The sequence below is a fragment of the Mobula birostris genome, chromosome 2 (assembly GCF_030028105.1).
Source record: "Mobula birostris isolate sMobBir1 chromosome 2, sMobBir1.hap1, whole genome shotgun sequence".
Lineage (NCBI taxonomy): Eukaryota > Metazoa > Chordata > Chondrichthyes > Myliobatiformes > Myliobatidae > Mobula > Mobula birostris.
In genome coordinates this window covers 166,694,676-166,838,854 of record NC_092371.1, presented here as the reverse complement: position 1 = coordinate 166,838,854, position 144,179 = coordinate 166,694,676, and the positions used below count along the sequence as shown (strand labels likewise).

The 144,179-nt window shown below is 46.7% G+C and overlaps 1 protein-coding gene and 1 long non-coding RNA gene across 2 annotated transcripts; one reads left to right on the top strand and one right to left on the bottom strand.

Annotated features, from left to right (window-relative positions):
- Positions 1-79,984: 79,984 nt before the first annotated feature.
- LOC140193886 (uncharacterized) lies at positions 79,985-95,431 on the bottom strand. Its single transcript, XR_011884982.1, has 3 exons — positions 95,060-95,431; positions 86,477-86,647; positions 79,985-80,156 (listed from the first exon to the last, which is right to left on the bottom strand). It is a non-coding gene; the product is annotated as an uncharacterized lncRNA (long non-coding RNA).
- Positions 94,450-126,070, top strand: LOC140193885 (potassium channel subfamily K member 1-like). Its single transcript, XM_072251021.1, has 3 exons — positions 94,450-95,324; positions 114,463-114,858; positions 122,630-126,070. Exons 1-3 carry the CDS (start codon positions 94,958-94,960, stop codon positions 122,890-122,892), a joined length of 1,026 nt encoding a protein of 341 aa, XP_072107122.1. The 5' UTR covers positions 94,450-94,957; the 3' UTR covers positions 122,893-126,070.
- The last annotated feature ends 18,109 nt before the right edge of the window (positions 126,071-144,179 follow it).

Here is a 144,179-nt window from a genome sequence, read left to right as displayed (position 1 = left end):
CCACACTACCAAGTATCCTGCCATTTACTTTGTACTCTGCCTTGGAGTTTGTCCTTCCAACGTGTACCACCTCACACTTCTCCGGGTTGAACTCCATCTGCCACTTCTCAGCCCACTTCTGCATCCTATCAATGTCCCTCTGCAATCTTTGACAATCCTCTACACTATCTACAACGCCACCAACCTTTGTGTCATCTGCAAACTTGCCAACCCACCCTTCTACCCCAACATCCAGGTTGTTAATAAAAATCACGAAAAGTAGCGGTCCCAGAACAGATCCTTGTGGGACACCACTAGTCAAAATCCTCCAATCTGAATGTACTCCCTCCACCACCACCCTCTGCCTTCTGCAGGCAAGCCAATTCTGAATCCACCTGGCCAATGTTCCGCAGATCCCATGCCTTCTGACTTTCTGAATAAGCCTACCATGTGGAACCTTGTCAAATACCTTACTAAAATCCATATATATCACACCCACTGCACTACCCTCATCTATATGCCTGGTCACCTCCTCAAAGAACTCTATCAGGCTTGTTAGACATGATCTGCCCTTCACAAAGCCATGCTGACTGTCCCTGATCAGACCATGATTCTCTAAATGCCCAGAGATCCTATCTCTAAGAATCTTTTCCAACAGCTAAGGACAACACACACAGGCACACCGCCATCATCGATAAGGAGCCCCATCGCCCAGGCCTTGCTCTCTGTTTGCCTTTTACACATTGGTTGTTTGTCGTTGTGCGGTCTTTCATTGATTCTATTGTGTTTCTTTGAATTTACAGTGTAAGAAAACGAATCTCAGTGTAGTATATGGTGACATACATGTAGTTTGATAGTCAGTTCACTTTGAATTTTGAACTTTGAACATCGCATGTACATCGAAAACACAGTGAAATGCGTTGTTTATGTCAGCCAACACAGTCCAAGCATGTTCTGCGGGCAGTCCACAAGTGTCACCTTGTTTCCATCCATTGGGAAGGAGATACAGGAGTCTTAGCTGCTACACCACCTCAGGAATAGTCAACCATCAGGCTCCTGAATCAGCATGGAGAACTTCACTCACCTCAACTCTGAACTGACTCCACCGTCTATGGACTCATTTTCAAGGACTCTGCAACTGATGTGCTCAGTTTTTTTGAAAGTTATTGGCATGATTTGTCTTCTTTTATTAAATAAATTCTACTGTATTTCTTTATTTTTCCATAAATACCGACAAGAAAATGAACCACAGGGTAGGATACGGTGACATATATGTCCTTTGATAATAAATTGACTTTGAACTTTGAACTTTCAAGGGGGGGCAGTGTCTTCCTCACACAGGCTGACCTTACCAGAAATATCAATGTTAGGTCCTTGTTGGTAAAGCACTCCTAAGGATTAGAGTTCGTTTAAAGATTAGCTTTATATACGTCGAAACATTAAAACATACATCGTTTGCGCCAACAACCTACACAGGGCGAGGATGGCAGCTGGCAAGTGCCGCCATGGTTCTGGCACCCACGTAGCATGCCCACAGCTTAGTGACCCTCACCCTTTGGTTTGTGGGAGCACACTGGAGCTCCTGGAGGAAACTTGTGCAGTCATGGGTAAATGTGGAAACTCCTTACAGGCAGCAGGCAGAATTGAAAACACAAAATACTCTGCAGATGCTGGGGTCAAAACAACACTCACAACACGCTGGAGGAACTCAGCAGGTTGGGCAGCATCCATGGAAACGATCAGTCAATGTTTCAGGCCGGAACCCTTCGTCAGGACTGTAGGGGGAAGGGGCAGAGGCCCTATAAAGAAGGTGGTGGGAGGGTGGGAAGGAGAAGGCTGGTAGGTTCCAGGTGAAAAACCAGTAAGGGGAAAGATAAAGGGGTGGGGGAGGGGAAGCAGGGAGGTGATAGGCAGGAAAGGTGAAGGAGGAATATGGGAAAGCACAATGGGTAGTAGAAGGAGGTGGAACCATGAGGGAGGTGATAGGCAGCTGGAGGAGGGGGCAGAGTGACATAGGGATAGGGGAAGTGAGGGGGAGGGAATTATTGGAAGTTGGAGAATTCTATGTTCATACCAAGGGGCTGGAGACTACCTAGACGGTATATGAGGTGTTACTCCTCCAACCTGAGTTTAGCCTCATCATGGCAGTAGAGGAAGCCATGTATGGACGTATCTGAATGGGAATGGGAAGCAGAGTTGAAGTGGGTGGCTACCGGGAGATCCTGTCTGTTGTGGCGGACGGAGTGGAGGTGCTCGATGAAGCGGTCCCCCAATCTGCGTCGGGTTTCACCGATGTAGAGGCAGAGTTGAACTCTGGTTATACAGCTGGCACCACGGCACCACCTACCTTCAAGTTAAAATTCCAAGTTCAAGTTTAATGGTCATTCAACCATACATGAACACCCATGACTACAGCCACATGAAACAGTGTTCTCCCAGGGCCAAGGTGCAAAACACAGAACCGATGGACATACAGCAGTCAACACAGAGTCACACCAAAGTAATATGATATAGCCCAGGTCCCTGACTATCATGTCCTGTAGATTGATGGTGCATGGATGATGTCAACAAGAACAAACCAACAACAGTCCGATCATCATTGCTTGTGCAGCCGCAGATGAGCACAGTCTAGCTTGTCCTCCAAACACAGGAGGGCCAGCCCCCAACCCAGCACGGACTCTAGCCCGCCCGCTATGCCTCTGCTCTCTCCCACACCACCTCCAGAGTCTCTCCCTTGGAGCAGTGGGGGACTGAAGGCAACCCAGTTGGCACCTCCCACTCGATTGGCACCCATCCACCAGCTGACCAACTCTCTCGATCATCATCAGCGATCACTCGTAGTCGAGTATGATTCTTCTCCTTGTGGTTGATCTGGTCACTTGTGGGTCTTGAGATGACTGAAGAGGCCCATTGTGATCCATGAGTCCTCTGGCAGTGTTGGCAGGTGTCGGTCATTGAGCTGCTGGTGGATGTATCTGGTTGGGCTTCTCCCAGTCTCTCCTTACGTTGAAGCTGCTTGGTCCCAGTGGCACAGTGGTGGTATTCTTCAAGCCGTGCAGTTCCCCTCATCGACAGTCCTTCTCCAGCTTTCCCTAATTTCTCCCATCCATTCAGGCTGATGTGGCACTTCCTCAGCTGGATATTGATATTGTCTTTGAACCGCTGTTTCTGCCCTCCAGGACTGCACATTAGAGTTGGCCGAACAGGAGTTGTTTAGGGAGACGAGGGTCAGGCATACGGATGATGTGGCCGACCTGTCACGACTGGTGTTGAGTCATGATTGTGACTATGGAGTTAATATTAGCTTTCCCCAGGATGCTGGAGTCAGTACGCCTGTTCTTCCAGCTAACTCTCAGAACCTTTTGCAGGCATCTTTGGTGGTAAATTTCTTGGGATTCTATGTGTCTGCTGTATATTGTCCATGACACTGATCCATATAGTGTCAATCTGAGGAAGTACTTGACACTTTGCTCTTTGCCTTGAACCCGTTAAGGTTAAAACCCCCCCACCAGAGAATTTGGGCTCCTTGTGGGAGGTCTTGGCCTGTGAGGTGAAGAATGAAAATGGCAAACAGAGTTGGGACAATGATGCACCCCTGTTTGACTCTGGTCTCAACCTTAAAAGGTGCTGTTTAGAGCCGCTGTTGCTGATGACTGTTGCACTAATATCATTGTTTGAGAGCTGCATGGCCTTGAGGTATTTCTCCGGGCACTCGACATTCGACAATACCTGCCAAAGGACAGGACGATTTACAGAATCAAACGTTTTTGTAAGGTCTATGAAGGCCATATAAAGTGGGGGATTTTGTTTGTGGCTTTCTACTGTAAAAATCATGTCAGATGTTCCTCTGGCTAGGTGGGAGCCACATTGAGACTCAGGCAGGAGATCTTCTACCAGAGGTGAAAGCCAGTCACATAAAATTTGGGTGAGTACCTTTCCTATTGTAGAGAGGAGGAGTACGCCTCTATAGATTCCACAGTCAGCTTTGTCACCCTTTTTAAAGAGTGTGACAATCAGGGTGTCCCTGAGTTCAGATGGAATCTTCTCCTGGTCCCAGATCTTGACTAGCAGGTCATAAATATGATTTAAAAGTCTGTGCCACCTTCACAGATGATTTCTGCTGGAATTCCATCGGGCCCAGTGACCTTGTTGCTCCTCAGCTTCTTGCAAGCCTTCCGCACCTCTTTGATACTGCAGGCTTACTCATGACCTCCTCCATGGGCCACTGTGGGAGCTGGTTGATGACTTCAATGTCAACAGCAGTGTTACGTTTAAGTAGCTCCTGAAAGTGTTCCTTCTATTGAGAACTGATGGCATCATTGTCCTTTGTCTGACTTTGGAGTGAAGGGGGTTTAGGCCACGATGGTTTGGGCCATACACTGCCTTGATGGCAGTAAATAAATCCCTGATATCCCCAGAGTCAGCGAGCTGCTGTATTTCTTGGGGCCCTTTTCAGTCCGTCACAGATTCTTTATTTTCCTTACTCTACAATGGACTATGCTTTGGAGTGGGCCTCTCTTTTTGCCTTGCAGTTGATGTCTTTCTGCAAGGCATAGAAAACTTTCCTTTTGTTGTTGATTAACTCTTCTAGAGCCACTGTTGCTGATGACTGTTGCATCAGTATCAAGGATGGTTGTCTTCAGTGTGGACAATGTGCTTCTAAGTCCTCTGGATACTGCTTTGGGAGTCTTTCAGAAAGGCTAATCTGGAGATGTTGTACCTTTGCTATGTCTTTTAGGTTCTCGATGTTGAACCTGGGATGGCTCAGCTTCTTTTGCGCTCTACCCCTCCGCATGATTTTGATGGTCATTTGAGAGTGAATAAGCCAATGGTCTGTCCAGCCGCCATCAGCACTGATCATGGCTCTTGTATTCTTTACATCTCTGCAATCCCTCCTCTGAACAATGGCATTATCTATAAGATGCCAAGTCTTTGAACGGGGACGCATCTACGAAGTTTTCACCTTATTTCTCTGGTGGAACAGGGTGTTGGTGATGGTCAGGTCATGTTCAGCACACTTGGAGAGTAAGAGCACTCCATTGGAGCTGATGTTGCCAACACCTTCCTTCCCCATTGTGCCTTTCCAGGAGTTGTTGTCCCTGCCAACTCTAACACTGAAGTCTCCAGGAAGAATAACCTTATCTTCCTTGGACAATATCTGATAGTATGCACTCTCAGCTGGTGTAGAGGATTTCCTTAACATCGTCTGGTGAGTCTAAGGTTGGAATGTAGGCACTCACAGCTGTAGCCATTTGGTTGTTAGCCAGCTTAAGGTTCATGGTCATGAGGCGTTCATTGATGCCAACTGGCAATTCGGAGAGGTGACTGATGATGCTGCTCTTTATGGTGAATCCAACTCCGTGGATTCTGAGTTCATCTGCTGATTTCCCCTTCCAGAAAAAGGTGCATCCACCCTTCTCCTCTTCAATTGCCCTTCCTCGGCCAATTGCATTTCAGAGAGGGCAACAAGGTCAATTTGGAATCTTCTCAGCTCGATTGAGTTGATGGCAGTATGTCCTTCAGGACAATTGCAGGTTTCGCCGTCCATAAGGGTCCGCACATTCCAGGCTCCAAAACCTGTATGCTTTTGTTTCAGATCGCAGTTTGGTGATCCCACTGAGCATGGAAATCCAGTCAGGAGTGAGGAGGAAGGCTATTTTCAGGGCACCTTTTCTAGCCCCTTCCTCATTTGGGGTGAGCAGAGTGGGTCCTGAACAGGGTTGCTCAGACATAGGTGCAGCTGCTGAAAAGCTCTGTCTGCGTCAGTCCGAGAGCAAGATGACTGTGTCTAACACCCACTGCCTGTGAGCCAGTTTGCGGCTGCAAGCATCCAGACTTCATTGTCCTGCTCCTGTCACCAGTTCCCGATCACCACAGGGCTTTGTCCAAGTTGGTCCATCGGATTACCAAACCAGGTGAAATGACTGTGCGTGAGGTCTTATAGCGTGGAGAGACTGCTGCACAAGCAGCCACCACACGGTCCCTGATAGAGAAGGGGCCAAAATCCCATGAGCAAGGTGATTGGGGGCCATCTTCTGCCTTCACAGCTGTTGTGGTGGTCCTCATAGCTCAGAGACTAATTTACTACCATCTTCTGCTCACTCCGCTGTTAAGTCTTGGCTGGACTGCACATCGTCTGGATCCTCTGCCTTGACCTTATCGCCATGGGTGACCCTACCAGGAGCTAAGCTCCAGATGGCATCACTCTCAGGTTCTCAGGCTCACACGAGCCTCTCCACCGTGACAGAGAGGCACCTCCACCATCAGCATACATCTACAACATGTGCCCAAGTTAGTCGCCCAGATGACTCCAAGTGTTTTCATGTTACCCTTGGCCAGTGCTGGAAGAACAAGAGGAAAGGCCCATTGACTAGGCAGACTAGGGGAGAGAGAGAGAGAGAGAGAGAGAGAGAGAGAAGGAGAGAGAGCACTTTGTAGGTCTCTCTTGGCTGTAGCCTGAGCTGTTATGTTTCATAACTTCAAAACATTACCAACTACTTCAAAGGAAAACATGGGAGTCTGAAACGTGAGTCTATCTTCATGTTTACTTTAAGCAAGGTGTGTACATATCACGTGGTTGCATAACGATGTATACAATTCACGTATTTTTACATATAACCCATAATAAATTATTTAAAAGGACAAGAATGTTTAATCAAGGAATATATATACAATATTACTCAAATATTACCGAAATTTAAATTGTCCCATTCAGGCCTAAAAGATTTAATCACTTTGGAGGATTTCTTACTCTTGTGGGATAATGCCTTTCCTGTGGTCACTCTGCTTGTCAGGTGAGACTTGTGGCTGTGAAACAATCTCGAGTTCTGGTGCCTCCTCTGTAGTGGTTGTCAGTGTTGACTCTGAGCTTGCAGGAGGTAGTTCTGACAAGATAGGCACCTTTCTTCTCTAACAATTGACTCTACTCTCTTCAACTGATCAATGTGTGGCCTCCAGATAACACAGGAACATAAGAAATAGGAGCAGGAGTCGGCCATCTGGCCCGTCAAGCCTGCCCCGCCATTCAATAAGATCATGGCTGATCTGGCCATGGACTCATCTCCACCTACCTGCCTTTTCCCCGTAACCCTTAATTCCCCTACTATGCAGAAATCTATCCAACCTTGTCTTAACTATATCAAACATTTTTAATATTAAATATTAAACATCAGATGCAATCTCCACTGTGCAGGAGAGCGGTCCAGTTTTGTCCTTAATCTTGCCAAGTACCCACTGTTGATCACTTCCATAGTCCCTCGCCAGGACTGCCTGTCCAGGAGTGAAATATTGAACCTCCTTGTTTGAGGAGCCTTCAATTTGTCCAGCATACTCCTGAGATTGGGTTTGAGGAGATCCAGGTGTGAGCTAAGGCTTTGTGCTAAGGATGACGCAGGAACAGCATGGTTGGTGAATTGTTGGTTGTGGAGTGTGCCGCATTGTGAAGTGCAAGGAGGAAATTGGTGAGCTTCTGATTGAGTGTCAGGGTAGTGTGCTCTGTTGACATTGCTCACAGTGAGTTCTTTAGACTCTGGACAAAGCTTTCCGCCAAGTCATTTATACCTGTGTGGTACGGTACAGATTGATATGTCTTATTCCACTTGTTTTTAGGAATGACTGAAACTGTTCCACAACAAACTGTGGTCTAAGTGATCTGGAACACCAGTCCTTGTGAAGAGGCTTCTCAGCACATCAACAATGTGTGAGGCTGTAGTGGAGGCTATTGGGAAAACTTCTGGTCACTTTGTAGCTGCATCCACTGCTACCAAGAAATTCGTGCCCATGAACGGTCTGGCAAAATCCACATGAATCCCCTGCCAGGGAAATGTAGGCCATTCCCTGCAATGGAGGGACACCACTCTTGGTATCTTCCGGACGTGTTGGCATCCTGAACAGTGCATGGCAAGCTGCTCAATCTGCTGATCTATCCCAGGCCACCAGACAAAGCTTCAAGCCAACCCTTTCATTCTGACTGTGCCTAGATGACCGGCATGTAGCTCCTCCAACACTTCAGCTCTCAGCTTGGATGGTACAACCACTCTCAATCCCCACAGAAGACAACTCCCATCAAGGGCAAGTTCATCCAGGCGCTGGTAAACATGGGGGAACCGGAGATTGTGCTGCACATTTCAGCCACTTTGGGTTGCCTGAGAGAGCGTGGGGTCTTTTCTGATTTCCCTTTGGATCACCTCTGCCGTAATAAGGAGACTTTCAATTTGCGTTAGGGAGAATACATCAGGCAGAGTGGAATTTTTTGTAAATTTTTCTGCTTTTTCTTTTTTCAAGGGTAAATGGGGTAGTCCATCAGCATTTCTGTGATTAGTTGACCTCTTGTAATTGCGTCTTCCAAGAAACAGAGCCCATCTCTACACTTGTATTGCTGCTGTTTGTGCAACACCCCCTGTGGATTGAAAATGAAGACAAGTAATGAGGGTAAGCTCTCTCCCATACAGGTACTGGTGGGCCATAATGTAACAGTGTCTGATATTACCATTTCCTTTTCCTTTTTGAAAGGCACCTCACAGTGTTTTGTCCATTGCCATTGCTTCCCGATCTGTAGTAATGAGTTCAAGGAGTGGAGCAGAGTAGCCAGGTTTGGCAGAAACCTGGTGTAATAATTGACAAATCCTATAAAGGACTGCAACAGTGACACATCCTTTGGCCTGAGGGCATCCAGCACTGCTTGAGTTTTCTCAGCGCACTTGTGTAATCCTTGTGTGTCAGTAGTGTGACTGCAGTATATGACACTTGGCTTAAAGAATTCACACTTGTTGCCACATGGTCTGAGCTCATAACCTTCTCATCTTTTTAACACTGCCTTGAGATTCTGGAGATGTTCCTTGTCATCTTTACCAGCAACAATGAGATTATCCAGGTAACACTGAGAGTCAGGGCAGCCTTGCACCACCTAGTCCATAGCTTTCTGCCAGAATGCAGGTGCAGATGCTACCCCCAAAATAAGCCTATTGTGGCAATAAAGCCCTTTGTCAGTACTTATGGTGAGAAACATTTGGATTCTTTTTCCACTTCCATCTGTAGGTTGGCCTCAGCTAAGGCCACTTTGCTGAAATGTTTTCCTTCAGAAAGGTTTGCAAAGATATCCTCTATCCTGGGCAGAGGGTATTGCTCTATTTTCAGTACTGGGCTGATGGTGACCTTAAAATAATCACAGATCCTGACAGACCCACTCTTCTTGGCTACCGGGACCACTGGCATTTAACACTATTTTACCCTCAATATGTCTGAGTTTTCCAATGCCATTCCCGTCACCAGTGTTATGTTTTGTAACTTCAAAGCATTGAACTAATTCAAAGGAAGACATGGGAGTCCAAAGTGTGAGTCTAACTTTGTGTTTAGAAACACAGAAACATAGAAAAACATACAGCACAATACAGGCCCTCCGGCCCACAAAGCTGTGCCGAACATGTCCTTACCTTAGAAATTACCCAGCGTTACCCATAGCCCTCTATTTTTCTAAGCTCCATGTACCTATCCAGGAGCCTATTAAAAGACCCTATTGTTTCTACCTCCACCACCGTTGCCGGCAGCCCATTCCACACACTCACCACTATCTGCATAAAAAATTTACCCCGACATCTCCTCTGTACCTACTTCCAAGCACCTTAAACCTGTGCCCTTTAAGCAAACTTCAAGCGAATCACCCACTCATCATGTGGAAGTGTGATGACGTATGCAATTCATGTATTTTTACACATAACCCATAATTATTTAAACAAACAAGAATGTTTAATCAAACAATATATATATAAGATTATTCAAATATTACGGAAGAATTAAATCCACTACATGAACCACAGCTCCCTAAGGACACACATGACCAGGAGATTTCGTACATTGTGCCTTTCTCTATTGGGCGTTACGGTTATGAACAGATATTGGGGCTGGCATCAAGGCAGGCCTGCAATCAGAAATGAAGGGTTTGTTCCCATCCATTGAGCACAAGAAGGGACGGTCCTGATGACAGTGTGCCAGGAATGTGACGGTGGAGGGGCCAACCCCACAGTGGATCTGTAGCAACACACAGAAAACACTGGAGGAACTCAGCAGGTCAGGCCCCAACTCTGGAGGGGGATAAACCGTTGGCATTTCGGGCCATGAGAGGGGAACCAGTATGGGAATGGGAGAAAAAGAGAAGGGGATCGGGGAGGGGGGGAGAGAGGAGAAATTACCCGAAGTTGGAGAAATCGATGTTCATGCCATCAGGTTGGAGGCTACTCAAACAGAAAATGAGGTGCTGTTCCTCCAACCTGAGGGGGGCAGTAGAGGAGGCTGTGGGCCGACATGTCAGAATTTGTGTGGGAAGTGGAGCTGAAGAGAACCAAATGTTCACCGAAATCCTTCAAGCAACAATGAAAGTCCAACGACAGTTTGGGAGATAACACTCTGGTGAAAACAACCACAAAGTGGCTGAATCCATAGCGACCCAACTGGCCGCAGGGTTGGGAAAACATGGCACCAGAACAACAGGAATAGGTGCAAGGGAACGGCCAGAAGAACGTGCAGTGGCTAAAGGGCAGGAGAGACACGGCTGGGCAGCCTTCCAGTCAGGATGAATCTGACTTCCGGTCTTTCAGAGTGAAGCTGTGCCATGCAAAGTCCAGCCAAGCTGAGATTGCTCTGACCAAACAGTGGTGTTACTGGACTCAGCAATGGAAAAGCTTTCTGCATGGGGGGGGGAAAAAAACCTTCAGAGTGCACTTTTTGTTTTATTTTGTTGCTAAAAAAAATGTCTTCCTGGCAATGACAACTGCCAATTCACATCCCAAAATCATAAGTCACTGTTCAGGATTGTGAAGGAAGTGTACTGGAAAAGGCTTCACTTCATTTCTCTGCCTGTGCCTGTGGGTTGGGTCATGAAACAGGAGCCTCCTTTGTTGAGCTTCTGATGAAATAGCTGCTTTTTGCCGGGTGCCAGGTTTCTACGATTACTGATGACTAAGAGAGCTGTCAATGTCACTGCATGGAGAGTGCTCCTGTTAATGAGTGCCAAGTCCAAAAAAAGCCTGGAGCACAGTTCTTAACCCCTGCGCTGCCAAGGTGTGCACATGCCTCACTGAGTCATAATATAGATTTCAGATTTAGATTTATTTATCACAGGTACATCGAAACATACAGGGAAATAAGTCATTTGCATTAACAACCAACACGCCTAAGGATGTGCCGGGGGCAGCCCACAAGTGTCACCACACACTCGGACACCAACATAGAGCCTCCATGATGCTTGGCAGAGCAACGCAGAACACAACAAAAGAGAACATACCAAGCAACAGAGCACCAGTGGAACAAGCCCCACTTCTCCCTCCTAACGCACTTACGCAGTCCTCTAACCCCTGGGCAGGCCATCTTATTCAGCCTCAAGCAGACTTATGGATTTGTGGACACTGATTTCCCCAGCTGACCTGCAGAGGTTTTTACAGGAGCACCATCGAGAGTATCCCGACCACCTGCATCTCTGTCTGGCACAGGAATTGCAAGGCACCTGATGCTAGACCCTACAAAAAGGTTTTCTAAAGAAACCTCGCCTGACAAATCTGTTGGAAATCTTTGAGGAAATAACGAGCAGGATAGACAAATAAGGGTCAATGGATGTTCTTTATTTGGATTTTCAGAAGGCCTTTGACAAGGTGCCGCACATGGGGCTGGTTAAAAAGATAAGAGCCTATGATATAACAGGAAAAGTACTAGCATAGGTAGAAGATTGGCTGATTAGTAGGAGTCAAACAGTGGGAATAAAGGGAACCTTTTCTGGTGGGCTGCTGGTGACTGGTGGTGTGCCGTAGAGGTTGGTGCTGGGACCTCTTGTTTTCACATTATATGTGAATGATCTGGATGAAGGAATTGATGGTTTTTTGGCCAAGATTGCGGGTGAAGCAGAGAGTCTGCAAAAGAACCGTACAGATTTGGAGAATAGGCAAAGAGTGGCAGATGGAATACATTGTAGGGAAGCGAATAGTCATAAGTTCAAACATCAGAGGTGCAAAGGGACTTGGGAGTCCATGTGCAGGATTCCCTAAAGATTAACTTGCAGGTTGAGTCGGTGGTGAGGAAGGCAAATACAATGTTAGCATTCATTTCGAGAGGATTAGAATACAAGAGTAAGGATGTAACACTGTGGTTTTATAAGGCATTGGTCAGACCACACTGGGAGTATTGTGAGCAGTTCTGGGCCCCTTATCTACGAAAGGATGTACTGACATTGGAGAGGGTAAGAGGAAGTTCATGAGAATTATCTCAGTAATGGAAGGGTTAATATATGAGGAGCATTTGATGGCCCTAGGTCTGTACTTGCTGGAGTTTAGAAGAAACGAGGAGGATCTCAGTGAAACATAACAAATATTAAAAGGCCTAGGCAGAGTGGATGTCGAGAGGATGTTTTCTATAGTGGGGGAGTCTAGGACCACAGGGCACAGACTGACTTTGAGGGATGTCCATTTAGAACAGAGCTGAGGAAAGTAGCCAGAGGAAGATAAACCTATGGAGTTCATTGCCACAGTTAGCTGTACAACCCAAGTCATTGGGTATATTTAAGGTGAAGGTTGACAGGTCCTTGATTAGTAATGGCATCAAAGGTTATGAGGAGAAGGCAGGAGAATGGGGTTGAGAGGGAAAATATATCAGCCATGATGGAATGACAGAGTGAATTTGATGGGTCAAATGGCCTGATTCTGCTCCTATGTCTTGGTGTTATGATCTAAAGGATTGCAAACACAGCTGAGAGGATTATTGGGGTCTGTCTTCCATTCATCCCAGATATTCATCAGGACCACTGCATACGCAGGGCCCATAGCATCGTCAGTGATCCCTCCCATCCATCCCACAATCTCTTCATCCTCCTACCATCAGCCAGGAGGTATGTTAACATTAGGATGGGAAACAGCTTGTTCCCCCAGGCCAAGACAGTACTGAATTCCCTGCCACCACCCAGGTCTCATCACATATGAAACACCAGTAGCTCTGGCAACATCACCAACCTTATCAACTCTGGACATCTCCCATCCACTGACACCAGCCTTATCCTTCTCTTACCCCACACTGCTCGTTTCTACCTGCTACCCAAGATCCACAATCTGACTGTCTGGTAGGCCCATTGTTTCTGCCTGCTCCTGCCCCACTGAACTCCTCATGATCACATACCTCAACTCCATCCTATCCCCCTTGGTTCAGTTCCTTCCCACCTACATCCACAACACTTCACATTCTCAATCTCCTCAACAACTTTCCACACCCTGGCCTTGGTCACCTCATTTCACCATGGATGTCCAGTCCCTACACATTTCTATCCCTAAGCAAGAAAGTCTTAAAGCTCTCCGCCTCTTTCTCGACAATGGACCCAACCAGTTCCTCTCCACCACCACCATCCTTCATCAGGTGGAACTGGTCCCCACCCTCAACAATTTCTCTTTTGGCTCCTCCCACTTTCTCTAAACTCATGGCCCCAGCTGTGCCTGCCTTTTCATTCGCTGCACAGAACAGCCCATGTTCCAAGCCTTCCCTCTCCCACTCTTTCTGCACAACATTGACCACGGCATTGGTGCTGCTTCATGCACCCATGCTGAGCTCGTCTATTTCATCAAATTTGCCTCCAACTTCCATCCCGCTCTTAAATTCACTTGATCCATTACTGACACCTCTCCCACTTTTCTTGATCTTTCTGTATCCATCTCTGGAGACAAACCGCCCACCAACATCTTTTACAAACCTACTGATTCCCTTGGCTATCTTGACAATACCTCTTCCCACCCTGTCCCCTGTAAAAATGCCATTCCTTTTCTCAGTTTCTTCGCCGATGCAGAGAGCATCATCTACTGTATCCACTGCTCCTAATGCAGTCTCCTCTCCGTTGGTGAGGTATGACATAGATCGGGGACTGCTTTGTCAAGCATCTTCACTCTGTCCACACCAAACAGGATTTCCCAGTAACCAACCATTTCAATTCCAATCCCTTTTCCTATTCAGGCACATCAGTCCATGGTCTCATCTACCGCCATGATGAGGCCACTCTCAGGTTAGAGGAACAACACCTACAATGGAATGAACATCAATTTCTCTAACTTCCGTTAAATATTCCCCCTCCTCCTTCCCTGTTCTTCAATTCCTCACCCTGGCCCCCTCTTACCACATCTCTTCTCCTCACCTGCCCATCACCTCTCCCTGCTGCTCTCCTTCTTCTCTTTCTCCCCTGGGCCACTCTCCTCTCCTATCAGATTCCTTCTTTTCCAGCCCTTTACCTTTTCCATCTATCACCTCCCAACTCCTTACTTCATCCTCCCCCCCCCACCCAGCCGGCTTCACCTATCATCTTCTAGCTTGCACTCCTTCCCACCCAACATCTCCCCCCCCCCTTCTTATTCTGGCTTCTTCTCCCTTCCTTTCGAGTCCTAACAAAGGAACTCGGCCCAAAACATTGACTGTTTATTCATTTCTATAGATGCTGCCTGACCTGTTAAGTTCCTCCAACATTTTGAGTGTGTTGCCAGGAGCATTATACTAACTTTTTCACATGTATTATAAATGTAGCTCATCATTTGTTAATTTATTGTGGTGATATTATCTTACATGTTGTGTGTGAGTGATATGTATTGTGATGAGCACCTCCATCCAGAGGAACATTGCAATGAGCACCTTGGACCAGAGAAACATTGCAATGAGCACCTTGGACCAGAGAAACATTGTGATGAGCATCTTGGACCAGAGAAACATTGTGATGAGCATCTTGGACCAGGGGAACATTGTGATGAGCACCTTGGACCAGGGGAACATTGCAATGAGCACCTTGGACCAGGGGAACATTGTGATGAGCACCTTGGACCAGGGGAACATTGCAATGAGCACCTTGAGCCAGAGAAACATTGTGATGAGCATCTTGGACCAGGGGAACATTGTGATGAGCACCTTGGACCAGGGGAACATTGCAATGAGCACCTTGGACCAGAGAAACATTGTGATGAGCATCTTGGACCAGGGGAACATTGCAATGAGCACCTTGGACCAGGGGAACATTGTGATGAGCACCTTGGACCAGGGGAACATTGCAATGAGCACCTTGGACCAGGGGAACATTGTGATGAGCACCTTGGACCAGGGGAACATTGTGATGGGCAACTTGGACCAGCGGAACATTGTGATGGGCATATTAGTCCAGAGAAACATTGTGGTGGGCACATTCACACAGAGGAACTTTGTGATGGGCACCTTGGACCAGAGGAACATTGTGATGGGCATATTGGTCCAGAGGAACATTGTGATGGACACATTGGTCCAGAGGAACTTCGTGATGGGCACATTGGTCCAGAGGAACATTGTTGTGATGGTCACCGTGGTCTAGAAGAACATGGTGATTAACACATTTGTCCAGAGGAACTTTGTGATGGGGACATTGGTCCAGAGGAATTTGTGATGGGCACGCTAGTCCAGAGGAACATTGTTTCATTTGGCACTATGCATGTATATTTTATAAGGCAATAAATTAAACTTGAACTTCAGATTCGCAGACCCAGGCTTCGGCCACTGTGCCTTGTCCGGACTTCCAATTGACTTTGGGCTTTGATCGGACCTCCAATTGGTTTTCGGATTCTGATTCAGACCCCCAATCAAAAATATATATAAGCGACGAAGTGGAATGATAATTGATAAATTGCTTTATCATTGTCACATGTACTGAGGTACAGTGAAAATGCATGCTTTCCTTACAGATTATTTCCACGCCGATCCCATCCGAATGCATCACAGCTTGGCACAGCAACCGTTCTGCATCTGACACAAGAAAGTGTAGAGAGCCATGGACATCAAGGAAATCAGCCTCACCTCTATGACCTCTGCCTATACTGCTCACTGCCTTGCCTTAGGAGCCAGCAGATTCAAAGACCCCACTCTGCCCAGACATGCGAGCATCGATTTTCACAGTACGTCTGTACATATGATGATAATAAATGAATTTATAATTTCACCACATCGGTGTATTGAGGTGGCAAGTGATAACAGAATGCAGAACATAGTCTTACAGCAATAGAGAAAGTGCACTGCAAGTAGACAATAAGGTGCAGGTTCAGAATGAGGTAGATTATGAGGTCGAGAATCCATCTTATTTAACTACCTGTTAAATTAAACACACTAATATATATATATATATATATACATACACACTTACTGTCATTCACAGTTTTATTGCAATGTACTGCTGCTGCACAATAACAAACTTCATGACGTGAGCCAGTGCTATTAAACCTGATCCTGATTCAGAGCTTATCATTTTAGAGATAAGATCAAATGTCACTTCACACCTTGAGAAAGGAAGAAGGCAGCAGAAAGGAAATTATAGACCAGCTAGCCTGAGGCAGCGAGTGGGAATCCTTTTCTGGTTGGGTGGCAGTGACTAGTGGTGTTCCGCAGGGGTCGGTGTTGGGACCACTTGTTTTTATGCTGTATATAAATGATTTAGATGATGGAATAGATGGTTTTGTTGCCAAGTTTGCAGATGATACAAAGATTGGTGGAGCAGCAGGTAGTGTTGAGGAAACAGGTAGGATGCAGAAGGACTGAGACAGATTAGGAGAATGGGCAAGAAAGTGGCAAATGAAATACGATGTTGGAAAATGCATGGTCATGCACTTTGGTAATAGAAATAAATGTGCGGACTATCTTCTAAATGGGGAGAAAATCCAGGAATCTGAGATGCAGAGGGACTTGGGAGTCCTTGTGCAGAACACCCTGAAAGTTAACTTGCAGGTTGAGTTGGTGGTGAGGAAGGCAAATGCAATGTTAGCATTCATTTCAAGAGGTCTCGAATACGAGAGTGAGGATGTGATGCTGAGGCTTTATAAGGCACTGGTGAGGCCTCACCTTGAGTATTGTGAACACTTTTGGGCCCCTCATCTTAGAAAAGATGTGCTGGCATTGGAGAGGGTCCAGAGGTTGTTCTCAAGGATGATTCCACGAATGAAAGGGTTATCATACAAGGACAACAGGAATTCTGCAGATGCTGGAAATTCAAGCAACACACATCAAAGTTGCTGGTGAACGCAGCAGGCCAGGCAGCATCTGTAGGAAGAGCTGCAGTCGACGTTTCAGGCCGAGACCCTTCGTCAGGACTAACTGAAGGAAGAGTGAGTAAAGGATTTGAAAGTTGGAGGGGGAGGAGGAGATCCAAATTGATAGGAGAAGACAGGAGGGGGAGGGATAGAGCCAAGAGCTGGACAGGTGATAGGCAAAAGGGATACGAGAGGATCATGGGACAGGAGGTCCGGGAAGAAAGACAAGGGGGAGGGACCCAGAGGATGGGCAAGAGGTATATTCAGAGGGACAGAGGGAGAAAAAGGAGAGTGAGAGAAAGAATGTGTGCATAAAAATAAGTAACAGATGGGGTACGAGGGGGAGGTGAGGCCTTAGCGGAAGTTAGAGAAGTCGATGTTCATGCCATCAGGTTGGAGGCTACCCAAACGGAATATAAGGTGTTGTTCCTCCAACCTGAGTGTGGCTTCATCTTTACAGTAGAGGAGGCCGTGGATAGACATGTCAGAATGGGAATGGGATGTGGAATTAAAATGTGTGGCCACTGGGAGATCCTGCTTTCTCTGGCGGACAGAGCGTAGATGTTCAGCAAAGCAGTCTCCCAGTCTGCGTCGGGTCTCGCCAATATATAAAAGGCCACATCGGGAGCACCGGACGCAGTATATCACCCCAGTCGACTCACAGGTGAAGTGTTGCCTCACCTGGAAGGACTGTTTGGGGCCCTGAATGGTGGTAAGGGAGGAAGTGTAAGGGCATGTGTAGCACTTGTTCCGCTTACACGGATAAGTGCCAGGAGGGAGATCAGTGGGGAGGGATGGGGGGGGGGAACGAATGGACAAGGGAGTTGTGTAGGGAGCGATCCCTGCGGAATGCGGGGGGGGGGAGGGAAAGATGTGCTTAGTGGTGGGATCCCGTTGGAGGTGGCGGAAGTTACGGAGAATAATATGTTGGACTTGGAGGCTGGTGGGGTGGTAGGTGAGGACCAGGGGAACCCTATTCCTAGTGGGGTGGTGGGAGGATGGAGTGAGAGCAGATGTACGTGAAATGAGGGAGATGCGTTTAAGAGCAGAGTTGATAGTGGAGGAAGGGAAGCCCCTTTCTTTAAAAAAGGAAGACATCTCCCTCGTCCTAGAATGAAAAGCCTCATCCTGAGAGCAGATGCGGCGGAGACGGAGGAATTGCGTGAAGGGGATGGCGTTTTTGCAAGAGGCAGGGTGAGAAGAGGAATAGTCCAGATAGCTGTGAGAGTCAGTAGGCTTATAGTAGACATCAGTGGATAAGCTGTCTCCAGAGACAGAGACAGAAAGATCTAGAAAGAGGAGGGAGGTGTCGGAAATGGACCAGGTAAACTTGAGGGCAGGGTGAAAGTTGGAGGCAAAGTTAATAAAGTCAACGAGTTCTGTATGCGTGCAGGAAGCAGCGCCAATGCAGTCGTCGATGTAGCGAAGGAAAAGTGGGGGACAGATACCAGAATAGGCACGGAACATAGATTGTTCCACAAAGCCAACAAAAAGGCAGGCATAGCTAGGACCCATATGGGTGCCCATAGCTACACCTTTAGTTTGGAGGAAGTGGGAGGACGCATACAGAACTCGTTGACTTTATTAACTTTGCCTCCAACTTTCACCCTGCCCTCAAGTTTACCTGGTCCATTTCTGACACCTCCCTCCCCTTTCTAGATCTTTCTGTCTCTGTCTCTGGAGACAGCTTATCCACTGATGTCTACTATAAGCCTACTGACTCTCACAGCTATCTGGACTATTCCTCTTCTCACCCTGCCTCTTGCAAAAACGCCATCCCCTTCACGCAATTCCTCCGTCTCCGCCGCATCTGCTCTCAGGATGAGGCTTTTCATTCTAGGACGAGGGAGATGTCTTCCTTTTTTAAAGAAAGGGGCTTCCCTTCCTCCCTTGTTTTTAAGGCAGAGATTGATAGGTTGTTGATTGAACGTGGCATCAAAGGTTACGGGGAGAAGGCCAAGAACCGGGGTTGAGGAGGAGAAATAAAGGATCTGCCATGATTGAATGGCAGAGCAGACTCGATGGGCCAGATGGCCTAATTCTGCTCCTATGTCTTATATCATGGAGATCCAGTCAAACGTTTTATAACAGCAAGTAGAAGCAGTCCCTGAGCATGGCAGTACTTGACTGGGATCAGAAATGATACAGCACAGAACGAGGACAATCAGCCCATCATTTCCCTGCTCGTGTTTGCACCATGCTCACTCTGCAGGGCCTATCTACCTATCCTTTCCAGGGATTTATCTGAATCCATTGACACCGCTCCCAGACAGATTATAACAATATCTTCTTCGGCGATAGAGTGTGAAATAGGCCCTTTCAGCCCAGTGAGACACTCTGCCCAGCAACACATCTATTTCACTCTAGCCTAATCACAGCACAATTTACAATGACCAATTAACCTAGTAACCGGTATGTCTTTGGAATGTGGGAGGAAACCGGAGCACCCCGAGGAAACCGACATGCTCACGGGGAGAACATACAAACTCCTTACCGACGGTGCCGGAATTGAACTCTGAACTCTGGAATGCCCCCAGCTGTAATAGTGTCGCGCTGACCGCTACACTACCGTGGTGCAGAGGATGAAAAAGCAATACCCCCAGCTCCTCCACCGGACCAGCCACCTGTCTATAAGGTACGTCAGAGAAGGAGTACCCTGCAGCAAGCAACTCTTCACCAGGACCTTCCAAACAACTGTGGGGCGCAAGTCGGGAGGCTGATGGAACTCTGCCCGTGACTGGGTCGGAAGAAGCAGAAGAATCAGAATCAGGTTTATTATCACTGATATGTCATAAAATTTGTGTTTTGTGGCAGCAGTACAGTGCAATACATCAAATATACTCCATAAATTTACAATTAAATGTATATGGTGTGTGTGTGTGTGTGTGTGTGTGTGTGTGTGTGTGTGTGTGTGTGTATGTGTGTGTGCGTGTGGATTCATGGACCGTTTCATGGAGGAAGATGTGTTTGGTGGGAGGATCCTGCTGAAGATGGCAGAAGCTGAAGAGGATGATGTGTTGGATGTGGAGACACATGGGGTGGTAGGTAAGGACATGAGGAACTCTATCACTATTAAGGTGGAGGGGAGATGGGGTGAGGGAATGGAGGAGATGTGGGTGAGAGCAGCACCAATGGTGGAGGAAGAGGGACCCTGTTCTTTGAAGTGTGGGGTGGTATGTGAGGATCTGTCTAAAGCAGCACACACAAAATGCTGGAGGAACTCAGCAAGTCAGGCAGCATCAATGGAAATGAATAAACAGTCGACATTCCGGGCTGAGACCCTTCATCAGGACTAGAAAGGAAGGAGGAAGATGCCAAAAACAAAAGGTGGGGGGGGGGGGAAGGAGGATAGCTAGAAGGTGACTGGTGAAGCCAGGTGGGTGGGAAAGATAAAGGGCTGGAGAGGAAGGAATCTGCTCAGAGGAGAGTGGACCATAGGAGAAATGGAAGGAGGAGATAACCCAGACGAGGTGATAGACAGGTGAGGAGAGGTAAGAGGCCCAATCGGGAATAGAAGAAGGGGCAAGGGGAAGGGAATTTTTTTTTTATCTGAAGGAGAAATCGATATTCATGTCATCAGCTTGGAGGCTACCAGACAGTTTTGCTCCTCCACCTTGAATGTGGTCTCATTTTGGCACAAGAGGACGCCATGGCCCAACATGTCAGAACAGGAAAGGGAATCAGAATTAAAATTTTTGGCCACCAGGCAGCTCCACTTTTGGCAGAAGGAGCAGAGGTGCTCAAAAAGCAGTCAAATTTACGGTGGGTCTCCCCAGTGTAGAGAGGGCCACATCGGGATCATCGGACACAATAAACAATTCACAGGTGAACCATTGCCTCACCTGGGAGGACTGTTTGGAGCTCTGAATGGAGGTGCGGAAGGAGATGAATAGGCAGGTGTGGCACCCTGGCCACTTGCAGGGCTAAGTGCCAGAGGGGAGATCAGTGGGAGGGACAACAGAGGGTGCGATCCCTGCAGGAAGCAGAGAGGGAGGAGGTAAAGATATGTTTGGTGGTAGGATCCCCTTGGAGATGGCAGAGTTTGCACAGCATGATGTGTTAGATGTAGGGGCTCATGGGTTGGTAGGTTAGGACAAGAGGAACTCTTTTCCAGTTAGGACAACTGGAAGATGAGGTGAGCATGGATGTCCAGGAAATGAGGGCGATGTGCGTGAGGGCAGCATCTATTGTGGAGGGAGGGAAACAGCGTTCTTTGAAGGAGGGGGACATCTCTGATGTCCTGGAATGGAAAGCCTCATCCTGGGAACAGATGCAGCAGAGGTGAAGGAACTGAGAAAAGGGGGTAGTGTTTTTACAGGAGACAGGGTGGGAAGCAGTATTGTCAAGATAACTGTGGGGATTTGTAGGTTTATAAAAGATGTTGGGCGACAGTATGACTCCAGAGATGGAGACAGAGAGATCGAGAAAGGGGAGGAAGGTGTCAGAAATGGACCAAGTGAGTTTAAGGACTGGGTGGAAGTTAGAGGCAAAGTTGATGAAATTGACGAGCTCAGCATGGGTGTATGAAGCAGCAGCAATGTTGCAGAGGATGAGCTAGGGAGCATTTCCGGGGAAGGCTTTGAGCATGGATATCTATTTAGATAGATAGATAAGTAGGTAAATAAAACTGAGAACATGAGTTGTCGAGTCCTTGAAAGTGAGTCTGTAGGTTAAGGAATCTGTTCAGTGTTCAGCTACATTAACTCCCAGTGTTCTTGAAAAAACATAGAGAGACCACGTTACAGAATCAGGTGTATTATCACTGATTTTACAAGTTTATTGTTTTGTGGTAGCAGTACAGCGTGATACATAAAATTTTCTATAACTTACTATAAGAAGTAAATAAAAAATTAAAAAAATAGTGCAAAAAGAAAGGAAAATGTTCATGGACCATTTGGAAATTTGATGGTGGAGGGGAAGAAGCTGTCTCCAAATCGCTGAGCATGGATCCTCAGTCTGGTTAGTCTATTTGCTAATTTAACTCTGGTGCTCTCCAAAGGTCAGAGGTGAATATGTCTCCTATTAATATTTGTAACTGCTGCTAAATCCAGCTGAGTCCAGATCAGCACCTTTCCTATAACATCTCAGAGGTGTTTACTCACGTGCGTTCCCCCCACTAACCAGATCTGTACTCTATAACTCGGGACTGTTTCACACGACTGCATTCGCTGCTCTCGCACACTGCTGCCTCCCCTCTGACGCACGAGAGCAGGAAGGGCCCCATTGTTCCTGTGTGGTGTCGCAGAATTGCCACTGCCCAGGCTCTACCATATTACATGGGCATTTCAGCTGGACCTCGACGATCTCCCCACACCATCCGGTGGTGGTAGGGGGCTGTTGCTTCAGAATAAGAGAACCCGCTCAAAGTGTGGCTTATGGAGCAACAGGCACGTGGTAAAGGGCTGCTGTTTGCTATGGGTCATTTGTCGTCTTTGCAGTGACTCTGTATTTTGTTGCCTCTGAGCTTGTTTTCAGGGTCAGGCCCAACGACAAACACGGTCACCAGCCAACCAGAAAATTTGCCTTAGGATTGAGGTCATTCTGAAGCTATCTTTCCTCAATCCAGTCTGCAAGAGTCAGACACTTTTGCCACATGTGGTGTCTTTTTTCCCTCTGAACGTTGCCCTTTCGTTGGGATCGGGTAAGTAATGAGCCCCACGCAGACCTGCGCTGCAGTCAGGGCCTCTGTATCAAGCTCACAGCATTTACTGGTGAGGCCTTCAAACATGAAGCTGGCAGAAGCGAGGCAGATTTCCCTGGAGGCAGGGATCTCCACACTGTCTGACAGTCAGCGGGGGAATTCCCTTTGTGATAAGTGTACAGTGGACCTTCCTTCCACTGTAGGAACGGCAGGAGCTCTCTACTCCACTCGCTGCCTGCAGCCAGTGGCCTCATTTTTCAGGAATGCTGTTGTACCACTTTACCAGATGTTCTCAGAGACTGCCCTTCACACACCACACACCACTCAGTCAGATCACATTCCAGGTACCTGGCCTGCCACCTCCCCAGGTGGAGGAGCAGTGCCACCCAACGGCCAGCTTTCGGCTTTGTGGATCCCTACAGGCTGTTTCACAGTCGGACCAACTCACAGAGCACTCTCCCGGCAACAGTGTGTCTTTGAAGTGTGGTCACTGCTGTAAATAGGGGGCCCAGCAGATAATTTGCACAGAACCGCCCCCCACAAATAGCAACGCACCTGACAACCTGCTCCAGGTGATGTTAGCTGATAAAAGTTCCCCAGTTTTCTGGGAGAACTCCACCGTTCTTTGTTGACGGAAGTGCTGAGTCAGAGTTTATTTTTCTTTCAAAATAAACTTTATTCATAATAAAAATATATAAGATCTTCTGGTACTACTCCTGGCCACGGAAGTAGTCCCAGAATATCAGAGGATGGCAAATGTTATTTTTTTTGTTCAAGAATGGTAATAGGGATAACCCTGGGAATTATAGACCAGTGAGTCTTACTTCAGTGATGAACTATTGGAGAAGACCCTTAGAGACAGGATTTAAAAGCATTTAGAAAATCCAGAGGGATAATCAGCAAGGCTGTGAGGGGCAGGTCTTGCCTCACGAGGCTGATTGCCTTTTTCGAGGAAGTGACAAAACAAATCGCTTTTAGTAAGGCGTTCTACAAGCTTCCCCATGGTTAGTTCATCCAGAAGGACAGGAGGCATGGGATTCAGGGAAAGCTGGCTGGAAAAATTGTCTTGCCCACAGAAGGCAGAGGGTGGCAGTAGCTGGTGTGTATTCTGCCGGGAGGTCAGTGACCCATAACATTGTGCAGATCCCCTGCTCTTTTGTATTTTAAATGATTTGGATGAGGCAGTGGAGGTGTGGGTTGGTAAGTTTGCAGATGACATGAAGGTTTGTGTTACTGTGGACAGTGTAGAAGGCTGTTGTAGATTACAATGGGGCATTGGTAAGACACAGACCTGGGCTAAGAAGTGGCAGGTGCAGTTCAATCCAGAGAACTGTGAAGTGATACACTTTGATTGGTCAAATTTTAAGACAAACTACAGAGTTAATGGCAGGATTCTTGACAGCACGGAGGAAGAGCGGAATCTTCGAGTCCACGTCCATAGATCCCTCAAAGTTGCCACACGTTGATAGGATGGTTAAGAAAGCCCGTGGTGTGCTGAGCTTCATTAATTGGGGGATTGAGTTCAAGAGCCATGAAGTAATGTTGCCGCTCTATAAAACTGGTTCGACCACACTTGAGTATTATGTTCATTTCTGGTTGCCTCATTATAGGAAGGATGTGGAAGCTTTAAAGAGGGTGCGGAGGAGATTTACCAGGATAGTGCCTGGATTAGTGAGCAGGTCTTAGGAGAACAGGTTGGGTGAGCTAGGGTTACTCTCTTTGGAGCGAAGGAGGATGAGAGGCGATTTGATAGGGGTGTATAAGATGATAAGAGGTATAAATAGAGTGGACAGCCAGTGCCTTTTTCCCAGGGCGACGAGGGCTAATATGAGAGCATCATTTTAACGTGATTGAAGGGAAGTGTAGGGAGATAGATATTTTACACAGACAGTGGTTAGTGCATAGAAAAAGATGCCAGGAGTGGTAGTAGAGGCAGATACATTAGGAGCATTTAAGAAACTCTTAGATAGGCACATATTTGAAAAAAAAATGGAGAGCTATGTGGGAAAGAAGGGTTATATTGATCATGGAATAGGTTAAAGGGTCAGCACAACATTGTGGGCTGAAGGGCCTGTACTGTTCTATATTCTATATACAAGGAATAGACAGTGCAAAACTTTTACATTTGTAGTTAATGCAGTTAGTAGTGTTAACTTACTTTTTGTAGCTCCTTACTGTGACACCGTGACACACAATTTCAATACTTTAAAGGCTCCCCCACCCAACTCAGCAGGAAAATGAATCTCAGGGGTGTATATGGTGACATGTGTGTTCTTTGATAATAAAGTTACTTTGAACTTTGAACCAGGCTCCTCCCTGTTCAGTAGTGGGAGGAGCCGTGACCATCCAGGCCATGCTCTCTCCTTACTACTGCAATCGGGAAGATGGTACAGGAGCCTCACGTCCCACCACCAGGTTCAGGAACAGTTATTACCCCTCAACCATCAGGCTCTTGAATCAGAGGGGATAACTTCACTCCACCCATCACTCAACTGTTCCCATAACCTATGGACTCTCTTTCAAGGGCTCTTCATCTCATGTTCTTGACATTTGTTACTTATTTATTATTGCATTTTTATTTTTTTCAGCTCAAACTGGTAAAGCCTGGGGTGCGGGCTTGGCCAAGCACATTCATTTCTCAATTACTAGGAATTTTCGGATTATTCTAGCGGTGGTTAGTATTGTGGCTTTCTGGAGATTTACATAAATATTGCTGTGCAGCCCTAATTATTTAATGCTATTGTGTAGTGCCTTTGGGATGACACCAGTTGTAGATATTACTATCGGGACAATGTATACCTTGTTCATGTTCCACAGTCTTTCAGTTTTCTCTCTTAATTCAGGTGTTTTTCACTTGTTCATTTCTGTATGTTATGTGTGTTTGGAATGGCTATATCTATTAAATAAGTTGTTCTTTTTGTTTATCCTATAATATTATATCAGGACAGTTATTATGGATTGTTCTATCTGTAATAATGGATCGATCATAAGACCATAAGACAAAGGGGCAGAAGTAGGCCATTCGGCCCATCGAATCTGCTCCGCCATTTTATCATGATCATAATAGAATTTGTGGGACTTTGACTCTAAAATTAGATCAGGCTTATATCTATAGTACGATACGGTGTCTCTTATGAGTTTGTATCTTCGAGCATAATTTTGGTGAATGATGTTTGCCACTTGATTGTACCTGTGTAAATAATCAGATTGAGTTAAACTGCCAAAGGACACCATAGTGTGTTGGATTGTTTCTGGTTTCTCTCGGCATTTTCTGCATTTATCGTCCTGAAATTGTGGGTCTTTTATTATGTATTTTTGATACTTTTTGTGTTAACTACCTGGTTACAATGAGCCCCACCTTCTGGGAAAAGGTCTCCAATTCTGAGCCAGGCTTTTGACGCTTCCCTGTTGACATCTAGTCTGCTCAGATCATGGGGGTGCCTTCCATGGAGGGTCAATCTTCCTTTGGTTAACTTTTTCCTCAATTAGTGATAATTTCTTCATTTTTCAGGGCTGCGTTCTCATTTAAATTTGGTGGTGTGTACTTCTTATCAGAATTGCATGTGCTCACGTGGAGTGCTGAATCCTGTTTTTGTCAATGAAAATATGTACTTATAAGTTTTATCTAATTGTTGTGTACATTTTTAATATCTGTTATTCCTCTTCCTCCCTCTGTCTTGGGTAGTGTTAATCCAAGCGTGTTCAAGAGTACATCATGTTTTCTAAAACTTTGTCCTTTTAGTTCTTACTTTTCTTTGTAAATTTTCCAGATCAGTTTCGGTCCAAGATATTTTGCCAAAAGAATGTGGTAATATGGGTATAGCAAATAATACTACGTTTATTATTTGTTTCTTTTCTTTATTTTTATCTTTCTTTTTATATTTGCGGAGATTGTTGTCTTTTGCACATTGATTGTTTGTCCGGTTGGGCGATCTTTCATTGATTCTACTGTGTTTCTTGTATTTACTGTGAATGCCCGTAAGAAAATGAATGTCGACATTGTATATGGTGACACACATGTACTTTGATAATAAATTTACTTTGAACTTTGTGGTCCTTCTCCTCCCAGGTAACTGCAGTGGCTGCACCGAGCTTCAGTACGTCACTCAGCATCTACTCCTACAGCCTGGCAGCATTCCTCCACAGATATCTCAAAGTGCTGCCAGACCTGCAGGTTTTGGCAGATCAAAGGGCATCTTTCAGCGAGATGGTGATCTGCCAGCAGCATTTGATGTTGTGTCAGCCCGTCGATCAGAGTCCTCTGTCACACAGCTGCGCGGGATGAAATGTGACACAGGTCCTTGCATCTTTCTCCACACCCTCTTTGCAATCCTACAGCCCACAAAGAGGGGAACTAGCATCTTGTCCACGCCACAGTTGATGCGCTGATCCAGGCTTGCAGGAAGGATCTGACTGGGAGGGTCCCTCTCACGACCAACCAAACAAGATCTTGGTACCTGTTGGCGAGGTCTGGCAACAAGGCATTTTGCCAGATGGTCTGGACAATTTGCTCTGGGAACCACCCCACGGCGTCCATTGAGCCCTTCTCTTGTAGTGTCTGCAAGATGTTTCATGCTGACCACCACCTGATGGACTTGAGGTTATAGGTATTAGTCTGGATGAACTTTACCACCAAGCACAGGTAGTGTAACAACATCCAGCTGACTAGGTCGTTGCGTAGCCTTGAGGCCAGACCCATCCTTCACTACACCAGGGACAGTCAGAAACTCAGCACGTAGTGGTACTTGGTGCCCATGAATGTAGGTTCCACACACAGCCACACACAAAAGTAGTCATCAGGGTGAGTGTGACACTGGGGACGCTTTCTCCCCTATTGTCCAGGGATCTGTGCATCATTTAACACCTTGTCTGGAGTGGCACTCCCTCAGCACCAACCTTCCGACTGTAGTCAGGCCTGAACTCAAACACTTTAAACTCAGAGAAGGCCTTGAAGCATCCTTCAGCATTCAACTATTGCAGTCTGTAACCCTCACAGAGCTCTGGAAGGCTGAACGCTCTTGCACAATTACCCAATGACTCATCTGGGTGAACAATCTAGTTACCAGTCACCATCAGATCAGCCGCAATCATGTTGGATTGAATCAATGTGGTCATTGCGTGCTTGCTTGCTTGCTTGCTTGTTTGTTTGTTTATTTATTTATTTATTCATTCATTCTTACTTTTTATAATATCAGTTTGTTGCCTTTTGTACATTGGTTGTTTGATCGTCCTGTTGGGTGCTTTTTTTTTATTGGTTCCATTGTGTTTCTTGTTTTTACTGTGACACAGGCCCTTCAAGAAAATGAATCTTGGGGTTGTATATGGTGACATATACTTTATGTACTTGAATAATAAATTTACTTTGAACTTTGATATATCACTCCCCACTGCTACAAGATCTCTCCATTTTGGGACTCTATAAATGGCCAAGGATGAAGTCTTGATGCAGCATGGTAAATAATTGTGTACTGACCTTCCTCTACAGGAGAAGCTGAGAACACAGGCAAACCTCTGTTGTGGGACATTTACCTCAGGGCAGACAGAGTTTCACTACATAGTTGCTGTTGTCCAACTGCCCATTCCCAATCTGACAAGTCAGTCTATGGCATCCTCTACTGCCAAGATGAGGCCACACTCAAGTGAGAGGAACAACACCTCATATTATGTCAGGATAGCCTCCAACCAGATGCCATTTTTCTAACTTCTGGTAACTTCTCTCCTCTCTCTTCTCATTTCTTCCAGTTCCCTTTCTGGTTCCCCTTTCAACCCTTCTCACCATCTATCACCTCCTTCTGGCTCCCTTTCTCCCTTGGTCCACTCTCCTCTCCTATCAGTTTCTTTCTTCTTCAGCCTTTTACCTCTTCCACCTATCACTGCCCAGCTTCTTACTCTATGTCCTCTCCCCACCAACACGGTACACAGTAGATGAGCTGACAGAATGGCGGGTGAATTGCTGTCTCACCTGGAAGGATGTTTGTTCACCCTTTCTACTACACCGGGTGAAGATGATCTGAGATCCCAGGAGCATCAGAGCAGGAGTGGTTCCACACAAATCCCATCTCGTCCCCCTTCTTCATTACTGCCCCATTTCACCCTTTGTCCACCATTCTCCACAAGTTATTTTGGGGTAACACACTGACACATTTTCTTCAATTGACTTGACAGAGGTGTAAAAGATGACCCAGTCACCACTTACTCTTGTCCACATTGCACCAGAACATCTGGACCTCGGACCAGCCTCTACATTAACCCGAGGACCCACTGATAGACAACCCCTTGGGAGAACATCATACTCAACCCAAGTGATCACACTATATACAAAATGATAAAAGGCATAGATTGAGTGGACAGCCAGATCTTTTGGCTAACGTGAGGAGGTATAACTTCAAGGTGATTGGAGGAAAGTATAGGGTGATATCAGAGGTCGTTTTTTTACCAGAGATGAGGACATGTGGAATGCACTGCTAGGAGAACACATGGAATACACACCTGGAGAAGAGGGATGCTTATGTGAGAATGCTGTTCTTGGACTACAGTTCAACATTCAACACCATAATTCCCTCCAGGCTCGACAAGAAGCTCAGTGACCTTGGCTTCCACCCTGCCTTGTGCAGTTGGAACCTGGACTTCCTGTCAGATCACCTGCAAGTGGTAAGAGTGGGCTCCCTCACCTCTGCCCCTCAACACAAGAGCCCCCCAGGGCTGTGTCCTAAGCCCCCAACTTTACTCCCTGTGTACCCATGATTGTGCCGCCACTCACAGCTCCAATATGCTAATTAAATTTGCAGATGACACTACATTGATTGGCCTTATCTTATTTAATAACAAGGCAGCCTACAGGTTAAAGGTCATCACCCTGACACAGTGGTGTCAAGAAAACAACCTCTTCCCTCAATGTCGCAAAAACAAAGGAGCTGGTTGTGGACTACAGGGGGAACGGAGACAGGCTAACCCCTACTGACATCAGTGCATCTGGGGTTGAGAGGGTGAACAGCTTTAATTTTCTCAGCATGTACATCACTGAGGATCTCACGTGGTCTGTGTATACCGGCTATGCGGTAAAAAAACACAACAGCCCTTCTTTCACCCCAGATGGTTGAAGAAGTCTGGCTTGAGTCCCCAAATCCTAAGGACTTTCTACAGGGGTACAATTGAGAGCATCCTGACTGGCGAACTGTACTTCCCTCAATCGCAGGACTCTGCAGAGAGTGCAGCAGACAGCCCAGCGCATCAGTGGATGTGAACTTCCCTCTATTCAGGACATTTACAGTAACAGATGCATAAAAAGGGCCCGATGGATCATTGGGGACCCGAGTCGCCCCAAAAACAAACTGTTCCAGCTGCTACCATCCAGGAAACTGTAGCGCAGCATTAAAGCCAGGACAACAGGCTTTGTGATAGCTTCTTCCACTAGGCCATCAGACTGATTAATTCACGTTGACACAACTGTATTTTAAGCGATATTGACTGTTCTGTTGTATATCTTACTGTACATACTATTTATTACAAATTACTATAAATTGCACATTGCACATTCAGATGGAAGTGTAACGTAAAGATTTTTACTGCTCATGTATGTGAAGGATGTAAGCAATGAAGTCAATTCAGTTCAGGAGTGGTGTAGGAGCAGGTACATTAGGAACATTTAAGAGAGGATGAAAGGAAAATACAGGATGTGGGAGGGAAGGGTCAGATTGATCTTGGAGTAGGCTAAAAGGTCCATCACGGGCCGAAGGGCCTGTACTGTGCTATGTTCCTTTAGGTCAGCCTCACTGGGATCTTTCCACAGACGCCTTGAGCGAGTGGGGGTAATGAACGGCTTGCTGGTATTGAAGCGCGGTGGCCAGTCGGAGCAGAGAGCCCGTTCCCTGGCTATGCAGCGGCCGACGCCCGCTCCCGCCGCGGTGCCACGGGGCATCTGGGTGGGTGACCTCGGCCACACTCAGCAGCAGGCCACTCCCTTGCCTCTCTTGAGTCGAAGCTGCAAGCCAGTTGGCAATGCCTGCCCCCCCCCCGGGATGAGAAGTGGAATACAACCCGGGCCCGTCAGCACAAAGGGGGCAGTGTCCGCGCTCTCGGAATGAAAACGGCGGGCACGGCTCCAAGCGTCTGAGGTTAGCGAGCGAGGCTGATATCCTGTGCTGCTGGAATTGGTGATTCTTCCCTGTCAGCACACGGGCCGAGTGTCAGCGTCGCTTCATTCAAGCCGCTTTCCGTTCAGAGGAAGGGACTGTGGGAGCTTTTGTTCCCAAAACAGGGCAGCAGCAGAACTAATTCGGGCGAGGAAGTAACGGAAGTAGGAATTTGTCTCCTCTGTATTTTTCTCTCGACCAAAGCAAACACACCACTGTTGTTTCGGGGACGCATCTTTCCACGTTTGGCTTCCTGCGGGGTTGGCATCGGGGCCGAGTTGGCTTCGGTTCCCAGGGCTCGGACGAGGGGGAGGGGGCGGTTAGTGAGAAACAGGAAGGGAGGGCTCGCACAGACCATCGCGAACTTATTTCACCTCTCCATGCAGACGCACACAGCGAGGAAGGATGCACGCCCTAGGAGCTCCCTCTGTAAGAAAATAAGAACAAAGGGAAAGATTAAAGATGAGCTTCTGTGTGTGTGTGTGTGTGTGGGGGGGGGTGATAAACAGCCGATGATTCAGACCGAGACCCTTCATAAAACCATAAGGCATAGGAGCAGAATCAGGCCTTTCAGCCCATCGAGTCTGCTCCACTACTCGTTCATGGCTGATTTATTGTCCCTCTCAACACCATTCCTCGTCTTCTTCCCGCGACCTTTGTCACCCTGACTAATCAAAAACCTATCAGCCTCCGCTTTAAATGTACTCAATGACTTGGCCTGCACAGCTGTCTGTAGCAATGAATTCCACAGATTCTCTACCCCCTCATCTCTGTTCCAAAGGGATGTCCATCAATTCTGAGGCTGTGCCCTCTGGTCCTAGACTCTCCCACTATTGGAAACATCCTCCCCAGGACAGATTAGGGGCCCCAGCCTGAAACATCAATTATTTATTCCCCTACATACACGCAGCCGGACCTGCCGAGTTCCTCCAGTATTATTATTTAGAGATAGAGTGTGGAACCGGCCCTACCGGGTCCAACGACTCACGGCTCACGGGGCAATTTACAACAACCAGACCAATTAACCTGCTAACCAGTACACCCTTGGACTGTGTGAGTAAATGGGGCACCAAGAGGAAACCCACACTGTCACAGGGAGAACGTACAAACTCACAACGGATGGCACCGGAATTGAACTTTGAACCCCGGGATGTCGCAAGCTGTAACAGCGCCACGTTACCCCGGTGTCCCCACTTGTTCACTTCTGTGTCTGTCGCTCTGGATTTCCAGCATCTGCAGAATCTCATGTGTTGAAGATTAGTTTTATTTGTCACATCTGCTTTCAAATGCGTTGTTTGCGCCAATGACCAACAGAGCCCGAGGATTGTGCTGAGAACAGTCTGCAAGTGCCGCCATGGTTCCGGCAGCAGCATGGCATGCCCACAACTTACTAACTCTAACCGGTATGTCTTTGGGATGTGAGAGGAAACCCGAGCACCCGGAGGAAACCCATGCAGTTACGGGGAGAACGCACAAACTCGTTACAGGAATTGAACCCAGGTCACTGCCACTGTAAAGCATTGTGTTAACTGCTATCGTATTGCGCCGCCCCCGCAATGCTGAGTAACATAGAAACATAGAAAATTTACAGCACAATACAGGCCCTTCGGCCCACAAAGTTGTGCTGAACATGTCCCTACCTTAGAAATTACTAGGCTTACCCATAGCCCTCTTTTTTTCTGAGCTCCATGTACCTATCCAAAAGTCTCTTAAAAGACCCTATCGTATCCGCTTCCACCACTGTTGCCGGCAGCCCATTCCACGCACTCACCACTCTCTGCATAAAAAAACTTACCCCTGACATCTCCTCTGTACCTACTCCCCAGCACCTTAAACCTGTGTCCTCTTGTAGCAACCATTTCAGCCCTGGGAAAAAGCCTCTGACTATCCACACGATCAATGCCTCTCATTATCTTGTACACCTCTATCAGGTCACCTCTCATCCTCTGTCGCTCTAAGGAGATAAGGCTGAGTTCACTCAATCTATTCTCATAAGGCATGCTCCCCAATCCAGGCAACATCCTCTGCACACTTTCTGTAGCTTTCACATCTTTCCTGTAGTGAGGCGACCAGAACTGAGCACAGTACTCCAAGCGGGGTCTGACCAGGGTCCTATATAGCTGCAACATTACCTCTCGGTTCCTAAATTCAATTCCACGATTGATGAAGGCTAATACACCATACGCCTTCTTAACCACAGAGTCAACCTGCGCAGCTGCTTTGAGCGTCCTATGGACTCAGACCCCAAGATCCCTCTGATCCTCCACACTGCCAAGAGTCTCACCATTAATACTATATTCTGCCATCATATTTGACCTACCAAAATGAACCACTTCACACTTATCTGGGTTGAACTCCATCTGCCACTTCTCAGCCCAGTTTTGCATCCTATCAATGTCCCGCTGTAACCTCTAACTGCCCTCCGCACTATCCACAACACCTCCAACCTTTGTGTCATCAGCAAACTTACTAACCCATCCCTCCACTTCCTCATCCAGGTCATTTATAAAAATCACGAGAGTAAGGGTCCCAGAACAGATCCCTGAGGCACTCCACTGGTGAACGACCTCCATGCAGAATATGACCCGTCTACAGCCACTCTTTGCCTTCTGTGGGCAAGCCAATTCTGGATCCACAAAGCAATGTCCCCTTGGATCCCATGCCTCCTTACTTTCTCAATAAGCCTTGCCTGGGGTACCTTATCAAATGCCTTGTTGAAATCCATATACACTACATCTACTACTCTTCCTTCATCAATGTGTTTAGTCACATCCTCAAAAAATTCAATCAGGCTGTAAGGCACGACCTGCCCTTGACAAAGCCATGCTGACTATTCCTAATCATATTATACCTCTCCAAATGTTCATAAATCCTGCCTCTCAGGATCTTCTCCATCAGCTTATCAACCACTGAAGTAAGACTCACTGGACTATAATTTCCTGGGCTATCTCTACTCCCTTTCTTGAATAAAGGAACAACATTCGCAACCCTCCAATCCTCCAGAACCACTCCTGTCCCCATTGATGATGTAAAGATCATCGCCAGAGGCTCAGCAATCTCCTCCCTTGCCTCCCACAGTAGCCTGGGGTATATCTCATTCGGTCCCGGCAACTTATCCAACTTGATGTTGACTAGGCCGCTCAGCCCCTCATTACTGCCCCACCTTTCAATGTGATCTTGACGGACTTGCTCTTCACCTCTTTTGTGCCAGCTCCCCAGACCCTCATTTCCCTAAGCCTACAAGATTGTATCTCCCCCCCCCCCCATACCCCCCAGCCTCCACACACTCTGGGATGGAGAATCCCAGATATTCACCACCTTCCCTGAGAAGAGCTATGAAACAGAACTTCCGTCATCCTGTCTCAGCCTAGTAATACAGAACAAGATCCCAATAACAGCAATGCCATTAAGCCCTGGTGATGTTTTCAAGGAGATAATGGATGAAGCCTCTTCTTTCACGGAGTTTCTTAGGAAAGTTCAAACCTTAGAAAAAGAAGACAAACTGTTTTCTGTTTCCGGGGGTGACCAGGTATCCTGAATTACGTGTGATCCATTGCATTAGCCAGTAGAAATGAGGTCAGAGACTGAGCCACACAGATGGTCTTATAGCGGAATGATGTCACCCCCCCCGAAGAACACCCTTTCAGAATCAGGTTTATTATCACTGATGTATGTTGTGAAATGTGTTGTCTTGCACACTGCAAGACATACAAAAATACAATAAATTACAGGAAGAAGTAAAATACAGAAATAAGGGAATAGTGCAGTAGTGTTTCTGGGCTGTTCAGAAATCTGATCCCGGAGGGGAAGAAACTATTCCTAAAATACTCCCTCCTCCCTCTGTCTGTAATCTTCCCCACATCCCTCTATCTCTCTGTTACACCCTCCATCTCTCTGTAACCCCCTCCTTCTCTCTGCAACTCCCTACCCTACATCCCTCCATATCTCTGAAACCATCTCCCTTACACCCCTCCCTCTCTCTGTAACCCCCTCCCCTACACCCTCTCTCTGTAACCCCTTCCACCACATCCTCTCTCTGTAATCCCCTCCCCTATACCCCTCCATCTCTCTGTTACACCCTCCTTCTCTCGAACACTCTCCCCTACATCCCTCCATATCTCTGTAACCATCTCCCCTACACCCCTCCCTCTCTCTGTAACCCCCTCCCCTACACCCTCTCTCTGTAACCCCTTCCACCACATCCTCTCTCTGTAATCCCCTCCCCTATACCCCTCCATCTCTCTGTTACACCCTCCTTCTCTCTGTAACACTCTCCCCTACACCCCTCCATATCTCTGTAACCATCTCCCCCACACCCCTCCCTCTCTCTGTAACCCCCTCCTCTACATCCTCTCTCTGTAACTCCCTCCTCTATACCCCTCCCTCTCTCTGTAACCCCCTCCCCTACACCCCCTGTCTGTAACCCCCTCCCCACACTCTCTTTAAACCCCTCCCCTACACCCCTCCCTCTCTCTGTAAACCCCTCCCCTACACCCCTCCATCTCTCTGTAACCCCCTCCCCTACACCCCTCCCACTCTATAACCCCTCCTCTACAGTCCTCCCTCTCTCTGTAATCTCCTCCCGTACACCTCCTTCCCTTCATTACTCTCACTCTGTAATTTCCTCCCATTTCAAATGCCTCCTTCTCTCTGTAAACCCCTCCCCTACACCCCTCCCTCTCTCTGTAACCTCCCTCCCTTTATTCTATAATCTGTCCCTCACTACAACATTCCCCCATTCCAACTGTCTGAGGTTTCTTCCCTTCTCCAGTTCCAGTACCTACTATATTCAACCCGTTTGCTCCAGCAGTGTCTGCCCTGGCTTCAAGGCGTGAGGCTACATAGCTGTCCCTCCATGAATCTCTCCATCTCTCGACCTCCTCTTCTATTAAAAATACTAAAATAATCCCAATGACCTTCCTTTCCAGCAGACTTTTGTCCACCTCCTCCGTTGTCCTTCAGTCATGCAGCATTAAGTATTATCTGCCTGTGCTCCAGTGCTGTGCCTGGGGGTGGCCGATATCAACACAAGTTATTACATAAAACATAGAACACTACAGCACAGTACAGACCCTTTTGTGTATGATGATGTATCAACATTGTAACCTACTCCAAGACCAGTCAAACCCTTCTCCCCTACACAGCCCTCCATATTTCTTTCATCCACGTGCCTATCTAGAGTCTCTTAAATACCCCTCATGTATCTGCCTCTATCACCACCCTGGGGACGGTGTTCCATGCACCCACCACTCTCTGTGTGAAAATATCACACTTTCCTCCAATCATCTTAAAGTTATGCCCCCTTACATTTTCACCCTGGGAAGAAGTCTTTGGCTACCACTCAGTCTATGCCTCTTATCATCTTGTACATGTCTATCAAGTTGAGTCTCACTCTAAAGAGAAAGGCCCTAGCTCACTCAACCTGTCCTCATAAGACATGCTCCCTAATCCAGGTAACATCATGATAAGTGATGCTATCATGTTTGCTGTTGTGTGCTGGGGCAGCAGGCTGAGGGTAGCAGACACCAACAGAATCAACAAACTCATTCGTAAGGCCACTGATGTTGTGGGGATGGAACTGGACTCTCTCACGGTGGTGTCTGAAAAGAGGATGCTGTCCAAGTTGCATGCTATCTTGGACAATGTCTCCCATCCACTACATAATGTACTGGTTGGGCACAGGAGCACATTCAGCCAGAGACTCATTCCACCGAGATGCAACACAGAGCGTCATAGGAAGTCATTCCTGCCTGTGGCCATCAAACTTTACAACTCCTCCCTTGGAGGGTCAGACACCCTGAGCCAATAGGCTGGTCCTGGATTTATTTCATAATTTCCTGGCCTAATTTGCATATTACTATTTAACTATTTATGGTTTTATTACTATTTATTATTTATGGTACAACTGTAACGAAAACCAGTTTCCCCTGGGATCAATAAAGTATGACTATGATTATGACTAAATCTCCTCTGCATCCTCTCCAAAGCTTCCACATCCTTCTTAGAAAGAGGAGATGAACTGGACACAATATTCCAAGTGTGGTCTAAGCAGTTTTAGAGAACTGCATCACTTACAACACTTTTGCTTATGTATAACCTTTTTTTTTATGTCTAGCTTTCATAAATTCTTTATTTTTCTTGTAAATGCCTGAAAGAAAATGAATCCTGAGGTAGTAATGGTGACATATACAGTACGTACTTTGATAATAAATTTACTTTGACTTTGACACTACCTCACGATTCTTGAACTCAATACCCTGACTAATGAAGGCCAACAAACCATATTGCTTCTTAACCATCTCATCAACTTGTGTAGTAACTTTGAGTGATCTGTGGAGTTGGACCCAAGTTCCCTCTGTTCCTCCTCACGGCTAAGAATCCTGCCATTAAGTCTGTATTCTGCTTTCAAGTTCGACCTGTTGTTAGCAAACCTTTGTTGATTCCCTTCCCCGAACATTTGGAGTTTACTGGGCACTATCCACTTGCTCAGCAGGGTGCAGGAGACACAGTAAAAAGATTTCAAACTCAGCAGCATGCATACGAAATTATTAACGAGTGATTGTAACATTCCTTCGTGTCAGTGCCTCCCAGTGCCCCGTTAGGAAGGTCATTCATCACCTGTTATTTTCTAAGTGAATATTAAGTTTAAAGTTGAAAGTAAATTTATTATCAAAGTATATATATGTCACCATATACAACTCTGAGATTATTGTCATGCAGGCATTCACAGCAAATACAAAGTCCCATCACAGAGTAAATGAAAAACTGCACACAAGACAGGAAAACAACCAATGTACAGAAGACAACAAACTGTGCAAATACACAAAGGAAAAAACAAAACAATAATAAATAAAATAAAATAAATAATAATAAATAAACAAGTAATTAATTACATTATACATATATTGAATAGATTTTTTTAAATGTGCAAAAACAGAAACACTGTATATTAAGGAGAAGTGAGGTTGTGTCCAAAGCTTCAATGTCCATTTAGGAACCGGATGGCAGAGGGGAAGAAGCTGTTCCTCAATCGCTGAGTGTGTGCCTTCAGGCTTCTGTCCCTCCTACCTGATGGTAACAGTGAGAAAAGGGCATGCCCTGGGTGCTGGAGGTCCTTAATAATGGATGCTGCCATTATTGATTGACTGGCTAGGTAAACTAAATCTCTCCTGGTCTCCTCTGTCACTAACAGTTCATTATTTTAAAAAATTCTCCAGTCTGTCCTTGTGTGGTCCATGATGCACAGTCTCACATATGCCTTCACTGAAAACTCATCTGCCCTTAGATTTCATCTATCACTGTCTCTGGTGTTTTACGCTCCTACAGATCCGATTATACAGCCTGTCTCTGTGTCATCAGCAAACTTAGATGTATGACACCGTATTGTCAAATTTATCTCATAAATACTGTGAATGGATGGGGTTACGGAACAGGTCCTTGTGGAATGCCACGAATTGGTGCCTGTGAGTGCAGAGGTGAATGGTGATCGATCTGATGACAGTGATAGGAGAGTATAGGCATTTCACAACACCAAATACACGGACTTAATGTTTTATTCATTCAAGCCTGGCAGTATTTGTCCAAACCTAGTCATCTCAAGCATGTTGTGTCAGATTAGAAACTTACTTACTTATTTAAGTCCTCCCCCCCCTACTCTGCACTGCCCGTCAATAGCAGCTCTATCCTGGGCCATTCTTTCAACTTGTCCCCAGTTGTAGCCCATCTTCTTACATCCTTCCCCTCCCAGGAATGAGGTCTTTACAGTTTCTGTCGCTCTGGGTTTCATGGGATGGAGTTGCTAGCCCCATGCCCTACTGTCCGGTCCAGATCCCATCGCAAACTTTGATGGTTCCCTCATGTCCACTGCACCCCCAATCCTGGTGTCATCTGCAAACTTGCTGATCCAGTGAAAGGTGAAATATTTCGGAGGAATGTGAGGAAGGAACTCCTTCACTCAGAGGGAGGTGAGGGTGTGGAACGAGCTGCCAGTGGAAGTGGTGGATGCAGGTTCGATTTCAACATTTAAGAGAAGTTTGAATAGGTACATGGATGGGAGGGCTATGCTGCAGGTACGGGTTGATGGGCCCATGTAGAATAACAGTTCAGCATGGACTAGATGGGCTGAAGGGCCTGTTTCTGTGCTGTAGTGCTCCATGGCTCTGCTGCTCTATTTTCTTTGGTTGAAGTGGTGGCTTTGTTGGTTTGGCTGTTCACTCTGAAGCCCCATTCCCGTCAGAGCAGACTCCAGCTAGGCCGTGGAAATACCCTGACCATAAAAGTGTAGGATAACACCCAAGGGACGGCTGGAAGCTGGAACCCACCGCTCGAGAAGGTTGTGGAAGTGGGGACTCTCACAGCATTCAGTAAGTACCTTGAGGATGGAAGTGCTGGTAAATGGGAATAGTGTAGATGGGAATTTATGGTCAGCATGCACACGATGGGCAGAAGGGCTTGTTATAGAGCCATAGAGCATTATAGTACAGGCCCTTCAGCCCAACCAGTCCTTGCTGACCCTGGTGCCCACTCAGCTAGTCCCGATTTCCTGCCTTCAATCCACATCCTTCTGAGCCCCGCTCCTCTAGGTACCGATCGAAGTGTTTGATGAGTGATATTGTTGTACCACTTCCTCTACCAGCTCACTCCATACACTCTGCGCCCTCTGCATGAAAGGGTAGCTGTGACGGACTCCTCTACCCAGGGGAAAAGACTATTACCTTTCATAGAAGGCAAGATATTCCTGTTCTTTGTTACATCCTTCCTCTCCTGTCTGCCTCACTCTCTCATTCTCTTTCTCTCTGTCATTCTCTCTTTTTCTCTCCCCCCCACCCCATTTCTCCTTGTCAGTCTCTTTCTCTCACTCCTCTCTCTCTCCCCCTCCCAGTCTGCCAGTAGCAGGACTGAGAGAGTGAGTCACCCACTCGCAGTGAGTCTGTCTGGCCGGCCGGCAGTCAGCTGGCTGTGGGACTTAATGGCGCAGACCCCTCCCTGCGGACTGCCAGGACACTGAAGCCGCTGGGAGAGACCGGTCCCCAGAGATCCAGGTCCAGGCCAGGGGCTCCAGCCGCTGAACCCGGTGTGCCCTGACCCCCAGCACAGGAGGGAGGAGCCCCCCCCCCGTCCCCATCAAGCACGAACACCATCTCTACCCTTCCCGATGTAATGGAGCCGGACTGCGTCGTGCAGCGAGAATCGGGGATGGAGAGGGGGACTCGAGAGATGGAGTCACTGACAGGTGGACACAGGCCGTGCTGAGTGTGGCGGGGACCGTTATGGCAGGAGAGGATCTCGCGTGATCGGTATTCTGTCTGGCACAAGGACGAAAAGGACTGTAGATGCTGGAAATCCAAAGCAACACACCCAAAGTGCTGGAGGAACTCAGCAGGCCAGGCAGCATCTATGGAAAAGACTACACAGTCGACATTTCGGGCCGAGACCCTTCATCAGGGACACATTTTGTGCACAACAGCTTGGCACGGCAACTGCTCTGCCTGTTACTGCAAGAAACTGCGGTGTTGTCGATGGAGCGCAGCACATCACGGGAACCAGCCCACCCTCTAAGGGCTCTGTCTGTTCTTCTTGCTGCCTCAGTAAAGCAGCCAGCGTAATCAAAGACCCCCGCGCTCCCTGCACACTCTCTCCTTTCTCCCATCGGGCAGAAAATACAAAAGCCTGAAAACACCTCCATCGGGGCTCAAGAACAGTATCCCGGCCCCCGCTCTCAGACTCTTGAATGGACCTCCTGTACAATAAGATGGACTCTTGGCCTCACGGTCTACATCATTGTGACCTGATGCTTGTTCACCTGCACTGCACTTTCTCTCTAGCTTTTTACACTTTATTCTGCATTGACTTACCTTGCTCTAGCTCAATGCACTGGGTGATGATTGATCTATGTGAACAGTTTACAAGACAGGCTTTTCACTGTATCTCGGTACACGTGACAGTAATAAACCAATACCAATACCAATCTCACCCCCCACTTCTTATTCTGGCTTCTGCCCCGATCCCCACCTTCATTTCAAAGATTCAAAGTACATTTATTATCGAAGTATGTATGCAGTATACAACCCTGAGACACGAAACAAAGAAACACCATAGATCACGTTAATGGAAACATCAAACACCCAACGTGCACAAAAAAAGAACAAATCGTGCAAACGGTAAAAAACGAGTGAAAAACACCAAATATAAAACATCAAACCATAAAGTCACCGCAACAGTCTAGGAAAGTTCGTTTAGTTCAGTTCAGTTCAACTTAGCGCTGTGTCGCTCATTGACTGCAGGCCACAGAGTCAGTCCGCCCCGATCAAAATCGCACAAAATAGCAACAAAAAAGGAGTAAACAGAAACCAAAAACACATGTAACTGAGCTACAGAGTCTGATCCACAAACTGCATCAATCTCACCTTGGCCAAGACCCTAGACTCCAGCAGCATTAAGCAAGAGGGAGGGAGGGAGAGAGACCCAGCAGATGGCGCTGAACACCTGCTCGCCTTCTGCTGTTGTCCTCGTTGATTTCAATTTTGTTCAACGTTTTAATTGGTGAGAGCAGCAAGGAATGGACTTGATCACGGGCTTGGGCCCCGTCTCCAGGATTCTTGGCCTCCAGCCCACACCCCCCCGCTGGAAACCTTATCAAGCTCTCTCGGAGGCAGCAACACACCAGACCACTCAATTGTCCCAAAAGCACACCATCAGCATGCAAATCACAGGTTCCAATAGTCGCAGAATTATATTTGAAAGAAGGAGAAGTAAAAGAAGTCGTTTCGTGAACTGTCTGCAGGACGTCGCTTTTGGTCACGTTGTTCACTGGCACCATCTTCTTCCAGTGCTGATGAAGTGTTTCAGCCTGAAGCATTGGCTGTTTATTCTCCTCCACAGACACTGCTTGGTTTGCTGAGTTCCTCCAGCATTTTGTATGCTTTGCTGAAGATTTCCAGCATCTTTGGAATCTCTTCTATGAGTTCCTCCAACAGATTGATTGCTGCTACCTCAGTTTTAAATTTCATAACTCCTCCAGCCCCGTCCATCCAGCTTTACTAGATTACAGTCCCGCTGGGTCTCTCTCTGGCTTCAGCTTCCACTGCCCTGCTTGGCCGTGTCCAGACCATGGAATCCACAGGACCATAAGACATAGGAGCAGAATTAGGCCATCCAGCCCAGCGAGTCTGCTCTGCCATTTCATCAGGGCTGATTTATTATCTCACTCAACCCCGTTCTTCTGCCTTCTCCCCATTACCTTTGACACCCTTTCCAATCAACCTCCACTTTAAAAATACCCAATAACTTGCCTCCACAGCTATCTGTAGCAATGAGTTCATCAGAATCACCACCTTCTGACTGAAGAAATACCTCTTTATCGCTCTTCTAAATGGACATCCCTCTACTCTGAGGCTGTGCCCTCTGGTCCTAGATGCACCCACTGTAGGAAACATCCTATCAAGGCCTTTCAATATCTGATAGCTTTCAAAGAAATCTCCCTCATTCTTCATTCTTTTAAACTCCAGCACTACATGCCAAGAGCCACCAAGTACTCCTAATACTTTAACTTTTCATTCCCAGGATCACTCTTGTGAACCTTCTCTGGATCCTCTCCAACAATGGCATATCTTTCCTTAGATAAGGGGCCCTTTATTCTGAGTTTGTGCCCTTGGATCCTCAGGTGCCTTCTCTAAACCTTTTCATTCACCTTCACCTTTGGCACAAAACCTTACCCTGACCTTTGACTGCCTGTTGCAATATCTCATTTTATTACAGTAAAACAACTGCATAAATTCAAGATTTGGAACCTTTCTGATGGGAATGCAAGTGTTTTATGTTGGTGCAGTGTCATGATGGAGCATTCTACCTTGAAGGAGACTTGATTTGAAATTATCTTGGAGAATGGAAGATTCCCCTGAACCATCAGATTTCTGAATGGTCCATGAACCCATTGTCGCCATTTTGCAAACAAGAGGGAATCTGCAGATGCCAGAATTTCAAGCAACACACATCAAAATTGCTGGTGAAAGCAGCAGGCCAGGCAGCATCTCTAGGAAGAGGTACAGTCGACGTTTCGGGTCTCGGCCCAAAACGTCGACTGTACCTCTTCGTAGAGATGCTGCCTGGCCTGCTGTGTTCACCAGCAACTTTTATGTGTGTCACTATTTTGTTCTGTTTTTACTCTGTTTATTTATTTATGTATTTCTTATTGTAACCTGTAGTAGTTTATAATGTCTTGCATTTTCTCGTGCCGCAAAACAAGAAATTTCATGACGTACTGTGTGTGGGTGATATTAAACCTGATTGTGATTCTGACATTCCGGTAGCCCTCCATCAAGGTAGGTGTGAGTCTTTCTAGCCCATCTGATCTGCAGTGCATGTTCTGGTGTTCTGTAAACTGGAAACCTTATAATGCATGCTCTCCAGTGTTTTACCCCAGTAATGCAGGGCTGCACATCTTCACTAACGCCAGGGGCAGGGTCCAAGCATTACCCCCCACCTCAGCCAAACTGGAAATTGAATCTCTCCCACAGGCTGTGATAACTTCCATTATCCACTCCAAAACACCTCAGTAGCCTCTCCTTGTGGATGTGTCTCAGCATAGTGATACACTTAGCCAAGTCTCTCGCTGCGCGGTCTGAAATTCTACTGCTGTCCCAGCTGATTACACAGACTGCCATTGCTTTGGTTCACTGCCCTCTTTGAAGTCAATCATGCATTATTCACAAGCAGAGTATTTTGCACTTTTGCATGCTCTTCGTAAGTGACCTATTTTTTTCCACAGTACTATTACGTCCCCTGATGAAATTTGCAGGAAAGTTCTTGATGATTTCCCAAGAACCTTGCGAGAAAGATTCACAAGTGTTGCCAGGACTGGAGGGCTTGAGATATGAGGAGAGATTGGGATAGGGTGGGACAGTTTCAAAGTTCAAAGTAAATTTATATTCAAAGTACATACAGCATATGTCACCATACTACCTTGAGTTTCATTTACCTTCGAGATACCTTGAGTTTTCCGTGGAGTGGAGGAGCTTGAGGAGTAAACTTACAGTAATTTATAAAATGAATAGGGTATTGATAAGGTGGATGGTCAGTCTTTTTCCCAAGACAGAAGAGCTTAAAACTAAAGGACGTAGAGCAGGGAGAGAGGGGAAATATTGAAAGGCTAGGTTTTTCACACAGATGGTGGGTTTATCGAGTGAGCGGCCGGAGGAAGTGACAGAGGTGGGTACACTTACAGAATCAGAATCAGGTTTAATATCACTGGTGTCTGTTTTGAGGCAACAACATTTAGACAGGAACACGGATAGGGAAGGATTAGAATGAGATGGATCAAACACAGGCAGACGGGTCTGGCTCAGGAAGATTGTGTGATTGGCCTGGACAAGTTGGGCTGAAGGGCTTGTTTCTGCGATATACGATGTGTCTCCATGACAACAGGTACCGAGTACTGTGTGTCATACAGTTGCATCACGGTTGGGGATGGCAATTCCAATGCAGAGGGATGTACGAAGCCGCAGAGTGGTGAACTCAGCCCAGTACATCACAGGCACGTCCCTCCCCAGCATCACATATTACTCCTGAACCGGTGAGCATAATGGAGACCATAAGACATAGGTGTAGAATTAAGCCATTCAGCCCATTGAGTCTGCTCTGTTATGCCATCGTGCCTGATTTATTATCCCTCTCAACCCCATTCTCCTGCCTTCCCCCCATGACTTTTAATGCCCTGACTAACTAAGAAACTATCAACCTCTGCTTTAAATATACTCAAAGACTTGGTCTCCATAGCCATCTGTGGCAATGAATTTCACATATTCACCAACCTCTGGCTAAAGAAATTCCACATCATCTCTGTTCTAAAGCGATGTCCCTCTATTCTGCGGCTGTGCCCTCTGGTCCTACACTCCCTCACCATGGGAAACATCCTTTTCACGTGCACGCTGTCTTGGCCTTTCAATATTCAATAGGTTTTGATGCTATTCTTCTAAACTCCAGTGAGTAACGGCCCAGAGCCATCAAACACTCCTCATATGTTCCCTTTTCGTTTCTGGGATCATTCCAGTGAACCTCCTCTGGACCTTTTCCAATGCTAGGACATTCTTAGATAAGGGGCCCAAAACAGCTCACAATACTCCAAATGCAGTCTAACTAATGTCTTATTAAGCCTCAGCTTTACATCCTTGCTTGTATACTTCAGTCCTCTTGAAATGAATACTAACATTTGCCTTCCTTACCACTGACTTAACTTGCAAAAAAAACCTTTAGGGGATCCTGCATGAGGACTCCGAAGTCCCTTCGCACCTCTGATTTCTGAATTTTCTTCTCATTTAGAGAATAATCTACACCTTTATTTTATCTATAAAAGTAGATGGTCATACATTTCCCTGAAGTGTATCTCCATCTACCATTTCTTTTCCCAGTTTCCTAACCTGTCTCAGTCCTTCTGTAGACTCCCTGTTTCCCCAACAATACCTGCCCCTCCAACTATTTTTTTGTATCGTCTGCAAACTTGGCCACAAAGCTATCAATTCCATTATTGAAATCATTGACATATAATATTAAAAGAAGTGGTCCCAACACAGACCCCTGAGGAACACCACTACTCACTGGCAGCAACCAGAAAGGCCCTTTGTACTCCCAATGTTTGCATCCCAGCAGTCAGCAATCTTCTCTACACGCTGGTGTCTTTCCTGTAATACCATGGGCTCTTACCTTGTTCAGCAGCTTCTCATGCAGCACCTTCTGCCTTCTGAAAATCCAAGTAAACATCATCCATTGACTCTCTTTCCCCTACCTATCAATTATTCCCACAAAGATTTTGTATAATAATAATACTAATGATAATAATAAGTACTTTATTGATCCCGGGTGGGGAATTCTTTTGTTACAGCAGCGACATTTAAAAACACACTTAGTAGTGTGCAGACTTAACTAATAATAAAGTACAGAATAATAATAGACACAATAATAATGAACCAATGTGCAATAATAATGTTTGAAATAATAAGACAGAGGCTATTGTACTGTGAAGTGTGTTCTCCTGTTGCTCAGAGATGAACTGTTGTATATGTTTATTGCATTTGATAGGAAAGATTTTCTGTAACGATCCTTGTGACGGTGGAGCTGAATGAGCCTGTTCTAAAGGGTGCTCTGCTGCTTATTCAGGATGTGCCAGATTGTGTATAATGGATGATAGTTTGTTTAGTGACCTCCTGTCCACCACTAACTCAAAAGAATCCAGGGTTTGTCAGGCAAGATTTCCGCTTAAGTAAACCATGCTAGCTTTGGCCTATTTTATCATGTGCCTCTAAGAACCCCAGAATCTCATTCTTAATAATAAACTCCAACATCTTCCCAACCACTGAAGTCAGGCTAACTGACCTATAATTTCCTCACTTCTCCCTCCCTCCCTTCTTAAAGAGTGGAGTGACATTTACAATTTTCCAGTCCCCTGAATCCATTCCAGATCTATTGATTCTTGAAACATCATTGCTAATGGTCCACGATCTCTTCAGCCACCTCCTTCAGAACCCTGGGTGTAGCCCAATTTCACTCACCACAACTCTGAATTGATTTCACAACCTATAGACTCACTTTCGATGATATGTTCTCAGTAGTTTTTTCACAATTTGTTTTCTTTTACGCATTGGTTGTTTGTCAGTCTGTTTATGTATACTTTTTCATAAATTTTGTTAGATTTCTTTTTCTTCTGTAAACACCTGCAAGAAAATTAAACTCAAGGTAATATGTGATAACTTACTTAAACCATCAGTAGTATCTACAAGAAATGCTGTCTCAAGAAAGCAACCATTTCTTGCAACTACCATTGGACAGGAGGAACAGAAGCCTGAAGCCCCACACCACCAGGTTCAAGAACAGCAACGTCCCTTCAACCATTTAGTTCATCAGTATAGCAACATTAAGACCACTCCAACTACTTTACACTGCAATGGACCGATTATTTTTGTTCTATAATTTTGTATCATTTAGGGTTTTTGTGTGAATGCTGTATATCTGTGCCTGAGAGACTGTTGCAAGTTTTTCATTGCACCTGTACAGACAAGTATTCCTGTGTATGGTGATAAACTTGACTTTGACTATCTCACGAGGGGGCTCTCGAGAACCCTTATTTGCTGATGGACTTTGGCGCTCTGCCTCTTAGGACACCACCACCAGGTGGGGCAGAATGGCCCGCTGACTTCTTGCTATCCCCACAGGCAAACTCTGGGCCTGGGGCACCATCACAAGCTGACTTGAAGGTCCCATCCACTTGGGATAAGTCTCCCCTGGGAGGGCACACGAAAGCAGGCCTCAGAAGGCGTCAGATTTAGATTCGTTTATTTATCACACGTACATCAAAATATACAGGAAAACGCGTCGCTTGTGTTGGCAACTAGCACAGCCCACAAGTGACATCACACACTCTGGCGCTAACATAACTTGTGCGCAGTGTTACATCGCATGTCCACCGTCCGGGATGTGATGGGAGCTCAACAGGTACGTCAGCGTAATGCGGTCAGCAGGTCTCTGGTGATGATCGCTGACATATGTCATGACAGGAGTACAGTTTAAAGGCACAACAAATTACTATGTTACAATAAAAAAAACTAAATTAATAGTGAGGTGGCATTCATGGGTTTATGTACCATTCAGAAATCTGATGGCGGAGGGGGAGAACCTACCCCTGAAACATTATGCCTTCAGGCTCCTGTACCTTATCCCTGATGGTAGTAATGAGAAGAGGTATGTCCTAGATGAGGAGGGTCCTTCATGATGGATGTTGTCTCTTCACACGGCCTTAGACCATCTGGACAACACATACACCTATGTCAGGATGCTGTTCATCGACCATAGCTCAGCACTTAACACCATCATTCCCACAATCCTGATTGAGATGTTACAGAACCTGAGCCTCTGATCCTCAACTTCCTAACCTGAAGACCACAATCTGTGCGGATTGGTGATAATATCTGCTACTCACTGACGATCAACACTGGCGCACCTCAGGGGTGTGTGCTTAGCCCACTGCTCTCTCTCTCTATACCCATGACTGTGTGGCTAGGCATAGCTCAAATACCATTGATAAATTTGCTGAGAATACAGCCATTGTTGGTAGAATCTCAGGTGGTGATGAGAGGACATACAGGAGTGAGATATGCCAACTAGTGGAGTGGTGTCACAGCAACAACCTGGCACTCAATGTCAGTAAGACGAAAGAGCTGATTGTGGACTTCAGGAATGATAAGACGAAGGAACACATATCAATCCTCATAGAGGGATCAGAAGTGGAGAGAGTGAGCAGCTTCAAGTTCCTGGGTATCAAGATCTCTGAGGATCTAACCTAGTCCCAACATATTGATGTAGTTATAAAGAAGGCAAGGTAGCAGCTATACTTCATTAGGAGTTTGAAGAGATTTCAAGAAATACACTCAAAAATTTCTATAGTTGTACTGTGGAGGGCATTCTGACAGGCTGCATCACTGTCTGGTATGGAGGGGCTGCTGCACAGGACCAAAAGAGCTGCAGAGGGTTGTAAATCTAGTCAGCTCCATCTTGGGTACTAGCCTGCAAAGTACCCAGGACATCCTCAGGGAGCGATGTCTCAGAAAGGCAGCGCACATTATTAAGGACCTCCAGCACCCAGGGCATGCCCTTTTCTCACTGTTACCATCAGGCAGGAGGTACAGAAGCCCGAAGGCACACACTCAGCGATTCAGGAACAGCTTCTTCCCCTCTGCCATCCAATTCCTAAATGGACATTGAACCCATGAACACTACCTCATTTTTTTAATAGATATTATTTCTGTTTTTGCACAATTTTAGTCTATTCAATATACATATACTGTAATCAATTTAGTTATTATTTATTTTTACTTTTTTTTCTTCTATATTATGTATTACATTGAACTGCTGCTGCTAAGTTAACAAATTTCACATCACATGCTGGTGATAATGAACCTGATTCTGACTCTGGGTCTTGAGCCATCGCTTTTGACGATGACCTCAATGATGGGGCTGATTGTGCCTGTGATGGTGGGGCCGTGTCTACAACCCTCTACAGCCTCTTGCAATCCTGCGCACTGGCGACTCCTTACCAGACAGTGGTGCAACTAGTCAGAATCCTGTACATCTGTGGAGATTTACCAGAATACTTGCTGACTTGCCAAATCTCCTCAGATTCCTAATGAATTTGGGTCTGGTGGAAGACGAGCTGGATTCTGTTCATCTGCACTGCACTGGTGTGACATGAGGAACTGCTGCGTGCTTGTTCTTACAGAAACGTGGCTCCAGGCCAACATCCCATGCACCATCAGTCTACAGGCCATGACACTCAGGACTTGGGCTATATTATTTTCGTGACCGTACGATTTTCTGCTGTCATAACTATATGTGCTCTGTGTAACTATTGGTATTGTACTTTGTACCTTGGCCCCGGAGGGACGCTGATTTGTTTGATTTTATTCCTGTGTATGGTTGAATGACAATTAAACTTGAATTTGATTTGAACTTGACTTCCTTGTTCATATTGACATTGAGTACGTTATTACTGTGATACCACTTAACCAGCTGATCTATCTCACTCCTGTAGGCCTCCTCATCACCAAGGCTCCAGCGATCTGATTCAATCCCAATTTCCAGTCTTGTCTCTGTAGAGTTTGCGTGAGTGCCCCTGGGTACGCTGGTTTCAAAGGTTCATTTATTATCAAAGTATGTATCCTTTACAACTTTGAGATTTGTCTTCTCCAGATAGCCATAAAACAAAGAGAGAACATGAAAGTTGTTCAGTGAGGAACATCAAACGCCCCCCCCGCACAAAAAAGAACGGTATCCTGATCAACCCCTAAATCCCATCCACCGCACAAAATGGAACAAGAACATTGAACCCCCCCAACCTCCTCCTCTGCACAAAATGGAATAAGAAGATTGAACCCCCAAACCCCCCTCCCCGCTCAAAACGCAACAAGAACATTGACCCCCCCATTCCCCTTCCTCATTGAAAACGAAACAAGAACACTGACCCTCCCCAACCCCTTCCCCGTTCAAAACGCAACAAAAGCATCGGCTCCCCATCCCCCCCTTCCCCACTCAAAATGAAACAAGAACATCGACCCCCCCCCCCCGCCCCAACACTGTCCTGACTGTTAATTCCCCATTTTCTCCTAGTTCCCTTTGATGACGGCACACCTGGTTTTCATCAAGACCTGCAGCATAAGAACCCTGACTTTGCACCCACTAGTTGCCAGATCGTTGGTTTTGCCAGTGTGGTCATTAATGCTTCCCGGCCGTTTAGGATTGTGTGTCCTAAGTTTTGCTTCAGTACCAAGATTTATCTCTGAAACTCAGTCTCTCCGTGTCAAGATCAGTTTTCTAAGTACTACTCCAGTTCTGAGGTTTACCTGTGAAACCCAGTCTCTCCGTGTCAAGATAAACTCTGTCTGTCTCCTGCCTTCCTGTTTGTCATTCAACGCTCACGCCCGCGTCTGCATCCTAACTAAATCTCCGTGCCCATGTCCTGCACTTGGGTTTGCCTCATTCGTTGCAACACCAACTCTCTCCCATTGCACAACAAAATGGAAAAGGAATGGGTGAAAAAACACAGAATATAAAACCGTCAGTCTGAAAAAGTCCACAGACCATAACCACAATAGTCCAATCCATAAACGCAGAACCATGATAACATCACCATCGAAAGTGAGGGTCGCCACAAGTGCCGAGAGGCCTACCGGCCTGCCACAGCGATAGGCCGCTCACAGACTCCTTATCCGCAGCGACCAAAAGGCAGGCAATCGGCGCTGAACTCTCGCACACCTTCTGCATTTTCTTCACTGTCTCAACCTTCTATTAATCAGTGATTAATGGATGCTTTAAATGGCGAAATGGAGTCCTCCCACATCCTGCAGACCGGTGTGGCAGAACCACATGAGCGAAGAACCTTCAGTGATGGGGGCTTGCAGGTTTGCCAGTTTGTACAATACATCACGCCCAGGTTCTGGAGCTGAAAACCTCTGAGGAGTGAGTCACAAATGGAGCGATTATACAGGAGCCCAAAGGGAGCTAGATAAATGACTGTAATGCTTGAAATCTCCTTTGATTTAATTAAACAAAAGCACTGAGGATCCTAATTTGTTTGTGCTGAGTTTGTCACATTGTAGCCACATTAAGTATTTCCTCTGCACATTTATCTGGATTATGGGTGTTATCTCCACTTGATGAAGTTCCTGACAACAAACTAAACACACTAATGACAAAGATGGTGAGAAGCCGTGATCTAGCTAATGATAAGCACACTGGTGCTAGTCCTGTATTTTTGGGTGTGGTGCCCAGTGCTGAGGGCAGGGAAATCCTAGGCTTCCAGGGGCCTGTATTCCAAAGGTGTAGATGGACAGAGTGTCAGGTAGGCAGTATTCACAGGAAAAGCATAAATTGAACATGAAGTCCAATGATTCTAGTGGAAAGTGTTTCTAAGCAGTAGTGATTAGGCTTGTGCAGGCTGGTTCTAATCCAAAGACGAGGGTGCAAGACCATTAGTATTCCTGAACCTTCACCTCCTTCCATCGTCACTAGATAAGGTTGGATTTGGGAAAACTGGAGATGGATGTAGAAAGTGTTTTGCAGGAAAGCCATGCATTGATATTCCTGGAAGGTTACAAAGAAAACACGGCAATTCCTCTACTTTCTTAGAAGTTTGTGAAGATTCAGCATGTCATCTAAACATTTGACAAAGTTCTATAGATGCATGGTGGAGAGTATACTATCATGGCCTGGTATGGAAATACCAACGTCTTTGAACAGAAAATCCTACAAAAAGCAGTGGATACAGCCTAGTCCATCATGGATAAAGCCCTCCCCACCATTGAGCACATCTACACTGAGTGGTGTCGCAGGAAAGTAGCACCCATTATCAAAGACACCTATCATCTGGGCCATGCTCTCTTCTCGCTGCTGCCATCATGAAGGAGGTCCCACACCACCGGGTTCAGGAACAGTTATTTCCCCTCAACCATCAGGCTACTGAACCAGAGGTGACCACCCTCTGAGTGAAGAAGTCCCCCCTCAGGTTCTTCTAAAATATTTCATATTTCACCTAAAATATTTCACCAATTGAATCAACACACATCAAAGTTGCTGGTGAACGCAGCAGGCCAGGCAGCATCTGTAGGAAGAGGTACAGTCGACGTTCCAGGCCGAGACCCTTCGTCAGGACTAACTGAAGGAAGAGTTAGTAAGAGATTTGAAAGTGGGAGGGGGAAGGGGAGATCCAAAATGATAGGAGAAGACAGGAGGGGGAGGGATAGAGCCAAGAGCTGGACAGGTGATTGGCAAAAGGGATATGAGAGGATCATGGGACAGGAGGTCCGGGAATAAAGACGGGGGGGGGACCCAGAGGATGGGCAAGAGGTATATTCAGAGGGACAGAGGGAGAAAAAGGAGAGTGAGAGAAAGAATGTGTGTATAAAAATAAGTAACAGATGGGGTACGAGGCGGAGGTGGGGCATTAGCGGAATGTTAGAGAAGTCGATGTTCATGCTATCAGGTTGGAGGCTACCCAGACGGACTATAAGGTGTTGTTCCTCCAACCTGAGTGTGGCTTCATCTTTACAGTAGAGGAGGCCGTGGATAGATATGTCAGAATGGGAATGGGATGTGGAATTAAAATGTTTGGCCACTGGGAGATCCTGCTTTCTCTGGCGGACAGAGCATAGATGTTCAGCAAAACGGTCTCCCAGTCTGCGTCGGGTCTCGCCAATATATAAAAGGCCACATCGGGAGCACCGGACGCAGTATATCGCCCAATCGACTCACAGGTGAAGTGTTGCCTTACTCCTTTAGTCCTTACTCTTACTCCAAACTAAAGGTGTAGCTATGGGCACCCGTATGGGTCCTAGCTATGCCTGCCTTTTTGTTGGCTTTGTGGAACAATCTATGTTCCGTGCCTATTCTGGTATCTGTCCCCCACTTTTCCTTCGCTACATCGACGACTGCATTGGTGCTGCTTCCTGCACGCATGCAGAACTCGTTGACTTTATTAACTTTGCCTCCAACTTTCACCCTGCCCTCAAGTTTACCTGGTCCATTTCCGACACCTCCCTCCCCTTTCTAGATCTTTCTGTCTCTGTCTCTGGAGACAGCTTATCCACTGATGTCTACTATAAGCCTACTGACTCTCACAGCTATCTGGACTATTCCTCTTCTCACCCTGTCTCTTGCAAAAATGCCATCCCCTTCTCGCAATTCCTCCGTCTCCGCCGCATCTGCTCTCAGGATGAGGCTTTTCATTCTAGGTCGAGGGAGATGTCTTCCTTTTTTAAAGAAAGGGGCTTCCCTTCCTCCACTATCAACTCTGCTCTTAAACGCATCTCCCCCATTTCACGTACATCTGCTCTCACTCCATCCTCCCGCCACCCCACTAGGAATAGGGTTCCCCTAGTCCTCACCTACCACCCCACCAGCCTCCAGGTCCAACGTATTATCCTCTGTAACTTCTGCCACCTCCAACGGGATCCCACCACTAAGCACATCTTTCCCTCCCCCCCCCCTGCATTCCGCAGGGATCGCTCCCTACACAACTCCCTTGTCCACTCGTCCCCCCCATCCCTCCCCACTGATCTCCCTCCTGGCACTTATCCGTGTAAGCGGAACAAGTGCTACACATGCCCTTACACTTCCTCCTTTACCACCATTCAGGGCCCCAAACAGTCCTTCCAGCTGAGGTAACACTTCACCTTTGAGTCGACTGGGGTGATATACTGCGTCCGGTGCTCCCGATGTGGCCTTTTATATATTGGCGAGAGCCGACGCAGACTGGGAGACCGCTTTGCTGAACATCTACGCTCTGTCCGCCAGAGAAAGCAGGATCTCCCAGTGGCCACACATTTTAATTCCACATCCCATTCCCATTCTGACATGTCTATCCACGGCCTCCTCTACTGTAAAGATGAAGCCACACTCAGGTTGGAGGAACAACACCTTATATTCCGCCTGGGTAGCCTCCAACCTGATGGCATGAACATCGACTTCTCTAACTTCCGCTAAGGCCCCACCTCCCTCCCCCTCGTACCCCATCTGTTACTTATTTTTATGCACACATTCTTTCTCCCACTCTCCTTTTTCTCCCTCTGTCCCTCTGAATATACCTCTTGCCCATCCTCTGCGTCCCCCCCCCTTGTCTTTCTTCCCGGACCTCCTGTCCCATGATCCTCTCGTATCCCCCTTTGCCAATCACCTGTCCAGCTCTTGGCTCTATCCCTCCCCCTCCTGTCTTCTCCTATCATTTTGGATCTCCCCCTCCCCCTCCAACTTTCAAATCCCTTACTCACTCTTCCTTCAGTTAGTCCTGACGAAGGGTCTCGGCCTGAAACGTCGACTGCACCTCTTCCTACAGATGCTGCCTGGCCTGCTGCGTTCACCAGCAACTTTGATGTGTGTTGCTTGAATTTCCAGCATCTGCAGAATTCCTGTTGTTTGTCACCAATTGAATAATTACTTTGGTTCTGTCTTCACCAAGGAGGACATAAATAATCTTCCAGAAATAGTAGGGGACAGAGGGTCCAGTGAGATGGAGGAACTGAGCGAAATACATGTTAGTAGAGAAGTGGTGTTAGGTAAAGTGAAGGGATTAAAGGCAGATAAATCCCCAGGGCCAGATGGTCTGCATCCCAGAGTGCTTAAGGAAGTAGCCCAAGAAATAGTGGATGCATTAGTGATAATTTTTCAAAACTCATTAGATTCTGGACTAATTCCTGAGGATTGGAGGGTGGCTAATGTAACCCCACTTTTTAAAAAAGGAGGGAGAGAGAAACCGGGAAATTATAGACCGGTTAGCCTAACATCGATGGTGGGGAAACTGCTGGAGTCAGTTATCAAAGATGTGATAACAACACATTTGGAAAGCGGTGAAATCATCGGACAAAGTCAGCATGGATTTGTGAAAGGAAAATCATGTCTGACGAATCTCATAGAATTTTTTGAGGATGTAACTAGTACAGTGGATAGGGGAGAACCAGTGGATGTGGTATATTTGGATTTTCAAAAGGCTTTTGACAAGGTCCCACACAGGAGATTAGTGTGCAAACTTAAAGCACACGGTATTGGGGGTAAGGTATTGATGTGGATAGAGAATTGGTTAGCAGACAGGAAGCAAAGAGTGGGAATAAACGGGACCTTTTCAGAATGGCAGGCAGTGACTAGTGGGGTACCGCAAGGCTCAGTGCTGGGACCCCAGTTGTTTACAATATATATTAATGACTTGGATGAGGGAATTAAATGCAGCATCTCCAAGTTTGCAGATGACACGAAGCTGGGCGGCAGTGTTAGCTGTGAGGAGGATGCTAAGAGGATGCAGGGTGACTTGGATAGGTTGGGTGAGTGGACAATTTCATGGCAGATGCAATTTAATGTGGATAAATGTGAAGTTATCCACTTTGGTGGCAAAAATAGGAAAACAGATTATTATCTGAATGGTGGCTGATTAGGAAAAGGGGAGGTGCAACGAGACCTGGGTGTCATTATACACCAGTCATTGAAAGTGGGCATGCAGGTACAGCAGGCGGTGAAAAAGGCGAATGGTATGCTGGCATTTATAGCGAGAGGATTTGAGTACAGGAGCAGGGAGGTACTACTGCAGTTGTACAAGGCCTTGGTGAGACCACACCTGGAGTATTATGTGCAGTTTTGGTCCCCTAATCTGAGGAAAGACATTCTTGCCATAGAGGGAGTACAAAGAAGGTTCACCAGATTGATTCCTGGGATGGCAGGACTTTCATATGAAGAAAGACTGGATGAACTGGGCTTGTACTCATTGGAATTTAGAAGATTGAGGGGGGATCTGATTGAAACGTATAAGATCCTAAAGGGATTGGACAGGCTAGATGCAGGAAGATTGTTCCCGATGTTGGGGAAGTCCAGAACGAGGGGTCACAGTTTGAGGATAGAGGGGAAGCCTTTTAGGACCGAGATTAGGAAAAACTTCTTCACACAGAGAGTGGTGAATCTGTGGAATTCTCTGCCACAGGAAGCAGTTGAGGCCAGTTCATTGGCTATATTTAAGAGGGAGTTAGATATGGCCCTTGTGGCTAAAGGGATCGGGGATATGGAGGGAAGGCTGGTGCAGGGTTCTGAGTTGGATGATCAGCCATGATCATAATAAATGGCGGTGCAGGCTCGAAGGGCCGAATGGCCTACTCCTGCCCCTATTTTCTATGTTTCTATGTTTCACCCTTAAACCTATCACCTCAAGTTCCAGTTTCATCCAACTTCAATAGAAAAAGTGTACTTGCATTCACCCTGTCTATACCCCTGATAATTTTGTATACCTCTATCAGATCTCCCCTGTTCCAGGGAATAAAGTCACACCCTATTCAACTGCTGTCTATAACTCAGGTCCTTGAGTCCCAGCAACGTCTTTGTAAATTTTCTCTGTGCTCTTTCAATCTCATCGCTATCGTTCCTGTAGGCAGGTGACCAGAACTGCGCACAATACTCCAAATTTGGTCTCAGCTACGTCTAAACAACTTGAATGATATGATGACACAACTGAAGAATTTGAGAAACTCGGTGAAATTAGAAGCAGGGAAATGAAAACCGAAGAGCTGGTTGGCCCAGGGATTGTGACACGCTGTATCTTGGATCATGGACCAGCTCCCGACTCATGCTCAGGATCACAATAGGAGAAAGCACAAAGCACAGGTCCACAGCTTCAAGCACTGCAGGTCACCCGCCCACCTCTGCCATCCCTCGGATAGCACAGCTCATTCCTGCAGCGAGAATGGAGCCGCTGCTCTGACAGAAAATCTTACAGGTACTTTCACAGTAGCTTCATAAAAGCAGGTGTATTTACCACTTCCAAAATGATGGATGCAAACCTTTCAGACGGCTCTGAAACGTTTCTTCACAAATGTGCAGTGACGATGGCCAATTTGCTGCAGGTTCAGTAAAAGTTCAAAGTTCAAAGTAGATCTATTATCAGAGTACATAGAAAACCTACAGCACAATACAGGCCCTTCGGCCCACGATGTCTGCCAATTTATGTACTTATTTAAAAAATTACCTAGGGTTACCCATAGCCCTCTAATCTTCTAAGCTCTATGTACCTATCCAGGAGTCTCTTAAAAGAGCCTATCGTACCTGCTTCCACCACCGTAGCCAGCAGCCCATTCCACACACTCACCACTCCCTGCGTATAAAACTTACCCTGACATCTCCTCTGTACCTACTTCCAAGCACCTTAAGCCTGTGCTCTCTCGTAATAGCCATTTCAGCCCTGGGAAAAAGCCTCTGACTATCCACACGAACAATGCCTCTCATCATCTTATACACCTCTATCAGGTCACCTCTCATCCTCCGTCGCTCCAAGGAGAAAAGGCCGAGTTCACTCAACCATACTACCTTCTTGCAGGCATTTACATTAGAGCAAAGAAATACAATAGAATCAATGAAATTCCACACATAAAGACTGACGACCAGCCAACGTGCAAAAGAAGACAAGCTGTGCAAATATAAAGAAAATAATAAATAAATAAATAAATGGATAGATCGATAGAGAATACTGAGAGCATGGGCAGTGAGAAGAGAGCATGCTGTGAAAAGTGAGGGCCCCTGATAATGGATATTACTTTTCTGAGACAACGCTCCGTGTAGATGTGCTCAATGGTGGGGAGGCTTTACCCATGATGGACTGGACCACATCCGCTACTTTTTGTAGGTGTTTCCGTTCCTGTCATGCGTGTTTCCATACCAGGCTGTGATGCAACCAGTCAGGATACTCCCCACTGTGCAACTGTAGGGGCTTTTCAAAGTTCTAGGTGACATGCCAGATCTACACAAGCCTCTGAAACAGTAGAGGTGCAGACACACCTTCTTTGTAATGGCATTTACGTGCTGGGCCCCGAGCAGTTCCTTCAAAATGATAATGGCCAGGAATTTAAAGTTACTGACCCCCTCCACCTCACGTACCCTGATTAGGACTGGCTCATGGACCTTTGGTTTCTTCTACACGTTGACAAGTAAGGCTCTATCCTGTGGGAGGAAACTGGAGCACCCGGAGGAAACCCATGCGGTCACGGGGAGAATGCATAAACTCCTAACAATCAGGAATGGAATTGAACACTGTAATAATGATTTCAAGAATAAAGATCTTCTTAAAACATTATATTTATCACTCGTAAATCAAACCACTAGTGAAATGCGTCAGTTTGCGTCAAATCAAATAGCGAGGATTGTGCTTCCAACACCAATGCAGCATGCCCACAAGTCATTAACCCTAACCAGAATATCTTTGGAATGTGCAATAAAACTGGAGCACCCAAAGAAAACCCATACAGTCAAAGGGAAAACATACAAAATGAGAATTGAACCCAGGTTGCTAGCTTTGTAATCACGTTACACTAACCACTACGGTGCCCCCCTTTGTCCTAAAACAATGACCTTTGGAGAACTTTGACAGCATCAACAGAGAAAGGACATTTCCACTTGCAGTGAGAACTAGACTTAAAAAAGCCACTCCTGAATCCGCTGATGTTCTGAAGAGAAACACCTGTATTTGGTGTGTACTCTCGGAACAACAAACTCTTCTTGGGCTTCAAGCCAGACACAGGCATCGATTATAACCGATGTTTCGATGACAAACTTTGCCATCTTCTTCAGGGATGATTTCTGGGTATGTCTAGTCCCTTGGTATTTAGGACTACAGGGATATAAATACCACCAGACTAGACATACCCTGGCATCATCCCTGAAGAAGATGGCAAAGTTTGTCTTTGAAAAGTTGGTTATAATCGATACCTGTACCCGGCTGAGAAGAGTTTGTTTGTTATATACACCCAGAAAACACTAGATCCATTTTCACCTGATCACCAGTTCATTAATGAAAATATCTAATCAGCCACTCATGTGGCAGCAACTTAATACATAAAAGCATGTAGACATGGTCAAGAGGTTCAGTTGTTGTTCAGATCAAATATCAGAATGGGGAAGAAATGTGATCTAAGTGACTTGACTGTGGAATGATTGTTGGTTCCAGAAAGGGTGGTTTGGGTACAGGTGTCCCCCACTTTTTGAATGTTTGCTTTACGAAACTTCACTGTTACGAAGGACCTACATTAGTTCCCTGTTTTCGCTAACAGAAGGTGTTTTCACTGTTACAAAAAAAGGCAGCAGGCGAAAAAAGCAGCACACGGAAAAAAAAGCATCCGCTCTTCCCCGGATTCAGAACGGCATTTTTGCTGGCATTGCTTAAACACGTGCCTGTGAGCAGCCGTTAGCAAGATGAGCTCAAAGGTATTGGAAAAGCTTAAAAGAGCTCGTAAGAGTGTTACACTTAGCGTAAAACTAGACATAATTAAGCATTTTGATCATGGTGAACGAAGTAAGGACAAAGTGAGTTTGGTTTGTGGAAGCTGACGAAGATGATGTTGAAGAGGTTTTGGCATCCCATCACCAAGAACTGACAGATGAAGAGCTGATACAATTGGAAGAGGAAAGGATAACAATTGAAACCGAATCAGTAATGATAAAGTACGACTTTAATTTTGAGAGGGTACGTAGGTTTAGGGGATATTTGCAGGATGGTTTGAGTCCTTACAAAGAACTGTATAATCTAAAAATGCGCGAGGCTCAGCAGTCAAGCAAGCCTTCCACATCAGCCACAGCAGGTGACGAACCTCGACCTTCGACATCGAGGCGGGCAGAGATAGAAGATGACCTGCCCGCCCTAATGGAAACAGACGGTGATGAGATGACACCCCAGTGTCCCACCACCCCAAACCCCGGGCTGCGGACAGATACCAATTCGCAGAGAATGCAGCGGTAGCCGGGATGCACCCAGCACATCTTTAAGAAAAAAAGTTGAAATAAACCTGCTAATTAATTAGGTGCCGCCTGACACGTAATTGTCGACCCAGATCAGAGGCGATGCAATCGGCAATCGCCTCTGATCTGGGCTGACAATTATGTGCTGGGCAGCACCTAATTAATTAGCATGTTTATTTTGGCTTTTTTCTTAAGGATGTGCTGGGTGTGTCCCGGCTACCGCTGTACTACTGCATGCTTTGTGGATCGGTATCAGTTGGTGGCCTGGAGGGTGGGGACCACTGCACCACCCCAGCCTGCGACAACTCAGCCTAACACACCATCATCAGTGTGCTCGGTGCTGTCTTCCTGATTCCCGTAAGTGATACTACACTGTACATACATTATTTCTACTTTATATAGGCTGTGTATTTTTACGTGTTGTTTGGTATGATTTGGCAGCTTCATAGTCTAAAGGTTACTGCAGGGAGTGTTTTTGCCGACAGAGCTTGCACGTTTCTGCCGAGAGCGCTTGCGTGAGATTTTCACTACGGAGAACAGTTCAGGCAATGATTGTGGAATAGTATTTCTACGTTATATAGGCTGTGTATTTATCATATCATTCCTGCTTTTTCTATATGTTACTGTTATTTTAGGTTTTATGTGTTACTTGGCATGATTTAGTAGGCTATTTTGGGGTCTGCGAGTGCTTACAAATTTTTCCCATATAACTAAGTGGGTAATTGGTACTTTGCTTTACGTCATTCTGGCTTATGAACCGTTTCATAGGAACGCTCTACCTTCGGATGGTGGGGGCAACCTGTATCTCAGAAACTGCTGATCTGGGATTTTCACACACAACAGTCTCTAGAGTTTACAGAGAATGGTGTTGAAAAACAAAAGACATCCATTGAGCAGCAGTTCTGTGGGTGAACCCAACACACACAAAATGCTGGTGAACGCAGCAGGCCAGGCAGCATCTCTAGGCAGAGGTACAGTCGACATTTCAGGCCAAGACTCTTCGTCAGGACTAACTGAAGGAAGAGCTAGTAAGAGATTTGAAAGTGGAAGGGAGAGGGGGAGGGGAGTGAAAGTGGGAGGGGGTGAAACCGCCTTGTTAACGAGAGAGGTCAGAGGAGAATGGTCGGCCAGACTAGTTCAAGCTGACAAGAAGACAGCTAACTCGAGTAACCACGCATTACAACAGCATGTGTAGAAGAGAATCCATGAACGCACAACACATCGAACCTTGAAGTGGACGGGCTACAGCAGCAGAAGACCTCGAATATACACTCGGTGGCCACTTTGTTAGGTACAGGAGGTACTTAATAAATTGGCCACTGATGTACAGCGCACTCACTCTGACAGACAGAGGCCATCTGGATCAAGGTCAGCTCCCATCGCCCCCCACCCCCCACCCACGTTTCTCTTTGGCTCTGCACCTTATTTTCTCTCAGATTTCCCTTTGATCCTTTGTGCCACACATCTACGCATTGGAGGGACAATTCACTTACCAGCACTGTGTGCAGGCCCTTCGGCCTGTTGAGTTCGTGCTGACTATTAGCCACCCAGTCACCATTCTACACTGAAACCAGCTTTCATTCTCCCCCCCGCCGCTTCTCCATCAATCCTCCCCCATCAAGGTTCTTCCCAGTGTAGGACAAACACAAGCTCCTCCTTCATAATTAGAAACACAAGTGTGATCTGGAGAGGTGATCCTACGCTGGGAGATGGTCACAGCAGCAAAGCGGGGGGTGGGCACAGTAGCACAGCAGTTAGTGCAAAGCATCTCTGTGCATGCTGTGAAATCGGGGTTCAATCCCCTCTGCTGTCTGTGAGGAGTCTGTACGTCCTCCCCCTGGGTGATCCGGTTTCCTCCCTCATTCCAGAGTGTATGGGTTGGGGTTGCTCAGTTGTGGGCATGCTGTGTTGGTGTTGGAAGCCTGGCAGCTGGGCAGCCCCAGCACATTCCTCGCTGAGGATTTGACGCAACCGATACCTTTCACTGTATGTTTCAACATACATGAGAGAAATAGAGTTAATCCTGGTTAATCTTTTAATCCCTTCAGTGTTTTGATATCAGAAACTTATTCTCTGTTCGGAATGACTAACAGGGACTTTCCCTGACACAGAGGAGCGGCCCTTGGCCATTGTCTCCATCTGCTCGCAGATGGCAGCAGTCGTAGACATTACCTAATATGCTCAAACTCTGCCAGCTTGCCGCCCAATTAGCACCTAACCCCCAGAAACAAATCAACAGCTTGTTGTGATGGTGGAGGCCGCCCCATCCCCCCTTCGCCCGGTGCCAGGCTCTGCCAGACAAGTCCACCCGAGGCTTCAGCAAACCCCTGAGGCTTCGTCCCACTCTCTGCAGCTTTTGCCACCCCCACCCCACCCCCGAAGGATTAGAGGCAGATAGGAAGGAGAGTCAAAAGATGGCTGCTTCTGGTGCCCCTGGCACTCCCATAGAGCAGCAGCAGAATTAAAACTCTCGTAAGATTTTTATTTCTGGCAATACAAGGTTTTACAATTTTTATTTGAGGAAATATGAGTGCCAGATCTTTGAGGCTGGTCAGAGCAGTTGGCTTGGCAACAGTATTTTCTCTTTCAGTGTTGGTCTCAGGGGCAGCTCTCTGCCTAGACAACACTGGGGCAGCCAATGTCTTGCAGATGATGTCTCGCAGTTCAAGTTTCTCTCTCTCTCTCTCTCTCTCTCTCTCTCTCTCTCTCTCTCTCTCTCTTTTCTCCTCAAGGTCTTTGTCAGCTACTGAGACATGACTACATCATGTGAAGCACAACGAACTGTCACCGCGCATGCTCTGAGGATGTGGCTGTTGTTGGCAGCAGGGCCACCGATGTAAACACAAGACATTCTGCAGATGTTGGAAATCCAGAGCAACACATACAAATGCTGGAGGATCTCAGCACAGAGTCATAGTCATAAAACACCACAGCACACATACAGGCCCCTTGGCCCATCTAGTCTGTGACAAACTATTAATCTACCTTGTCCGATTGACCTTGCTCCCCAGCCAGAGCCCTCCATTCCCCTTCCGTCCATGTACCTATCCAAATTTCTCCTAAGTGTTGAAATCAATCTTGCATCCATCTCTTCCACTGGCAGGCTGTTCACCATCCTCTGAGGGAAGAAGCTCCCCCCACCCCCACATTCCCCTTAAACATTTCACCTTTCACCCTTAACCCATGACCTGGAGTTGTAGCCTGAGTGGGAAAAGCCTGCTAGGCTGCTCGATGGATCAATGTGACCCTGCTGAGGTATTTACCTCCTTCTTACTGTCATCTTACTCTAACATGTATTTCAATATTGTAACTAATTTGACTCCCGAAAAATATTTTTTATTGTTAATTGTTTAAGTCTATCATAATAGATTTGAAATTGAGAGCATTTGAAAGGACCCAGGATTGTACAGGGTGTGAAGATTCTCCCTCGTCCAAGTTAAAGGTGAACTCTGATCCCCCAGTCTCTCTCACTGTGGTTCTTGGCACCCTTATTGTTTACCTGCGCTGCACTGTCTCTGAGGCTCTGACACATGTTCTGCATTCTGCTTCTTATGCCTTTGTACTGCCCTGATGTCCTTCACGTCTGGAAAGATTTGTCTGCATAGCATACAAACAAATGTTTTTCATTCTGTCTCAGTACTCAGTGAAGTGTCTTTACTCTCTTTGGAGGTTAACGAGTTCAGCTTGCCACCAGTCGCGCTAATGTCTACAGATGTACTGTTGAAGATATCCTGATAAGTTGGATGGTGGTCTGGTTCTGCAACTCAAATGTGCAGGAAGGTAAGAAACTGCAGACTCAGCGCAGTACCTCACAGGCACATCCCTCCCCACCATCGATGGTATCTGCAGGAGTTTGCCTCAAGAAGACAACATCTGTCATCAAAGCTCCCTGGTATCTGGGCCATGCCATCTTCTCACAAGAAGTCCCACACCACCAGGGTCAGGAAAGGCTACTTGCCTTCAGCCATTTGGTTCCTGAACCAACCAAAACAATCCTGATCACTATAATAACTTTAATCACAAACAAAAGAAAATCTGCAGATGCTGGAAATCCAAGCAACACACACAAAATGCTGGAGGAGCTCAGCAGGCTAGACTCTTCAGGTCTCGGCCTGAAATATCGACTGTTTACTCTTTTCTGTAGATGCTGCCTGGTCTGCTGAGTTCCTCCAGTGTTTTGTGTGAACCACTCTAATCACCTTGCATGGAAATATTTTTGTTCCAATTGTGTTCTTTCTTGTAAAAATTGTGTATAATTGATGTTTAGAGCATAGAACATAGACCAATACAGTACAGTACAGGCCCTTTGGCCCACATTGTTGTGCTGAACCTATTCCAAGTTCAATATAACATTTCACCCCCACATATTACCACTTTTCTTTCATCCATGTGTCTAAGAGTCTCCTAAACGACCCTGATGAATCTGCTTCTACCACCACCTCTGGCAGCACGTTCCACGCACTCATAACTCTATAAAAACCTCCCTCTGCCATCCCCTAGACTTTCGAACCAGGATTACTATCACTAGCGTACATCTTCTCCTTGGTGATAGCAGTGAGAAGAGGGCATGTCCTGGGTGGTGGTGGGGACCCTTACTGATGGACACTGCCTTTATCAGGTATCGCCTTTTGAAGCTGTCCTCGATGCCCACGATGAAGCTGGTGAGTTTGCAACTTTCTGCAGCTTTTTCCGATCCTGTGCTCTGGCCTCTCCATACCAGATGGCGATGCAGCCAGTTAAGATGCTCTCCACAGCACACTGTTTCTGCCAATTACTTTAAAATTAAGTCCTCTTGCATTAGCCATTTCCGTCCTGGGAAAAAGGTGTTGGCTGTCCAACCTAATGTTTAACTTGTGTTTTTCTTGTGAATGCTATTAATCTGATGCTGTGCGCCAGCGAGGCTGCTGCAAGCGAGTTTCTCATTGTACCTGTGCAGACATGCATTTGTGGACATGATATTAAACTTGACTTTGATGTGCTAATCATAAACTAGTTACCAGTTACCAGCCTTGCCTCCCGCCGTAGACAGTCAGGACACCCTGGGTGCGAGGGGCTCCTCAGTGGCCTGCCCCACCTGCATGCAGACGGTGATGCATGACAATGGACTAACACCAACAGCACGGATCCCACCTGCCCTGCTGAGTGCTCGTGGTTCTGCCATCACCGACAGCTGGGGCAGTGGGGGCCTGTGGGAGTAGGATGGCCTACGTTTTCTCTGCCTCTGTTCGTCTGATACCGGGCGCAGGTTCTGCTCTTTCCCAGAGGCTCGGCACTCTCGGCACGGAGACCGCAGCAACAGGAAACCAGCCAGGGCTTTCAGTGCGGATCTTGTGGGCTCTGACAAACAATGACTTTCAATAATCTTCCCAGGATGTTTTCAACGAGCAAAGTTGTCAAACTTAGCCTAACCCTAGCCCTAACTGAAATCATTTTATCTATGAACTTCTGTTTTGTAGGTCACACTAGTTTCAGAAAAACAGACGTGCAGTGAAGAATTCAAAACTCAAAGTAAATGTATTATAAAAGTACATATATGTTACCATACACTACCCCGAGATTCATTTTCTTGCAGGAACTTACAGGGAAGAAAAGAAATTCCATAGAAATTTACAAAACACAGACACACACACACACACTTCATTTTCATTTTTTTCCTTTTTTATTAATTATTATTGAAAATTGACAACAAAAAATACATTATAATAATCAAGTCAATATATCAATATGTACAATAAGTCAAACTATTAACCAAGCTAAACAGTATATCAATAATAATAATAATTTTTTTAAAAAATGTTAAAGCTTTTTTTTTGAAAAAAGAAAGGGAAAAAGAACCCCCTACTAACTAAAACAAAAAAATAAGCTAACAAACAAAAAAAAATGTGGAACAAAGAACCCATTTGGAGCACAAACCTGGAGCTATACGCCATACATGCTTCTATAAAAAAAAGACATCAATCCGCCAACCAAATCCATTTACCCAGGAATCAGGAGGGAGCATCTTAATTAACTCAAATCAAATGATAGTAGCGGGCAAAAGAGCCCCACCTTTTCTCAAAGTCAAATCGAGGATCAAAAGTTTGACTTCTGATTTTTTCCAAACTAAGACATGGCATCACCTGAGAGAACCATTGTATCAAAGTGGGAGCAGAAACATCTTTCCATTTTAATAAAATAGCCCTTCTAGCTAATAATGTAATGAATGTAATTACATATTGGTCTGATATAGAAACACCATGAATATATTGAGGAATTAAACCAAAAAAAACTGTCAATTTACTAGGTTGTAAATTAATTTTTAAAGCTTTAGAAATTGTAGAAAAAATAGATTTCCAAAACTGTTTCAGTACAGAACACGACCAAAATATATGTGTCAATAAAGCTATCTCAGTTTTACATCTATCACACTGACTATTAACATTAGGAAATATTTTAGACAGTCTCTCCTTTGTCAAATAATAACGATGTACAATTTTAAATTGAATCAAAGAATGACTGGCGCAAATTGAAGAAGAGTTAACCAACTTCAAAATTCGCAACCAATCCTCTGTTATCAAGCAACACACATAAAAGTTGCTGGTGAACGCAGCAGGCCAGGCAGCATCGATAGGAAGAGGTACAGTCGACGTTTCAGGTCGAGACTCTTCGTCAGGACTCTGTTATCAAGGTCATGTTAAGGTCTCTTTCCCAATCTTGCTTAATCTTACACACACACACACACACACACACACACACACACACACACACACACACACACACCCCACACACACACACACACACACACACACACTCACACACACACACACCACACACACACACACACACACACACACACACACACACACACACACACACACACACCACACACACACACACACTTAAATAGACAGACATTCTCACACTCACACACACACACACACACAGAAACAATCATTGTGCAGAAGAAGACAAACTGCAAATGAAAATATGACTGAGAGCATGGGTTGTAGGGTCTTTGAAAGTGAGTCGGTAGGCTGTGGAATCAGCTGAGGGTTGAGGTGAGAGAAGTTATCCACGCTGGCTCAGGAGCCTGATGGTTGAAGGGAATACCTGTTCCCGAACTTGCCAGTGTGGGACCTAAAGCTCCTGTACTTCCTGGCCTGGGCGGTGGCAGTCTTTGATGGTGGATGCTCTTGCCTTGCGGCAGTGCTCCCTTTCAATGCGCTCAGTGGTGGGGAGAGCTTTCTCTGTGGTGAACTGGGCTGCATCTGCCACTTTCTGTAGCCTTTTCCGTTTCCCGGCAACCTTGTTAAACTGGAACATGTCACACCTGCCATCAGCAATAGGGTGCCCACGGGTTGTCATTTTACACTGGGGGTAGACCTTGTGACAGCAGATCCCCCTCTGACCTGGCAACACACTGTGATCTGGGACACCTTTCTCTTGAGAGAAGTGTATGTTGGGCTATGGTCCAGTCCAGGTGCTGGTCGACTGGACTAAGCAAAATAGTAGTTCAGCATGGACCAGGTGTGTCAGGGGCTGTTTCTGTGCTGACGGGCTTAATGACTCTATAACTATATCCGTTCCATCCAGGATTGCTGCCACGTTGATCTGCTCCAGGCTTTGGAATTCCTTTCCCAAACCTCTCCACCTGTCTCACTGGGTTCTGGTTACCTGCTGCCAATATGCCCTCAGTGTCTGAGGGGTAGCGGGGAGGTGCTGCGGATGGGGGGGTTGAGTACACGTCGGCTGAATGTGTTTGTGCTCTTCGCTCCTCGGAGGCTGCAGTATTCTACTTGGCCACGAGATGTCAGTGTGTAGCCGGAGAATGAACGCTCCGTCTTGCATGAAGTTGTAGATATTTTCAGAATTAGATTTACTATCGCTGACATATGTCGCGAAATTTGGTGCTTTGTGGCAGCAGTACAGTGCATACATAACAATTATTCCAAGTTACAATTATCAGACTTTTGAACGGACCTTTTGTACGATAAGATGGGCTCTTGACCTCACAATCTACCTCGTTACGATCTCGCATTTCATTGATTACTTTCATTCACGGCACTTTCCCTGTCACTTTTACACGTTATTCTGCATTGCTATTGCTTTACTCTATTCTAGCTCACTGCTCTGTGCGAACAGTACGCAAGACAGGTTTCTCACTGTATCTTGGTACATAGGATTATACTAAACTAAGATCCACACCGAGCGATAGATTGGGGAGGCATGGTAACGTAGTGGTTAGCACAATGCTTGATAGTACTGGTGACACAGTTTCAATAGCTACTGCTGTCTGTAAGGAGTTTGTATGTTCTCCCCATGACTGTGTGGGTTTCCTCCGGGTGCTCCAGTTTCCTCCCACAGTCCAAAGACATAGTGGTTGGTAGGTGGATTGGTCATTGTAAGTTGTCCTGTGATTAGGCAGGATTAAATTGGGGGATTGCTGAGCCGTGCGGCTCAAAGGGCCAGAATGGCCTGTTCCGTTCTGTATCCCAATCAGTAAATAAATACAGAGCAATGCACAACACATATAAATAGACAATTGTTTATTCCTCTCTATTAATGCTGTCTGAGCTGCCGAGTTCCTCCAGCATTTTGCGTGTCTGTTGTTCTGGATTTCCAGCATCTGCAGGATCTCTTGTGTCCAAAGGACACAGAACATATAACAGTACAGGCCCTTCAGCCCACAAAGTTGTGCCAACCTTTTAACCTGTTCTAAGATCAATCTGTCTCGCTTAAATAGCCCTCCATTTTCTGATCATCCATGTTCCTATTTAAGAGTACCTTGAATGTCCCTAACGTATCTGCCTCTACCACCACTCTGACAGTACGTTCCATGCACCCACCACTCTCTGTGTAAAAGACCTCCCTCTGACATACCGCCCCCCACATTCTCTAAGGAAGCTGAGATCCTTCAATGTGTGTAGATTTTTACCAGTCTGTTGTAGCGAGTGCAATCTTCTCTGCCGCTTACGTTGGGGGAGCAGTATCGGTCCTGGTGATGCAAAAAGACTAAATAAATTCATCAAAAAGGCTGGATCTCTCCTTGGCATCGTCTCGAACAGGCTCCTTCAGCTCCACCATCACAAAGATCGTTACAGAAAATCTTTCATACCAAATGCAATAAATATATACAACAGTTCATCTCTGTGCGACATGAGAACACACATCATAGTTTCTGTTTTATTATTTCACATATTTTTATTGCACATTGGTATCATTGTGTTCATTATTATTCTGTACTTTATTATTAGTTAAGTCTGCACATTGCGAAGTGTGTTTTTAAATGTTTCTGCTGTAACCATTCACACTTCTTTCCCGGTCTGATCATGCACAGTTAATGTCACGTTTTACACTTCTTTCCCGGTCCGATCGTGCACAGTCAGTGTCACGTTTTACACTTCTTTCCCAGTCCGATCGTGCACAGTTACTGTCACGTTTTACACTTCTTTCCCGGTCCGATTGTGCACAGTCAGTGTCGCGTTTTACACTTCTTTCCCAGTCCGATCGTGCACAGTTAGTGTCACGTTTTACACGTCTTTACCGGTCCGATCGTGCACAGCTACTGTCACGTTTTACACTTCTTTCCCGGTCCGATTGTGCACAGTTACTGTCACGTTTTACACTTCTTTCCCAGTCCGATCGTGCACAGTTAGTGTCACATTTTACACTTCTTTCCCGGTCTCATCGTGCACAGTTAATGTCACGTTTTACACTTCTTTCCCGGTTCGATCGTGCACAGTCAGTGTCACGTTTTACACTTCTTTCCCGGTCCGATCGTGCACAGTTACTGTCACGTTTTACACTTCTTTCCCGGTCCGATCGTGCACCGTCAGTGTCATGTTTTACACTTCTTTCCCGGTCCGATCCTGCACAGTTAGTGTCACGTTTTACACTTCTTTCCCGGTCCGATTGTGCACAGTCAGAGTCACGTTTTACACTTCTTTCCCGGTCTGATCGTGCACAGCTACTGTCACGTTTTACACTTCTTTCCCGGTCCGATCGTGCACAGCTACTGTCACGTTTTACACTTCTTTCCCGGTCTCATCGTGCACAGTTAGTGTCACGTTTTACACTTCTTTCCCGGTCCGATCGTGCACAGTCAGTGTCACGTTTTACACTTCTTTCCCGGTCCGATTGTGCACAGCTCGTGTCACGTTTTACACTTCTTTCCCGGTCCGATTGTGCACAGTTAGTGTCACGTTTTACACTTCTTTCCCGGTCCGATTGTGCACAGTTAGTGTCACGTTTTACACTTCTTTCCCGGTCCGATTGTGCACAGTTAGTGTCACGTTTTACACTGCCAGTCTGGGTTCAATTCCGTCGCTCCCTGTAAGGGGTTTGTACGTTCTCTCTGTGACTGCGAGGGTTTTCTCAGGGTGCTCCCATTTCCTCCCATGTTCTAAAGACACACGGGTTGAGGTTAGTGAGCTGTAAGCACATGCCGTGTTGGCACCGGGAGCAGGCTGCCCCCAGCACATCCTCTGACTGTGGTGTTTTTGATGTAAGATGACAGGTTTCACTGTGTGCTTCGATATACATGTGACAAATAAAACTAATCTCTATCTTGTAAAATGCTGGTGCTGTTGTGATGCCCAGATCAGAAAACTACAAGCAATTTCCTTTAGCTTTCTGCATTCTCTCTTCTCGGAGGATCTATCAGTGGCATGCCCAGTCCATCAGTGGCTGGTCAACTTCCATCTTTGCTGCCTCCTCCACGGGCAACCCCTCCTGTCCAGTATCTGAGCCACCAGCAGCTCCCTGGACCCTGCCGCAGCAGCTGCCGTGCCCTGCCCCAGCAGCTCCCTGGACCCTGCCCCAGCAGCTACTGTGCCCTGCCCCAGCAGCTCCCTCGACCCTGCCCCAGCAGCTACTGTGCCCTGCCCCAGCAGCTTCCTCGACCCTGCCCCAGTGGCTACCTGGACCCTGCCCCAGCAGTTCACTGGACCCTACCCCAGCAGCTCCCTCGACCCTGTCCCAGCAGCTACCTGGACCCTGCCCCAGCAACTCCCTTGACCCTGCCCCAGCAGTTCCCTGGACCCTGCCCCAGCAGCTCCCTCGACCCTGCCCCAGCAGCTACCGTGCCCTGCCCCAGCAGCTCCCTGGACCCTTCCCCAGCAGCTACTGTGCCCTGCCCCAGCAGCTCCCTGGACCCTGCCCCAGTGGCTACCTGGACCCTGCCCCAGCAACTCCCTCGACCCTGCCCCAGCAGTTCCCTGGACACTACCCCAGCAGCTCCCTCGACCCTGCCCCAGCAGCTACTGTGCCCTGCCCCAGCAGCTCCCTGGACCCTGCCCCAGCAGCTACTGTGCCCTGCCCCAGCTGCTCCCTGGACCCTGCCCCAGTGGCTACTTGGACCCTGCCCCAGCAGCTACCTCGACCCTGCCCCAGCAGCTACCTGGACCCTGCCCCAGCAGCTCCCTCGACCCTGTCCCAACAGCTCCCTGGACCCTGCCCCAGTGGCTACCTGGACCCTGCCCCAGCGACTCCCTCGACCCTGCCCCAGCAGTTCCCTGGACACTGCCCCAGCAGCTCCCTCGACCCTGCCCCAGCAGCTACCGTGCCCTGCCCCAGCAGCTCCCTGGACCCTGCCCCAGCAGCTACTGTGCCCTGCCCCAGCTGCTCCCTGGACCCTGCCCCAGTGGCTACCTGGACCCTGCCCCAGCAGCTCCCTCGACCCTGCCCCAGCAACTACCTCGACCCTGCCCCAGCAGCTCCCTGGACCCTGCCCCAGCAGCTACCTGGACCCTGCCCCAGCAGCTCCCTCGACCCTGCCCCAGCAGCTCTCTCGACCCTGCCCCAGCAGCTACCTGGACCCTGCCCCAGCAGCTCCCTCGACCCTGCCCCAGCAGCTACCTGGACCCTGCCCCAGCAGCTCCCTGGACCCTGCCCCAGCAGCTACTGTGCCCTGCCCCAGCTGCTACCTGGACCCTGCCCCAGCAGCTCCCTCGACCCTGCCCCAGCAGCTACCTGGACCCTGCCCCAGCAGCTCCCTCGACCCTGCCCCAGCAGCTACCTCGACCCTGCCCCAGCAGCTCCCTGGACCCTGCCCCAGCAACTCCCTCGACCCTGCCATAGCAGCTACTGTGCCCTGCCCCAGCAGCTCCCTGGACCCTGCCCCAGTGGCTACCTGGACCCTGCCCCAGCAGCTCCCTCGACCCTGCCCCAGCAGCTACCTGGACCCTGCCCCAGCAGCTACCTGGACCCTGCCCCAGCAGCTACCTGGACCCTGCCCCAGCAGCTCCCCCGACCCTGCCCCAGCAGTTCCCTGGACCCTGCCCCAGCAGTTCCCTCGACCCTGCCCCAGCAGCTCCCTCGACCCTGCCCCAGCAGCTACCTGGACCCTGCCCCAGCAGCTACCGTGCCCTGCCCCAGCAGCTCCCTCGACCCTGCCCCAGCAGCTACCTGGACCCTGCCCCAGCAGCTCTCTCGACCCTGCCCCAGCAGCTACCTGGACCCTGCCCCAGCAGCTCCCTGGACCATGCCCCAGCAGCTATCTGGACCCTGCCCCAGCAGCTCCCTCGACCCTGCCCCAGCAGTTCCCTGGACCCTGCCCCAGCAGCTCCCTCGACCCTGCCCCAGCAGCTACCGTGCCCTGCCCCAGCAGCTCCCTGGACCCTGCCCCAGCAGCTCCCTGGACCCTGCCCCAGCAGCTACTGTGCCCTGCCCCAGCAGCTCCCTGGACCCTGCCCCAGTGGCTACCTGGACCCTGCCCCAGCAGCTCCCTCGACCCTGCCCCAGCAGCTCCTTCGACCCTGCCCCAGCAGCTACCTGGACCCTGCCCCAGCAGCTACCTGGACCCTGCCCCAGCAGCTTCCTCGACCCTGCCCCAGCAGCTACCTGGACCCTGCCCCAGCAGCTCCCTCGACCCTGCCCCAGCAGTTCCCTGGACCCTGCCCCAGCAGCTCCCTCGACCCTGCCCCAGCAGCTCCCTCGACCCTGCCCCAGCAGTTCCCTGGACCCTGCCCCAGCAGCTCCCTCGACCCTGCCCCAGCAGCTACCGTGCCCTGCCCCAGCAGCTCCCTGGACCCTGCCCCAGCAGCTCCCTGGACCCTGCCCCAGCAGCTACTGTGCCCTGCCCCAGCAGCTCCCTGGACCCTGCCCCAGTGGCTACCTGGACCCTGCCCCAGCAGCTCCCTCGACCCTGCCCCAGCAGCTCCCTCGACCCTGCCCCAGCAGCTACCTGGACCCTGCCCCAGCAGCTCCCTCGACCCTGCCCCAGCAGCTACCGTGCCCTGCCTGACACTGTCAGCGCTCACACCCCACATCTCCCGGACCTCCTTCTGTTCCGAGGTGTCAGATTCTTATTCCTGCATTTAAATCTTCCTCAATCCCATGTCCGTCCCTCAGTGCTACCCTCCTCAAGGCTTGACACGGCACCACAGGCCCTGCCCTCCCCTCCCCATGGACCCTGGCCACCTCAACCCTCACTACCCCCTGTTGATCCTCCCAGCACACCTCCCCTCCATCTTGTGGGGGTACAATCCCCAAAGCCCCTCTCCTCCTCCTCATTGATGGGGACATTCCTCGTGCCCCTCTCCACCCCCTCCTCTCTGGGACATGTTCCTCAACGCACCCCCGCTGGACGCTGGAAGTTGCAGTACCTGTACTGAGAAAGCTAGGGGCTGCCTGCGCCACTGCTCAAGGGACGGAGCCACGCACAGTCTGGCAATGACCTACTTTCCCAGAATAAAACGCAAAGATTTTGACCCACTTCAACTCAGCCAATGGCACACCACATCCTCCTTCTGAAAGCAGGAAGTGCTTTGTGCCTGAAAATGACTCACTATTCTGGGTGAGTTTAGCACTCAGGAAGCTCGATATCACTCGGGATGTAGCGGCCCAGCTGATGGAGAACCGTTCGCTCTCCCCACCACTGACGCACAGTCATCTACAGGTCTCCCTCGATAGGGTGCACACGCTCTCGTCTGCGTCAGTGGTGCTGAGTTAGAGAGGGTCCAAAGCTTCACCTTCCTCGGACAGAACGTCACCAATAGCCTCTCCAGGTCCAGCCACGGCCAAGAAAGCCTTCACATCCTCAGGAGGCTAAAGACATTCAGCAGGCCCCTGTCAATCCTATCGATGCACCACAGAAAGCATTCTGTCTGGATACGTTAAGGGTTTGATATGGTAACCGCTCTGCCTGTGGCTGCTAGAAACTGCTGAGAGCTGTGCACACACATCACGGAAACCAATCCCTCCTCTGTGGACTCTGTCTACCACGATCACTGCCTCAGTGAAGTAGCCAGTAATCAAAGAACCCACCCAGTCCAGCCATTCTCTCTCCACCCCGCCCCGTAAGGCAGAACATACACCAGTCTGAAAGCACAGATTCTACCCACTGTTATAACACTATCAGATAGTTCCCTTCATGATAAAGGGGTGTCGGGTGGACATACGTCTCTATCAGAGGAAGTTTAAGGTGACCCTTCCCCCTGCTAGGCTACGGATCACCAAGGCAAAGTGTAGCATCGGCTTAGCCCCCCGAGCAGGGTCACATGAACCCGTGGGAGCAGGGGGTGGATGGTCGTATGAGCATCTGGCAGCTCTTATCACAAATCCTGGTTGTGCCACCACTGATGCCAGGCAGACAATCTCCGAAGGGTATTGGCAATGGCTGGGGGGCCACCCATCTTGTAAAGACACTGTCCAGGAGAAGGTGACGGCAAACCGCTCTTGCAGAAAGAAATTGCCAAGAACAGTCATGATTATGGAAAGAGAAAAGAACAAGCTGATTAAAGACAGGCGGAAGGCCACGATCGCCCATGTCATAGGACACGGCACATAACGGTGATGGGCTCTTCACCTCACACTCTACCTCTTCACAATCTGGCACTTCATTGTTTACCCACTCTGCACTTCCTCTGGCACTTTCACACTTCGTTCAGCATTGTTATTGTTTACCTTGTTCCAGCTCACCGCTCAATGTAACGATTTGATCCGTACACAGTGTGCAACACAAGCTCTTCACTGTGTCTCGGTGTAACGATTTGATCCGTACACACGGTATGCAAGACAAGCTCCTCACTGTGTCTCGGTGTAGCGATTTGATCCATACACGGTGTGCAAGACAAGCTCCTCACTGTGTCTCGGTGTAACGATTTGATCCGTACACACGGTGTGCAAGACAAGCTCCTCACTGTGTCTCGGTGTAATGATTTGATCCGTACACGGTGTTCAAGACAAGCTCCTCACTGTGTCTCGGTGTAACGATTTGATCCATACACGGTGTGCAAGACAAGCTCCTCACTGTGTCTCGGTGTAACGATTTGATCCGTACACGGTGTGCAAGGCAAGCTCCTCACTGTGTCTCGGTGTAACGATTTGATCCGTACACGGTGTGCAAGACAAGCTCCTCACTGTGTCTCGGTGTAACGATTTGATCCGTACACACGGTGTGCAAGACAAGCTCCTCACTGTGTCTCGGTGTAGCGATTTGATCCATACACGGTGTGCAAGACAAGCTCCTCACTGTGTCTCGGTGTAACGATTTGATCCGTACACGGTGTGCAAGACAAGCTCCTCACTGTGTCTCGGTGTAACGATTTGATCCGTACACGGTGTTCAAGACAAGCTCCTCACTGTGTCTCGGTGTAACGATTTGATCCATACACGGTGTGCAAGACAAGCTCCTCACTGTGTCTTGGTGTAACGATTTGATCCGTACACACGGTGTGCAGGACAAGCTCTTCACTGTGTCTCGGTGTAATGATTTGATCCGTACACACGGTGTGCAAGACAAGCTCCTCACTGTGTCTCGGTGTAACGATTTGATCGGTACACACGGTGTGCAAGACAAGCTCCTCACTGTGTCTCGGTGTAACGATTTGATCCGTACACAGTGTGCAAGACAAGCTCCTCACTGTGTCTCGGTGTAACGATTTGATCCGTACACACGGTGTGCAAGACAAGCTCCTCACTGTGTCTCGGTGTAACGATTTGATCCGTACACGGTGTGCAAGACAAGCTCCTCACTGTGTCTCGGTGTAACGATTTGATCCATACACGGTGTGCAAGACAAGCTCCTCACTGTGTCTCGGTGTAACGATTTGATCCATACACGGTGTGCAAGACAAGCTCCTCACTGTGTCTCGGTGTAACGATTTGATCCATACACGGTGTGCAAGACAAGCTCCTCACTGTGTCTCGGTGTAACGATTTGATCCATACACGGTGTGCAAGACAAGCTCCTCACTGTGTCTCGGTGTAACGATTTGATCCATACACGGTGTGCAAGACAAGCTCCTCACTGTGTCTCGGTGTAACGATTTGATCCGTACACAGTGTGCAAGACAAGCTCCTCACTGTGTCTCGGTGTAGCGATTTGATCCGTACACACGGTGTGCAAGACAAGCTCCTCACTGTGTCTCGGTGTAACGATTTGATCCATACACGGTGTGCAAGACAAGCTCCTCACTGTGTCTCGGTGTAACGATTTGATCCATACACGGTGTGCAAGACAAGCTCCTCACTGTGTCTTGGTGTAACGATTTGATCCGTACACAGTGTGCAAGACAAGCTCCTCACTGTGTCTCGGTGTAGCGATTTGATCCGTACACACGGTGTGCAAGACAAGCTCCTCACTGTGTCTCGGTGTAACGATTTGATCCATACACGGTGTGCAAGACAAGCTCCTCACTGTGTCTCGGTGTAACGATTTGATCCATACACGGTGTGCAAGACAAGCTCCTCACTGTGTCTCGGTGTAACGATTTGATCCGTACATGGTGTGCAAGACAAGCTCCTCACTGTGTCTCGGTGCGTGACAATGATACCAATTGCAGTTCTCTCGAAGCCCACAACCTCTACCAGTGGCAACGACAGGGGCAGCAAAGACACGGGGACACGGGCACCTGGAGGCTGCTCTTGAGATCACACCCCCCCTGACCTGGAAGGTGTCACTGTCCCTTCACCGCTGCTCGGTCATAATGCTGGAAATCCCTCCCTAACAGCATCGTGGGTATAGCCACACCCCGTGGAAAGCACCAGGTCAAGAAGGCAGCTCAGCACCATCTGCAAGGCAACCAGAACTGGACAAAGCCCTTGAGTTCGTTCTCAGGTTAGGGCCGAGGGACAGGGATGGTGGGGAGTTAGAGGTCAGGCTGTAGTCTACGCCTCTGCTCCGCGATCAAAGGATGTGGGGCGAAGGAAATACATGGTTGGATGACGGGTTGGCAGATCAGCGAGAATGGGAGCTGATGCCCCCGCCCCCCGCAGGTCAGCAGGTTCAGGGATCGGAGTTCCGAGCGGGCAGGGGAAGCGAGAGTTGGTGACTCCCTCCGTTCGCGAGTCGGCGAGTCTGGACTTCTAGGCCTAGTGCCAGGGATCTCACATTGGGCAGGGTTGTCTCAGATGGGGCAGGGGAAGTCCGAGGCCAATTGCATCCGCCAAAGCAGCCGACTATTTAAACTTGAAATTTATTATATTTGAAAATTAACATTAACTTTGCCGCAGATCATAACTGCAGGAGCTCACATTTTTCAATGGAGGCAGAATTCTGGTGTGGAAGTTCACAACAGGCAACTCACTGACATTAAAAACCTGCACTCTAGGTAACCTTGATTGTTGTTTTGCCTGTGGTTCAAAAGATTCAAGATTCAGTTGTTTAATGTCATTTCCAGCAAACGGGCATAAAGGAGAGCCAAATAATTGCTACTCTGGATCCAATTCAGCCCAAAAAAAGCCCAATGAGATAAAGAACACAGTAAACATAAGTACATAACAATGATACATGGACTGATTGTGTGTCTGTAAAGTGATGTTAGGCACAGGAGTGTCTCTACATTGGCATTCATTTCTAGAGGAATAGAGTACAGGAGCAGGGATGTGATGTTGAGGCTCTATAAGGCGCTGGTGAGACCTCACTTGGAGTACTGTGGGCAGTTTTGGTCTCCTTGTTTAAGAAAGGATGTGTTGACGTTGGAGAGGGTACAGAGAAGATTCACTAGAATGATTCCGGGAATGAGAGGGTTAACATATGAGGAACGTTTGTCCGCTGTTGGACTGTATTCCTTGGAGTTTAGAAGAATGAGGGGAGGCCTCATAGAAACATTTCGAATGTTAAAAGGCATGGACAGAGTGGATGTGGCAAAGTTGTTTCCCATGATGGGGGAGTCTAGTACGAGAGGGCATGACTTCAGGATTGAAGGGCACTCATTCAGAACAGAAATGCGAAGAAATTTTTTTAGTCAGGGGGTGGTGAATCTATGGAATTTGTTGCCACAGGCAGCAGTGGAGGCCAAGTCATTGGGTGTATTTAAGGCAGAGATTGATAGGTATCTGAGTAGCCAGGGCATCAAAGGTTATGGTGAGAAGGTGGGGCAGTGGGACTAAATAGGATAAAATGGATCAGCTCATGATAAAATGGCGGAGCCGACTCAAGGGCCGAATGGCCTACTTCTGCTCCTTTGTCTTATGGTCTTATGGTCTACATGACAGGAAATGATAAAGTAGTGGCTGTGGGGAAGGTGTGTGTGTGTGTGTGTGTGTGTGTGTGTGTGTGTGTGTGTGTGAGATAGAGAGAGAGAGAGTGTGCGTGTGTGTGTGTGTGTGAGTGTCCCTCATCGTGTCCTCCTGCATCCTGGAATGTGCCAGTTGGCACCATTTCCCTATAGACATTCACAGGCCAGGCGAACTAGACTCAGCACCTTGTAAAGGTTATTGTAAGATAACACTGCTTGCTTACTGCTACAGCGAAAGTGTTGCAGGCTATTTCCATCTGATACAAAAGAAGAGTTTGCAAAAATCACGACACCTCATCGCTTCTCTAGCGAGTGTCCCAAGGCACCACACAACATTACTCACTGCCGGTCTGATCTAGGAAATCAAATTAGGTCAGTCCTTCACTTTTATAGGAGAACTGTTTAAAGAGGTTCACATTGCTATTTTTCTTGTATTTTAACTTTCTTTATGCTTGCTTACAGTTTGCATAATCACCTGTTTAGTATGCAAATTTTTTGTGGAATTGTAGACCAAAAGACCATTCAGCGCATCAACTCTGCTCCAACATGGCTGATTTATTATTCCTCTCAACCCCATTCTCCTGTCCTCTCCTATAACCTTTGATGCCATACTAAGCAAGAATCTATCAACCTTCTCTTTAAATATACCCAATGACTTGGCCTCTGCGCCTGTCTGTGGCAATGAACTCACCACCCTTTGGCTAAAGAAATACCTCCTCATCTCTGTTCTGAAGGAATGTCCTTCTACTCTGAGGTTGTGCTCTCTGGTCTTAGACTCCCCCACTATACATATAAATTCTGTATGTGATAGATGCCACTTTGAGATAGCTTCTTTAACTCGTATGTTTTGGTCATGTCCTTTTTTGAAAAAATATTGGAAAGATATTTTTGATATTATTTCAACTGTTCTGAATATTGATTTACAACCTCACCCTGTTACTGCAATTTTTGGGTTACCAATGATAGAGTCAAGTCATTTAACCTCTTCAGCTCGCCAGATGATTGCATTTGTTACTTAATGGCTAGAAGATCCATTCTGCTGAATTGGAAAGAGATTAATCCTCCCACCACATTTCATTGGTTCTCTCAAACTACGTTGTGTTTAAATTTGGAAAAAATTAGAAACGTTATTTTTGATCCCTCTGTTAAATTCGAAAAGACTTGGAGGCCATTTATTCAACATTTTCATATGATGTAATTTGACCTTTTCCAAACTTATTCTATTCCTTTTTAATATATGTTGAGAGGAGCAGAGCCGTCGACACTAATGGTTCCTTTTTTTTGATGTTATATAACAGCCCATGTCTTTTTTTCCTCTTAGTTTAGTTGATTAATACTGTTTAGGTTAGTTTTTCTTTTGGGGTATATATATATATTTTTCCCCTTTTTCATGATTTTTTTCTATATTTTTCTTTTTTTGTTTATTACATTTGCATCCTGTATGATTGGGAGGTTTAACACCCATGTGTTAATTGAGTTTATATCTAACTATGTTAATCATAACAATGTAATCCCAACAACTTTGCATCAATATTATGGTATGTTTGTCATTATGAAACTAATAAAAAGATTGAAAAGACTCCCCCACTATAGATAACATCCACTCTATCTAAGCCTTTCAATGTTTTTAAGTAAACTTCCGTAGGTTCGACATGTCACCAAAAACTTTGACAAACTTCTATAGATGTAGAGGGGAGAGTATCCTAACTGGTTGCGTCACGGCCTGGAATGGAAACACCAGTTCCCAGTCTACAGAGAGTGGTGTGGTGGACACAGCGCAGCCCATCACAGGAAAAGCCCTCCCCAACATGGAGCACATTGACGTGGAGCGCTGCCACAAGAAAGCAGCATCCATCATCTGGGACCCCCAGCATCAAATCGTGCTTTCTTCCTGCAGGAGGTACAGGCATCCGAGGTCCCACGCCACCAGGTTCAGGAACAGTTATTACCCTTCAACCACCAGACTCCTGAACCAACATGGATAACTTCACTCACTTCAACCTTACAACGATTCCACAACCTACAGACACTTTTCAGCTCATGTTCTCACTGTTTTTTATTGCACAGCTTGTCTTCTTTTGCAGTTTTCCATATATTCTATCGTATTTCTTTATTTTCCTGTAAGTGCCTGCAAGAAAAAGAAAGTCAAGGTAGTACAGGTATATGGTGTCACATATGTACTTTCATAATAAATTACACTTCGACTTTGACTTCTTTGTTAGCCCGAGATGGTCATGGCAGCATAAATCAAGGCTGTCCTTGTCATTCACAGACTGTTCCCATCAGATAAGATTCACTTATCTAATGTTGGATCCTGCTGATTTTACGATCTAAAGGTTATTCTGAAGTCAAGAATGATACACAAGACTTACAGCTGTTTTATTACGTATAACAAGAATGAATAACGAAACAAGGAAAAGCACAAAGAAGGCGAGGTCATCTTATCGTAAAAACTAAGTTTTTTATAAGGTGAACTTTATTTGTCACATGTCCTTGAAACGTCAAAAACAAACAGTGAACTGCGCTGTTACATTAAACACCAGCACAGCCCAAGATGCGCTGAGGAGCAGACTGCAAGTGTCACTATATTCCTGCGCCAACACAGCATGCCCACAACTCGATTACACTAACTCCTACGTCTTTGGAGCGTGGGAGGAGACTGGAGCACCCAGAGGAAACCCACGTGGTCACAGGGAGAAGGTACAGTCAGCGAGGGGAATTGAACACCAATCATGATCATTGGTACTGGAAAGTGTTATGCCATCCTATCTCACACTAGACAGATATCAAGGCATTCCAGTGATAACAACAACCAGGTGCAAGTGCTGTGATGCCTGCTGCAGGAAAACTAAGAAGCTTCTAGAGAAGTACAGAATCAGCTACACTTCAATTACTGGATAATTACATGTATATACAGGCATATGATTGTATAAAAATATAAGCAAGCATGTGAGAAAAATAACCATTTTACACTCTAAGCCAATACTAACCATCGTAGACACAGGAGATTCTGCAGATGCTGGAAATCCGGAGCAACACACAGACAATGCTGGAGGAACTCAGCGGGTCAGGCAGCATCTACGGAGAGGGATAAACAGTCGCTGGTTCAGGCTGAGACCCTCCATCAGCACTGGAAAGGATGGGGGAGAAGCCAGGCCAGTGGGTGGGGGAAGATGGGAAGAAGTAAGAAGCAGGGAGGTGATAGGTGGAAGAGGTAAAGGGCTGAAGAAGAAGGAATCTGATAGGAGAGGAGCGTGGACCATGGGAGAAAGGGAAGGAGGAGGGGCACCAGGGCGAGATGATGGGTAGATGAGGAGAAGAGGAGAGGTGAGAGGGAAACCAGAATGGTAAATGGAGGAAAAGGTAAGGAGAAGGAGTCTAATTTCCAGTAATTTTTCCCCTTCTTTCTCTCTTCTCTTCCATTCACCACTCTGGTTCCCCTTTCATCTTTCCTCCCCACCCACCTGACTTGACCCCTCACCTTCTGGCTTTTTCTCTCCCCCCCCCCCCCCCACCTCCTTACTCTGGCTTCTTTTCTCTTCCTTTCCTGTCCCGATGAAGGGTCTCAGTCTGAAACGTTGACCGTTTATCCATTTCCATCCATAGATGTTGCCTGTCCTACGTAAACGAGTTTGCAGTATAAAATGAGAACACAAGGTCTCCATGCCTTCATTCCCATTATTTCTTTACTCACATTTCCTGCTGCTGCAGACTGACCCTACCTGACCTGAACTTTGATGAACATTTAAGAAAAAGATTAAAGATAAGGATGAGCCCTATTTGCCATATTTATATTGAAAAGTGTTGAAACATGCAGTGAAATGTGTCACTTTTGGTGTCAAGGGCGAATACACTCCAAGGATGTGCTGGCTGCAGCCTGCAAGTGTCGCTCTGCTTCCGGTGTCAACTTATTAACTCTAACACTAACAGTGCGTCTTTGGAATGTGGGAGGAAACCAGCGCATTCAGAGGAAACCCAGATGGTCACGGGGAGAACGTACAAACTCCTTACAGACAGTGGCAGGAATTGAACTCAGACCGCTGGCGCGGTAAAGCGTTCCGTAACCGCTATGCTACCGTGCCGTCCACAAGATCGGCAGCTCAGTCTTGCCCTCCACCACCCCCACCCAGCCCGAAGTCTCCTTGGACAAAACGTAGAAGGAAGAAAGGGCAGACTATTTTCTAAACTGGGAGCAAACTCAGAAATCGAAGGTGCAAAAGGACTTCCTAAGGTTAACTGGCAGGTTGAGTCAGTGGTAAGGAAGGCAAATGCAATGCCAGCATTCATTTCGAGAGCAATAGAATACAAAAGCAAGAATATAATGCTGAGACTTTATAAGCCGCTAGTCAAACTGCATTTTAAATAGCATGAGCAGCTTTGGGCCCTATATCTAAAGGGGATGATACATTGGAGAGAGTCCAGAGGAGGTTCATGAGAATGATCCTGGGAATTAAAGTGTTAACATAAGAGGAGTGTTTTGGTCTCACAATCCACCTCTTTATGATCTTGCTCTTTAGTGACTACCCGCGCTGCATTTTCTTTGTAGCTGTTGCACTTTATTCTGCATTGTTATTATTTTACCTTGTTCTAGCTCAGTGCTCTGTGTAATGATTTGATCTGTACACACGGTGTGCGAGACAAGCTCTTCATTGTACGGTAATGTATAATACATTGTACATTACTGCATGGGATGAAAGTAAACTCAATGTGACCATTGCTAACCCGCCCCACCCAGGCCTCTGTGCCAGAAGCCCAAAGCCACCAATCCCCTGAAGAAGTACTGGAAGAGGAAAGCGGTCTCCCTATTCCACATTTCCCTCAACCACTAGGCAGCCGACAATTCGGCACTGGGCTCCTCCTTCCACCTGCAGAGATCCCAGATCCAAGAAGATGGCATCCCATGAAGTCAGGTTACCGGGCTGGGATTGAGACGGTCAGAGCGACAAGATTTCACTTTCCTGAGCATATACTCTGGTGAACGATGCAGTGGAGAAGGAAAATAGAGACACAAGCAAGCGTTAGAATCGGGAGCAAAACGAAAAGAGCTGCTGTTAGAACACAACAGGTTGAGCAGCATCCACAGAGGGAAATGGATAGTTTATGGTTTGGATCAAGACCCTTCGTCTAGACTGCAACATGGTGTGAAGGGAGAGGGGCAGAAGGACAAGATGGCACGTGTGAAGTACAGCACCATCATGCAGTTGATGGGCCGAATGCCTGCTAGTGGGCTGTAAATTTCAACCACAGCAGTAACAGCATGCCATGGAATTCTGCAGCCCTGATGAAGGGTCTCGGCCTGAAGTGTCAACTGCTTTTCCCCTCCATAGATGCTGCCTGACCTTCTCAGGTTCTCCAGCCATTTGACGGTGCTCCTCGCAGTAGAGAGAGCTAGGTTATCCTGCAATCACAGGGTCAGATTAAACCTCTGCAGTCCACATGGATGTTTGCTGTTATCTGATATCAAGAATATCACTTACTAATTCACCTTACTGAGGACATACGGTGAACAGTCCGACAGAAAGAATTCTTGTGTGCACAGCTCTGCAGATGCTGCAGATGTACTCCCAGCTGGATTGGACCCAATCTGGATCCTAGGACTCAACCAAGATCAAAAAAGTTCAAAGCAAATTTATTATCAAAGTACATATATGTCAACATATACAACCCCGAGATCCATTTTCTTGCAGGCATACACAATATATCCAAGAAACACAATAGAAACAATGAAAGACCACACCCCACAGGACAGAACAAAACCCATGCGCAAAAGACACCAAGTTGTACAAATATAAAAGAGAAAAAAACAAGTAATAAACAAGAAATAAATATCAAGAACAGGAGATGAAGAGCCCTTGGAAGTCAGCCCACAAGTTGTGGGAACAGTTCAGTGACGTTATCCTCTCTGGTTCAAGAGCCAAATGGTCGAGGGGTACTATTTGTCCCTGAACTTGGTGGTGTGGGTGCTGACGCTCCTGTACCTTCTTCCTGATGGCAGCAGCGAGAGGGCATTGCCTGGATGATGGGGTTCCTTGATGATGGCTGCTGCTTTCCCATGATAGTGCTCTGTGTAGGTGTGCTCTTTGCTGGGGAGGGCTTTACCCGTGATGGACTGGGCCGTATCCACTACTTTTTGTAAGATTTTTTGTTCAAAAGCATTGGCGTTTCCATGCCAGGCTGTAATGCAACCAGTCAATATACAGTACTCTGCACCACACATTTGTAGGAAAAAGTGGATTAACCTCACCCACACACGAAATGCAGGAGGAACTCAGCAGGCCAGGCAGCATCAATGGAAAAGGGTAAACAGTCTACGGTTTCAGCCGAGACCCTTCATCAGGACTGGGAAAAAAGATGAGGAGTCAGAGTAAGAAGATGGGGGAGGGGAGGAAGAAGTACAAGGTCGTAGGTGAGAGGTGAAACCAGGAGAGGGGGAGGAGTGAAGTAAAGAGTTCAGAAGTAGATTGGTGAAAGAGATAAAGGGCTGGAGAAGGGGGAGTCCGTTAGGAGAGGACAGAAGGCCATGGAAGAAAGGGAAGGGGGAAGAGCACCAGAGGGAGGTGATGGGCAGGTAAGGTGAGAGAGGGAAATGGGGAAGGAGAATGGTGAAGATGGGGGGGGGGGGTACTCTTATCAGGAAGTTCAAGAAATCGATGTTCATGCCATCAAGTTGGAGGCTACCCAGACAGAATATAGAGAGTTGCTCCTCCAACCTGAATGTGGTCTCATTGCGGTAATAGAGGAAGCCGTGGGCTGACTTGTCCAAATTGGAATGGGAAGTAGAATTGAAGTGGGTAATCACTGGGAGATCCCGCTTTTCCTGGTGGACAGAGCGTAGGTACTCAGCAAAGCCGTCTCCAAATCTGCATCCAGTCTCACCGATATACAGGAGGCCACACTGGGAGCACCAGGTATAGTACGTGACCCCAACAGGCTCACAGGTGAAGTGTCGCCTCACCTGGTAGGACTGTTTGGGGCCCTGGATGGTAGTGAGGGAGGAGGTATAGGGGTGGCTGTAGCACTTGTTCCACTTGCAAACGTAAGTGCCAGGAGGGAGATCAGTGGGGAGGGATGAATGGACAAGGGAGTCACATAGGGAGCGATCCCTGCGGAAAGCAGAGAGTGGTGGGGTGGGGAAAGAGGGAAAGATGTGCTTGGTGGTGGTATCCCATTGAAGATGGCGGAAGTTATGGAGAATTATGTGCTGGACAGGGAAGCTGGTGTGGTGACAGGTGAGGACAAGAGGAACCCTATCCCTGGTGGGGTGGTAGGTAAGGACAAGGGGAACCCTATCCCTGGTGGGGTGATAGGTAAGGACAAGGGGAACCCTATCCCTGGTGGGGTGACAGGTGAGGACAAGGGGAACCCTATCCCTGGTGGGGTGACAGGTGAGGACAAGAGGAACCCTATCCCTGGTGGGGTGACAGGTGAGGACAAGAGGAACCCTATCCCTGGTGGGGTGACAGGTGAGGACAAGAGGAACCCTATCCCTGGTGGGGCGGTGGGTGAGGACAAGAGGAACCCTATCCCTGGTGGGGTGACAGGTGAGGACAAGAGGAACCCTATCCCTGGTGGGGTAGTAGGTGAGGACAAGAGAGGAGGAACCCTATCCCTGGTGGGGTGGTAGGTGAGGACAAGAGGAACCCTATCCCTGGTGTGGTGACAGGTGAGGACAAGAGGAACCCTATCCCTGGTGGGGTGGTGGGTGAGGACAAGAGGAACCCTATCCCTGGTGGGGTGGTAAGTGAGCTGCTAGGTGAGGTGACACTTCATGTTAACGTCTGGAACCATTCAGGCTAATCACCATCTAATGCCAAAGTGTGCACCTCCTTATTCCTGTTCCTGTGCTCTCCTACTCCCCATTAGTTGGGTCCACACCATTCACCTTCATTGCTCCCGCACAAAGCAACTCCCTCACTCAAAGTCAAAGTTCAAAGCATCAACTTAATGTCAGTGAAATGTATACAATATACATTCTGAAATGCTTTCTCTTTGCAAAGCACCCACAAAAACAGAGAAATACCCCAAAGAATGAACGAGTTGTACGTGAGAACCCCAAAGTCTGCCCCCCTAACTCTCCCCTCCAGCGTGTAAGCAGCGGCGAGCAACAATCCTCCCTCCCCCACCTGCAAAACAAAAATGCATTCGCTACCGAGCACAAGCGTGAGCTAGGCGATAGCCAAGACACAGACCTTGCAGTTACCCCAAAGACTACTACATTTCATCCAGCATTCGGCAACCCACAGATTCTCTATCCCTAATAAGGGAGAGGGAGCTGTCCCCCATTTACACATTACAACAACCCGCTGGTTTACGATCTTAAAAAGTCTATTTCGTCGCTTTTTACAAGTTCTGTGCCTGAAGATCACAAAGACCTTGGGTCTTCGGGCCCACAGTGAAAGATCTTCCGGCCTCCCCAACAACACACGAGTCTCCTGCCGTGACACTGACCCTTGATCTGCCCGTCTCCAGAGCCCCGAGATCTTAGGCTTCCGAACACGATCGAGACTCTCAAGCCGACCCATGAGAACATCGGCCGGCCCTCAAACCCCGAGAACGGGTCCCATTCCTGCAGAGAACCGAAGCTGCGTGTAACTCCAGGTCAGGGTCTTCAAAAGAACCCTGAAAGGGAAATATAGAGATATTAAAGATGGAAATAGAGCTGTTTCCGAAGATGCAAGTAAAGGAGTCGCTGTTTGGCGCCATCTTAACTCCGCCTCCATAAAGTAAAGTCTATTATCAAATCACTTACAGTATATCTTGCCATGTACTACCTTAAGATTCATTTTCTTGCAGCTATTGGGCTGCATCGCCATCTGGTATGGGGCTGGGAGGTGGTGATGGGCTACTGTACAGGTTCAAAATAAGCTGCAGAGTTGTATACTTATTGAGGTCCAACTTGGGCACTAGTCTCTTTTATCCGGGAGGGCATCCACCAGTAAGACCCCCATCACCCAGGGTATGCCCCCTTCTCATTGTTACCGTCGGGAAGGAGTGCAGAAGCCCGAAGGCACACACTCTGTGATTCAAGGAGAGCTGATTTCTGAATGGGCATTGAATCCATGAACACTACCTCCCTACTTCTTTCATTTCTACTTTTGCTTGCCATAATTTCACATTTTTTTTCTGTTATTATGCATTGCATCGTACTGCTGCCACAAAGACAACAAGTTTCATGACATACGCTGGTGATATTAAACGTGATTCTGATTCTGAAATTGTAGAAGTAAAAAAGATAATATTAAAAACATGAAGTGTAAGGTGTTCATAGATTGTGGAGTCAGTTGAGTTGAGTGAAGTTATCCACACCGGTTCAGGAGCCTGATGCTTGAAGGGTAAAAACTGTTCCTGAACCTGGTGATGTGGGACCCAAGGCTCCTGTACCTCCTTCTCAATGGCAGTAGTGAGAAGAGAGCATGGCCCCTATGGAGGGGATTCTTGGTGATAGATGCTGCTTTCTTGTGACAGCGCTCCTTGTAAATGTGCTCAGTGGTGGGAGGGGCTTTGCCCATTATAGACTGGGCAGGTGGGTACCTCACACTGCCGAAGCGAGAGATTGAAGATATCCATAAATCCATATCCAAGTCACTGGGTGCATTTAAGGCAGAGACAAACAGGTTCTTGATTAGCCAGGGTATGGGGAGAAGGCAGGGGAGTGTGGATGACTGGAGGAATTGGATCAGCCCATGATTGAATGGCGAAGTAGACTCGATGGGCCGAATGGCCTACTTCTGCTCCTGTATCTTATGGTCTTATGACCTATAAACACTCTAGCCAGTTGATTAACACAGGTTTTCAGTATTCAGCCAAGTATACTGAGTCAAAGAGTTTCTCCAGAACTCCTTCCTGCATTTGATTATGATTTTCATTCAGCAGCCAGGGAAATGGTAGTAAGTAATCTTGTTATCTTACCACACCGTCGCTTGTGGAACCTTGTAGTGCCTAAACCATGCAATATGTTTCTCACAGTACAATAGTGACTGCAACTTGAAAAATTTCCTTCAGAACTGGAATACCCTGAGATCATGAAGAGACAAAACAATTCTTTTGTCTTCATTATGTAGGGCAGCCCACATTCCCTGTATGTGACCAGACCAGCCTCCTATCACTATCAGAAGCCAAGTCCCATCGGAATCAATAGACTTTATTAGAATTTAACAGAATCAGAGTCATATTTATTAACACTAACATCTGCAGCAGCAGTACAGTGCAAGACATAAACATTACCATAAATTAGAATGAGAAATATAAAGAATAAACAAGTAGCACAAAAAGACATCAAAAAGTCAGATAATGTTCATGGGTTCATGATTCATTCACAAGTACGATGGCGGAGGGGAAGAACCTATCCCTAAAGTGTTGAGTGTGCGTCAGACTGATGTCACCAAAGTGTGGCCAAAGAGACCTTCCCCTGCCATCGTTATCCATCTTAGGCCTCTCTCTCCCTCTTCAACCTTGCCAAGGACAGCTCTCTTCCTCCCTGCATCCTTCACCTACAACTCCATGGAAGCAAAAGGTGCCTTAGTGCACTTCTCTACAGTGCCAGCGATTACTGATTGGGGTTCGATTCCCACCACTGTCGATAAGGAGTTTGTACGCTTTCCCCCCTCTGGGTGCCTCAGTTTCCTCCCAAATTCCAAAAACATATGAGTTAGGGTTAGTAAGTTGTGAGCAGGCTATGTTGGCGCTAAAAGCACGGCGACCTTTGCAGGCACAATGCTTGGACGGCATTGGCCATTGACACAAATGATGCATTTCACTGTGTTTTGATGTACCTGTGACCAATAAAGCTAATCTAATCACCGGCTGCACAGGCACGCAAATAAAGTCAAACACAGGTGTTGTACCAGGGATCACTGTTGGCACATTGCCACCCTTGTAAAACGTTTTTTCTTAAGAATTGTAACCACCCTATAAAATGGTTCCTGATATTGAATGGGCCAATAATCTCTGCACTTTTAATGATATCAGAACCACAAGGGTTATACTGTAACTATGAGGGTCATAACTAGAGAGACGAGGACCTTGTTTCCTTGGGTACAGAAGATTAAGGTGAGACTGAATGAAGAAGCTCCCCCACGAGGATTGCAACCTTGTCATGGTTTAGCGTTTAGCGTTCAATGACCCAGACAGCCATGTTGGCTGGAGTCAGGGCTTTACACTTTGGTTCTTGGTAGGGTCACCCACAGCAAACAGGTCAAAGGGTAGAAGCCAGACTAAGAGTGGTCCATCAGTCCTCCAGCTTCGGGGGTTCAGCTCAGGGCTAACAACCCTGACTGGTAAAACAAAATTGTTATGGCAAGAGCAATGAAGAATCCTTCTACATCTGAGTGCGATGGTATTCCATAAGACCATAAGATGTAGGAGCAGAAGTAGGCCATTCGGTCCATCGAGTCTGTTCCACAATTCAATCATGGGCTGATCCAGTCATCCCCACTCCCCTGCTTTCACCCCATACCCTTTGATGCCCTGGCTAATCAAGAACCTATCCATCTCTGCCTTAAATACACCCAATGACCTGGCCTCCACAGCCACTCATGGCAACAAAATCCACAAATTTACCACCCTCTGACTAAAGTAATTACTCCGTATCTCAGTTCTAAAAGGATGTCCTTCAATCCTGAAGTCGTGCCCCCTTGTCCTAGAATTCCCTACCATGGGAAATAGCTTTGCCATATCTAATCTGTTCAAGACTTTTAACATTCAGAATGTTTCTATAAGATCCCCCCTCATTTCCCTGAACTGCAGGGAATACAGCCCAAGAGCTGCCAGGCAGTCCTCATATGGTAACCCTTTCATTCCTGGAGTATTCCTGAGTCTGTACTTGGGACGTGTGACTGAGAGTAGTGAAAACAAAGAGGAAGATATTGCCATGATGAAGGAAATCCTGACCACCACCAGACAGAGGAGCTTCATTGCTGCCCTAAACACCAGGGGTGTAATGGGTTCACAAACAAGAGAAAACCTGCAGATGCTGGAAATTCAGAGCAACACACACAAAACGCTGAAGGAACTCAGCAGGCCAGGCAGCATCAATGGAAAAAAAGCAGAGTCAACGTTTTGGGTCGAAACCTTTTGGCAGGACTAATGGGCAGTGGGTAAGAATAAAGAAGCAGACAGGAGAGAGAACGACACTATCTGCCTGACCAGGATGGTTCAGGGTACAAGGGCAACATCTTAAAATCAGAGCCAGCTTACTCCTGGAGTGTCAGAAAAAAATGCTGGGAATCTGCTTTCACACACAAAAAAAAAGTTTACTGGGGCTGAAATTGGTTACAAATTTCAAGCCTTAGATGAAGAGGTTTTTATTTGATTGGGTTGCTAGAGGATGAGGAGCCAAGGAATATGTGCTACAGGCCAGCTGCAAATTAAAGCACATGAATGTGAGAAAATAGGAGCGAGAGGAGGCCATTCAGCCCCTCAGTCCTGTTCCACCATTCAATATGATCATGGCTGATCTATGCTCTCCCTAACTTTTTTCTGTGCTAGTTCCCCAGAACTTTCCTGATCCCTTAAGTCAGGAAATTGAGAGCTCTGAATCTGCCACTGCTTTAAATACCTCTGATAAATCAGCTAACACAACCCTTGGGGGAAGAGAATACCACCCTCCCTACGTACCTCAATGTTTAATGAGCAGTACCTCGGAGGATTTGTCCGGGTCTCAACACATTGATACAATCATGAAGAAGGACGGGCAGAGGTTCAACTTCATGAGGAGATTTGGTACGTCACTAAAGGCTCTCATATTTCTATAGATTCTATAGTTGAGTGGATTCCATATATAAGGGATAGTGTAGTGTAGTAGTATAGTGGATTCTATAGTGGAGAGCATTGAGCCTGGTGTGGGAGTCTCCAATACGCAGGATCTCGAGAGGTTGCCGAGTTGCTGACTCGGTCAGCTCCACCACAGGTATAGCCCTCCCTACCACCGAGGATATCTTGAAGAAGCAATGCCTCCAGAAGGCAGTGCACCCATTCAGGACCTTCACTATCCAGGATATGCCACCTTCTTGTTACTACCATTGGGCAGGAGGTACAGGAGCCTGAAGATGCACAGACAACTATCCAAAAACAGCTTCTTCCCCTCCATCATCACATTTCTGTATGGTCCCTGAATCCATGAACACAGTCTCTTTTGCAATACTTATTTGTTTTTTGTAAGTTAACAGTAATTTGTATGTATTGCACTGCACTGCTGCTGCAAAAGTACAGCAAATTTCAGTGTCAACAAACCTGATTCTGATTCTTATTCTATAGTTACGTCCCCTTGTCCAACACTCTCCCACTAAGAAGACATCAGAAACCTATCCTGCCTCGCAACCAAATGCAGTGATAATGCAGGGCTGAGCAGCAGAATGTCCCCTTCCTGTTCCTGTCTCCGCCAAGCTGCAAACAGCCAAACCCCTGCTGTTGACAAGCAGCATGAAGCGTAGCAGATGTTGTGCGCACAATACTACACACTCCAATAGCGCGTCTGGGGAAGTTACCAGTTGCCAATTGGATACACCCTGGGTTCCATTAATTGCAAAAAAGGGAAGTACCAAGTACAGTTAGAGACTATAGATGGAGTTAAGCATTTCAGAATGAGCTCGCCTGGGACAAGTTTAATATAACATTTGCAATATTATGTAAACAGTAATTCTGTTAAAAGTGACCTTGTATCCGGTTCTTACCCACTCTGCATCCCTTCCAAAGTCATGCAGAAACAAGTGGTGCATGTATCTATTACAGCAACACTACATCATTTCCATCTCAAAACTATTCTCTCCCAATCACTGCCTGTACTAATCCTTCCAACCCAATTATCATCTTTCATTCCTGGAATCATCCTTGTGAACCTCCTCTGGACCCTCTCCAATGCCAGCACATCTTTTCTAAGATGACGGGTCCAAAACTGTTCACTATACTCAAGGTGAGACCTCACTAGTGCCTTATAAAGCCTCAGCATCACACCCCTGCTCTTGTATTCTGGACTTCTTGAAATGAATGCTAACATGGCATTTGCCTTCCTCACCACCGACTCAACCTCAAGTTAACCTTTAGGGTGTTCAGCACAAGAACTCCCAAATCTCTCTCCATCTCAGATTCCTGGATTTTCTCCTCGTTTAGAAAACAGTCCGCACATTTATTTCTACTACCAAAGTGCATGACCATGCGTTTTCCAACATTGTACTTCATTTGCCGCTTTCTTGCCCATTTTCCTAATCTGTCTAAGTCCTTCTGCATCCTAAATGTTTCCTCAACACTACCTGCCTCTTCACCAATCTCTCCACATCTCCAGTCTCTCCTGTTTTCCTCCTCTCCCAACGTTCTAACATTTGCTGGAACTTGAGGACCTATGGGGGAAAGTTGAACAGGTTAAGGCTTTATTCCCTGGAACAGAATGAGAGGAGATTTGATGGAGGTATACAAAATTATGAGGGGTATAAAGAGGGTAAATGCAAGAAAACTTTTTCCACTGAAGTTAGGTGAGACCAGAACTAGAGGTCATAGATTAAGGGTGAAAGGTGAAACATTTTAGGGGAACATGGGAGGGAATGTTTTCACTCAGAGGGTGGTGTGAGTGTGGAATGAGCTGCAAGCGGACGTGGGTTTGATTTCAGAGAGAAGTTTGGATAAGTACATGGATGGAGAGCTATGATTTACATACGTTCCACGGGGAGGACGTACAGAGACTCCTTACAGAACGGTGCCAGAGTTTAACTCTGGAACGCCCCAAGCTGTCATAATGTCACGCTAACCATGGTGCTGTAGTGCTCTATCATTCTATTTGACCTGTCTCCTCTCCCTCTCCCAACCCAGCATTTTGCCAATCTGGATTACAGACAGGTTTACACAGAGATACCTTGCAATTAGTGAACTCACAGAATCCAGTCAGCTGAAAGATGAGGTGCTGTTTGTGAGGACACACAATGATACAGGAGGCCTTGAGAAGTAAGGGAGGAAGATGCAGTAGGTGAAGGCAGAAAAGGAGAACAAAAGAGTACAAGAGACAGGAGGTTCAGAAGCCCAAAGTTTCACATCTCCAGGTTCAAGTAGTTACCTCACAATCCTAATCGCTACCTCAGTTCAGCATCACCTTGACTACTTTGTTCTAAAATGGACTGCCTTTGTTCTAAATCTGTTCTTTCTTGCAAATGAATGTATAATTTATCTTCAATTTATAAACAGAAGAGATTCTGCAGATGCTGGAAATCCTGAGCAACACACACAAAATGCTGGAGGAACTCAGCATGTGGTGTGGGGGGAGGCAATAAATAGTTGACGTCTTGTGCCAAAACCCAAGATCAGGACAAATGCTGCTGATACGAGGCGTCGTGCCGTGATTCTAATGCAAGTAAGATTTTCACTGCACCTGTGCATGGTGGTACGTACTGGTATTGGGCTATTATTGTCACGTGGACTAAGATACAGAGAAAAAATACAGTGCATTGAACTAGAATAAGGTAGAACAATAACAATGCAGAATACAGTGTAAAAGCTAAGTGCAGATAAACGATGAGGGGCAAGATGATAACGAGGTAGACTGTGCCGAGTCCATCTCATCGTACATTGAAGAGCCTGATAAGAGTGGGACGGAAGCCATCCCTGAACCCGGTGGTACGCACTTTCAGGCTCCCCTGCCCGAAGGGAGAGGGGAGAAGGACGAATGTCTGGGCTGGCCTGGGATTATGTTGGCTGCTTTACTGAGGCAGCGAGGAGTTCGTAAAGCTGCTGTTGAGCAGCTTGTAAGAATAGTATGGTAGTTAGAAAGAACATAGAAACCCCACAGCACAATACAGGCCCTTCGGCCCACGATGCTGTGCCGAACATGTACTTACTTTAGAAATTACCTCTGGTTTTCTAAACTCCATGGTTGGGGGAACATTGAGATCTATTGGTGTAGGAGATGTATTGGAAGAGAGCATAGAACAGAAAAACGGGGAATAGAATGGTACAGTAGTCTCGCAGGAGACAAGGAAGGGTAAGAGCCAATATACATATTGGAGTCGGTGGGTTAATGATACTACACAAAATGCACAGATTGGTAAATTTGCACGTGTGCGCAAATAGTAATGCACTCACACATCAGCGTGTGACACAGGTGACCATGCCGCTGCAGAGTACCAAATGCAAAGTGATCTGATAAATTCAGTGAGCTTCCCTGAGGTCCATTTCCAGCAATCGGCGGCAGACGGTGTGGAACACCCGGGAGGTTCAGCCGAGCCCCCGTGTGAGTGAAACCCCGCCGATCAAACGGTAAACCGGGGTTTGAAATGGCCTTCGACACTTTCAATGGTGGGTTTGTAATTACAAAGGGAGTTTTCTCCCCCTCGATGCTGAAACAACTGGTTAATTTCAGGGCACTGGAGAGCGTAGAAAGCGGCTAGAACCGGATTAGCGTGTGCCGGAGCACCGAAGACTCCGCACGGGGGATCCAGCGGCTCACCGCAAAAAGCGGTGAAGGAGGGAGGGACATACCACACCGCACCCTCAGAAGGCAATGTCGATCTTCCCTGAGGGAATGTTACTCCCCTTGTCCCTCCCAGAGAGAACGCTGGTCCCCCAAGTGGGAGTTTTGGAATGATGTTCTTCTCGCCCTTTCGAAGGAATCCGATAGGAATGTTGCTGCTCTGACCTTCCCAGAGGGGATGCTGTAACCCGATCCTTCCTGATAGGAATATTGCTCCCCTGTTGTTCCACTGATCATCCCGACCCTTGCCACGATCAGCAAGGTCATCCCGGCAGGGGCGAGCCGGGTGTGCGGTTCGAGGGAGGGTGGGGAGGGGAGGGGAGGGGACGAGGGTGTCACCCTGCCTGCTCTCCCCACCCCTCCCGCTTTACCTGCAGACGTCAGATGGTCAGTGAGTGAATGCGCGCTGCGGCGCGGAGGCGGAGGCGGAGGCTGCTCGCTCGGAGGAGCGGGGAGCAGCGATCGGCTGGGCGGCAAAGATGCCGGCGGGGCTGAGCGGGGCCGGGAGCCGGGGTTCGGGCCTTCGCTGGCTGCACCGGAATCGGTCGAGCGTGGGCTTCGGCCTGCTGTCCCTCGCCTACCTGCTGTACCTGGGCTGCGGCGCCCTGCTCTTCTCCTCGCTCGAACTGCCGTACGAGGACGAGCTCCGCCGTAAGCTGAGGCAGCTCAAGAGCCAGTTCGTGCAGGACAACCCGTGCCTGGACCCGGACATGCTGGAGCGCTTCCTCGCCCGCGTCCTGGAGGCGAACAACTACGGCGTGTCGGCGCTGAATAACAGCAGCGGCAAGTGGAACTGGGACTTCACCTCGTCACTCTTCTTCGCCGCCACCGTCCTCACCACCACCGGTAAGGTTGACCGGGCCCTTCCATCCCACTTACCGGCATCTGTCGTATCCCATCCGTCTTAGTACACCCCTCACATGGCCTTCATTCCCGTCTTCCCCCTTATATCCTCCATCCCTCTCCTCCCCCATCCTTCTTCCCTAACCCTCTCCCCGTCCCCCTCCTCCTCCGTCCCCCTCCTTCCCTAACCCTCTCCCCATCCTTCTCCTCCCCTAACCCTCTTTACCATCCGTCCCTCTCCTCCCCACCCTCTCCTCACCTAACCCTCTCCCCCATCTGTCCCTCTCCTCACCTAATCCTCTCCCCTATCCGTCCCCCTCGTCCTCCTCCCTCCCCCCGTCCGTCCCCCTCGTCCTCCTCCCTCCCCCCGTCCGTCCCCCTCGTCCTCCTCCCTCCCCCCGTCCGTCCCCCTCGTCCTCCTCCCTCCCCCCGTCCGTCCCCCTCGTCCTCCTCCCTCCCCCCGTCCGTCCCCCTCGTCCTCCTCCCTCCCCCCGTCCGTCCCCCTCGTCCTCCTCCCTCCCCCCGTCCGTCCCCCTCGTCCTCCTCCCTCCCCCCGTCCGTCCCCCTCGTCCTCCTCTCCCCCCCCGTCCGTCCCCCTCGTCCTCCTCTCCCCCCCGTCCGTCCCCCTCGTCCTTCTCTCCCCCCCGTCCGTCCCCCTCGTCCTCCTCTCCCCCCCCGTCCGTACCCCTCCTCCTCCTCCCCCCGTCCGTACCCCCTCCTCCTCTCCCTCCCCATCCGTACCCCACCTCCTCCTCTCCACCCCCATCCATCACCCTCCTCCACACAAACCCACCGTCACCCCCAGTCCCTCCCCTCCCTCCCCCTCAGGAATGGGGATAGGAATTAAAATTCACCTATAATCTTCTAGCTTGTTGTCCTTCCTTCGTCCCACCTTTTTATCCTGGTTTCTTGACCCTTCCTTTCTAGTCCTGACTCTTGGTTTCGGCCTGAATCGTTGACTTTTCATATGCGTCTGGCCTGCTCAGAATGCTCCAGCATTTTGTGTGTGTTGCAAAGTAAACCAGACGGTGGAATTGTACGAGGGATTTGGGGACATACCGCAGTCAATTTGAGTTTGTTGTCCTTTGTTTAAGTCTGGTGAGGTGCAGGTACCATGAGGGTATGATGGAGGTGGAACAGTACAACACTGAAACAGACCCCTTACCAACGCTGTCAATACCCAACGTGATACCATCCGAAACACATGGTCCATATCACTCCCTTCCGCGCATGTTCGTACGGGGCTATTTGTGGATAATTCCTCTAAGTCGGCAGCACAGGCTGATGAAAACGCACAGCAAGGAAACTATGTTGACTCTTTTTTTAAAAAAAACACTGGTCAGGCCTAGAGCACTATGTCCAATTTTGGGCACCACACTGTGGGGAAGATGTGGAGACTTTGGAGGGGGTGCCTGAGAGATTCACTGGAATCATTCCAGGTTTGAGGGAATCTAGTCTGGCGGGGAGACAGGAGAAGGTGGGGTTGTTCTTCTCATGATGGGGGAGGTTGTGAGGGTGTCTGATAGAGGGACTTGAGATGTGTAGATGATAAGCTAAACAGTCCCCCATTGAGGACTTGGGGATGGAGATTGAAAGCGGGATCAGAGTCAGTGCAGTGGTGGGAACACACTGACCGGGAGTGTCGAGAAGGGAATGATTTTGCAGGATTGCTCCAACACAGAGCCAGTGGGCACTCAGAGTCAAATGGCTGGGTTCTATACTGTTGCTTATTTGAGTAGGACTGAATATAGATGACAGAATATATGCATGAAATGTATATTTACGTGTGTCGCCATGTACAAATTCATTTCATATACTTGTGTCAGAGTCAAGTCACTTTTTATGGTCATTTCGACCATAACTGCTGGTACAGTACACAGTAAAAAGGAGACAATGTTTTTCAGGACCATGGTGCTACATGAAACAATACAAAAACTACACTGAACTATGTAAAACAACACAAAAACTATGCTAGACTACAGACCTACCCAGGACTACATAAAGTGCACAAAACAGTGCAGGCATTACAATAAATAATAAACAAGACAATAGGCACAGTAGAGGGCAGTAGGTTGGTGTCAGTCCAGGCTATCCACTATCCGCTGCAGGGTCTTGCGATCCAAGACGGTGCAATTCCCGAACCGGGCAGTGATGCAGCTGCTCAGGATGCTCTTGATACAACCTCAGTAGAATGTGGTGAGGATGGGGGGTGGGGGATGGACTTTTCTCAGCCTTCACAGAAAGTAGAAACGCTGCTGGGCTTTCTTTGCTATGGAGCTGGTGTTGAGGGACCAGGTGAGATTCTCCACCAGGTAAACACCAAGAAATTTGGTGCTCTTAACGATCTTTACGGAGGAGTCGTTGATGTTCAGTGGAGAGTGGTCACTCCGTACTCTCCTGAAGTCAACAACCATCTCTTTTGTTTACATTCAGAGACAGGTTGTTGCCTGTGCACTGGTCTGTTAGCTGCTGCACCTCCTCTCTGTATGCTGACTCATCATTCTTGCTGATGAGACCCACCACGGTCATGTCATCGGCGAACTTGATGATGTAATTCGAGCTGTGTGTGGCAGCAAAGTCATGGGTCAGCCCCGTGCTCAGTGTGATGGTGTTGGAGATGCTGCTCCCGATCCGGACTGACTGAGGTCCCCCAGTTAGGAAATCTAGGATCTAGTTGCAGAGGGAGGTGTTCAAGCCCAGTAGGCTCAGCTTTCCAATCAGTTTTTGAGGAATGATTGTGTTGAATGCTGAACTGAAGTCTATGAACATCATTCAAATCACCTGTCCAGCTCTTGGCTCCATCCCTCCCCCTCCTGTCTTCTCCTATCGTTTTGGATCTCTCCCTCCCCCTCCCACTTTCAAATCTCTTACTAGCTCTTCCTTCAGTTAGTCCTGACGAAGGGTCTCGGCCCGAAACGTCGACTGTACCTCTTCCTAGAGATGCCGCCTGGCCTGCTGTGTTCACCAGCAACTTTGATATACGTCGTGAGGTTTGGTGTTTTGCAGCAGCGGTACAGTGCAATACGTAAACGTTACTAAAAGTTACAATGAGAAGTATATCATATACAATGAGAAAGAATGAAGTAGTTCAAAGAGAGGGCATGATAGTGAGGTGGTTTTCATGGACTGCGCAGACCCTGGTAGCCAGGGTGCTGATAGAGGCAGACACATTAGGGGGCTTGAAGAGATTTGTAGATGGGCACATGGATGAATGAAAAATGGTTGCCCATGTGGGAGGGGAAGGTTGATCAGGAGTAGGTTAAAAAGTCAGAACAACATCATGGGCTGAAGGACGTTCTGCGCTGTACTGTTCTGTGTTTGAACTGGGAGCAGCAAGTTTCTTTTCCTTTCAGGCTATTGATGTGTTTAAAAATAAACAGTTCCACGTAGCAAATGAAGGTGACTAATCAGTTCAGTTGTTGGGTGGGGAGAGAGTTCCTGACTGGGACTCCACCCTCTTTCAGAATTGTTACCTACTATCTTTGTGTGCAAGCAGAGTAGACGTCAGTACGAGAACGCGGACTGAAAAGCCTCACTCCCTCTGTGCCCAGGCACCAATGGGATCGGACACGGGGGCCAAACTAGGCCGCAATTCAGTGAGGGAGAAGAGCATCAGTAATGGAGAGCAGGGATCCAGGTGGTTGATTTCTGAGTGGTCACTGGGGAGCTGGAGGTATGAACACCTGAAATTACACCTTTATGTCGAATGGTCACAAACCAGTCTGCCCGGGTAGGGCTGTTGACTTTGCCTGCTGCTGCTCTTGCTCCTGCCCCACCCCACCGAACTCGTGTCCTCGTATCTCAATTCTATTCTCTCCTCCTTGGTTCAGTCTCTTCTCAACATTCAAAGTACATTTATTATCAAAGTATGTATACATTATACACCTTTGAGATTCCTCTCCTAACAGGCAGCCACACAACAAAGCAACCTAAAAACAAACCCCATATATGAAAAAACTGCCCAACACCCAATGTACAGAGAATAAAAAAACACACCATGCCTGTAAGAAAATAAAATAATAGAACAGCCCATGAAAAAAATCATGCAAATAGTAACCGCAAGCAAATAGTGTTTCTGAAGTGAAGTCCGCAAAGAGAGTCGAGCACTGAGCTGACTAAATGTTGTGAAGCAGCTATCTTAATCGGCCTGTACATCCATTGAACTTCTCGTGCCCTCGATCGCCTCAGTAACTTCGGATTCCCTGGCCCTGACCGCCTCATCTTCACCATGGATGTTCAGTCCCACTGCACTTCTGTCCCCCTTCAAGAAGTCCTCAAAGCTGTCCACTTCTTTCTTGACGAAAGAGGCAACCAACTCCCTTCTATCACCACCCTTCTCCGTCTGGCAGAATTGGTCCTTGCCCTGAACAATTTTTCCTTCAGCTCTTCCCACTTTCTCCAGACTCGAGGGGAGCCATGGGCAGCAGCTCTGCCTGCCTTTCCATTGGCTACATGGAAGAGTCTATGTTCCAAGCTTGCCCAGAAATTCTCCTCAACTCTTCCTCCACTGCATTGACCACTGCATTGGTGCTGTTTCATGCACCCATGCTCAGCTCATTAATTTTATCAAGTTTGCTTTTAACTTCCACCCTTCACTCAAACTAATTTGGCTTATCTTGAACACTTCCCTCCCCTTTCTTGATCTCTCTGTCACCATCTCTGGAGACAGACCGTCAACCGACATCTTTCATAAACTGTTCTGCCTCCAACCTGATGGCATGAATATCGATTTCTGCTTCCAGTAAACAAATTCCACCCCCTATTTCCCATTCTAACCTTTTACCCCTTCTCACCTGCCTATCGCCTCCTCCTGGTTCCCCTCCTTCCCTTTCTCCCATCGTCCACTCTCCTCTCCTGTCAGATTCTTTCTTCTCCAGTCCTTGACCTTTCCCGCTCACCTGGCTTCACCTATCACCTTCCACCTAACCTTCTTCCTCTCCCCCACCTTTTTATTCTAGTATCTTTCCCCCTTCCCCTCAGTCCTGGAGAAGGGTCTTGTCTGAAATGCCGACTGTCTGTTCATTTCCATAGATGCTGCCTGACCTGCTGAGTTCCTCCAGTGTTTTGTGTGTTTTGCTTTATATCAAATAGACTAGATTACTGCAATGCACTTTTTACTGGCCTTCCAAAGCAATCCATAGACAAGCTTCAACTCATTCAGAACACTGCTGCTGGAGTCTTAACTAAAACTAGGATGAGAGAGCATATCACTCCTGTCCTAGCTACTGTGCATTGGCTTCCTGTATCTTGTAGAATTGATTTTAAAGTTCTCTTACTTGCCCTCAATGGTCTGGGACCGAGAACCAGGATACATCACAGAACTGCTTTCATTTTATAATATTGCTCGAGCTCTCAGATCTTTTTCTACCAGTCTTTCCAATTTAAATAGTCTTCCACAAAAGATCATGAGCAGGTCCCTTTTTTAAAAAAAGAACTATGTTCCCAAACTCTGGAATTCAATACCGAAAACTATAAGGGATGAAGACTCGGTTGCCACTTTTAAACAGCAGCTTAAAACCTATTTATTTAACCTTTCTTTTAATGAATGTCATTTTGTCTTTTATTTTCATGTCTGATTGTGAAGCATTTAGAACTACATCATTTGTTTGAAAAAGTGTTCAGAAATAAGTTATTGTTGGTGTTATATCCCGAAATAAAGCAGACCAGTGCACTGGGAGCTTGCTGGGCGCACTCGGCCTCTGTCACTTCCTTTTTTTACAACTAAAATACATTTATTATAAATTCAAACAACTGCTATTGTACAATCACATTACAAACAAAACCCAGACAAATCATGACTAACTCAGACTAAACTAATACATTCTCATCCTCATCGAGGATGGTACTTATCCCTCATGGTGCCCAACGGTCCTGAAATACCTTTATATAACGTGTACCGCTGCGTGCTCTTTTTCCGCAGCTACCCAGGTACAGATATTCCCCCGAACGTTGCCAGGCAGTCAGCCCCACTGTGTGGGAACCTCTGCTCCCCAACTCCAGAACCCACAGGTAGTTATCTTAACCAGCCCTAGGACATCCATCTCCCTCCCTGCCCCTCACAATCCCGGCCCCCCCCCACCACTGGATGACCGAAGATGAAGAGAGTGTGGCTAAAATACAGCCAGAAGGTGAGCAGAGCTCTTCCCGTCCAATATGTAAATCAGATCTGCAGCCTCACACACTCCGTATACCTGTGGTACACCGACTCTACCAGCCCACCGAAGGTGAGAGTAGCTCTGCCAGTCCAATATGTAAATCAGATCTGCGGCCTCACACACTCCGTATACTTGTGGTACACTGACTCTACCAGCCCACAGAAGATGAGAACAGCTCTGCCCGTCCAATATGTAAATCGGATCTGTGGCCTCACACACTCCATGTACCTGTGGTACACAATCTCTACCAGCCCACAGAAGAGACAGGTGGCTGGGAGATCTGTGTACAAACTGAAAAACATGTAACGCCCTCACCGGGCTTGTTCACAAACTTGGCTCGGTAGCTACCTCTGCTAACAGCCATGTGCCTCAGCAGTGAGAAGGCCACCTTTATAATAGTATATGTCTAGGATTGGTATGATTTTGGGTTCAACCAGTCAGGAAAGTGGGGATGTTCCAATTAACGGAACCTTAATTTGAGCGAATGCTGTGTAAGTACTGTCCGTACACAATTACTGGTCACCAAGAGGTGACAAATCATACACCAGCATAAAGTTATAAAGGAAATATATTTACCATTTTCAGCTTTATCAAACAGTTATTAAGAGAAAGAAAGGAAAAAAATAAAAGGACTCATTACAGTTAGATCATTATAAATGTGCACATGACTGTTGGAGCTCATCTCTTCCAAAAGCTCGGCATGACCGTTACTCACAGCGCTGAATTTTCATCACCAATCAACAGTAGAACTTCCCATCTTTGACTCCTTCGTCTTGCAAAGCACTGCTTGCAAAAGCGTCTTCCCATCGGTTTGAATCCTACGGGTGTCTTCTCTTCACCGCATCTCCCGCCAAAAGGCCACACCACTGTCTGTCACAAATCTATCTCTGCCCAGCTCTCCCTAGAATCTTCTCCCAATCCCTCCATCCTGATTGGTTGACACAACATTCCTAAGTTGAACAAAATGGCTCCTTACCTTTGGCTGAAACCAAAACATTCTACCAGCAGGACACACTGCTTTTACAGAAAACTACCTACTGAAATGAAATGCCCCACAGCATAGCAGTAGAAATGTTAGCCAGGGCATTACATATGTATAAACCAGCGTGCAGTTGTCAGGAAGGATTCTGGCCCGGAAGGTGCTTTAGGATGACCTGAGGGTGTGAGGTTCTTCCCTTCTCTGGGAACTCCACTCACTGCGGTCAAAACATTGGTGTGCTGAGGAGCTGGAAATTTTTAATCACTAGCCTTTTAACCGGTAAATCAAGATCTGTAGTCAATTTTGAGAAAACGTATTGAAAAGATAAATAAAAAATTTATTTGTCACATTGTGCATCGAAACGTACAGTGAAATGCATCAACAAGCAATACAGTCCAAGGATGTGCTGGGGGCAGCCCACGAATGTCCTCACACTTCCAGTGCCAACATAGCAAGCCCACAACTTACTACCCCTTACCTGTATGTCTTTAGAATGTGGGAGGAACTGGAGCTCCCAGAGGAAGCCCATGTGTTCACGGGGAGAACGTACAAACTCCTTATGGAGAGTAGTGGGAATTGAACCCTGGCCACAGGCACTGGAAAGTGTTGGGCTAACCGCTATGCTGTTGTGCTGGGCAAATGATGACAGTTGAGTGAAATATTGGGAGGGGTTGTAACCCTCTATGGCAGGTCAGAAAGTTATGGATTCATTCCCTGATCCCAGAAACACAGCCTCGTCTCCGGCATTCTTTCAGAACCAGGCCCATCCATCCGGAGTCTGCTCACATTCATTCTATGTTCCTTTATTTAACATTGGCTCTCTGCAGTGTGTGGGTTTACCATGGAAGGTAATGCAGCGTGGGCTCTGCTTCACATCCACATACAGGTTGCAGAAGAAGAACCTTGCACTGCATTTGGGTAGTCTCCAACTTTATGGTATGAACATTGATTTCTCTTACTCCCCTCTGTTTCCCTATCCTTTTTGTTCTCCCTCATTCAGATGGCTCTCTCACCTCCCCCCCCCCCCCACCATTATGACTGCCCAACACCTCTCCTTGTTTCCATAGTTCTTTTTCTTCCTTGGTCCACTGCCCTGTCCAATCAGATTCCTTCTTCTTTTGACCTTTGCCTCTGTTGTTGCATGAGAGAAGCCACTGGAGAAAGTTACTGGTAGATACAAAGCAGTTTCTTTACTTGACAAAACAAGGTACAGCAGGCATCATACAGAGATGCTTCCCGTCGAAAGGTCTGTTTGGCCCAACGTGGGGCTCGATATTTTATGTGCTGAATATTGAAGAACAAATGCATTAGTATGGACAATGCTTTCTTTGAAACTACACACAAACTTCACACCTTCCGATTCACACCCACACCGCAGACATCCAATGAATTTTAATCAGCATTGTCTAGTGTGAGACTCACGGCTTTTAGGAACCTATTGTTCAGAAGCTGCACTCCAAACTAAATCCACAATACATATTCAGGTATGAAGACTGGGAGCCAAAGTCATTTGCTAAATGTAAATGTGCTAAACCCATCACCTCCCAGCTTCTTGCTTCATTATCCCCCTCTCCCCTGCTCACCCACCATTCCCCTCGCCTATCACCTGCCAGACATACTCCTCTCCCTCCCCACAACTTCCTATTCTGGCTGCTTCCGCCCTTTTCCTTTCCGGTCCTGATGAAGGGTCTCGGTCCAATCCGCCGACTGTTTATTTCTCTCCATAGATGTTGCTTGACCTGCTGAGTTCCTCCAGCATTCTGTGTGGGTTGCTCTGGATTTCCTGCGACTGTACAATCTCTTGTCTCTGCTTCACTCTTCACTGCCTTTCTGGAAAGCTGGAGGCTGGCAGTGATGGTTGCCCTGGAAACAGAGTGTTTCTGGAGTTGTATGGCTCTGCAGTTTCATTTGACCCTAAGTGGAGAGCAGCGTCTCTACTGAGAGATGTTCACTGAACCACCTGGTCAGTGAGAAGCTCCATCCTACTCCCAGATCGCTCACCCCTCATCCCCGTGTCCAGTCTCACCCTGGCAGGTCCATGACTTGTTACCTCCCGTAAACACCAGCACACATAAATGTGCGCGCACACATGCACATACACAAACACAGGTGTGTACGCTCAGATACACACACACATACACATACACATGTACACACTCAATACAATACATGCATTCAATGTTTGTGCACATGTTTTCTCCCCCCCTCTCTCCCCCCCTCTCTCCCCCCCTCTCTCCCCCCCTCTCTCCCCCCCTCTCTCCCCCCCTCTCTCCCCCCCTCTCTCCCCCCCTCTCTCCCCCCCTCTCTCCCCCCTCCCCTCTCTCCCCCTCCCCTCTCTCCCCCCTCCCCTCTCTCCCCCCTCCCCTCTCTCCCCCTTCCCCTCTCTCCCTGTCTCTCTCTCAAGTGTGCACAGACACTCACACAACTCTGCTGCCGATGCCCTAACTTACAAGAAAGTGGTGACACTGACCTCTCCTCCCCTGCAGTCTTGGTCCAGCAGTGTCTCCCCTCTCTGAAGCTGTAATCCTTACTCTGGACACTAATGTGGATTCTTCCTTTCCATTTTTGATCTCCCTCCATCCCAGCATGCCCTCCCCTGCCACTGGGAGATGTCAGTTGCTGACAGCTTTACCTTCCGCCCCCAGGTTGTATTTGATAACACTGCTGTGAGAGGCCACGTGATCAGTGGGTACAGGATGCTATGGGAGTGACCTTGCCCTTCTCACCTTTGCTTAGCTAAGCCAGTATTTTCATTTGATTAACCAACCCAATTAAAAACAATGCCTCTTTTTTATCACTAAATTTTATTGTAACACTAACAAATTACATTCAATACAACCAGTTGCTGCTTACATTTTTCACTGTTTAACCCAGCCACCCCCCAACCTTCATCGCCATCCCCCCTCCACCCCTCATCCTCATCCCTTCCCCCTCTCCCCTCCACCAACCAACTGAATAGTAGTGCATACACAAAGCATTCCTATTTTAACAGAAGATCTTTTAAGTTAGATAACAAATTCGTCCACATTGAGATTGTGTTTGGTCGTGCATCATTTACTCTTGCTGATGAAAGTTCCAGGTAAGAAATGTCCAAAAAGCTCTGAAGCCAGTGAGTATTTGAAATATCACGGGGAGGTTTCCAATGCTGGACTACAATCTTCTTAGCTGCAGTCAGGCCTGCCAGCCAGACTTTGTGTGTTTGTTCCGTAAGGGAAAGGTAGGAGTCATCATTTAGAAGATGTACAGCGGGGTCCATTGGTAATTGTACCCCCGTTAGTTCTGTAAGAGCACTGATAACCTAACCCCACAAACCAAAAACCCCTGGACATTCCCATACAAGTCAAGTCAAGTCACTTTTTATTGTCATTTTCAACCATAACTGCTGGTACAGTACACAGTAAAAACCAAACAATGTTTTTCAGGACCATGATGCTACATGAAACAGTAAAAAACAACTACACTGAACTACGTAAAACAACACAGAAACTACACTATACAGAGCTACTCAGGACTGCATAAAGTGCACAAAACAGTGCAGGCATTACAATAAATAATAAACAAGACAATAGGCACAGTAGAGGGCAGTAGGCTGGTGTCAGTCCAGGCTCTGGGTATTGAGGAGTCTGAGGGCTTGGGGGAAGAAACTGTTACATAGTCTGGTCCTGAGATCCTGAATGCTTCAGTGCCTTTTGCCAGATGGCAGGAGTGAGAAGAGTTTGTATGAGGGGTGCGTGGGGTCCTTCATAATGCTGTTTGCTTTGCGGATGCAGCGTGTGGTGTAAATATCTGTAATGGCAGGAAGAGAGACCCCGATGATCTTCTCAGCTGACCTCACTATCCGCTGCAGGATCTTGCGATCCAAGATAGTGCAATTTCCAAACTAGGCAGTGATGCAACATATATAAAAGAGCGCATGGTTCCGTGGGGGCAAAATGTGCAATACGGGTCAGGAACTAGTCCCATTTGATGTCTAATTCGTGGTGTTAAGTATGCTCTGTGACAAAATTTCTAGTGTTTATACCGATGATTTGGGTTCTTCAAAGCACTGGCAGCATTATCCCAAATCGCATCCCAGTCTAAGTCTTGTCCCAATTCAGATATGTCCCTATCCCAGGCTTTCATTCCTGATGTGGGCATATATTTCTCGGAGTTTAATTTATCATTGATATATGACACTATCCGTCTTGGAGCACTCTGTATCTAACTTAAAATGGGATGGTCCTTTAGATCTGACCCCCAGGGAACTCCATAGGCTGTACAAGTCGATCTTACTCTAACGTAGAAGAAAAGAGAGTGTTTATCAATATTATATCGCGATATTGGTTCTTGAAAGCTAAGGATAGTACTTGCCCCATTAATATCTTGAAGAGTAGTAATACCTTTATCCTCCCAAGTTCTGTTAGTGAATGGTTTCCCCCCAGATAGAAAACGATTATTGTTCCATAGTGGAGATGATTTGCACCATGCACTTTTAAATTTTAGGAATTTTTCTGCTGCTCTAAACACTTGTAGCATATGGGTTAAAACTGGACCATAATACAAATCACATTTTTTGGTAGACATACCTATAAGGAGAAAGTCCTTCAACCTTATTGGTGCTGTTAGCTCTTGTTCTATATTTTTCCATAAAAACAATGCCTCCATTGAGAATGCTCACCTGAGCTTGCTGAACCCCTCCCCATTACCCCCACCCCACAGGCTCCCCAGGCCACTTGGTGTTTGTTCCCCAGACACGACATTGCCATTAACACAGCTTGGAGGCTTGGGATTGCCCGCAGTAAGTGAAAAGTAATGCAAAGCTTGATTGTTTTGCCTCATACCAGCTCTAGGCTGTGAAATGATTTGAGCACCACACACAAAATACTGAAGAAACCCAGCAACTCAGTCAGCATCTATGGGAAGGATAAACAGCTGCCATTTTGGGCCGAGACGCTTCGTGAGGACGGAAAGCCAGAATAGGAAGGTGTGTGGGCAATGAGTACAAGCTGGCAGGTGATAGGTGAGACCAGATGAGAGTGAAGGTGGGTGGGGGGGGCAATGAAGTGAGAAGCTGGGAGGGCATAAGTGGAGGAGGCTGAAGAAGAAGGAATCTGGTAGGAGAGGAGAGTGGACCAGGTGTGACAGGGAAGGAAGGGCCCCAGAGGGAGGTGATGGGCAAGTGGGGAGAAGAGAAAGGGTAAGAGGGAAGACAGATGGGAAATGAAAGGAGAAGAGGAGGTGGGAGAAAATATTGGATGTTGTGCCGTCAGGCTACTCAGATGGATTATGAGGTGTTGTCCTTACAACCTCATTGATTTGATAATGAATTGATCTATTAGAACAGCGTGCAGGAACTGCCTGTGCGGACAGCGTGCAGGGACTGCCTTTTCACTGTATCTTGGTACATGTAACAATACTACACCAATACTTAACCCAACCTCTGATAAGACCTCATTGATTCTGTTCCGCTATTCAATCATGGCTGATTCTTGTTTTGAAAACCAGTCTCCCGTCTTTTCTTCTTAGCCCCCCGGTGGATGGCTGACCCACTCACAAAGAAATCATTACAGATTTTCATCAAGCTCTCCTCTGTAATGCACACCGTTTCAAGGATGGTTCATTGGTCAGCAGGTCGTACTGCTGGGCTACCGATGCTGTCTGCGTGGAGTTTGCGAGTTCTCTGTGACGTTTTTCCCGGATTTTCATCCATGTTCTAAGGACATGCAGGTTGATAGGTTAACTGCCCCAGTGTATAGGTGGGTGGCTGGGGAATCCAAGGGACCCAATGGGGACGTAAATGAATTAAGTTTCAGGGAACATAGAACAGTACAACATGGTACAGATCCTTCTGCACCTTCTACTCCACGATCAATCTCACCCTTCCCTGCCACATAGCCCTCCATCCTTCTTTCATCTACGTGCCTATCCAAAAGTCTCTTAACTGTCCCTAATGGGCTGAATGGCTTCTCTTACTCATAAAATTACATTAGATTCAACTTTATTGTCATTGGGCCGAGTACAGATACAAAGTCAATGAAATGCAGTTAGCATCTAACCAGAAATGCAAAGAATAGTGTTATTTACAAAATAACTGCGAATAAAAAAAGTGCTACAGCACACAAATATAAAAGTACTGAGACAGTACAATATGGATGCAATACTGCTTAGCGCTGTGATGAGAGGTTCAGCAGTGTCACAGCCTCAGGGAAGAAGCTCTTCCTGTGCCTGCTGGTGCGGGAGCGGAGGCTCCTGCAGTGCCTACCGGATGGGAAGAGAGTAAGAAGTCCATGGTTAGGGTGAGATGCTCCTCGATAATGCTTTTCGCCCTGCCCAGGCAACAAAAATATAACAAATGAAAGCATTTTGTCTGGATGCAAAACGGCTTGGTATGGTAAAGCACATGAGGGATAGTTGGTTAACTTAACAATCTGTGGATTTTGGGATGTGGAACAAGCACCGGAAGAAACTTGTGTGGCCACAGGGAGAGCGTGCAAACTGCACACAGAGAGCACCTGAAGACAGGAAGGCAAGGGAGCAGCTGGAGTTACTATGGAACCGCCCCAGACGTCAGGACTCTGGTCTCGGGTTCCTCTCACATTCCAAACTTTGCAGGTTCAGGTAAATTGTGGGCATGCAATATTGCACCAGGTACACGGCCACAGTACATCCTCAGCCTGTGCTGGTCATTCATGCAAACGACACATTTCACTGTCAGTCTACTTGGGACAAATAAAACCAAGTTAATCAAATACAATCTAATTCATTAACAGAACGCAGAATACAGTGCAGCATCTACAAAGCGTGGCCTGGTAGACGATAAGGTGTAAGATCATAACAGGGCAGACATGTCAACAGCTTGTCACAACCAGCTGTTATAACAGTGGAATAGACTGAGCTTGGTGGTACGTGCTTTCAGCCTTTGTACTGTATTTGCTCCCAGTGGTGGGAGGGAGGGGAAAGAATGTCTGAGGTGATTGACTTTGATTATGTTGGCTGTTTTACTGAGCCAGCAAGAAGCACAGACAGAAGATGAGACGGAGAGGAGACTGAATTCTGTGTCCACAACTTTCTGCCGATCAATTGTAGGTACTTGTTTATTGTTGTCATATGTACATATACAGTGAAAAGCCTGTCTTGTCTCGTACTGGGGGTTCAAGCAGATCAAACCATTACAGAATGCATTGAGCTAAAACAAAAACAATTCAGAATAAACTGTAAAAGCTACCGAAAACATGTAGGTAAACGATATAATCGAGATCATAACATGATAGACTGTGAGGCAGTTTATCTGTTCAAAAGTCTGATAACAGTGGGATAGAAGCTGCCCTCAAGTCTGGTGATACGTGCTTTCAGAATTTTGTATTTGCTGCCTGATTGGGGGGGGGGGGAGGAGACAATGGCTGGGTGTGTGGGGTCTTTGGTTATGCTGGCTGCCTTACTGAGGCGACAATAACCATAGAGAGAATCGATAGAGGGAGGCTGATTCCTGAGATGTGCTGAGCTGTGTCCAAAACTCTTTACTAGTTAATTATTTTCTATTGTACCATAGTCATTTTTTACATCTTGCACTGTACTGCTGCCACGAAGCAACAAACTTCATGGACAATGTCAGTGACAATAAACCTGACTGATTCTGAACTTGAGTTGCTTGTGCTTGCTCTCTGGTCCCAGCGTGATCCAGTGCAGTGGGAATGGGTTCCTCTCGAAGTCCCATCATGATCCAGTGTGGTGGCAATGGGTTCCTCTCTCGTCCCAATGTGATCCATTGCGGTGGCAATGGGTTCCTGTCTAGTCCCAATGTGATCCATTGCAGTGGGAATGGGTTCCTCTCGAAGTCCCATCATGATCCAGTGCGGTGGCAATGGGTTCCTGTCTGGTCCCAACATGATCCAGTGCGGTGGCAATGGGTTCCTCTCGAAGTCCCATCATGATCCAGTGCAGTGGCAGTAGGTTCCTCTCTAGTCCCAATGTGATCCATTGCGGTGGCAATGGGTTCCTCTCTGGTCCCAATATGATCCATTGCAGTGGCAATGGGTTCCTCTCTGGTCCCAATATGATCCATTGCAGTGGCAATGGGTTCCTCTCTGGTCCCAACGTGACCCAGTGCGGTGGCAATGGGTTCCTGTCTGGTCCCAACATGATCCAGTGCAGTGGTAATGGGTTCCTCTCTGGTCCCAACGTGACCCAGTGCGGTGGCAATGGGTTCCTCTCTGGTCCCAATATGATCCAGTGCAGTGGCAATGGGTTCCTGTCTGGTCCCAATGTGACCCAGTGCGGTGGCAATGGGTTCCTGTCTGGTCCCAACAGCCCACCAGGCTGTCAACCAGCTTTGAAGCTGAACACAGTAACAGGACCTGCTGGTCTTGGCTAAAGGCAAAATGATTTCTAACCTTTCTCTGAGGCTGTTAGTTAAACAAGCCAAGTAATTCTAAAATAAACGAGAGGGTTCTCGTGCCTCTTCTCACTTCAAGGGGTCAGCCAAACACCTCAACTGTTACGTCGGGGTGTGGCGCAGCCATTTTGTACACAATCAGTCAAACTCCCACAGTCAGTAACACGACAGCCACCCCGGTGATGTGTTTGAGTGGTGGATTAAATCATGTTCTGGCACAATGCAGGTTCAGATTCAGATCTGTCACTTCTACATGGAAGCGTACAGTAAGATGCCTCATTTGCATTGATAACCAACACAACGTAAGGATGTGTTGGGGCAGCCCCGAAGCATCTCCGCACATTCCAGTGCCAACATAGCATGCTCACAATGCTCGGCATACAACACAGCAACAACAACAATGGAACAAGACAACAACAGTAAAACAAGCCCCCTTTTCACCCTCCCGCTCACCTGTCCCCTCACACAGACAGACAGGCCTTCACCAACCCCAGGACAGGCTGCCTCCAGGCTCCAGCCTGCAGACATTAGGCCTCTGATTCCTGGACATGCTGACCAGGGGTTTTGATCATCGGGCCTCAGCTTCTGGATTCACTGACTTTGGTCCTCAACTTCTGGGCTTTGACCTTTGGTATTAACCCCAGAGCTTGCTCATCTTGGAGGCGGGGTCACTGGCCCCGTACAGTATCCTGGGACTTGGCGACCTGGGGGGTTACTGTATGTACTATCTCATTCTATGTACAGAATAAGGCTATTTGGCTCATCAAGTCTGTTCCAGCATTCAATCATAGCTGATTTTATTTCAACCCAATTCTCCTGCCTTCTCCCTGTAACCCCCTAACCCCTTACCAATTAACAATCTATTAATCTCTGCTGTAAATGTACACCCAGTCCCCTGTGGCAACCGTTTCCTCAGATTCACCTCCACCTGGCTGAAGAAATTACTCTTCATCTTAGTTTTAAAGGGATATCTCTTTTTTTCTAGGATGTGCCCTTGGATACTGGACTCTCCCACTAGTAGAGACATCCTCTCCAACCAGGTATTTGCAGTATTTGGTCTGAAAAGACTAGATATAGCAAAGATATTTCCCATGGTAGGAGAGTCCAGGACAAGAGGGTATGGCTTCAAGATTGAAGGACGTCCTTTTGGAACTGAGATGCGGAGAAATTACTTTAGTCAGAGGGTGGTAAATCTGTGGAATTTGTTACCACGAATGGCTGTGGAGGCCAAGTCATTGGGTGCATTTAAGGCAGAGATAGATAAATTCTTGATTAGCCAGGGCATCAAAGGGTATGGGGTGAAGGCAGGGGAGTGTGGATGACTGGAAGAATTGGATCAGCCCAGGATTGAATGTCAGAGCAGACTACTTCTGCTCTTATATCTTATGGTTTTATTACACTACCATGCAACAGCTGAAAGGTGCTGATTAACCAGATGAGGTGGCTTTTTCTGTTGCATTCTGACCAAGTTTACTGTTACTGGCAGCAATGAGTGCTTTGTGATTCCTGTTCCTTAACACAAGCTCAGATGCACAGGTGTGGAAACCCATGTTGTCGAATTACGACCGTGTAGCCAGTTAACCTACTAACTGGGAGTAGGCAGTTTAAGTGGTTTGGCAGGGGCTAGATGGGTCAAAGGGCCTGTTTCTATGCTGTCGCTCTTTGGGATGGGGTGATAGAACTGGACCACCCAGAGTAAACCCATGCGGTCACGGGGAGAACCTGCAGGCTTAATGCAGACAATAGCACAATTGAAACTGGGTGTTTGCCGCTGTAAAAGTGTTATGCTAACCACTATAAGACCTTAAGATATAGGATCAGAATTAGACCATTTGGCCCATCATCTGCTCTGCTACTGGACGCTACTGTACTGCCCTATGCACGTATTTACATACATGCATTACGTACTGTACATATGCAGGTTCAATCCCACCCTGTGGCAACCTTTCAATTCAGTGGCATTGTGAAATTAGCTCCCAGGATACAACTGGAAAAAATACTGTACAGTTAAAACGTAGAGTTTGAAGAGATAGGAGAATCTGATTGAAGGACAGTTTGCAATTCACCAGGGAGTGGTGGGCTGAGAAACGTGGCAGGAGCTAACTCACGCTGTCAACAGAAACTAAGAGACTATTCTCAGTGACACGATTACAACAAAGGAAAATGGCACATCCTGTACTGGGAGAGCACAGGTGAATTCTCACGCACAAAGGGCTGTGGTTGGTGACACATCCTCTAATAATAGACAATGAGGAGAAAGAATGTGAAATATGATCATTGGCACTGCTGTCGTGACTCAGGAAATACCTTTCACCCAGGCCGCCTGATGCCACAACTACCTGCTTAACTGCAAGCCCATCAGTGGAAAAGTTTAACACACACAAAGTGCTGGAGGATCAGACAGAGTCTACTGAGGGGAATAAACAGCCAACATTTCAGGCTGAGACCCTTCATCAGGACTGGAAAGATTGGTGTATAGAGGGGATATGTCAGAGCTAAGTTTTATACACAGAAAGTAGTGAACGTGTAGAATATACTGCCGGGGCAGTGGCAGAGACAGATATGTTAGGGAAATTTAAGAGACTCTTAGATAGGCACATGGATGAAAGAAAATGTAGGAGGAGGGATGGCTTAAAGAGTAGCACAACACCATAATCCTGTACTGTCCTGCATTGTTCTTTGTTCATTTCATAGGTAGATCCAGGAGGGAGGTGGAAATTGGTGATAAGGAAAAGGGGATAATAGGGAGACCACTGAGGTCAGCAGAGGGGTCAACCTTCATGTAATCAGTAATAGACAGAATGCAACTGGCTTGATGCTTCAACCCCACCCCATGTCAATCCATTTACTTGCAAACTGCAATCCCCTCAATTTCCCTTCCTCCTCCCCACCCTCCCCACGTTACTTATCCCTAGGTGTAGATTCACTGCTTGACTGTCTTCTTTATGCATATCTCAGGCTGGTGTTGGAGGGAGGCATAGTTCCTGGCTCCCCTCCCCAACACCACGAGAGTTTGCTCGCTGTCTCAGTGTCTTTGCTGTACACAAGGACAAGCAAATAATTCCCTGGAGGCAGCAGCCTGCTGCTGTGGGATAGGATGGGGGACCTTGGGAATCCTGGTGGTTGATTGGGACATCCAGGATGTTGTGGGATGTCTCTGGTAGACCATATGTCGTACAGTAGGGGTAGAATTAGTCTGCTCCACCATTCCATCATAATAGTCTATTATCCTTGTCAACCCCATTCTCCTGTCTTCTCCCCGTAACCTTAGACCTCCTTACTAATCAAGAACCTATCAATCTTAAATACACCCGGTGACTTGGCCTCTACAGCTGCCTGTGGCAGTGAACTTCCCAGATCCACCACTCCTCTGGCTAACGAAATTCCTCCTCATCTCTGTTCTAAAGGGACTCTCTTACTCTGAGGCTGTGCCTTCTGGTCCTAGACTCCCCCACTATTGGAAATGTCCTTTCCACGTCCACCGTATCTAGGCTTTTCAACATTCAGTAAGTTTCAGTGAGATTCCACCTTGATGTGGAAGCGCAGGGATTTCCCCCAGCACTGTGACATTCTCAATGTTAGAATAACTGTAGTTGATACTGGTGTCTCAGTAGTGTTCTCATCTTTCTCTTCCAGGTTATGGACACACGGTTCCGCTCTCGGATGGCGGCAAGGCTTTCTGTATCATCTACTCGGTTATTGGGATCCCTTTCACCCTCCTCTTCCTCACCTCTGTGGTCCAGCGTGTCATGGCACTAGTAACCAGGCGCCCGATCCACTACATTCACACCCGCTGGGGCTACTCCAAGCAAAGTGTCGCCCTCGCTCACGCCTTCCTGTTGGGGCTGGTCCTCTTCCTGTGCTTCTTCCTCATCCCGGCCGCCATCTTCACCCAACTGGAGCAGGACTGGAGCTTCCTGGAATCCATCTACTTCTGCTTCATCTCGCTCAGCACCATCGGCCTGGGCGACTATGTGCCGGGAGAGGTTGGGCACCAGCGACTGCGTGAGCTGTACAAGCTGGGAATAACCGGTCAGTATGGGCAGAATGTGGGAGCGGAAATGATGTGGTGCAAGGAAGTGGAAGGCCATGGTTCAAGGCCCATGCTAGGACCCTGAGTACATGATGGAGAGTCAGACACAGTGACACAGTGTGCTGGCTTCTGCACGGTATTTAGAACATAGCACTTCGAGCTTAGTAAAACTTACAACCATATAGCACAGTACAGGCACTTTGCACACGATGTTGTCCTGACCAACTCACTCCAAAACCAGTCTAACCCTTTCCCCCTACATAGCCCTCTTTCATCCACATGCCTATCTAGGAGTCTCTTAAATGGAACCACTAATATACGGCTGCTTTTGGATTACAAGACTACTTTTGGTTTATTTTGAGTTGCACAAAAATCATCAAAAATGTTGTACAATCCTCGATAGTGGGACAAACAAGTGCATAGTCAGGAAAGCTCACGTGAAAATTAACTAACAAATGTGTAAGCTCACTTTCACACTGACAGGGAAGAGTTTTAAGTGCTCAACTCTAAACTTCCATTGTAACACTTCCGTACTTTGTCTTCACCAATGAGTTGGGCGAGCCGAGTAAAACTTTAAAAACAAACATAATGATTAAATTGAGTGATTGGCATTTTGAGATTGATAATGTCTCTCCTGAACACAAGCTGCCTAACAAATACAGATGACAGTTTAGAGCCATCCCTGATTTTTGCCACAATTTCATCCAATTACCCCCAGTTAAAGTTACCTCATAACTTCTGTTTTCTTCCAATCTCTTGGCATTGACAGCCTTCTGTTTGCACAGTGTTAGTCTGGGGAGTAATGGTAAATGTTTAACACATTGGTATTATTGATGGCGAACCAGTGATGGTCATTGACTGACATTGTTAAATATTAGAACACAGTCTGATTGGAGGTTCCATTTTTCAGATGAAACATTAAATACAGACACGTTTTCTCCTCTTGAATGGTCATAAAAGTTTCTTCAACTTTTGGCCATTGCATTTTTCCCAACCATGCCTAAAAGAGATTTGAACTGGTCATTTGTTTTTTTGTGGGGTCTTGTAGCTGCAGAAAGTTCCATCATAGGCACTCACCTCCCCAGCATCAAGGACGCCTTCAAAAGGTGGTGCCGCAGAAAAGGCAGCATTTGTCATTGGATCCCCATCACCCAGAACATGCACTCTTCTCATTACTGCCACCAAGGATGAGGTACAGGAGCCTGAAGACACATACTGAACATTTAGGTACAGCTTCTTCCCCTTCGCCATCAGATGGACAATGAACACTTCCTCACTATATTTTTTCAATACTTTTTAATTAATTAAAAATATATAAGTTAATTAAATAAGCAGCAGTATACATATATATTTGTAGCGAAGTGGTTAGCACAATGCTTTACAGTACCAGTGACCCGGGTTCATTACCCACTACTGTCTGTAAAGAGTTTATACGTTCTTCCTGTGACTGTGTGTGTTTTCCACCAGGTACTCTGGTTTCCTCCCATATTCTAAAGCCCCATCAACCTGTACCTGGACCATAGATCTTCCCATCCATGTACTTATCCAAGCTTCTCTTAAATGTTTCAACTGAACCAGCAGCCAGCACCTATGCTGGCAGATTGTTCTACACTCGCACCAACTTCTGAGTGAATAAGTTCCCTCCTCAGGGTTAAACTTTGAACTCAGCTTCCCCTTAAATGTTTCACCTTTCATCCTTAATCTATGACATATAGTTATAGTCTCACCCAACCTTAATGGGGAAAAAGCCTGCTTGCACTTACCCTATATATACCTCTCATAATTTTGTATAAGATTCAATAGTTCCATTTAATATCAAAGAACTGTATGCAATACACATCCTAAAATTCTTGTTCTTCACTAACATCCACAAAAACGGAAGCGTGCCCCAAAGAATGAGTGACAGTTAAAAATGCTAGAACCCCAAAAGCCCCTCCTACTGCCCCCTCCCACGCCCCACCCCCATTCTCCTAGGCTCCAGGGAATAAAGTACTAATCTATTCAAACTTTTCCTATAACTCAGGACCTGTCAATATCCTTGTAAATTTTCTTTGATTCTTTCAATCTTATTGATATATTTTCTGTAGGTAGGAGACCAGAACTGCACACAATACTCTAAGTTAGACCTCATCAGCATCTTGTACAATTTCAACATAACATCCCAACTCTTGTTTCAGTGCTTTGATTTATGAAGGTCAATGTGCCAAAAGCTATTTTTGCGACTTTACCTGCTATACCTGTGACACCACTTTCAAGGAATTATGGATCCTGTATTTCCAGATCCCTCTGTTCTACCACACTCCTCAGTGCCCTACCACTCGCTCACCGTATAATTCTACCCTGGTTTGTCCTCCCAAAGGTCATCACCTCACACTTGCTTGCATTAAATTCAATCTGCTCGTCCAGGTTCCTCTGCAAGTTTTGATCATATTCCTCGCTGTCCACTATGCCCGCAATTTGTACTACCTTCCTTTTTCTGTTAATTAACATTGAATCAGTCCAAATGAATTTTCATTTCAGTTCCATGCAATTCTGATAAAATGTTAACTATTTCATTCCTCATTGATTGATGTTGCCTGAACCCCACTGATATCTCCAGCATTCTCTGTGTTTAGTTTAGTTCTCTATTTTTACATCTTGATCTAAAGAGATTGGACAAAAATATTGAAGCAAAATGAACGGTTAGCTTAGGACTAAGCAGAAAGGAGTGGGGGAGTCTAAGACCTGAAGGCACAGCCTCAGAATGGAGGAAGTCCATTTAGAACAGAGATGAGGAGGAATTTCTTTAGCCAGGTTGTGATGAGTCTGTAGAATTCATTGTCTTGTCATTGAATATATTTAAAACTAACATTGATAGGTTCTTGATGAGCTAGGGTGTCAAAGGTTATGGGGAGAAGGCAGTAGAGTAAGGTTGAGAGGATAATAATATTCAGCCATGATGAAATGGTGAAGCAGACTTGATGGGACAAATGGCCTAATTCTGCTCCATGGTCTTATGGAAAATATTGTTATTTCCCAACCGAATGAAAAATATGAAAGTTATAATATTTATAATTTAGCGGGAACTCGCACGTCAAGTGGCAATTTGGGAACAAACTTGAATCACTGATGGATGCTCGACAACTGTGGGAGGGCGCTTGAATGCTATCACCTCCTGCAAAGTGAAACCAAGTGACGTAGGTGACAGGGCTTCACCCCCAGATGACCTCAATGCCTTCTATCCTCACCTTGACCTTCACAAACTCCCACAGCCCTTGACTACCCTGTAATTTCCGTCTCTGAGGCCAATGTGAGAGCATCCTTTAGGAAGGTGAACCCATGGAAAGTACCTGACTCAGATGGGGCACCTGGCCAGGTACTGTGGACGTGTGCTGATCAACTGGCTGCAGTGTTCACCGATATCTTTAACCTCTCATTTCAGCAGTATGAGGTCTAGACTGACACCTACGTCATTTATTATTATATTGTAATTTGTCCTCTACTGTGCCTATTGTCTTGTTTATTACTTATTGTACTGCACCTGCACTGTTTTGTGCACTTTATGTAGTCCTATGTAAGTTTGTAGTCTAGTGTAGTTTTTGTGTTGTCTTACATAGTCTAGTGTAGCCTTGCGCTGTCTCACGTAGTCTAGTGTCGTGTTGTGTTGTTTCATGTAGCACCCGGGTCCTGGAGGAACGTTGTTTTGTTTTTACTGTGTACTGTACCTGCAGCTTATGGTCGAAATGACAATAAAAAGCGACGACTTGACTTGAAAGCAGGCTTCAATTATACCGGTGCCTGAGAAGAACTGGTAACCTGCCTCAGTGACTGTCATCCAGTAGCACTTACATCCACTGTGATGAAGTGCTTGGAGAGGCCAGTAGTGAAACGTATCAACTCCTGCCTGAGAAGTGACTTACTCCAATTTGCCTACCGTCACAACAGGTCCGCAGCAGATGCCATCGTATTGGCTCTTCACTCAACCTTGGAACATCCGGACAGCAAAGGTGCATAGATCAGAATGCTCTTTTTGGACTACTGCTTGGCATTCAATGCCATCAACCGCTCAAAACTAATAAATAAGCTTCAAGACATTGACCTCCGTACCACCTTGTACAATTGGATCCTTGATTTCCTCACTTGGAGATCCCGGTCAGTGGGGATTAGCAACAACATCTCCTCCACAATCTCCATCAGCACAGGTGCACCACAACATTGTGTGCTTAGCCCCCTGATCTGCTCGCTTTATACCTATAACTGTGAGAATAAGCACAGCTCCAATGCCATATTTAAGCTTGCTGACAACGTCACTGATGTTGGCCCAATCAAGGATGGTAACGAATCAGCATATAGGAGGGAGAGCAGTTCCACAACAACCTCTCATTCAATGTCAGCAAGACCAAGGGGCTGATTATTGACTTAAGGAGAGGGAAACCGGAAGTCCATGACCAGTCGTCATCAGGGGATCAGAGGTGGAGAGGGTCAGTAATATCAAATTCCTCGGTGTTATTTCAGAGGACCTGTCCTGGACCCAGCACGTAAGTGGAGTAATGAGAAAGCATAACAGCGCCTCTACTTCCTTAGAAGTTTGCGAAGATTCAGCATGACATCTAAAACTTTGACAAACTCCTATAGATGAGTGGTGGAGAGTATACTGACTGGTTGTATTATGGCCTATTATGGAAACACCAATGCCCTTGAATGACATATCTTACAAAAAGTAGTGGATTTGGCCCAGTCCCTCCCCACCATTGAGCACCTCCACATGGAACATTGTCGCAGGAAAGCAGCTTCCATCATCAAGGGCCCCCAGCACCAGCTCATGCTCTCTTCTGCTGCCATCAGGAAGAAGGTACTCACACCACCAGGTTCAGGAACGGTTATTACCCCTCAACTATCAGGCATTTGAACCAGTTAGGATAACTTCACTCAACTTCATTCACCCCATCACTGAACTCTTCCCACAACCCATGGACTCAATTTGAAAGACCTAAGGCTCCTGTACCTCCTTCCCGGTGGTAACAGCGAGAAGAGAGCATGGGCTGGGTGGTGGGGGTCCTTGATGATGGATGTTGCTTTCTTGTGGCAGCACTCCTTGTAGATGTGCCTCATCTTCTTGTGGTCATATGCTTAATATTAAGACAACATTGTGGATAATATTTTTATACAATATTTTCGAGCTGCCAAAGATATATACTGTAAATTCTGGAATACATGTCCTAAGCTAAGTTGCAATCAGAATTGCAGTGATCTCGGGGAATGAAGGATACTGTATCCAGGTATTTTTGTATCTGGTTATCTAGATGGTATTAGCAGCATTTAAAAGCCATCCAGATAAGAGGGCTGAAGCAGTGGAAGAGCCAGAACATTTGGAGTATTGTGTTTAGTTCTGGTCACCTTATTATAGGAAGAATGTGGAAGCTTTAGAGGAGATTTTTCAGGATGCTGACTGGATTAGAGAACATGTCGTCTGAGGATATGTTGACTGAGCTGGGCTTTTCTCTTTGGAGCGAAGGAAGATGAGCGGTGACTTGATAGAGGTGTACAAGATGATATGAAGAATAGATGGAGACCTTTTCCCAGGATGGAAATGGCCAATAACAGGGGGTATATTTTTAAGGTGATTGGAGGAAGGTATGGGAGGATGTCAGAGGTAGATTTTTTACACAGAAAGCGGTGGATGTGTAGAATGCATTGCCAGAGGTGGTGGTAGAGGCAGATCCATTAGGGACATTTAAGAAACTCTTAGATAGGCGCATAAAATGATAGAAAAATGGAGGGTTACATGGCAGGGAAGGGTTAGATTGATCTTGAAGTATGTTAAAAGGTTGGTACGATGTTGTGGGCCAAAGGGGCTGTTCTGTGCTGTACTGTTCCCTACACTGTGGGAAGATTAAAAGCTGAAGTTAGCGTAGGGTTGCTGTAACTTGGTGGTCAGCACGGACTCGGTGGGCCGAAGGGTCTGTCCAGTGCTTTATCTTCTTCTGCCTCAGCCAAAGAGTGTTGAAAGTGATTAAACACAGCAGGGGGAAAGGAGTAGAAGAATACGTTGCCATGGTGAGGTGACATGGGAGAGATGAGGAGGCTTGTGCAGAACACTAGCACTGGTGTTGGCCAGTCAGTCGGAGTGTCCTGACTCCCAGCTGCAAGTTCCGTAGAAGACCCCAAGCCTGATGGGAGGACCAGACTGCCCAGTGACCTGAAGGTCATTAAGGTTGAACTTAAGCAGCTTGCTTTCCATCACACCTGATCTGAACCGCATGTCGCTTCTACGGGCTGGGGGAGACCGTGTACCACAGGTACATGGAGTGTGCGAGGCTGCAGCCCCTTTTCACATATCTGCCATAGCTGCTTCTCGCCTTCTGGTTACACTTTAGCCCCACCCTATTTACATACGGTCATCCAGTAAGGAGGGGGACATTGAGGGATGAGGATGTCCTTGTCAACTTGCTCCTGGGGCTGGGGAAAACAGCTACCTGTGGATCCTGGAAATGGGTGGAGGAGGGATCTGCCCGGGCAGACTGCCTGGCAATGTTTTGAGAGTATGTCTGTGCCCGGGTAAGTATTGAGAGGGAACAGGCGCTGTCCACGGCGATCACAGAGATGCTCCGGGACTGTTGGGCTCTGCGGGGGATTGGTGCCATCATTGACAGAGATGGAAACATTTTTAGTTTAATATTGTTTGTCTAGTAGTTGTGTAGTAATTGTGTCAGTCACTGGTTTGTATACATTGCAGCACTGAATTTGTAATGAAGATATTTTGTAAACAAAACTCTGAAACCCCGTGAGACTCTGAGGGAACAAGCAGTAACACATCACAATCCCTCTCCATACCACTGCCACAAGAGGGCAGGAGGCCAGCTCAATACTGGGAGCAAAGGCTCCTGAACCAGCGTGGAGAACTTCAATCACCACTCTGAACGGCTTCTACTACCTACACACTCAATTTCAAGACCTATTTACAACTCATGGTCTCAGTATCACTAGTTTATTTGCACTTCTGCTGTTTGTTGGTCTTTAGGTATAGACTTTTATAAATTCTATTTTTCTTGTAAATTCCTGCAGGAAAATGACTCTCAAGGTAACATATACGTACTTTGTTAAAAAATTTGACCAAGTATGTAAACTTGTGGTTAGAGGTCACAGATACAAGATAAGAGGGAAGAGGCCTGAGAGGTAACTTCTTTATACAGAGTGTAATGTCGTGAGTACCTGGAGTGAGCTGCCGGATGACGTGGTTGGGGTGTGTACAGTTACAACATTTAAGAGGCGTTTGGATAGATACATGAAGAGCAGGGCCAAATATGGGCATCTGGGTCTATTAGGGATGCTGTGGTCAGCATTGACCAGTTGGGCCGAAGGGCCCAGTTTCTGTGCTGTATGATTCTCTGTGATTTTAAGCTGGGGAGGGACAGTAGTGAAGCATCTAGTGTAATGATTTACAGCCCTAGCTGTCGGAGTTCAATTCGCACTGCTGTCTGTAAGAACTTTTCATGCCCTCCCCGTGACCATGAGGATTTCCTCTGGGTGCTCTGGTTTCCTCCCACATTCCAAAAATAGTGACGCACATGTTAGGGTTAGTAAGTTGTTGGCATGCTATGTTGGCGACACATGGGGGTCTGCCCCCAGCACATACTCAGACTGTGTTGGTTGCTGATGCAAATGTCACATTTCACTGTATGCTACATGTGATGAATAAAGCTAATCTTTCTTTATCTAAAATGAATAATTCGGTGCCTTTTGCATCTAATTGTACCTAAAATAAATAACGTGTCCTCTCTTTCTCTCTAGTCTACCTCATGATTGGTCTCACTGCAGTGCTTGTTGTCCTGGAGACCTTCTGTGAACTTCACAAGCTCAAAGAGCTCAAGAGGATCTTCTACCTGAAGAAAGACAAGGCGGAGGATGAGATTAAGATTCTGGACCAGGATCAGCTCTCGTTCCCTTCAGTCATGGACTCCGTGCCCATCAACAGAGAGCGGCAGAAACTCAGCGAGTCTTTTGTCCCCGGCCCAGCGCCCTACCAGTTTACAGAGGACTCCGCCAATCGGTGACCGTCTCCCCAGCTGGGCGCCACCTCCCCTCCCACCCCCGAAGGCAGGATTGGCCAATCCTTACCTCGTGTCGTGGGGCAAATCTGCATGTAATTAGCATAGGTTCTCAAGCAATCCGCTAGCCCTAAATTAAAAATCATATCATTATACAGAAATTAGAATATGACAAAAAATGTGTAACTAGCAAGGAGAAAGAACTGTACATTCAGGTTATCGAGGACACCGTGTTCAGACATAATTCAGATTCAGATTTATTTATAACATGTACATCGAAACATCGAGTGAAATGTGTTGTTTACATTAACAACCAACACACCTGAGGGTGTGCTGGGGGGAGTTCACAAACATCACTACACATCGCAGCAGCAACATAGCATGCCCGCCATGTTCAGCGGAACAACACCAACAACAGAACAACAAAGCAAGCCCCTTTCCCACCGTCCCACCCGTCCCACCCTTCCACTTTCTCACCCCAGGACGGGCCACCACTCCTTAAACAGGTCTCGCAGACCACTGGACACACCGGCCCAGGGCTTCGGCCATCTTGACGCGAAGATTTATCTGAAGTGACCCTCCCCTCTCTCGTAAAATATTTAGAAAGAGCCCATTACAGCATCTCCCCCGGACTTCTGATCCAGTATAAGGTCAGATAAAAACCAGCCTCTGAGGAGGCTCTCCCTCAGCTAAAGAGGGGCAGTGTTGACTGGTTTGTGCAAATAATCATGCTGAGAGTATTAGTTGATATTTTTAGGGGTGGTGGGATGCTCTGTGTTAGTGGTCTCCACACCACTCCGAGACCAGAGTAGCATGGGCCTGATTGTACAGGCCTCGCATCCCCCAAAAAGCAGGAGAAAGCCCCTGAGCCCACCTGACCTGTTCCACCTACTGCTGAATCAAGGCTTACCTGTGTTCTGGTCTGTAATGGTGACCTGTCCTGATCCTACAACTAAGCCTAGATTCACTTGTCTTTAGGTGAGAAGCTCTCCTTGGGCTAGGCACTTTTCCCTTGTGCAACACGCACGCAAAATGCTGAAGGAACTCAGCAGGTCAGGCAGCATCTGCGGAGGAGAATAAACAGTCGATGTTTCAGGCCAAGACCCTTCATTGGGACTCGAAAGGAAGGGGGCAAAAGCCAGAGTGAGAAGTTGGCATGAAGGGAAAGAATACAAGCTGTCTGGGGGAAGGTGGGGGATGAAGCAAGAAGCTGGGAGGTGATGGGTGGAAGAGGCACTGGACTGGAAAAGGAGGAATCTAATGGAGGACAGTGGACAAGGGAAGGAGGGGTACACTTAAAATGTGGAGGAGCTCAGCAGGTCGGGCAGCACCTATGGAGGAGAATAAACAGTTGGTGCTTTGAGCCGAGATCTTTCATCTCCATAATGCTGCCTGATAAGTGTACAATTATCAGCACTGGACCATAAGACATAGGAGCAGAATTAGGTCGTTCGGTCATCCCTCTCAAAACTCATTCTCCCACCTTCTCCTTTTAACCTCTGACATTGTAGTAATCAATAATCTATCAATCTCCACTTTAAATATACCCAATGACTTGGTCTCTGCAGCTGTCTGTGACAATAATTTCCATAGATTCATCACCCTCTGGCTAAAGAAATTCCTCCTTATCTCTGTTCTAAAGGCACATATTTATTTTCTGAGGCTCTGCTCTCTGGTTGTAAACTCCCCCAGTACAGGAAACATCCTCTCCACTCTGTCCAGGCCTTTCAATATTCAGTAGGTTTTAATGAGATCACAACCCCCCATTCTTCTAAACTCCAGCAAGTACAGGCCCAGAGCCGTCAGGCACACTTCATACATGAACCCCTTCACTCTCGGGAACCACACATCCTTGGGCTGTGGGAAGAAACTGGAGCACCTGGAGGAAACCATGTGGTCATGGGTTGGACATACAAGCTCCTTACAGACAGAGGCAAGAATCATGCCCTAATGGGTGATCGCTGGTGCTGTGAAGTGTTGCACTGACTGCACTCTGTCTGGCTGGACCACATCTGGAGTGTTGTTCTCACTTCTACTAGCTCCATTATAGGAAGGATCTGGAGGCACTGGGCAGGTTCAGCAGGGTGCTGCCTGCATCAAAGAGCAGGTTCTCTAAGGACAGACTGGAGTGGAGGAGACTGAGGGAAGATCTGATCGAGGTTTATAAGGTTATGAGAGGCACAGATAGAGCAGACAGTCAGAATCCTTTTCCCAGGGTCTAATACCAAGAGGCATGCGTTTAAGGGGAGAAGGGCTAAGTTTAGAGAAGTACCTAACAAAATGTTTTTACACAGTTGTGGGTGCCTGGATTCTGCTGTCAGGGGTGGTGCTGGAGGCAAATCTAATCTAGGTATTTAGAGGCTTTTAGGCACATGAATGTGCAGATAGTTGTATAGGCTGAAAGGATTAGTTTGGTCAGCACAAGATCGTCAGCTGAAGGGCCTGATGCTGTGTTGTACTGTTCTAACAGAAATTGTCAATGCAACTGGGAATCAAGGATCCAGGGTTGTGCTGGGATTTAGCCTTTGAATGGGAATTTAGCACTTTAAGATATAGAAACAGACCATTCAGCCCATCATCCCTGCTGTAAATCAAACTCTCGTTTTTTTGCATTAGTTCTATGCTAACCTATTTGATTTCCTCCATATGTACCACTACTGCCCCCAGATTTCCACCAGTCACCACACATTAGGGAAAATTAACTTGCATGTTACGGAAGATTAACCCCCTCCACATTTTTGGGATGCTGGAGGAAGCCCAAACAGTCACAGGGAGAACACACAAACTGCACACAGATGACACCCGAGGCCAGGATCAAACCAGGTCTCTGGAGCAGTGAGACAGAGGCTCTACCTGCTGTAACTCGGTAATTTGGGGAATATTTTCAGGGGAGAGATGTAGGAGTGGGACAGTAGCGTTGCGGCTACCTTAGAGCCAGTACAGTGCCAGTGACCTGGGTTCAATTCCCGCTGTTGTCTGTAAGGAGTTTGTGCATCCTGCCCATGACCACGTGGGTTTCCAGATGACATACAGATTAATGGTGAATTGGTCACATGGGTTAATTGGGCAGTGCGGGCTCGGTGGGCTGTAAGGGCCTGTTACTGTACTGTATCTCTAAATCAAAAATAAATCTAATCGCTAAGGACTGACTGAGCTTCTCTGCCGACATAATAGTTTGATTTTATCTGTTCTGATGTGAAGGAATAATGTTTGTCTCCTTAATTTAAAAGTTTCAAAGTACATTTATTATCAAAGAATGTGTAAGTTGTACAATCCTGAGATTTGTTTGCTTACAGACAGCCGCAAAGCAAGAGACCTGAAAGAACCCAATTTAAAAAAAATGTCTGACACCCGGTGCGCAGAGAAAGAGGGAAAAAAACTAGAAATCACGCAAAACAAACTGAAATACCTCTGTCTGTGGATTCGTGAATCAATCTCCTCGGTTGGTAGTTTGTCTACCTCAGGCGAAGATGTTTAGATTTAAAATCACACTCAGACAATACAGAGCAAGTTGTTCATTCCCGATCAAGCAGTTCTTAATGCTGAGCTGTGCGAGGCAAAACTCGATTCCTGTGGATGTTTTTTTACAAAATACCTTTATTACAAATTCAGTGCTACAATATATACAAACCAGTGACTAACACAACTACTAGACAAATGACATTAAACTGAAATGTTTCCATCTCTGTCAATGTTGGCACTAATCTACCACAGAGCCCAACAGTCCCGGAACACCTCTGTGATCGCTGTGGACAGCGCAAGTTTCCTCTCAATGGTTACCCGGGCACAGACAACACTCCCTAAACATTGTCGGGCAGGTCCCTGCGCCACCCGTTTCCAGGACCCACAGATAGCTGTTTTCCCCAGCCCCAGGAGCAAGTTGACAAGGACAACCTTATCCCTCCATGGCCCCCTCTGTAGTGGATGATCGTATGGGGCAAAAATGTAACCAGGAGGTGAGGAGGAGCCCTCGCAGTTATGTGAAAAGGGGCTGCAGCCTCACACACTCCATGTACATGTGATACATGCATGGGTTTGTTGCCACATAGTGGGGTTCTGTAGCCCTGGCACTGCTAATAGCAAACAGGGCCCTATTGCTAAACATTCAAACCTACCTGATAAAGGTGACGAGCCCCTCTTAACGTGCAGATTCAGAATAATTTATTTAACATGTCTACAAGTTTCAGCAAACAGCAAAACAAGCCCTTTCCCTCACTCACACACATACCGTAGACAGTTCTCCTTCTCCAGGACAGGCCACTTCCAGTGTGCTCACTAACATCGGGCCTCTGACTTACCCAGTTGTTTGATGTAATCAGTTCGCAGTGTGCTGTAGCTAGGGAGCACCTCCATTAACGCCTTGGGTCTGATCGAACCTCACCAATTGTTCCCAGAGCCTCTGGGTCCCATGGATATAATTTGGCACTTGTCTGGCAAGTCCTGCCATGTCATTCCAGTATCTGTGGACTGGTCAGAGTGAGGGAAGAAAGGAGGTGAAACACCCTCTTCACCAAGAGCATGACTGACCCAGCCTTGACCTCAGCACCATTCTCCCACTCTGTCCCCGTGATCTTTGACTTGGGGCCGAGGGGTTAAACGTCAGAATTTGGATCTTGAAGGAAAAGTTTCTTTGGTTAGAGGGGTATAAATACATGGCAATGAAAGCAAGTGTGGGGACAGTGAGATCCAGGTGAGTCTCTCGGGCGGGGGGTGGGGGCATTCGTGCTGAGCTACAGGAAATGTGGGGAACAGTATGAGGAATAATATTCTGGTCAGCCAAGGTGTCCCACTCACAGGAGGGAGTGTAACACATTTGTCACTTTTATACTGACAGACTACCAATTTGTACTGACCGAACCCCGTTATTGTAGCTCCATACGTCCAGTTGTGAAACAAAGCTGCTTGTACTGATTCAGATCGGCTGTTGCTTCTACTCTTTGCATATTAAATGTCAGCAAAGCTCTCTGGAACATATATATATATATATATATTCAATTCCCAGATGAGGAATTGGGATTTTAACAGCTTTCCAACAAGTGTGTATTATTGTACAGACACACTCGGTACAGGAGGTGGCTAATGCTAAGTGTGTGCTCGTGGTCTTCTGCTGCTTCAACGTTTCACGTATTCTGTGCTCAGAGATGCTCTTCTGCACACCACTGTTGTAACACAAGATTACTATCACCCTCCTGTCAGCTTGAACCAGTTTGCCCATTCTCTCACCTCTCTCAATAACAAGGCATTTTTACCCACAGAACTGCCACTCACTGGATTTTTTTTTGGTTTTCACACCATTCTCTGTAAACAATATGGACTGTTGTGTATGAAATTATCAGGACATCAGCAGTTTCTGAGATATTCAAAATACCCAACTACAATCATTTCATGATCAAATTCAGTTAGATCACATCGCTTCCCCATTCTGATGTTCTAAACAACAACTGAGTCTCTTGACCATATCAACATACTTTTATGCATTGAGTTGCTGCCACATGATAGGCTGATTAGATAAAAATTGCTGGTGTATGCAGCAGGCCAGGCAGTATCTATACGAAGAGGTACAGTCGATGTTTCGGGCAGAGACCCTTCATCAGTCTCTGCCCGAAACGTCGACTGTACCACTTCCTATAGATGCTGCCTGGCCTGCTACGTTCACCAGCAATTTTTATGTGTGTTGCTTGAAATTTCAGCATCTGTAGATTTCCTTGTGTTTGGCTGATTAGATGTTTGCATTAATAAGCACATGTAAAGGTGTTTCTAATAAAGCAGCCAGGGAGCGCAGATACTGAAAAAGAGGGTGTGTGTGTGTGTGTGTGTGTGTGAGTCAGTGTACTGCTGTAAAAAGCTAGTGAATGAAAGTAACATAGGCAGATAATTAGTAAAAGACAAATAAAACACTCACTGACCATCAATTATCCCAATGTGTGTATCCAATTATCCTATAGTGCTACAGATACGTCATTAAGGACCTGCCCTCTTCTCATTACTACCATCAGAGGAGGCACCGGAGCCTCACGACACACATTCAACGTCTGTGGAAAAGCTGCTTTCCCTCAACCATCGGATTTCTAAGTGGACAATGAACCAACCTATAAACTTCACTATTTTTGCTCTCTGTTATGCACTACTTGTTTAATTTTTTTAATATATATTTAATAAGACCATAAGATATAGGAGCAGAATTAGACCATTTGGCCCATCAAGTCTACTCCATTATTTCATCATGGCTGAACCATTCTCTTTCTCAGCCCCATACTCCTCCCTTTTCCCTGTATCCCTTCATGCCCTGACTAATCAAGAATCTATTAACCTCTGCCTTAAATATACATAAAGACTTGGTCTCCACAGCCACCTGTGGCAATAAATTCCACAGATTCACCACTCTCTGGCTAAAGAAATTCCTTCTTATCTCCATTTTAAAAGGATGCCCCTCTATTCTGAGGCTGTCCCCTCTGGTCCTAGATCTCCCATCACAGGAAACATCCTCTCCGCTTCCACTCTATCAAGGCCTTTCAACATTCAATAGATTTCAATTTGTTATTGTAATTTACAGTTTAAAAATGTATTGCATTGTAAAACAACAAATTCCACAACAGATGTCAGAGATAATAAACTGGACTCTGAATCTGACTTTGATCCCACTCCCAGTGTGGGTACAGAGTGGTCCTGTAGTGTTGCAGACCCGTCCCCACTCCCAGTGTGGGTATAGAATGGTCCTGTAGTGTTACAGACCCGTCCCCACTCCCAGAGTGGGTATAGAATGTTCCTGTAGTGTTACAGACCCATCCCCACTCCCAGATTCAGTACAGAATGGTCCTGTAGTGTTACAGACCCGTCCCCACTCCCAGATTCAGTACAGAATGGTCCTGTAGTGTTACAGACCCGTCCCCACTCCCATTGTGGGTACAGAATGGTCCTGTAGTGTTACAGACCCGTCCCCACTCCCATTGTGGGTACAGAATGGTACTGTAGTGTTACAGACCAGTCCACACTCCCAGTGTGGGTATAGAATGTTCCTGTAATGTTACAGACCCATCCCCACTCCCAGTGTAGCTATAGAATGTTCCTGTAGTGCTACAGAGCCGTCCCCACTCCCTAGTGTGGGTACAGAATGGTCCTGTACTGTTACAGGACCGTCCCCACTCCCAGTGTGGGTATAGAATGTGTTACAGACCCGTCCCCACTCCCATTGTGGGTATAGAATGTGTTACAGACCCGTCCCCATTCCCAATGTGGATATAGAATGGTCCAGTAGTGTTACAGACACATCCTCACTCCCTGCTAGCTACACAACGTCCATATTCCTCCATCTTCCTCATATTCATGTGCATATCTAAATGTCTCTTTAAAGCCTCTAATATACTTGCCTCTCCCATCATACCAGGCATCCACCACTCTCTGAATAAAAATCTTACTCCTCACATTCCCTACCTCCTCTCATCTTCAATGCATGTCCTCTAGTATTAGACATTTTTACCCTGTCTGCTCTATCTATGCCTCTCATAATCTTATAAACCTCTGTCAGATCTCCACTCAGCCTTTTCCAGAGTAAACAACCCATGTTTGTCCAGCCTCTCATGATAGCCTCAACATCCTTCCTATAGTGGGGTGCCCAGAACTGTACACAATACTCTAGATATGGCCTCACCAGACTTGCAGCATATCCTCTTGGCATTTGAAGTTAATGCCTCAACTAACAAGAGCGAGCATTCCATAAGATGCCTTAACCACCCTACCGACCTGTGTAGTTACTTCTGTGGAGCTATGAACTTGGACCCCAAGATCTCTCTGCTAAGAACACTGTTAAGTGTCTTGCTCTTAACAGTGTACTGTCTCCTTGCATTTGCCCTACACAGCTGTATCACGTCACATTTATTTGGGTTAAACTCCATCTCCCATTTCTCTGCCCATATCTGCAATTGATCTATATCGTGCTATATTCTTTGCCAGTCTTCTACACTATCCACAACTCCAACAACATTATCATCCGCAAATTTACTAACCCATCCATCTACATTTTCATCCATGTCATTTATATACATCACAAACAGCAGAGGTCTCAGCACAGATTCCTGCAGAACTCCACTAGTTACAGACATCCAGCAAGAGTAAGTCTCTTCAACCACTACCCTCTGTCTTCTAAGCATAAATCAGTTCTGATTCCAAACAGCCAATTTGCTGCGAATCCCATTCATCCTAATCTTCTGGATTAGCCTCTCTTGAGGGACTTTGTGAAATGGCTCCCTAAAATTCATACAACATCCATGGCTCTACCTTCATTAATCTCTCTCATCACCTTGTCAAAAAACTCAGTCAAATTAATATGGCATGACTGCCTCTCCCTAATTAGGCCATGGGTTTCCAAATGCTTATATATCCTATCCTTAAGAATTGTCTCCAGCTATTTTCCTACAGCTGACGTGAGACTCACGGGTCTATAGTTCCCAAGATTTTCCCTCGTTCCCTTCTTAAGTAGAAGTACAACATTTGCCACTCGCCAGTCCTCCAGGACCTCCCCTATGCTTAGAGAGAATATTGAATAAATATCAGAAAGAGTTCATAAAAATTGCATTGGCAGTAGCCAAAAAGGTTATTGCAGTTACTTGGAAATCGGATTCGTATTTAAGTATGGATTGTTGGAATAATGAAATCTTTAGCTGTATTCCACTTGAAAAAATTACTTATAATTTAAGGAATAAATACGATACATTTTTGAGTATTTGGCGCCCTTATTTACAAAAGATAGGATTGTATATATAGGTGCTCCGATGATAAAGATGTTGGTCCTCTGGGGAAAGAAACAAATACCTATATTAAATTTATTTTGAATCCCATGGAGCATGTGGAGACCTGGCAGTCTTTCTTTCTTTCTTTTTTCTGTTTTTTTTTCTTTTGTTTTTAGGTTGGGATATGTTACGGGGGGAAGGGGTAAGGGGAGGGGGAGGGTAGATATCATTCTATGTAATTAAATTTGAAAATTGAATTTAAAAAAGAGAGGACACGGAGATACTGGTCAAGGCCCCAGCACTTTTGTCTCTTGCCTCCCTCAATAACCTGGGTTAATCCCATTCAGACCCTGGGGATTTATCCACCTTAATACTCATTAGGAGGCCCAGCACTTCCTTGTCCTTGACATCTAAATGCCCTAAAGTATTTATACATTCAGCACTGATCTCTTGGCCCTCCATATCCTTTCCCTTGGTAATTATTGAAGCAAAGTACTCATGAAGTACCTCACTCACATTCTCCACATCCAAGCAAAGGTTCCTCTCTTTATTTTTGAATGGTCCTACCTTCTCCCTAGTTATCCTTTTTCTCTTGATGTTTGTATAGAATGCCTTGTGATTTACCTTACTCTTACCTGCCAAGGACTTTGCATGGTCCCTCCTGGCTTTCCTAATCCCCTTCTTTAGTTCTTTACTGGCTTCTTTATACTCCTCAAGTGCTTTGTTCGATCCTAACTTCTGAAGGTTCACATACTTTTCCTTTTTCTTCTTGACTAAATTTGGACACCCAAAATTCTCTTGTCTTTCCATCCCTGTCCTTTCTTCAAACAGGAACATACCTCTCCTATACTCTATGCAGTTGATCTTTAAACATCATGACTGATGTGGACTTGCCAGAAAAAAAGGTGTTCCCATTTAGCACTTGTTAGTTTGTGCCTAATGCACTTGTAATTTACCTGACTCCAATTTAAGACTCTCCCTCAAGCAACGTTCCCTCTAATTTGTAATGACCAGCGTGCGCAAAACTCTTGTGCTGTGCAATTTTTTTGCCCAGTGACAACGTGTGGCAACTGAATTTTTAAGTGGAAGTAAACCTTCTTCTTCTTCTCCGTCTTGTTTTATGGCGGTTGGCACCCAGCTTAATGGTGCATTGCCGCCACCTTCTGCTCTGGACTTACATTCTAAATCCCTTCACCCAATCACACACCCACACACACATACCCTAACCTACACTTTATCCTCCCATCTTTGGCCATCCTAGTACCCTATTCCTGCTTATCCGTCATATCCTATAAAAAAAATCCTGTACCCCTTAAGAAAGCTAAAAATACCCTGACCTGTTCTCTGTCACCCATGCCCAGCAATCCTTTTAATGTGAATTCCTGCGCCCCAATTCCATTAGATTAATTCTCATCATCTCTCTCTGTATCCCATACTTCCTGCAACTCAGAACTACATGTTCTACTGAGTCCTCTTCCTGACATTCCTCACACAATCCTGTCTGGTGCTTCCCTATCATTTTCAATGTTTTGTTTAATGCACAGTGCCCCAGCCTTAACCTAGTCCACACAGTTTCCTCTCTTCTGTATCCACTATCTACCCTAGTACCTGCAACATTCTTTTGTATTTGATATAAATGCCTCCCTTTCCCCTCCCTGTCCCATCTTTCTTGCCACATTCAGTTGATTTTTCCCAGATTACACACTTAACCTCTGCTTTACTGATACTAATGTGCATTTCTATATTTTCTTTCTTCAACACTCTCTTTGCCAACTCATCCACCCTCTCATTCCCCTTCACCCCTACATGTGCTGGAACCCATAGAAATTTCACCTGACCTCCCTGATGTGCAATTCTTGTGACTGACTGAAGGACTTCATAAAGTACATCTTGCTGGCTGTTTGAGTGAAAAGGCCTTAAATTTGCTAGAACTGAGGATGAATCTGAGCATATCAACACTTTGACTTGTCTAGCTTTCTCCACCCATCGCAACAGAACCAAAACTGCCAGCATCTCCACTGTATACACCCCTAACTTATTAGATGTTCTTCTGCTGATTCCAATTTCTTTTGCTGGTATAGCTACCCCAAACCCTGTTGCTCCTGTTTCAGGTTCCTTAGCACCGTCCGTATAAATCTGAGTATAATCACTATACTTTTCCATCACATGACAGTTAAATGCACTTACCAAATCAGTTTTATATTTTCCTTTCCTTTTTACCTCTAACAAATGCCAGTCTATGTCAGGTCATACAAGCTTCCATGAAGCTACAACCAGATAAACTACTGAAGGACTTATCCTTAGATCACATTCTTTCGCGATATCATTCTCTACCCGACTAAAGGTATCCCTCTGAAACCCCCCATTTTCCCAGTACTCCTGTAACACTCCTTTTGCAGGGTGAGAATCATTGTGCCCCTGCAAATTAGCCCAGTAGTTTGCCATCAATTGCATCCTTCTTAGTTCCAAAGGCATTACTCCCATTTCTACCTGTAGGGCTGACACTGGTGATGTTTTAAAAGCCCCACTGCACACTCTCAAAGCCTGAGCCTGAATCACACCCAATTTCCTTATAAGAGACCTAGCTGCTGATCCATATACTATATTTCCATAGTCCAACACAAATCTCACTAAAGCCACATACATTCTCTTCAACGCTGAACAACTTGCTCCCCATTTCCTACCAGTCAAACATCTCATCACATTTATGACTTTTTTACACTTCTCCTCAACTTTCCTGATATGGTCTGCCCATGTTAATCATGAATCAAATATAACTCCCAGAAATGTAAATGATCCATCCTTTCTAATTCAATCCCATACATCCTTAACTCCTTCCATTCCTCTATTATTTTCCTGGTGAAAAATACAGTTTGAGTTTTTTCTACTGAAAATCTGCATCCCCAATCATAACCCCACTTCACCACTTCATCAATTGCTCCTTGTAGTTTCCTGATTATATGCTCCATGTCCCTGCCTCTTTTCCACAAGGTCCCATCATCTGCAAACAGTGACCTACCTATATCCACTGGCACCTTTGTGAAGACATCATTGATCATAATGATGAAAAGTAACGGGCTAATCACACTACCTTGAGGTGTGCCATTTCCCACTATGTACTGTTTTGACAATTCTGATCCAATCCGAACTTGAATTTTCCTACCAAACAAAAAATCTTTAATCCAATTAAAAACTCTCCCACCAACCCCCATCTTGTGCAGTTTAATTAACAATCCTTCCTTCCACATCATATCTTCGGCTTTTTCAATGTCAAAAAACATTGCAACTACTGACTCTTTATTTGTCTGGGCCTTTCTTATTTCAGTCTCTAACCTTATCACTGAGTCCATGGAATTCCTTCCCTTCCTAAAACCACTCTAATAACTTGCCAGCATTCCTCTCTTCTCAAGCTCATACAATAACCTTTCTGTTATCATCCTTTCCATTATCTTACATATATTTGATGTTAACGCTATTGGTCTGTAGCTAGTGGGTTTTGACGGATCCTTGCCAGGTTTCCTTATTGGAATTACTACTGCTTCTTTCCATGCACTTGGTAATCTTCCCTCCTCCCACACTCTGGTATAAAAATGCAGCAACTTCAAGAGCGCTCCTGCTCCTAGACTTTTTAGCATAACATAGCATATCAGATCTTTCCCTGGGGAGGTTGGTCTCGATCTCTTTATTGCCCTCACCATTTCTGCCAACATAAATGGATCATCAATTATATCATCTGATTTTTTCCTTCCTGTTTAACACACCTGGGTGTTGACTCATTGTTCTTTCCCTTCTCCTTCTCCCTTCTTCAGACAAATTTTCTGAACTGTGTATCTGTACAAATGACTTGGCCATGATTTCAGCCTATTCTAAGGAAAATAAACTACCAAGACCAGTTTGTTGTTCATTGTTTAAAAGAAATAAAATAATATACATCCGGCAATGCAACCAAAGAAATGACTTCAAACTTGCAGATAAATACACATGTGCTGTTTGCGACCAGAAACTTTGTGCACAATTTAAATTCCTTTGTGTGCTAGTAGCAAAAGATGTGTGTGCGCACACATGTCCACACCTTAGAGGGAACATTTCCTGCAAGGACCATACCTATCCTGAAAGTTAAAGAACTGTGGTCACTGTTCCCTAACTGCTCAACTACAGGAAGGTCAGTGACCTGGCCAGGCTCATTACCCAAAACCAGGTCCAGCACAGCCTCTCAGATGGACTGTCTACACACTGATTTAAGAAACCCCCCTGGATATACTTAACAAATTCTGCCTCATCTAAACCCCTTGCACTAAGAAGGTCTCAGTTTACATTAGGGAACTTGAAATTCCCCCATGACAACAATACTATATTTTTACACATTTCCTTAATCTGTTTACATATCTGTTCCTCAATATCCTGGTGGCTATTAGGGGGTCTGTAGTACAATCCCTTCAGAGTGATTGCACCCTTCCTGTTCCTGAGTTCTACCCAAATGGACTCGGTGGCTGAACCCTCCATTATGTCTCCCATGAGTGCAGCTGTGATATTGTCCCCGATTAGTAGTGCAACTCACCCCCCCTCAACTTCCTTCCCTATCTTTTCGAAAACTTCAAAAACCTGATACATTAATCACCCATTCCTGCTCCTCTCTCAAGCAAGTCTCTGTAAAGGCCACAATGTTGTACTGCTCCCTGCTCTAAGTTCATCTACAGGAGATGTGATGAGTCTCCACTCCATGTCAGAGAGCTCCGTTCAGCAAAAGGTGTGAAATGCCACCAATGCAGTGGAATTGGCCATTATAAAACCCAGTGTCACTCTAAAACAGTTCTTTAGGAGGTCAAGGAAGGCCATGATTCAGACGAAGAGAGAGCTTTCTTGGGGCTCTAGATTCAAATAGACAAGGCTGGTGTACTATGGTTCAGTTGCAAAATGAGGCAGTGATGTTCAAAGTGAACACTGAGGCTGATGTCACAGCCATCCTTGAATGTCTGTTCACAAAACTGGCGAAAGAAACCAGCATTACGCTAAACCCAACAAAGAAAGTGCTCATTGGACCAGGGAAACAAGTTCAGTGTTAAAGAATTGTTTACTACTTCCATTTGTAAAAATGAGAAACAGTTAAAAGAGGATGTCTATGTTGGTCAGTATCTCTTCTCACCACTACTGGAATGACATGCCATCGAGAAGCTGAGCCACATTGCAAGGCTGGATGTGATAAACAAGCAGGAGAAGTACCCAGAGTTGTTCACAGGCCTAGGGTACTGAAACAAGAGTACTTTTCCATATGAGCCCAGGAGTGATGTCCTCTTCTCTTAACTACAGCAAGGTGTACACCAGTCCCATTGATGAACAGAATCAAAGCTGAACTTGAGAGAATGGAGGCACTTGGCATCATACTGTAACTAGAGTGAATGTACCTACTGACTGGTGTGACGACGCTGTTCCTGTTCCCAAGACAGATACACAGTGAGGGTCTGTGTTGATCTAACAAAATTGAATAATGCAGTGAGGCGAGACAAGTTTATTCTGCCCTCTGTTAAACACACATTGCGTATGCTGGGTGGAGCAACCTTTGTCATACCATATGGACGCTAAGCCTTCAAGAGACTCCCTTTTGGCATCTCATCAGCTCCCGAACTCTTTCAGATGGGGGTGAACCAGATTTTGGAGGGACTGGAAGTAGTCTACCACATGGACGATGTAAGACCATAAGATTCAGGAGCAGAATTAGGCCATTCAGCCCATTGAGTCTACTCCACCATTCCATCATGGCTGATCCCGGATCTCACTCAACCTCATACACTTGCCTTCTTGCCATATCCTTCAATGCCCTGACCAATCAGGAAACAATCAACTTCCGCCTTAAATATACTCACGGACTTTGCCTCCACCTCATTCTGTGGCAGAGTATTCCACAGATTCACTACTCTCTGGCTAAAAAAATTCGTCCTTACATCTGTTCTAAGGGTCACCCCTTAATTTAGAAGCTGTTGACAATACTCCAAGTGCAGCCTGACTAGTGTCTTATAAAGCCTCAGGATTATCTCCTTGCTTTTATATTTTATTCCCCTTGAAGTAAGACCATAAACCATAAGACAAAGGAGCAGAAGTCGGCCATTCGGCCCATCGAGTCTGCTCCGCCATTTTATCATGAGTTGTTCCATTCTCCCATTTAATCCCACTCCCCCACCTTCTCACCATAACCTTTGATGCCCTGGTTACTCAGATACCTGTCAATCTCTGCCTTAAATACACCCAATGACTTGGCCTCCACTGCCGCCTGTGGCAACAAATTCCATAGATTCACCACCCTCTGACTAAAAAAATTTCTTCACATTTCTGTTCTGAATGGGCACCCTTCAATCCTTAAGTCATGCCCTCTCGTACTAGACACCCCCATCATGGGAAACAACTTTGCCACACCCACTCTGTCCATGCCTTTCAATATTTGAAATGTTTCTATGAGGTCTCCCCTCATTCTTCTAAACTCCAAGGAATACAGTCCAAGAGCAAACAAACATTCCTCATATGTTAACCCTCTCATTCCCATAATCATTCTAGTGAATCTTTTCTGAACCCTCTCCAACGTCAACACATCCTTTCTTAAATAAGGAGACCAAAACTGCCCACAGTACTCCAAGTGAGGTCTCACCAGCGCCTTATAGAGCCTCAACATCACATCCCTGCTCCTATACTCTATTCCTCTAGAAATGAATGCCAACATTGCATTCACCTTCTTCACAACCGACTCAGCCTGGAGGTTAACCTTAAGGGTATCCTGTACGAGGACTCCCAAGTCCCGTTGCATCTCAGAACTTTGAATTCTCTCCCCATTTAAATAATAGTCTGCCCGTTTATTGCTTCTGCCAAAGTGCATAACCATACACTTTCCAACATTGTACTTCATTTGCCACTTCTCTGCCCATTCTTCCAATCTATCCAAGTCTCTCTGCAGACTCTCCATTTCCTCAGCACTACCGGCCCCTCCACCTATCTTCATATCGTCAGCAAACTTAGCCACAAAGCCATCTATTCCATAATCCAAATCGTTGATGTACAATGTGAAAAGAAGCGGCCCCAACACGAACCCCTGTGGAACACCACTGGTAACCGGCAGCCAACCAGAATAGGATCCGGATCCTTTTATTCCCACTCTCTGTTTCCTGCCAATCAGTCAATGCTCTATCCACATATGTAACTTTCCTGTAATTCCATGGGCTCTTATCTTGTTAAGTAGCCTCATGTGCGGCATGAAAATATGAAAACATGAAAACATAAATGAAAACATTGCATTTGCCTTCATAATCACAGACTTAACCTGTAAATTAACCTTCTGGGAGTCTTGCATGAGGACTCCCAAGTCCCTCTGCACCTCTGATGTTTGAACCTTCTCCCCATTTAGGTAATAGTCCACACTATTGTTCCTTTTACCAAAATGTATTATCATACATTTCCCAACACTGTATTCCATCTGACATGTTTTGCCCATTCTTCCAACTTGTATAAGTCCTGCTGCAATCGCATTGCTTCCTCAGCACTACCTACCCCTCCACCTATCTTTGTATTCACCTGAAAACTTTGCCACAAAGCAATCAATTCCATTATCCAAATCATTGACAAATAATGTGAAAAGTAGAGGTTCCAATACTGACCTCTGAGGAACACCACTAGTCACTGGCAGCCAACCAGAAAAGGCTCCTTTTATTTCCACTCACTGCCTCCTGCCTGTCAGCCATTCCTCTATCCATTCCAGTATCTTTCCTGTAACGCCATAGGATTTTATCCTCTTAAACAGCCTCATGTATGGCACCTTATCAAATGCCTTCTGAAAATCCATGTTAATGACATCCACTGTCTCTCCTTTGACCCCCCTGTTTGTTACTTCCTTGAAGAACTCTAAAAGGTTGTAGGCAAGATTTCCCTTACAGAAACCATGCTGACTTTGACTTATTTTATCATTAGTCTCCAAGTTCCCTGAAACCTCATCCTTAATAATAGACTCCAACACTTTCCCGACCACTGAGGTTAGGCTAACTGGCCTATAGCTTCTTTTCTTTTGCCTTCCTCCCTTCTTAAAGAGTGGAGTGACATTTGCAATCTCCCAGTCCTCCACGACCATACATGAATCAAGTGATTCTTGAAAGATCCATTATCTCTTCAGCAACCTCTCGCAGGACTCTAGGATGTAGTCCATTTGGTCCAGGTCGCTTTTGAGTTTGCTGATTATATTCTAATCTATGGAGGCTCAAGTGAGTAACATGACAAAAGAGTGGAAGCTACCTTGCAGAAACTGAAACAGCTTGAACAAAAAGAAATGCGAATTTGCAAAGTTGGAGGTGAAGTTCTTGGGCCACCAACTGTTCTCAGAGGGAGGGCAACCAGATTGAGACAAACTGCCAGGAGTTCAGGACATGGAACAACCTACGAATGTATCAGAGATCCAGAGTCTCCTTGGCACAGTAAACCAGCTGGAAAATCTGATTCCAGATTTGACAGAGAAAATAAAGCCACTACATGACTTCCTCTCGCAGAGAAACGTTTGGACCTGGGGTGCACCACAGGAGAAGTCATTGTCATCACTTAAAGCAGAGCTTATCTCTACGCCAACATTGGTGTTCTTTGATCTGAACAAGACAACCAAGGTCTCAGCAGAAGCCTCTTCCTTTGGCCTAGGGGGAGTGCCCATATAACACTGCAGTGGTGTATGGAAACCGGTGGCATATGCATCAAGTGCACTGACTCCTACTGAACAACGTTACGAACAAATTGAAAAGGAGACACTGGCTGTCATGTGGGATTGTGAACACTTCAGCTGCTATTTGATAGGCACTAAATTCCTACCTGAAACAGACCGCAAACCACTTGTCAGCCTCCTCAGCTCAAAACACTTGCATGACTTACCTCCACATCTGCAAAGATTCAGAATGGGGCTTATGTAATACTGCTATGACATTGAGCATGTCCCCCAGCAAATCTTTCACAACACTAGACACTCTGTCAGGGATGCTATGCAAAAGTGGGTGAATGGAAGCTGACTTCTCCCTCGTGGAAGATACCAACGTCTACTTAGCTCAGATACGTGAAAGCTTTCCTGCATCACAGAGTAAACTGGACGAAGTTCATGCTGTTGAAAAAGGACCAAATCTGCAGCAAGGTCTTGCAATACTGTGAGCATGAATGGCAAACTATTCCAAAGGGAGCTCACTAGCTCCGACCTTACAGGCTCGAAAGATGGTTTGCTGCTAAAGGGCTCCAGACTCATCACTCTTGCTTCTATGCAGACCAAAGTCATCAGTCAAATCCACCAAGGACATCAAGGCATCGAGAAATGTCGCCTGAGCAAGGCAATCTGTATGATGGCCTGGTCTGAGCACACAGCTGGGAGGTTACATAAAGCAATGTGAAGCATGCAGAAAACTGCACAAAAATCATGCCAATTTTAGAACGTTTTACTAACATTGGAGAGGGTTCGGAGAAGATTCACAAGAATGACTTCAGGAATGAAAGGGTTACTGTATGAAGGGTGTCTGGCAGCTCTTGGGCTGTATTCCCTGGAGTTCAGGAGAATGAGGGAGGACCTCATAGAAACATTCTGAATGTTAAAAGGCTTGAACAGATTAGACATGGCAAAGCTATTTCCCATGGCCGGGGACCCTAGGACAAGAGGGCACAACTTCGGGATTGAAGGACATCCTTTTAGAACTGAGATGCTGAGAACTTTAGTCAGAGAGTGGTAAATCTGTGGAATTTGTTGCCACGAGCGGCTGTGAGGCCAAGTCTTTGGGTGTATTTAAGGCAGAGATAGATAGGTTCTTGATTAGCCAGGGCATCAAAGGGTATGGGGAGAAGGCAGGGGAGTGGGGATGACTAGAAGAATTGGATCAGCCCATGATTGAATGGCGGAGCAGACTTGATGGACCGAATGGCCTACTTCTGCTCCTATATCTTATGGTCTTATGGTCAATTCTCTCTGTCCCACAGAATTCCCAGAGGTTCCACGGAATATTGCAGGCACAAGCATTTTTAAGCTGAAAGTAGACAAACAACTTCTCACTGTGGATTACTACTCACGAAAAGTTAAGATGTCCAAGCTGTCCTCTACATCCACGGCAGCAGTTATACAGCACCTGAGGGGTGGGGAGGGTTCTTCTCCCTTCTGTAATGTTACAGATCCATCCCCATCCCCAGTGTGGGCATAGAATGGTCCCGTAATGTTGCAGACCCGTCCCCATTCCCAGTGTGGGTATAGAATGGTCCCGTAATGTTGCAGACCCGTCCCCATTCCCAGTGATCACTTTTAGACATAGTTGGTTGGAGGTCTTTTTGTACAGAATTTTGTAACATATTGAATGTGTGGACTGAGGCAGTCTGTAGTCTAACCTGGTTCCAAAGATGTGAACATCAAGAACACTCTGTTCTTCCTTTCTATAAGTTGCAACACATTGATTCAATCAGGAAGAAGGCCTCCTAGTGGCTATATTTCATTAGGGCTTGGAGTAAAATTGGCATGTCACCAAAGACTCCTGCGAATTTCTACAGATATACGGTGGAGAGCATTCTGACTGGTTGTATCACAGCTTGGTGTGCACAGGATCACAAGAAGCAGCAGGAGGCTGTAGACTCAAGTCAAGTCTGTCACAGGCACAGCCCTCCTAACCACTGAGGACGTCTTCAAAAGGAAGTGCCTCGACAAGTTGGCATCCATCATTAAACACCCCAGCACCCAGGACATGCCCTCTTCCCATTGCTGCCATCCAGGAGGGGGTCCAGGGGTCTGAAGACCCAGACTCAAAGTTTTAGGAACAGCTTCCTCCGCTCTGTCATCAAGTTAATGATCAATCCATAAACCTCCAAGCTCCACCTCACTATTTCTCTTTTACACTATTTCTTTATTTTATTTTTATTGTACCTTATAGTAATTCTTATCTTATTCTGTACTGCTGCCGCGAAAACGACAAATTTCATGGCATTTTTTAGTGAGACACAGAGTCACAGAGCACTACAGCACAGAAACAGGCCCTTTGGCCCTTCTAGTCCATGCCAAACTGTTATTCTGCCCAGTCCCATCAACCTGTACCTGGTCCATAGCCCACCATAGCCCACCATACCCCACCATACCCCTACCATCAATCTGTACCTGGTCCATAGCCCACCATACCTACCATCAATCTGTACCTGGTCCATAGCCCACCATACCCCTACCATCAATCTGTACCTGGTCCATAGCCCACCATACCCCTACCATCAATCCGTACCTGGTCCATAGCCCACCATACCCCTACCATCAATCCGTACCTGGTCCATAGCCCACCATACCCCTACCATCAATCCGTACCTGGTCCATAGCCCACTATACCCCTACCATCAATCCGTACCTGGTCCATAGCCCACCATACCCCTACCATCAATCCGTACCTGGTCCATAGCCCACCATACCCCTACCGTCAATCCGTACCTGGTCCATAGCCCACTATACCCCTACCATCAATCCATACCTGGTCCATAGCCCACCATATCCCTACCATCAATCCGTACCTGGTCCACAGCCCACCATACCCCTACCATCAATCCGTACCTGGTCCATAGCCCACCATACCCCTACCATCAATCTGTACCTGGTCCATAGCCCACTATATCCCTACCATCAATTTGTACCTGGTCCACAGCCCACCATACCCCTACCATCCATATACACATCCAAATTTCTCTGAAAGTTTGCAATCGAACCCGCATTTACAATTTCTACTGCAGCTCATTCCATACTCCCACCACCTTCTGAGTGAAGAAAGGCCCCCTCTGGTCCTGCTTAAATATTTCACCTTTCACCCTTAACCTATAACCTCTGGTTCTAGTCTCATCCAACCTTAGTAGAAAACGTCTGCTTGCATTAACCATACCCGCACCCCTCATTATTTTGTATACCTCTATCAAATCTCCCCTTATTCTCCTACGCTCCTGGAAATAATAAGCCTGATTCTAATTATGTTTCTCATTTAGCTTGCCAGCACTTCACACTGCTGCGTGTAACCTTTCACCTCTTCCCTGTCAACAACAGAGCTGTCCCTGCCTACAATGTATTGAGACAGTGCCCCTTGAGGAGGAAGGCTCTAAAAAGTCTGTAACTTTGGTGGTGGGGGGGGGGGGGAGCAGATCTGCCTGATCACACGTCTGAAAATGGGTGTTTTTAAACAGCCGCCCCAGTCTAGAGGGAATGTCCTCTGCACGTCTACCTGTCTGCCCGTCGGAAATGTTGACAGCAGCGGAAGGGGCTGGTGTGGAGTGTCACGGTTGCCAAGGTAAATGCTCTAACATTTGAACTGTGGTTACTGTCGTGGGAATGTGGAGGAAAGAGTCGTGTTGTAGCATTATAGAATCACGCCCACACTTTCAGCAAGGTATAAAAGACCCACAGTTCCTAATGATGAGTCACGGTGTGGAGGAGGCTTGTATTCAGCTTCTGGTGAAGATTTGATGGGAGGCAAAAGCAGAGAGGATGAAATTGTGAGGTTTCTGCAGAGATGCCACAGTACGGGGAGAGATGTAACCAGAGAGGATGAAATTGTGAGGTTTCTGCAGAGACGC

Coding starts and splice junctions, on each gene's coding strand:
- LOC140193885 (XM_072251021.1), top strand. CDS start 94,958: ATGCCGGCGGGGCTGAGCGGGGCCGGGAGCCGGGGTTCGGGCCTTCGC. Junction 95,325..114,462: donor CACCGTCCTCACCACCACCG/GTAAGGTTGACC, acceptor TTTCTCTTCCAG/GTTATGGACACACGGTTCCG. Junction 114,859..122,629: donor GTACAAGCTGGGAATAACCG/GTCAGTATGGGC, acceptor CTTTCTCTCTAG/TCTACCTCATGATTGGTCTC.